The following is a 143851-nucleotide window of genomic DNA, read 5'->3' as shown; positions in this document are numbered from 1 at the left end:
GAAGGAAGGAAGGGAGAGAGGGAAGAAGGAAGGAAGGAAGGAAAGAAGGGAGAGAGGGAAGAAGGAAGGAAGGAAGGAAAGAAGGGAGAGAGGGAAGAAGGAACGAACGAACAAACGAACGAAGGGAGGGAGGGAGGGAGAGAGGGAGGAAAGAAGGAAGGAAAGTAGGTAGATAAAGACATACTTCCAACTGGCTCCCTGCCCCTCTCTCTCCCTCCCTCCCTTGGTCTCTCTCTCTCTCTCTCTCTCTCTCTCTCTCTCTCTCTCTCTTCCATATAGCTGAACAGAGGAGAGACCAGAGGACATTGAAGCAGAATGATATCAGCATCAGATCCTAGACATATGAGAATATCTCTTAAATCAGAAAAGAGTAACTTAGGGGCACCCGGGTGGCTGTGGTGGTTAAGTGTCTGACTCTTGACTTTGGTTCAGGTCATGATCTCACAGTTCGTGAGTTCGAGCTCTGGGTCGGGCTCCATGCTTGGGGTTCTCTCTCTTCCTCTCTCTTTCTGTCTCTGCCCCTCCCCTGCTCGTTCACTCTCTCTCTCTCTTTCTCTCAAAATAAATAAACATTAAAAAAGAAAAAAGAAAAGAGTACCTTGAGTTTATATAATTCTTGTTAAGAACAATTCTGGGTGTCCCCAAAATGTAGAGACACCCTCAGGGAGCTTCTGACCCACAGAGAGAACCCACAGAAGTCTGGATAGGATTCATATAGATAAATATGTGATTCACAAAGATATAAATATGATTCACATAAGTAAGTGGTGATTAGGATAAATATAATTTAGAAAAGGTCCAAGTACATTATTTTGTTTTATTTAAATATGTCTTCTGCAAAGATGAGGCACTGCTCAAAATATGCTTTAAAAATATGATATTGCTTTTCAGTTCCTCATCATCAATGAATGATGGTTATCTCGGAGGCGAATGTGGTTGATAGGATTAATCTGTTACAGACCACTCTTGTCCTCAGTTGCTTCCTCTGTGAAATAAAGATAATTAATATTATCCAACTAATAATACTGATAATAATACCTAGTGTTTCCTGAGCTTTACGACGAGTAGTCACAAGGCCGCAAAAATTATGTCATGTGACCTCCGCCAAGCCTTACAAACAAGATTCTGTTATGATCACCACTTTATAGATGGGAATTCTAGGCCTAAGAGAGATGTTAATAATTTCCCCAGGGTTGCATTGCCAGCAAACAGCAAAAACAATCTTCCGAACTGGGACTCTGATATCAGAAGCCACGGCATAAACTACCATGAGAAATTACCTCCTGATTAAAATAATGCACATAATAGCCAGCACTTGATGTATCAACAGGATTAGTATTATTTTGTGCATGTACTGCTTTTGTGCATCCCCACGATTCTTTATGCTACTCTACAATTGAGAATTTCTTGGGTCAGAATTCATCTCAGACTTTGCAGGCTTTTTTCCCCCCATCCCTGCTGATATGACAGCTCAGAATTCTCTTGGAGAACCAGATTTTTCAGTTCCTAAGGAGACACAGCATCTCTCCGGTATGTTCTTGCAAAGTTCAAGCCTCTGAATTGAGGCCTTTTATCCTCTGTGAATTTATGTATTCATCAAATTGGAGACTCGTGAACTAAAAAAGGTTAAGAACCAAAGCTCAGGCTGTCACAACTAAGCAGGACTGCACCATTTATGAGGAGCTGAGGTTTGCAGCCTTTCTCCCTACTCTGAGATTTCTTTTTAAAAATTTGTTTAAATATTTATTTACTTTTGAGAGAGAGAAACAGACAGACAGAGCAGGAGCGGGGCAGGGGCAGAAAGAGAGGCAGACACAGAATCTGAAGCAGGCTATAGGCTCCTAGCTGTCAGCACAGATTCCGACGCGGGGCTTGAACCCATGAACCGTGAGATCATGACCTGAGCTGAACACTTAACCAACTGAGCCACTCAGGTGCCCCTTTATTCTGAGATTTCTATATTCAATTCTAGACCTAATCTAGGTTTTCTTTCTGTCAAAGCTCTATGCAACACTGGTATCATTCCACAAGTCCCCCACAAAAATTCTGTGCTATCAAGCAATTTTAAAAGTTGGAAAGAAAACTTAAATACCCCCATCCTAGAGAGTCCAACACCCATTAGCCTATTAAAGTCACTGCTGAGAAGTATTGTAGCTAAGAAAGCTGTTGAACTTAGTTCTTATAGAAATGCATTTTGCTAGGTAAACCTGTTAACTCCTCATAGTGTTAGCGTTCAGGGGAAAAAATTCCCTCTTAGAAGCGTGTCACCCATGAAATCCCTACAAACTGTCCCCTGGGAACAAGGTAGTTCAGAGTTCTACTCCGAACATTTCATGCCAGCCTTCAGGACAGCCACATATAATATGCCTCTTTCATGACTCTGTCTCATTAGCTTGAGCGTCCTGCAAGGATTCGTTTTGTCATGTTTACCTTTCAAACACCATCAAAACATCTGGAATGTATTAGTTATCAATATATATTTGGGGAATTAATGAGTAGTTCAGAAACTGTTGTTTGTTTCCAGGACGGAGGGGTTCCCTGGCGCTTGGGACTTTCAGTGCTAAATCCAGAAAGTCCCAGGCAAACGGGGACAAACTGGTCATATGCCAGGTGGCAGTGACTTCTTGTTGTGTTGATTTTTATTTTTCGTTATCTTATTTGTGCACTCCCTGCATGTGCTGGGAATTGAGTTAAAGACTGGCCATGAATTCATTTGTTTAACCCTCAAAACAATCCTAGGAAATAGGTATTGTTTCGTCTTCATTTCACTGACGAGGAAACGAAGACAAAGGTTTCATGCTTTGCCCAAGAATAGATGGCCTTAACCCCCATCTGGCTCTAGGGCCCGTGTCCTTAACCGTTTCTCTATTCTGCCTTCAAAAATGAATTCTGCAGGTACAGAAAAGAGAATAAGGCCGTGAAATTCATCTTTGAAAATAAACGCTTAGTAATTCGTGTGGAAAATAATGTGGACAAGCCTAATCCACTCCCTGTTGGATGAGATAGAGACAGGGAGAGAAAGGAATCTGGAAAAGCCATAATCTTGACATTAATCCAGAAGGCGAGTGAATTTAAATATGAGCTTTTAATATCTTATAAACAGGCCAAGCAAGCCCAGAGCTATTTTTGGCTCTGAGTTATGAAACACAATCACATGGGCAGGTGGCCTACATTTTCCGTTTTATATTTGGTGAGGAGTTTTGCGATCTAAGTGAGAATGACATGTTTCGAAAAGGCAGCCACAGCCCTACGGATTCCGAGCGCATGTAGCAAGACAACTAGTTGGTGTTGTGGAGGAAGAGACGGAAAATCTAGGTCTAGTCTTGCCATTGCCACTTTAGCAACACGATTTAGGTAGAGCCGCTTAAGGCTTCTGTGCTTCTCTTTCCTTATCTGAGAAATGGGAGAGCGTGTGGGGGTCTAGGTACAGAGGAAGGCATGTACAGCCCCCAAAAAACAGAGTGGATTAGAATCCTGGTTCTAGCACTTAGCGCCTGTGTATCTGAGCCTCGGTTTTGCCATCTGTGAAATGGGAAATTTAATTCATCCCTCACCCATCTGTTGTGAAATTTAAGGAGATAACGTACACTGAAATACAGAAAAACAAATCTGACAGGATACAGGTACTCAGTAAAATTACAATTCCTTTTCCTTGAAGATCCAATCATCCATCCATTCAGTAAGATGAATCCTTGAACACCTGCTAGGTGCCAGGTAGTAAGCCAGGTGCTAAGGACCCAAAGGAGAAGATGACCAACCCCTTATCGTTTAGTAGGATACGTTTCTCCAGCTGGGTGACCTTCAGTGAGGTCACCTCACTTCTCTGAGCTTCTATCAAGCATCATATTAGGATAATGAATTCAATGCTAACAGAATAAGTGTGAGAAACAAAAGTGACCGTGCCCAGCAGAGCCCCCTGGCACACAGGAAACCCTCAGGAAATCCTTGGGGAAAGGAGGTGATGGCCCCTAAGGCTCTTTACCTCTCCAGGGAACGTGAAAGTCGTGTGCTTGAAACTCAGGGCTATTATTTTCTGTTTACTTCAGAAAACAAGTCTGGAGATGTAGGATTTTATCTCCGAGACCACAAAGCTCACCTTCCTGAAAAAGTAAAACACTATTATTTGACGGTGAGAAGCTCTCAGAATTGAGAGAGGGTGAGGAGATTTCTTAGATCATATTTTCTGGGAAACAGGCTCTGAGACTGAGATTTGCATGCAGGTGGCTCACTGGGGGATGCTCTTGGGAATGGCACCTGTCAGGGACAGATGGCGACAGGCCCAGACACAGGGCCTCAGCCTATCCTTTGGCGCTCTCTGGAGCTAGGATGGCCCTCAGAAGCCATCTCAAAGGAACAAGACAAGGGGGGCAGGCCTTTGTGTCCTTCACTGCGCAGTCTTGGTTGCAGGTTACCTTGGGACAGGTAGCTCCCTGAAGGCAGTTCCTGGAGGGAGTACGACTCTGAGGCCCAGGCAGCTCCCCGTGGCATCACGGGAGACACTATTACTGGCATAAGAGATGCCTGGGATTGAAGAGAGGAAACGTGAAGGGAAGGTAGCTGGGGTCCTAAAGAGAAGTTGCTGCTAGAAAGACAACATGTTGGCTCTTAGATAGCACATTCTTTCCAGCTGTAGCCAGGCCCAAGTGTCACTTAGGTATAAAGAGGCCATTATCAGAAGAGAGAACCAATTACGTGTTCATAAGGACAAAGAGTGATTCTATCAGAAATATCCAAGGAGAAGTAAAAGTGGGTGTTTGCAAGCATGCTATGGGACTGGCCACCGGCCAATGCAGCTGTGACGTGCGTGAGGGTCTGCAGGGGTGGATCATGGCACGAGAGCGGGTTCGGCTGCTTCCTGGACACCAGGCCACTTCCCCGGGCCTCAACTTCCTCATCTGAAACTTGATGGCGGGACAGAAGTAGCCCTGAGGCCTCTTTCATCTCCATAGCAATAACTCTGGATCTTAATCAGCATTGTTAGCAAGAAAACGCGATGACAAAATGGATGGCTTGGTAATTGCTTTCTGCTGCTAAGATAAATTTTGTGGCAATGCTTTCTCTGCATTATTCATTTTCCCACTGACTCACTAGTTAGAATGCTGACAGATTCCTCTTGTATCATTGCGGGTTTTATTTCTCCTACTCTTTAAAATGTTACATTTCCACTCTATTTCTCAATTTCTTGAGGCTGGGATCTGGTCTCTTGTTCGCTATATAATCCCTGGCGGAGTGTCTCTCACATGCTAGATGTATCAGTTATGTTTTATTACGGGCCGACTCAGGCTAACATACAGAAAAAAAAAGGAAGTAATTTTGAAAGGATATCATGAAGTTCACAGAATCTGTGGGCAACTGGGCAAAAGGCAGGAACCAAGGGCATTTTGGAAGATGAAGGGACAGAAGTCAGCAATAAAGAAACTATGTCCTGTCTGGAATGGCCCCACCTGAATCCCACCACTGGGGCAAATGAACCCCAAGCCTTCCTGCTGTGCATTATCTCTTGCCACAGGTTCAAATTTGGAAGAGTGAGAACTTCTAATTGGCTGAGCTTAGAACTCATACCTGCCCTCTGTACACCTCCATGCACTTCTCTGTAAGAATCTCTCTCTAGGGGCCAGGGAAGGAAAGGCCTCCTTGCTTTGCCTCCCCATAGACTCGGGCAGACACAGAGGATTCTCCCAACAACCCAGCGATGGTGAGATCATTCTCCAAGGAAGTCACAATGTTTTTAAGAAGGAAAGTGGATTCCAGATACTTCAAAACATGACCAATGTCTGCTCCAACAAAAGCTGAAATAACTTTTTGGGTGGATATGTGTTCACACAAAAATGCTGAACAATTTACCTGAAGTACATAAAATGCTTTGACCCAACACAGATGCATGTGCAAAACTGTTCTAAATGGTCTGCAGGAGTTAGGATTCCACCTTTAGTCCTGATACGTGCATGATATCTAGACTTTCCATAGTTGAGTTTGAATCTGTAGTTTAAATTGGAACATCTTAACTTGAAAGAGAATATTCTTCACAGTTGGGCACCAGCTTACATCATTCCAAACTTATTTTCCATTACTTCTCTTCATGAATATTACGTTCTAGACAAACACAACACTTTGCTGAATACATCTGCATAGTTTCATTCTCATTTTGCTGTGTCTTTTCCAGAACAAATGTTTTCATTTTTTAGTGCCCCCCTCCCACATCCAGCCCTCCCCACCTGGGCCAGGGATCTTTTCTTTCTTCATTCTACCATAGCAATTTATGTGTATCTCTTGTTGGTTTTTATCATTTGCTACATAGAATTAAAGTTACCTATATGTAGGTGCTGTCTCCACTTTAGTTTATGCTACAAAGTTCCTAAATATAGGAACTCTGTCAGATGTATCTTTTTTAACGTTGTTTATTAGTATTATGAAATACATCTTATACAGAAAAGTACATAACATGACACATAACAGAAAAGTACCTAAATTTCTGTTTTGAAATATAGGAATGAATATGAACTATGTTTCATTTTCCTTTTTTAACATTTTTACTCTGATTACATGCATATATGTGTATTCACACACACACCCACCCACACACACACATACACAAAAAAGTGCATAAAACATGTAGGTTGAGTTTAGTAATAGTTACAAACACCAATATAGACATCATCCAAGTCAGGAATAGAGCAGAAGCCTATATGTATCCATTCCATGCATTCTGTTTGTATCTGTTTGTAGTTTATTTTTACACAACAATTGAAAATGGCTGAAAGAATTGAAAAATATCCCACAAAAGTATGTTTAACATCATCAGCAATCAAAAAATACAAATTCAACAACAATAAAAACCATTAACCTCTCATCAAATTGGCATAATTTAAGAACCCAGTAATCCCAAGTGTTGGCAGTGGGAATTCTCACATTGTGGATGGGAGTAGAAATTGGTACAACTACTTTAGAAAATAGCGTTCCCTTGTTCACCTCTGATTCAGCAATTCCACGTTCAGACATATATACCCTACTGAACTGAATGCACATGTGCACTGAGACACATGACGAAAAGTTCGTGTCAGCGCTGTTCATCATTACCCCAAACTGGAGGTAAGACATGAACAATAGACTGAATAACTCAATTTTGTGTTTTTCTATTGGGCTGTCTGTCTTTTTTCCCGCTGATTTGTAGGGAGTTTTAATATATGGGTATATGCATACATACACTGACTTTGTATGTATGTGTAGACGCTAACTTTTTACTGGTTAAACATGCTACAAAAACTTATACCCCCCCACACACCCCACCCCCCACACACACCCCTTATGAAATAATCACAGACCAACAAATGAGAAATCTCATGTCATGATTAGGAGGTGAGGTTCTTGGGCTTGGATCTGGGTATCTGAGTGGTGGAATCCTACAGAAGTTTTGCTATGAAACTGTGATTTCTCTGTAAGGACACAATGGCTCTCATAGGTCCAGGCTCTTCAACCAGTCAGATGGGAGCAAATCCTAATTGCCTGCAGAAGTAATGGACTGAGGAGCTGGTGGCCCATCTACTTGAAATCTGAGTGGTTTACTTTTCCTACAAGCCTCTGCCAACAGAAGTTCCTGCCATGTGCCATCCCATCTCTATTCCTGGGTTCAGGTGGGTTCCTGGTGGTCAAAAACTCCCCATTCAGCTCTGCTAATGATTTTGTTATCAGCAGCAATACTATTAGCAAGAGGGTAGCAACTCTAAAAATGCTCTCCTGTCCATTATCTACTTTGACCCTATGACATCTTTGAGGAAGATGTAGCCTGCTACTATCTCCACTTTGACGTGGAAGGAATTGGCTCAGAGATAAGTGACTTTGCCAGTTTCACAGCTAGTAAGTGGTAGGGTTTTGACCAGAAGCTAAGTCTCCTATGTTGGAATTCTGGGCTCCTTCTACATCACCCCTTCAGAGCTTGGCTCAAGTTCCCCTTCCTCCAAGGAGTTTTCCTTGCTCACAGGATTCTGTCTCGTCTCTGAAGAGTTCTAATTATTCTTTTCCATACTACCCACTTGACAATGACCACAAATGCCTTGAATTGCCATCTACCTAGTAGTACGTGTCTTGTTTTACTTGCATGATTTGCAAGCTGCAACCATTTCCAAAGCAAGAATGGTGTTGTCTGTGGCCAGGTTCCTTCAGAGACCTCACACCATGCCTTTCGTGCAGCCTGTGCTCAGGGCCCAGTAAACATTGGCTGAGGCTGGCTCGTGCTGTGGGCTGTAGCATTCAAAGTGTCAACTCCAACTCTCAAAGCTGAAAACAAATGTGCTCTGATCCATTCGTGTTCCGTGGAGTATAGGAAAAATTCCTGCCAACAAAGTTATTGAATCCTGAGTCATTAATCTCAAAGCACATTGCACCAGTGCCCATGTATGCAGGAAGATTTGCTTTGTTGGAGTAGGAATTATATCTTACCGTCTTACATTTGTTTGTATTCCCCACAGTGCCTTTCCACATGGCAGGGACTTATCATGAAAGACTGTAAATGATTTATACATGAAATAAGTCCTTTGTTGAAACTTACTAAAATATAAGGTCACTTGTTCTTTCTCAGAGAATTGGGCAGGGAAGGCAAGACTCATGTTCAAATCTTGGCTCCTCTTATGAACAGTAGGCAGGTAAGCTAACTTCTCAAAGTTCTGGTGTCCTCAGCTGCAAAACTGAAGCACAAAAATCTACCTGGTGGTGAACAATGAAAGTTAACGTGTAAAAATGTCTTCTGACACTTCAAAAACTTTATAGAATATAAAGGATGAATAAGTCTGGTAAGACTTGGTTCCCTATGAGTTGAAGCACGTTAAACTGTGGGAATCGGGGTTGTCAACTGTAAAATGAGAGGGTTGGTCTAGGTTATTTTTAAAGACTCTTTGAAGGCTAAAGAGTTATGACTTTGTAATATTAGCTTCAATGGTCAAAGACTCCTAATATTTTAATTTTCCTTTCCCCACACCTAAAACTAAACAAACCATCTAATATACAAAGGGAGCCTCATAGTTAGAATAACGCAATCATGAATCCTTTTCCAAAGGGGTAATGTATCCTGATATAAATAATCGTCTTGATTGATGTGTTTTCACTTTCTGTTTTTGGCCACTTCAAGAAGGGAAGTCTTCCCGTGCCTTTACTCTCCTGAGCTATAAGCCTTACTCAGTGGTTCCGCATTCATCAGACCATCCCCGCAGGGAGAGGGTGGGTGTTGTTAATAACCAAATGGGCATTTAGTCTCCGTTTGACGGATTTCCCATGTAGAAGTGAAAAGCTCCCCACAGGAATGTGGATTCTGTAAATTAATGTCTTGCTGGCGACAAGCTGTCTCCTTCTGAGTACCTTCTGGAAATGAATACTCATGTGATATCAGCTTGAAATGTGTGTGATGTGGAATTGGGAGCTTGGAACAAAGGAAATTAGGCAATGGATAGAAATAAAAGCTTGGACTTGGATGGGGTAGAGAGGGAGGGAGCTCAGAAGCCAAAAGCCGAGACCAGGGTGGGGGGTGGGGGGGAGGCGGTGCACCTGGACGGCTCAGTTGGTTAAGTGTCCAACTTCAGCTCAGGTCATGATCTCACAGTTTGTGGATTTGAGCCCCGTCGGGCTCTGTGCTGAAAGCCTGGAGCCTGCTTCAGATTCTGTATCTCTCTTTCTCTCTGCCCCTCCCCTGCTTGTGCTCTCTCTCTCAAAAAGAAACATTAAAAAAAAAAAAGAAGAAGAAGCCAGAAGCGGGGAGCACAGGATAGCCGGGTGACAGCTTGCACAGGAATCTGCTGCATCAAATATGCATTCATCATGCTTGGCACATCCACAGACTTTATCTCATGTCATCTGAACAATTGACCCTGCATGTTGGGTTCAAAGAGATTAAATGACTTTCTTGAGGTCATACACCTGATAAGAAGAGTAAGGATTTTTATCTAGCTCTTGTCCCTAGAACTGGTATTCCCTTATACCCATCTTCAGTCAACTGTAACTCTAGTTTGGGAAGGCTTCCACAGGAAAGAGAAATATATAGTCATTAGACCTCTCACTCATGCTTTTATGCCTAAATTGAGGCGTGGAAGGACAAGAAACACACCCAGAAATACATCTTACTGGGTACTGTAACAGCTATGATATACAAACCCTAGAATTTGATTTTTCATAGAAGCCTAATGGCCCCTATGGTGAGGAGAGTTCTTGGTTGGGTTGAGGATAGAAAGGGGTTGAGAAGAAAATAAAGGAGAAGAGAAAAAGAAGGGGGAAAGGGAGGTAGAAGAGGAACAGAAAGAAGAGAGGGGCACCTGGGTGGCTCAGTCAGTTAAGTGTCTGACTCTTGGTTTCAGCTCAGGTCATGATCTCACAATTCACGAGTTCAAGCCCTGTGTTGGGCTCCTCACTGATGGTGCAGAGCCTGCCTGGGATTCTGTCGCTCCTTTTCTCTCTGCCCCCCCTATGCTCTCTGTCTCTTTTAAAAATAAATAAACTTAAAAAAAAAAAAGAAAGAAAGAAGAGGAAAAGAACCCAATTATATTGATCGAATAGGAAGAAGCTGAGCTCAGACCAAAAGGCACTCAGATAACTCCTCCCAGACTCACTTCCCAATCTGGGCGCCCTTGAGCTCCGTGACTTCTGTAAGTCACCGAGAAGTGACCACTCCTATGTGAAGTGGATGTTGGCTTTTAAAGACTGTTCTCCTAGGTGTATTACTCAGTAGGCCACTCTTCTGGGGGTGGGGGGGTGGGGGTGGTGGATGGAGGATAGAGGAGGCAGGTCCAGGGAGTCAAGGTCTTGGATCCAGGAGAAGCTCCTGGTCTCTTCAGGTGGCGGTGGCCATGTGCCAGGGGAAGTTTCTCCTAAAGGTCAACCTCATTTCGAAAACTCCCTCTTTGCTCTTCTCTCCACCAGACCCACGATCGCCTCTCCTCAGTTAGAGGTTGCCCTGCGCAGAATGAGTTTGGTAATCTCAAAACGAATTTGACTTTCTAAGCTCCCTGCTTTAGCCCACCAAGATTTCTGGTTTTCACATTTAAAACAAAAATTATTTTTTCATTGTTTTTGAGATGTTGATATCATGAAATATGTAGTGACTTAGACTAATTGTGGCTATAAACACCACCAAGCCGTTGATATGTGAGAAGTAAAATTAATCACCGCCTCCCACACACACATTTGCTGATACCATCCCGCACACAAAATAAGACCCAAAGGTGGACTTGGGCTGTACGTCACTGTGCCATTCACATTTAGGAGGTAGGTAAATTTCTACAGGCTTCTTTATTCTTGTAGCAGCTAATTAAAGAACATCGGAATGCAACAGGGATCCAGAGGTGAACTGAATTATTGAAAAAACAGAAGTCAAGAGGGCACAGAAAGCTATTATGTGTATTCATCATAGATTCACCGAACTTAAAGGTGCTAAAAATGCAAGCGTTTAATCCAGAAGACAAATCTCCTCTTTCATAGCCCTTGGGGAAAAAAAGTTTTTTCCTCCAAACCTTCCACAAGCTTTGGTAATTATGTTAGACAAAGGCCAAAAGCATAGAACAGAGTGCAAACTCTCTCAAGAAAGATATGTTTATTTCCGTTAAAGTTTAAACAGCTTATCTGAAACTGTTACATACAAAGGTGGCTCACTGGGGGTTTTTTGTTTTTTTTGTTTTTTTACCAAAGCTGTCTCAACACATTAGCAGGAGACTGAGAATACAATGTGCTCCACCAACGAGTGAACAGGAATGTGTGTGTGTGTTGGGGGGGTGGGGGGGTGTGGCTGGAAGGACTGACAGCTGGGGCATCTGACTCTGGGTCCAGTGCCCTGTCCTTTGAGTGAAAACTTTCTCCGAGGCATTATTAAAATTAATAAAAACATCCTTTGTCTGCAGTAGAAGCTTTAACTTTCAAACCCATGGACCAAAGATGAAAAGCATAATGCAGTGCATTTCAAATGATAAATATTCCACAACGAAGGTGTGATCCTGACACCAAATTTTAATAGTGAATGGAAATTTCTTCTAACTAAAAATAAGGAAGGGGAAATCCAGTGCATTGAGTTTAGGCTTTGATCTTCTGCTCTGAATCACATCAAGAAACTAGTGCAAGAAGGGTTTAAATGTCCCATGTTGTTATTCACTAAATAGATTATCTCCCCGAGTGAGACATTTTAAAGTGCTGCTTTTGTGGGGCGCTTGGGTGGCTCAGTCGGTTAAGCATCTGACTTCGGCTCAGGTCATCATCTCACGGTTGGTGGGTTCGAGCCCCGAATCGGGCTCTGTGCTGACAGCTCAGAGCCTGGAGCCTGCTTCAGATTCCATGCCTCCCTCTCTCTCTGTTCCTCCCCCACTCGTGCTCTGTCTCCCTCTGTTTCAAAAGTAAATAAACATTAAAAAAATGTTTTTAAAGTGCTGCTTTTGTGATTTCCCTAAGTGGCAGGAGTAACCACTGTTCTTGGAGAAAAAGCTGAAATTTGCCAAACCTCAGAGTTCAATGGCATCTAGGTCTGAGGGAAGGTTTATCCCCCCCAGTAGTTACCTGTCTACTTCCTACTCACACTTAACGAGGGGGGATAAAGTTGGTTGTGTATTTTCCAGAGAGCATTTTTTACCTCTTTGTTCCTAAGGCTGTAGATCAAGGGGTTCAGCATGGGAATCACCACCGAGTAAAACACAGAAGCAATTTTGTCCGTATCCATTGACTCGCTGGAGCTGGGCTGTAAGTACATGAAGATGATAGTTCCATAGAAGATGGTGACAGCAGTGAGGTGGGAGGCACAGGTAGAGAAGGCTTTCTTCCGTCCTTCAGCAGAACGCATCCTTTGAATGGCGATGTATATGAAGAAGTAAGAGATGAGGATGACCAGGAGGGTGAAGAAGACGTTGAAGCCCACGACACAGAAGACAGCCAAGCTGCTGATGCGAGTGTCAGAACACGAGAGAGTTAAGAGTGGCGGAATGTCGCAGAAGAAATGATTTACTTCGTGAGAGCCACAGAATGAGAGTCTAAAGGTGTTTGCCGTGTGAATGGAGGCATTGAGGAAGCCACAGACGTAGGAGCCGGCAGTCAGGAGGGCACACACACCTGCCGTCATGGTGGTGGAGTAATGGAGTGGCCTACACACAGCTGCATGGCGGTCGTAGGCCATGGAGGCCAGGAGGTAGCACTCGACAGTGGCAAAACCCACAAAGAAGAAGAACTGAGCAGCACATCCATTGTAGGTGATGACTTTGCTCCCTGAATGCAGTGCGGCCACCATTTTAGGAGCTACCGCTGACGAGTAGCCCAGGTCTACGAAGGAGAGGTTACTGAGGAAAAAATACATTGGAGTGTGGAGGTGGGGGTCTGCGTGGATGATTGCCATCATCCCCCCATTCCCAACCAGAGTGATGAGGTAGATGAATAAAAACACCAGGAGGAGGGGGACCTGAAGATGAGGGTCGTCTGTTAATCCCAAGAGGATGAACTCTGTTGCTTCTGTGCCATTCTCCATAAGGGCCAACTTGAATTTCATCTGGTGATTAAGGAAGAGGCGATGAAAATGAGAAGAAAGGATAGGAGAGATGATGGGATGGTATAAAAATAGTAAACTGGGGCGCCTGGGTGGCTCAGTCGGTTGAGCGTCCGACTTCGGCTCAGGTCAGGATCTCACGGTCCGTGAGTTCGAGCCCCACGTTGGGCTCTGTGCTGACAGCTCAGAGCCGGAGCCCGCTTCGGATTCTGTGTCTCCCTCTCTCTCTGCCCCTCCCCTGATCATGCTCTGTCTCTCCCTGTCTCAAAAATAAATAAAAACATTAAAAAAAATTTTTTTTAAAAATTAAAATAGTAAACTAATATGTGTTGAGAATGGATGAGGTGTAAGGCACATGCAGGACCCTTCCATCGTATGATAGCATTTAATCCTATGAGGTAGGTGCTACTATACCCATTTTACAGAAAGTTAAGGCTAGAAGAGTTTAATATCAACCCAAATAACCCAATTTCAGAATCAAAGGTCACATCTTTATATTTCTGAACCTGAAGTCCCATACACTCAGAGCTTGAATTGTTCTACCTGTTTATATCGTATAAAACAAATTATGTAACACAGGGTTTTTTTTAATTTTTTTTTTTTAATGTTTATTTATTTTTGAGACAGAGAGAGACAGAGCATGAATGGGGGAGGGGCAGACAGAGAGGGAGACACAGGATCGGAAGCAGGCTCCAGGCTCCGAGCCATCAGCCCAGAGCCCGACGCGGGGCTCGAACTCACGGACCGTGAGATCCTGACCTGAGCCGAAGTCGGACGCTCAACCGACTGAGCCACCCAGGCGCCCCCACAGTAACACAGTTTTAAGATCTTATTTAAAATCTCTTTTTAAAAATAAAAAAGAGTCGGGGCGCCTGGGTGGCTCAGTCGGTTAGGCGGCCGACTTGGGCTCAGGTCATGACTCGCGGTCCGTGAGTTCGAGCCCCGCGTCGGGCTCTGTGCTGACGGCTCAGAGCCTGGAGCCTGTTTCAGATTCTGTGTCTCCCTCTCTCTGACCCTCCCCTGTTCATGCTGTCTCTCCCTGTCTCAAAAATAAATAAAACGTTAAAAAAAATTTTTAAATTAAAAAGAGAACAGTATGAAGTAAAAAGTCTAAATCCCGCATATCTTGACTTCTTATTCCACTCCCAAGAATACAGACGCCATGGAGATTTCTTAACATTGTCTGTGCACATATGATGGAAGTATGGAAGTAATGCAAGTAATCGCAGAAATCCGAATAATGGCTTACTCTATGCTAGGCATTACTCATAGTTAACTCATTTAATCCTCACACCAACTCTTTGGGTTTGACCCTGTTATTTTCCTCCTTTTACACAAGGAGAAACTGCCGAATGACAACCCCAGTCCCTCATTTCCCATTTTTCACCTTTATGAACAGTGCTCCACGATAGAGCATTTCGCCCTCTTTCTTAGATTAGCTCCAGCTGGCAGTATATTTCATGCTTGGTCTCCCTTTTCTGGCTACTATCTGCTCCTAAAATCCAGTAGCTTTTAGATGGGATTGGACAGCAATAATAATAATGATAGTAACTACGGTCCAAAGTCACAAAACTAGTGAGTGCTGGAAACAGAATGAAAAACCTGGCCCGTCTGATGTTAAGTCCAGAGGTCTCAACTACAACCCTTAGTGTCTTTATGAGTTTATTCTTCCACAGTAATTCAATTGACATTTACGCATTTCCATGGAAATGCAGATGTCTTCACCTCCCTTCAGAAACCTCTGTTATTGATCCGGGTTACAATCAAGTCCTCCAGGTCTCGGCTCTCAGGCTTGATTAGCACACAATTAGTTGGGCAGCCACCCAGCTCCACAAGTAGCCGTAAGCCTCTTGAGACCCTTGTCCTCATCGCCTCTGGCCCACCCAGCCTGCCAAGGCCCCTTGGCATACATAAATAAATATTTGATGAAAGGAAATCATCAGCAAAGTCTTCAAAGATTTTTCACGCTATCTAACTCCACAACACACAGCTTGCTGCTCTGTCTAGCTGGACCCATGTTTCCTGCCAGAATATTAGCTCAGACCTGTGCTGTGAATAATGTGCAGAAATAACAGTGCAAATGGAGCCGGCAGACCTGGCGAAGGGCTTGTGTCTTGATTCCGGTGCACGGTCTCTTTTTCCTGTTGTTCCCCCTCAGCCTGAAGTGTTTCCGGGCTTTCCCTACCCCTGGAAGCCGAGCAGAGGAAGAGCTCAGACAAGGGAGAGAAAACCAAGTGTGGAAGGAGAGGAAGGGCGAAACGAGGGATGAGGAGGGGAAAACGCCTCAGCTCTGCTTGACCTTGGCTTACCTTGGAAAGTGGCTGCAGTCTTCAGCTTGAGGAGCCTTTATTTTATTTTATTTATTTTAATTTATTTTTTAGTAGAGTTAATACACAATGTTACATTCGTTTCAGGTGTACCACACAGTGATTCAACAATTCTATGCATCATGCGATGCTCACCACCAGGAGCCTTTTTTCCACCAACAAACAAGGAGACAGCCCAGCCTGTCCTGTTTGGGTGAGTGTTACACACGCCAGTGCTGTGCAGCAGGTGAAATGCTGTTGCACAGGATCCACTCCTTGCTCTGCCGTGTGTTCCCTTTATAAACAACGTTCCAGTGAATACCCCTGCACGCGGCTCCTCACGACTTTCTTGTTCTTTAGGATAAATCCTAGAGTTGTATATTTTTCATCTGCTTTTGCTTATTGATGGATTCCCATCCAGTAATGTACCAGCTAACTTTCCAACCAGTAGTACTTTCCGCTATATTCATCCAAAAAAATCTGTGATTGTTTTTTTCCTTTTGACTTTTGCCATGTGCTTCCTCTCTAGAATTCAGCGATCATAATATCCTATAATCTAGGATAGGCAATTTCTCGATCTTGTATGTTAAAAACTGAGGTATGTGGTACCCCCTCGAGATCACACAGTAACTTAATTGCAATATCTATGCAATGCTCCAGAGCAGGATTTCTCAGCCTCAGCGCTATTGACATTATGGGCTGAACAGTTCTTTGGTTGCAGGTGGGAGGAGGGGGCAAGGAGCAGGCTGTCCTGTGAAGTGTAGGATGTTGAGCAGTATCTCTGGCCTCTACCCACTAGATGCCAGTAACACACCCTCTTCCCGGTTGTGACAACCAACAATGCCTCCAGACACTCCCAAATGTCCCACATGTTCCCTGGGGGATGGGGGGGCAACACTGTCCCCAGTTGAGAACCAGTCTTCTAGAGTTTATAAAACTCTATTTGTGTTCATGTCTTCATTTAATTACAATTCCATCAGTCATGTATATTATACATCTTATAATATATGTTATAAAATAAATATATATATTTATATAATATATATATATAATATATATATAATATAACTATATAATGTTTAATATAACCATATTCATGTACAGGTATATACATGAAGAAACCAAGACTTAGAGACATGAAGTAACTAGTTCAAGGTTGGGAGATCCAGCCAAATATTGCTGCTCGTTGGTGGGGGCATGGGGGAGAGCAGGAAGGGAAAACTGCTTACCAAGTACTGTGATCCTTTGACTAACAAGGTATTCCTCTCTCATAAACCAACCTCTGCCCCCAACCCACGAGAGGACAAACAACCTGGAAAAACTCCAAGAATGAAAGGCAGCTGACTCAGTGTGGATGCTGAATTCTGTTCCAAAGCACCTTCTGAAAACGTTTGCTTGATCAATGTCCTTGGTTAGAACAGCCCACTCAATTATATCCACCCAAGCTATAGGTATAATTTCTACCAGTTATCACATGCTCCTTATACTGAACTGCCCCAGAATGCCATCTTCATATGTTAGCAATTAATATTCAAGGCATTTTTCTATGTTCTCATGATGGACAACTCTTTCCATTCTGCATTGCAGTCACTGTTGACAAATGTGTCTGGATCCGCAGCAGCAAAGAGAAATCTGGAAGCATCTTTTGCCCAGAGCACTCCCTGAAGGGTTGCAAGGCCTGAATCCAAAGCCCATCGCTGCTCCTGCCATTGTATTTCTCTTACCCAAGCCCTGAAAGGTCTAAAATAAATATCAGAAGGGTCCTTGCAAGAATAAAGACATTTTCAAATATTTGAAGGTAATATAGAATAGACCACTTCATTTAATAAATAATGAATAAGGAAGTGTGCTGAAAACTGAAAAACATTCAAACTTAAAGAATTTTAGGAGCTTAAACCACCAAGATAGATAGTCTGGAAATCAAAGTTTCATCACAATTGTTTCTAAAGGGGTTTGAAGACTCACCCCTGGCCATCACACCCCATTTGGGGAGTTTCAAAGAAGATTCTCAACAGAAAATTACTAGACTGGATTTCATAAAGAAAGAGATAAAGTCTGTCACGGTTTTCTGTATCATTATTCACCACCTAGATGGGTGCCAGGCACATGGTACAATATTACTTATTTATATTTGTTGAATGAATGAGTAGACTAGAAGCACAACAATTGAGTTAGAATAATAGTTTTTAATGCTTACTAGCTGTGCAACTGGAGGCAAGTCAATTTCCCTCTATCAGTAGAGGATTAAGTAAGATAAGATATGGAAAAATCCAGCCACTCTGTGGTCTGTGGTGGGTGCTCAATACAACCTAATTTATTTCTTTTTCTATTAAGCTATTGGTCGATCATCTGAACATGGCTGCTGGGTTTTATTAACACCAGTTGGTATCAGTATCCTATCTGGCAATGACTATGTCAGTTTCTATTTAAGAAAGGTGAACCAAAATTACCTATGGGAGGCTCACTGTGTTTCCATTTTTTATGAGATGTGGCAGACGAGAATGAAGAAAATAGACTTCAGAGTCATGTTTTATACCATTTCTGAGCCCTTTTCTCCTAGACAGACCCATTATTTTCACCCACAGTGTGAAGAACGGTGTTTTGGAAAAGGTCAGGGAAAATATACCTGGTTCCTGGGGAATTATGAGATCTCAATTCAGAACTGCCTTCAACTACCAGACTTTTTGAGTCTGAAAAAGAAAAGCAAAGCTGTTTAGTCCAGGAGAACCTCAGATTTCAAATAGTAAAAGATTTCCTCAGGCCGTGGAGCAAAAGTGTAAAGCCAGTTCAGCTACTTTTATAGTTTGTTTCAGAGCCCAAGTGAGTCATACCAAAGTGGGAGGGGGCTGGGGCCAGCCAGGAACTGGTAGTCATACAGATTTGGGATCCTCTGGAGGGACATACCCTAAGGTCTCAATCGAAACTCGGGGCTCAGTGTCAAGCAAACAGGCAATCAAAACACCACTTTTTCCCAAGGGAATGAAACATTGAAGGGATACTGAAGAGGTTTTAGGCCCAGGGGGAGCCCCAGTTCTACAAGCACAGGTTAAAATGATCTCAAGTTCCATCAAAAATGTCTTCAAAGGAGATGGAAGGTCCAACTGTCCCTCCTCAGCCCACAGATTTCTTACGAGTACTGAGATTTGGCTCTTTCTCTACTAAATGGGGAGAACTTTTTAAATGCCAAATACAGATGATAAACATCAGAATCTCCATTTTCCCTAAACTCAGCTCAGACTGAAGAACCCCAAGTTCCAGGGAGTTTTGGGGATCAAAACACTTTCAGGAAAATTTTTCCCCCAATCGATCTGGTTTCAAATGAGCTTTAACATGGAGCTTATAGAAAGGAGAGAATTCTATTTCAGCCTCTACTGAATTGTCAGATAGTGGGTGCTTCCTATGGTTCAGGCCCTTGTTTAAGTACGTGTGTGTTATTTCACATAAAGTTCACACAACTCTACAAGAAATGTATTACCTTTCCAATTTTATAGATGTGAAAACTTCACTGTATACCTGACACCTAGATCTTGGCTTCAATAGAAGGAAACAGGGCTCCTTGGAGAAATGATTGGTTTTAGAATGAGAACAGGGGATATAGCAGACAAACACTGAGCATCTTATAGTTCCAGAAAGTGGGGACATGTTTGTCCATCGGACTCAAAGTCCATGTACTTTTACACAACGCTGTACTGATCCTTTGGGAGTCAATGTGGAAGAGTGAGGATGTTCTCAGAATCTAGAAAAGCATCCTATTTCTCATAAGGTTTCACAAATGCGTGTTCCAGTAAAGTCGGCTACATGGGTGAAGCCTACTTACTTAATTTTTTTTTCATGCAAATGTTTTCATGGAAAAATTTCCAGTTAGAACAAATTTAGAATTTTTGATAGAAAAAGAAGTAAGAAGGGGCCAAGTAGGTGGCAAGGTTAGGTCAAATGAGGCCAAGGAGTTTTTGCACCACTCTTGGAATTTCATAGCATCAAATCTCCTGACCCACACGCTCAACTCTGAAGACTAGGCATCCTCCGCATTATTTTATTTGATCAATACAGCAGCCAAGGAAAAAATGGAGAGAACAAGAGGGAGAGAATAAGAGAGAGAGATGAAAAAAGAAAGAGAAGAGAGAAGAGCAAGAAGAAGAAAGAGAAGGAGGGGAAGAATAAGGGGGAGAATGAGGAGAAGGAGAAGCAGGAGGCAGAAGAGGTGAAGAAGGCAGAGAAGGAGAAGAAGGAGGAGGAGACAGAGAAGTAGGAGGAGGTGAAGGAGGAGGAGGAGGAGGAAGGGGGAATAGAAGGGGAAGAAGAAAATGAAGAGAATAGGAAGAAGGCAGAGAAAACTTCACCTGTAGGATCAACACTAACTATTGAGACCATCTAGCCAAAACACCTGGCTGTATAAAATAATTTAGTAGTCTCCTTTACCAGTGCTTAATATTCTAAAAAATTACACAGCTGAAAACAAAGACTATTTACATGGTAAAACGGAATGGTCCCGGGTTGTGATGAGCGAGAATGTGCTGCTTACTGAATGAATAACTCAGACAAATTATGAATCTCTGAGTCTCATCAGTTTCTCACAGCACTGAATGTGTCTTCCTCCTTTTCCCTCAAGAAGGCTCTTAATTCCCCGGGGAACACTTCTGCTTTAACTTCTCTGGCTCCTTCAACAGTTGGTCTCCCCATAAGATTAAATAGTGGCTTCCCATTCAAATAGTTATCCCTGAGGGTTTCAGAAAAATGAGGGGCAACACAGGGGCCAATTCTGACTTGGGGGCTAGTTCAAGCCCAGACAGTGGTGTCTCTATCCATCTTTGAGTTAATGCTGCCACCTTGAGGCCATTTCAAGCTTTTCATATGATGAGCCATTCCCAGCAGTGCTGACTGGGAAGGAGAGCCAGTCTTCATTAAGTTCATGGAGGAAACATGCTTGGGGCTTACAGGCAGAATCCAGAAGCTACTCATCTGTCTAAAAAGTTAATTTCATGGACACATTATATTTCAGCACCTTGTACGAACTAAGAGATCACTGTTATGGTACCACAAGTCACCATAGCACAGAGCACGTGCATGGGTTCAAAGCCCAGCTCTCCTCACCAGTGCCTAGAAGACTCATAAAGCCAGCCTGTCCATTCCTCGCTTTCTCATTACAGGGTTGTTGTAAGAATTAATTAAGTTAATGGGTGTAAAGTACTTAGAATACTAAGCACCGTATAAATGTGTGCCATTTTGTAAATATCTAATTTCCTCAAGGAATAAACAGACTCAAAGAGGTGAAGCGATCTGCCTAAATCCACGCCGCTGATTAGCAGCATAATTGAAACCCATGGCTCTGAGATTCCATGCTTGTTTCTATGCATTGATTTCCCCAGAATTTCCTGAGCTTCTGTTGACTCCTCAGCACCCCCACTCAGGTACTTGCATTCTCTGAGGATGACATCTTCCTCTCCTTTGCTAAGAGCGAGGCCATCTAATGTTAACTCCTCCTCAGTCCATCCAGTCTGCCTCCTCCTTCCTATCTCAGAACTTCCCTCCTCTTTTCTCAGCTTGCCCTTCAGTTCTGTTACTGTGGATCCTATCTCGACTTTTGTGAGATCTTACTGTAGGAATTACTGCCCATCCCTTACACCCTCCCTTACTCACTCCTACCCCCATTTGTCCACAAACACGCCTAAGTTACCCATCCCTTCTCCCAAAACTCTCAAAAGGTTTTCTCTCACAACCACCCCCCACCCCCTGCACCTGGATCTTGATTTCAGCTCAGGTCATGATCTCAGGGTGGTGAGTTCAAGCCCCTCCTGGGGATCTGCTCTGGCAGAGTGGAGCCTGCTTGGGATTCTCTCTCTGCCTCTCCCCCTGCTTGCACTCTCTCCAAATACATAAATAAACTTTTTTTTAAAAGGCTTTATCCCACCCCAACACCCTTGTGCTATCCCAGTGCCTCTACCATCAAAATTATCAAGGGCGGTCTACCTCATCTTTCACCCTATCCTCATTCCATTGCGCTGGAGCCTCATCTCTTTCCATCCTACCCCCAACCCCCTTCCACTGAAACAATATTCTTTTTTTTTCAAGTTTATTTATTTATTTTGAGAGAGAGCGTGCACACACACCAGCAGGGGAGGGGCAGAGAGGGAGAGAGAATCCCAAGCAGGCTCTGCACGCTCAACACTGAGCTGGACTTGGGGCCTGAACTCATCAGCCACCGTGGGATCATGACCTCAGCCCAAGAGATTTAACCGACTGAGCTACCCAGGTGCCTCTGAAACACTGTTCTTCTTCTGCTTCTATTTTTAATGTTTACTTATATTTGAGAGACAGAGAGAGAGACAGAGCATAAGGGAGGGGACGGGGCAGAGAGAGGGAAACACAGAATCCAAAGCAGGCCCCAGGCTCTGAGCTGTCAGCACAGACCCCGATGTGGGCCTCCAACTCACGAACCGCAAGATCATGACCTGAGCCGAAGTTGGACACTTAACCAACTGAGCCACCCAGGTGCCCCTGAAACACTATTCTTAAAGGTTACTCAAGAGCCGGCCTCACAGACACACATCCAGCATAGTCACAGGGGGCCCTCTACTAACAAGGGCCCCATTTGGGAGTTTAATGCTCTGCAGTTTGCATCTTCAGATTATTAATAATTTCCTCTTTGAATCTGTGCTTTGTAGGTAAAATCCAGTGGGACGATGGAGCACGCATGGGAAGCTTGGAATCTCAGCCCACGCATGATCATGCCTTCCCCACTGCCTCCCATTCTTCAATCCACCCTGTTCAAAACCCTGATGGCCACTTCCTGCCCACAGGATAATGTGCCTCCTGACGTTCAAAGCAAACTAGACCCAACCAACCTTTCCGGTTTTGTTTCCCTTCATCACCACCATGCACTCCCCCTTTTATGCTCATGTACCGTAGTGTGTGGCCTCACTAGAGGAGATCCTCGATAGACGAGCTCCTCCCTCCACCTATTTCCCATGCACGCTTTCCCATTTGCCTTACTTCATGCTTTACCCTCCAGCTGGAAGGCCTGGTTTTCTCTCTCTCACCTGTGGATTCCAAGTAAAGCCGTCTCCACCATGACATTTTTCTTGGAGGTTATGGAAAACGTGTGTGTCCTTCCATTGGTGACACTTTTCCAAAGTGCCTTATCATGTTCAGTTCTGCACATTTTCTGGCTCCTTTTGTTTCTTTTCCCAGAAATTAGTGCAGACGGTCCCCAACTTATGACGGTTCAACTTAATGATTTTTTGACTTTACTATGGTGCCAAAGCAACGTGCATTCAGTAGAAAGCTTTCCCCGAATTTTAAGTGTTGGTCTTCTCCCAGGCTAGTGACCTGCGGTACAAGCCTCTCTCGTGATGCTGGGAGGGGGCAGCGAGCCACAGCTCCCAGTCAGCCCCACGATCATGAACGCCAATCACTCATTCACCCGCAACCATTCTCTACCCACACAACCATCCGCCTTTCACTGTTAATGCAGAATCCAATAAATTACATGAGATAGGCACCACTTTATTATAAAGTTGGCTTTGTTTGAAAAGATGGGGCCAACTGGGGGCTAATGTCAGTGTCCAAGCACATTTAAGGTAGGTTAGGCTAAGCTGCGATCTTCTGTAGGTTAGGTATATTACATATAATTACTATATTTTCAATTTGGGGTTTATCCAGATGTAACCCCATTTTGCTTCTCCCACCAGGTGTCCCTATGTCTTTCATTACCTTGACCTCTGCTGCCAAGGAAGAAATCATCCTGTGTAGCTAAGCTCATATTAGGATGGAATGTGTGACCCTTCCTAGACTCTAAACTCCTTGAGGACAGTGCGTGTGTCTTACTCCTCTTAGGCTGCCTCCCAGAAGCTAGAACAGTGCCTATAGATGGCAAGGGCCTACAGAATTATGTAAATCCCATCTGATTCTCTATTTAGTAAATTGGACGAGGCACAAAGGTCTAGGCACAAAGATGTCACTTGAGGAGCTCACTTAAGGGAAACGTCCTTAACTCAGCAGTTGTGGTAGTATTAAAAAAAAAAAAAAAAAGGACCGTATGCTTCTAACTAGGAATAAATGGAAAATTATTGATTTGTAAGTTTATAAACCCTGGAGGCTTATTTGTTAATGAAAAATAAAAAGAAAGAGTTTAAGTTGAAATGTATCTCCCACCTCTGAAAAGAAAACCAACATCCATCTCCTGTATCACAGCATATCTGCATACATAAACACATAGAAGAGGGGCCATCCTCATTCCTAAGGGTAACACTCTCATCTGGGCTCTTGCCCCCACCTCATCTGTCTCTTACAGAACCTGGTTTATTTAATCAAGTTTTCATCTTAAATCTTCATATTCCTCTTAATCTTCACCTTAAGCTCCAGCATCCCCATTGCTGTGGCCCTCTTCCTCTCAGCACACAAACATCTAGAAAATACTTCTCTACTCAGGTCACTCTTAGAGCTACCTTTCACGCACCTTTCCTTTCCACAAAACATCTCAGAAGATCTCTGTATTTAAAAATCTCTTATGTATTGCCTCTCTCTCTGTTTTTATCTTACTGTTCCTTCCCTTCCCCTATGTTCATCTGTTTTGTTTCTTAAATCCCACATATAAGCGAGATCATAAGATACTTGTCTTTCTCTGACCGACTTATTTTCCTTAGCATAAGACACCCTAGTTCCATCCACGTTGCTGCAAATGGCAAGATTTCATTCTTTTTGATCACCAAGTAATATTCCATATTCCGTATATGCCACGTCTTCTTGATCCATTTATCAGTTGATGGAAATTTGGGTTCTTTCCCAAATTTGGCTATTGTTGATACTGCTGCTATAATCATTGGGGTGCATGTGCCCCCTTCAAATCAGCATTTTTGTATCCTTTGGATAAATACCGGAGGGGAGGGGAGTGGAAGGGATGGGCTAAATTGGTAATGGGCATTAAGGAGGGCACTTGTGGGGATGAGCACTGGGTGTTACATGTAAGTGATGAATTAATCACTGGGTTCCACTCCTGAAGTCAAGACTACACGGTACGTTAACGAACTTGAATTTAAATAAATAAATTATTTACTCTAAAAAAGAATCTCTGGGCGCCTGGGTGGCTCAGTCAGTTAAACATCTGACTTTAGCTCAGGGCATGATCTCACGGTCCGTGAGTTCGAGCCCCGCGTCGGGGTCTGTGCTGACAGCTCAGAGCCTGGATCCTGTTTCAGATTCTGTGTCTCCCTCTTTCTCTCTCCTCCCTCACTCATGCTCTGTCTCTCTCTTCTCAAAAATAAACGTTAAAAAAAATTTTTTAATAAATGAACAAATAAAAAAGAATCTCAAAAGAGATGTTCATGTTGATGGAATGAATGAACAAATGATAAAAAATCAAGTGATGCTGCACGAGGTAACAGAACGAGCGAGCAGTTCTGGAATGGAAACCCACACCCAAAGTCAAGACCCACATCACAAAGCCTTCCCCCACTCTTGCCTATAACTCAAATACATCAGTCCCAAGTGAAGCATGACTTAGTGTGTTAACTCAAAGAAAATGGGATTACCACACAACAAGCAGAAATCACTATATTCCATAAATGAGTTGGTCAAGACCACGGAGGTCGACATGAATATCATTTCAAAGGTTGGTCACCAGGATGCAGCCAAGAGCTCTCTCCAGCAAATAACATCTCTGATTGCTAATGTGGAAAAGTGAATGGTTGTTTTGGAGAAGAATGAATTTTCATCCCTCAGAGCAGAAAGTGAGAAAATAAAACTGGAATTGCATGTGTTAAAAGAACGATGGCTGAAGTGATCAGAATCTGAATAGGATAGCAAATTTGACGTCAGTCTAGAAAGAAGCAGAGTAAAAGAATTGTATTCCTTGAATGAAAAGAAGCTTCTAGAGTGAGGACAGAAATGGTGGCATTTCACGCCAAGCGAGATCAGGCCCCTCATCCAGATAGACAGGACGATAGACCCTAAGGTCACTGGCCTCAAAACCATGCTTGAATCACACAAGCTTGATAGTATTAAAAATTTAGGTCTGTATTTACATGTGTACCCGTGGCTCTGGAATTTTATCACCTGGGGATATAATCAAGTGTCTATTGAAAAAAAGAAAAAGAAAAGAAGACCAAAATTTGCCCATCGGTGAGTTTGCAATTAGCTAACAGAGTTTGGTGATCAGAAAGCATGTAGAATTGTATCTTTGCCACTGTGTTCTTTTAAGTAATGTTTTGGGCTGAGTTATGTCCCCATAAAATTCTTTTGTTAAAGCTCTAATCCCCAGTGTGTCCGTGTTGGGAGATGCAGTCTTTAAAGAGGTAATTAAGGTTAAATAAGGTCAGAGGGTGGGGAACCCAATCCAGTAGGACTTATAAGAAGAGGAAGAGATATTAGGGAGGCACATAGAAAAAAGGTGATGTGAGGACACAGTGAGAAAGTGGCCATCTGAAAGCCAAAGAGAGAGGAGGCCTCGGGAGAAACCAAACCTACTGACCCCTTGATCTTGGAGTTCTAGCCCCCAGAACTGTGAGAAAATACATTTCTATTGTTTAAGTCACCCAGTCTGGTGTTTTGTTATGGTAGCCCTAGCAGACTGATACAAGTAATAATGATGATAAGGATTTTCCTGGGAATTTCCCTTGACTGATGATTAGGCCATTGACAGGCAGTGAAAATCATAACATTGGAAGGTTCCTGAACCTCCTCTCTGTGGCTCTGCTTCCTTAACCCAGGTTAGCTGTTTCCTATCTGTGGCAGGCAGCTGACTGGATGGATTTCCTGTGCCATGCTCACTCACTTGTGAGCATTGCTTTGCCAATATGTTGCTGCAAAGGAAGATTATGGGCTCCAATTCAAGCTCTTCTAATCTCCCAGCGTTTTCAGTTCCATCGATTTCATCCTGAGCCTTAAAAAAGATTTCTAAAATCATACAAAAACAACTAAGAGCCTGCTACAGTTTCACAGTCTCCATGGCAATGTTAGAGACAGAAGCCATGTTGACTTCTTCACATATCTCCCGGACTATTTTGTCAGTGCCTTTTATGTTCGGTTTTGGGCGCCTTACAAAGCCTTTCTCACTTATTATCTTGGTTAATCCTCATGGCAAACTCATGTGGGAGGTATTATTACCTACATTAGGCCTATTATGAAACAGGTTTGGAGACGATAAGTGGCTTAACCAAGGTTTACACAGTTTGTAAGTGGAAGAATCAACATTTGAACTTTGATTTGTCTGGTGCGAAGGCTGTTCTTGATCCTCTAATCACAAACAGCCTAGGCTACAGCAGTGGACAACTTTCCTGCCCCGGTGCCCTTACTTGTCACTTGAAAATTTACCACCTGGGCCACACTTCTGAGATAGGCTTTACATTGTTGGTGTCGAGCCTAAAAGACAGCGTCCCAGGCAAAGATGAGGCAAACTTTAGTCTGGTACTAGTGTTATCACTAAAATTGAGTGATCTTGGCCTATTCATGTAAAGTGATCATTTTTCCCACAGGTAAAGTGGAAATAATAATCATCGTCCACTCTCTTCCTCAATCCCCTCAATCACCCAATAGGTGAAATGCATTAAGCTTCCCAGAGCAGGGAATATTTTAAAGCATTGCAAACAAATGTGTTGCTTCAATGTATTATGATTAGCAGTGACTGGAAGAACTTTCTAATGACTTTTTGCTTATATACTTACCCCTCCATAACTTTCCCCAAGAGATGTTGTGAGTTCCCCAGCCCTATTGTTGGCACTGGCTGCTAGGCACGCGCTGATGCTTCCTGAAAGCTTTCAAGCACCTGTGACTTAGACGAAGGGCTTTCTTTGGCCACAGAAGCATGTCCTGCTTGCAAACAGGGCAGGCTAAAGGAGGCAGAGGTGGGGCCGGGGTATTTACTGACTGACATCCCATGTGTCCTCCCATAAATTCCAGACATCCTCAAGAACGCTGAGCTCCATCTTCCAACAGGGTAACCTGTTCGTCAATGCACACTGAACTGGCTTGCTTCCCTTTGCTATCCCCTTTTTTCCATTCTCCTACCTGTACATCCAGAGGTCCCCTCCTAAATAGACTATTGCACACAAATTCTGGTCTCGGGGTCCACTTCTAGCAAAACCCAAGCTCAGAGACACTCCAAGATAAGCAATAGCTTCCCCTGGGGCTGAGTGGCAGACTCCCCACCCCAATCCCCACTGCCTTTCTTGTCCTCACAGAGAGTGTTGTATATCACCTTCTTCTCACCCATCTTTCTTCTTTCGCTGGAAGCTCTGGAAATTTCACCTTGCCTAACTCACGAGTTCTCACACATATCTTATCATTTTCTCCCCTCCCACTTTCCCTGCCTTTCAAATTTTTTCAGATTATTTTAGGAAAACCTCTCTCCTTCCAAGCTCCTCACTTCATTTTGAGCCTCTAATATTTCTTAACTCATGTCTGAAAAATGCAAGAGCACCTGGAGCGGACAAGTCCTATTTTCCAAGTGTCATTGCACATAATGAAACTCATCACCCTCAACCTCCAAAGCACTGAAAGGCGTCCCTAAGATCTTCTCTCAGAATCACTGTAAGTGTTTTCTTTCTCTTCCTCGGGCTCTTGTAAACCCAATTTTTTTTCAAGGACCAACTTTCACGATGCAGGTAAATCCAATTGTCTTAAAATTTTCTAAATGTTTTTCTTTGTTTGCAAGTAAAACAGCAAGATTTTTTCTGAAACTATGTTTCCTTACAAATACACAGCATTACAATAACATTAAAGATGTAATAGTTCTCTGTGGATGAGCATTAGATAAAGCAGTACATTTAACATGATTTCCAACACATTTTTGCATCTTAAAGAGTGACAGCACCCTCTTCTCTCTCCTCTCCCTTAGAGATATTGACACATACAACTCAACTTTATTAACAAATTGTTACAGGAACAAAAAGTTTGTATTTTAAGTATATGAGCTATCTACAGGATGCCTCAGACTTAAAATGCAAAGTGTTTCACGGTGCTCTAATGTAAAAAACATTGGGAATACCAGATTTTTGTCTAGTAGTTTTACTGTGATAAATAATGGGCCACTGTTGAGTTTATTTGTTCATTCATTTATTATTTCACAATACTTTAAGTCTATAAAGGAGAGAATATGCCTGTTCTTACACAATTCTTCAGTGACAGAATTCCAACTCAAATCAGTTGAAGCAAAAAAAGAGGTTTTATTTGCTCACATAACTTCTCAGTCTGGGGTGAAGGTGTTGATATTGTAGGATTGAGTGGCTCAAAAAAAGAAGACTCTATCTCTTCATGACTCAGCAATTCTTTCCTCTGTGTTGGCTTCTTTCTCTCAGGCAGGCTCCTCATAAGTGACCATAAAGATATTTCCCAGCAGCAGTGGGTTTTTATTATCCTCACAGCCAGACTCTCAACAAAATGAGAATACCTTTTTCCCCCACAAAAAATCCAGCAAAGGTCCTGGGGAGAAATCTAATTGGCTTTGCTCGGGTCACGTGACTATTCCTGATCCAATCACCTTGGTCCAGGAGAACAAAGCACGTTTATTGGTCAGGCCTGAGATGTGTGTCCGTCCCAGGGGCTAAGGGTAAAGTCAGCCCCACCTAACCACCTGGACCAAAGATGAGAACAGTGTGTGTGGTGCTCCCACTGTATTTCACATTCCCAATTATGTCTACTCATAGGACATAACTTAGGTTTAATTAAGTTCATTTAAGTTGATATACTTTAAGTCAAGTTCAAAGGAAGTAAAGTCCTCTTTGATTTCTTGGTCTGCTCATGCTGAGCTATAGGAGTTTTTCCATCAACACTTGTGACCTGAGATATCTTCTCAGTGGAAGAAGGGTAGTTATCCCAGGCAAGAATGTTACTCCTAGAATACAGTATTTGTTGAGATTTGGTGATATCCAAAATAGGAGGGAAGAAGGATCTCTCAGCAGGGTGCCAGAAAGTGTGTGCCATTGTCCAGAATCCATGATCTGTGAACCTAAATGCAGTTAGGACATAGCTTCCCACAGGAAATGAATTTAGGTACTGTGGGTTTACCATATCCAGGAAGGAGAAACCTCTTATATAAACTGTCTCATTTCTTACAGAATAAATTTGAGACATTGCCGCCTCCCAGCAGTTATAAATTTGCAATAAGGACAACTCAAGCCCCAGCTCTTCTCTGAGATGTCTTTCTTTCTCATCTAGTGGGGCCCAGTGGATTTCCATTTCTCCTTCGAGCTCTGGGTTCTCAGCACTCACCTGATGCCCTGATGGCAGGTTCCATCTACCAACACTGCTCCCAAGTATGTAGGCGGTAGGTGGTCACTTTTTCAGCCCCATGTGTTAGTGGCTGCCACCACCGCCCTTAGTAAGGACCAATTCATGTCCAAGACACTTGCCCCTAAAGAAAACTGGCACTCCTTCTCATCTTTATTTCAGCTGGAAGAGCTCCCTTGATGTTGTTTTTTTAAAAATTCTTTTTTACATTTATTTATTTTTGAGAAACAGAGTGAGACAAAGCATGAGCAGGGGAGGGGCAGAGAGAGAAAGAGACACAGAATCCAAAGCAGGCTCCAGGCTCTGAGCAAGCGGTCAACACAGAGCCCGATGCGGGACTTGAACCCACGAACTGTGAGATCATAACCTGAGCCGAAGCAGGACGCTCAACCGACTGAGCCACCCAGGCGCCCCTGGAAGAGCTCTCCTTTAAGATCACCAGACTGAGGCTGCTTTGATGCTTCTTAATACTGTGTCTGTAGGGGCCCAGTGAAAACCAATACCTCTGCCCCCTGTTCCTCATGATCCCATCATTCTTGACTCTCCTCTCCTTTGGAATTCTGTTAAGTTCTCAGACATGTTGCTTTGGGCACTAGAAATACCTGCTTGCCTCACTTCTGTATCACTTGAAACTCAGAAATGCTTTAATATTTTTGTTTTTGAATGTATAGTCCTACAAATTTGAGATTCATCACCCCCTTCTTACCAGTACCCAGACTTTTAAAGTATTCACATCTCTTCCACACCGCCCTTGTGTTTTTAGGAACTTAGTCCTGCCCTTAGCTCTAGGAATGGTCTGGTTTGGCTTAAGCCAAGCTGCATCATCTATTCTTCCAGTAAAAATTACTGAGTAATGACCGAAACTTCTCCAAGTTAGGATGAATCTCAGGACTTTCACTCGCAAAGTCGGATAAAAGTGCTCTCACTCCCTCTACTGGTCATGACAAAGGGAGCATGTGGCTGGAGGCCATCCTACACAGATTGAAGTAACTGCCGGAACTTGTATGGAAAAATCATTGTTGTGCTCCACTTTGGAGGACTTTATTACTTATTCCAAAGAATAATTGGCCAAACGAATTGAGAAATTTCTCTTTGAGAATAGAGTTCCCACTCATTCATATGCGTGTGTGTGTGTATATATGTTTGTGTGTGTGTATGTGTGTGTGTGTGTGTGTGTGTGTGTGTGTATGTATATATATGTATATATATATATATATATATATACACATATATACATATATATATACATATATATATATGGAGAGAGAGAGAGCTTACTGATGGAAAAGCTCTATTCCTCAGATTCTATTTTTTCAAAGCTAGCAGTTACTCAGAACCAAGAGTAAACAGATAGGGAATCAGTTTGAGTAATAGTATTTCTCTTGTGTGTGTGTGTTTTTTTTTAAGGAAAATTTCTTGTGAATGGTTTCCTTGATGCTAAAACACTGGACCTGAAGGCAGCATCTCTTCTTGGAGCAAATATGACCACTTATATTCACGATAAGGAGGAAAAAAAGTGTCCATTTCTCTTTTTTAAATATTTATTTATTTTTGAGAGAGAGACAGAGTGTGAGCAGGGGAGGGGCAGAAAGAGAGGCAGACAGAGAATCCAAAGCAGGCTCCAGGCTCTGAGCTGTGAGTGCAGAGCCCGACTTGGGGCTCAAATGCACAAACCACAAGACCATGACCTGAGCTGAAGTTGGACACCCAACCAACTGAGCCACCCACATGCCCCAAAAATGTCCATATCATAATTGCACCTGGCAAACACTGAATTTTCTCTGACGTTGTTAAATAGCAGATTCTACTGGTATCTCAAAATAGCTAATCCTTAAAAAAAAAGCGTTAGCACCTGAACATTCTTTCTTAAAGGCTAAAACCTCAAGTGCATTTTGTCAAATTGCCAAGGCAACCATGAGCACTGTCATATTGACACCTGCATGTGACATCATAGGGTGCAGACATTGTAAAGAAGATGTTTAAAAGGAGAACGAATACTTTGTTTAGTCTGGTACTCAACCAAACAGGGCAGGAGGCCCCATGGCTCCCTGCATGACCTCCCACATAGCATGAATGTGTTGAAGTTCCCATTTTATTAACCGTTACCACTTCCTTTTAATTCTCAGAAACCCCCTGATGATCCATTTCCTCAAAGGAGACAGATGTGATCACGTTTAACAAGAACCATTCTCTAAGAAGTCGTTTCCCACATTGGTCTAGAGACCCTTAAATTGGTCCTATTTTTTTTTTTAATTTTAATGTTTATTTATTTTTTGAGAGACAGAGACAGAGCATGAGCAGGGAAGGGGCAGAGAGAGAGAGGGAGACACAGAATCTGAAGCAGGCTCCAGGCTCTGAACTGTCAGCACAGAGCCAGACATGGGGCTCAAACTCACAGACCGTGAGATCATGACCTGAGGCGAAGTCGGACACTTAACAGACTGAGCCACCCAGGGGCCCATAAATTGGTCCTATTTTTAAAAATACCTCTGATAAAGGAATTTTCCTCAGTAACTTAAACTCCGGGTTGTTGTTGTTGTTATCGTTGCTGTTTTTTCAAATAATTACACAATTATTTTAAGACCATGGTAAGAAAGACATAGTACAGATCTTATCAATATCTCCTTTGAGGAAGAACTCATTCTGAAGTTTACTTGAAATAGGACATGAGAAAGTCAGATTTCTTTAATAGCTAAAAGCTTTTTCACAAATTTACTTATGATAGTTTGCAGAGGAACAAATAACTAAATGGAGATTGTCTTTGGGGCTTGGATTTCCTAATCCAAACTGGAAAATATCTAAGATCCTTCACAGCAACTTCCTTGAGAAATAAAGCAGCCATCTTGTCTTTTTGAGAGAACTGTGAAGTTGAGGAAGATGTTTCATTAAAAACAAAAAAAGCTTTATTGAGATATAATTGATATAAAAAATGGACGTATTTAATACATACAATTTTATGAGTTTGTAGCAATGCATACATAGGCAAATAAGAATTTTCAAGTGTCTAGTGGAGATCTGTTTTTTCACTTTAGGTAAACAAAGGGAGGGAGAAGCAGGCTCCAGGCTCTGAGCTGTGAGCACAGAGACCAACTTGGGGCTCGAACCCACAAACCGCAAGAACAAAGTGACAAAAGCAATTTTAAGGAGATTTGCCATCTTTTAAGACGATTCAATCACCTCAATGCAAAAACTAAGATGAAATGAATGTTAAGGGCCCAGATTAAGAGAAAACTTAGTGAACAGAAATCCCTCCTTTCAATTTCTTTTGATTAAAACAAAGTGCCTATTGTATGGAAGTAAACAAGAGATATGATGTGAATTTAATTGCACATAGTACCTAGTATATAACCCAGGAAGCGGAAGTGTATCTCTAAACGTGACAGCAAGACATTAAAACCAAAAGCCGTTTTATTTATCAGTGATGTTGGTACTCAAAGTAGTCCAGTTAAAACCGACATCCTCTTGAAAAAGAGAAATATACTGAAGAGAGATGCAGGGAACTTGGGAGGGGCCTCAGGACTGCTGACAGCAAGGATAATGCAGCGGTCAAAGGAAAGTGAGTCCCAGAGGGAAACCAGGGAGGTGTGAAAGGGCCCAGTTATGAGGGCCACGGGAGAGAAGACATGGGCAGGGTCGTCCCCGGGGTGAAAATGGGAGAAAACCAGGGGTGAAATAAATGTGTGCATGTGTAAGACGCATCTGCAGAGGCACTAACAGCAGGACCTAGATCTAGATCCAAGTACCCGATTTAAAAAAAAAAAAAAAAAAAGACTAGAAATCTAAAACCTAAGACTGCAAGCCTAGCCATGTAACATCTAGAAGGTTCTTTCTAGATCTATTTACTTTCTCTCTATACCCACTGAGAAGAGCGGTAATAACAGAGTACGCTTTGCTCTCCTGGTTTAAACTTTACAGGGGATCTGGGGGGACCGTGGGGTCAGCTGAGATTACAGTGGGAAGAGTTTGTGGAAGCAGGGTTGACAGTAGGTCTTGTCATCCTGCTCCCTGAAGACGCCTTTTGACAACTGTGTCAGGCAGAAAGCACAGACAAAGTGCTCAGGATGGAACTTGTGGCCCATGGCACTGATGCAGCGGCCGGTGATGGGCTGCCCGCACCCGCGGCACAGTGTTCCTCGGCGCTGGTGGTAATGCAGCTCACAGTAGGGACGTCCGTCCAGTTCAAAGAAGGATCCAGCAGAAAAACTGCTGAAGCAGTCCTGGGGTGGGGGTGGGGGGGCGAAGAGAAAGAAAAGGGATGCAGGTGTCAAGAAACAGAACATCAGCAAAGTGAAACCGCAGCCTTAAAATTCCTGCCAGTTATCTGGTGGATGGAGGCAAGGATATTACCCGCTTGCAAAGCACGCGAGCAAACACGCCCACGGGGGGCGCTGTGTTTTGTGCCTCCTTTAGCTTCACATCAAACCCTCACCCCAGCTGTGAACCCTCTTACCAGCTGGCGTCCTGGCCTCTCAGAGAGGAGGACTCCCGACTTTCCCTAAATCGGACAGGTGAGTGAGTATACAGACCCCACAAACAAAGCATTCCGGGTGCCAGACGGTGTCCATGGCTGAGAGGTAGTTTTCCAACACTGGGCGGTTGCAGCCACCACACTTGGGTGAGAACATGGCTAAGAAATCCTTCCGGCAGTACGGCTTCTTGTCCTTCTCGTGAAAGCCTGGAGGGGCAAAATCAAGGTGCAGGGTGATACCTTCCGCCAAGTGGGAGGCTGAGAAGAAGCCAATGATTTCGGCTTTCCTGAACCCAGTGTCCTCATATTCAAAGCGGGGCCAATAATAGATACTGACCTCAATGGCTCATTATAAGAATACAGGAGATAATGGGGGACGAGTGCGTTAGTGCTGTGCCTGGCTTATCCCTAGTAGTTAGTATTAGAGTCTATTCCTCCTCTGCGCCTTTACTACCCAGGACTTGGCATGGCCCATCTCACCTTATGATTCAGCAATCAGCTCAGATACCACCTTATCATAGAGGCCTCTCATCAGCCCATATCCATCACTTCATTTTTTTTAATTTTTAAAATTTTTATGTTAAATGTTTATTCATTTTTTGAGAAAGAGACAGAGCATGAGTGGGGGAGGGGCAGAGAGACAGGGAGACCTAGAATCTGAAGCAGGTTCCAGGCTCTGAGCTGTCAGCACAGAGCCCAATGTGGGGCTCGAACCCACCAACTGGGAGATCATGACCTGAGCTGAAGGCAGAAGCTTAACTGACTGAGCCACCCAGGCACCCTCACTTCATCTTTTTTAAAAATCATCTTTCTAGTATTTAGCACGATCTGCAACTATCTTTGTGGTCTGTCCTCCATTGTTGGAGCATTAGCTCTGAAATGAGATATCCCTGGTCTTGTCCCATTAAGTCCCTCTAGTACCTAAAACAGCCCCTGAAGAAAAGTGCCTAATATTTAAAAAGAAGGTAATACGAAATAATAACTTCCAAATGGATGTAAGGTTCTAGATGTAATAATTCCAACCATATAAAGACTTAAGCAAAAATGAGTGGGTTCCTCTTTAAACCAGGAATGAGAAAACTGTGGTAAAAATGGCTCAAATATCAAAAGCAAGTTAAACATCAATAAATTTAGCTCCATTAAAAATAACATATCAATGACTTGTGCATGACCAAAAGTACCATAAGCAAAGCCAACACAGGATAAACTGAAGAAAATATCTGCCAAATATATCTCAAAAGAATAGGGGGAGGGTGGACAAAAGCAAATAAGTTAAACAACATTGTGAGGAAGCAGCCAGTCAAATCAAGAACATTTAATAAGACATAGGTTCCAGTTTCTTAAGAAACCAATGGTATTTAAAAAAGGGAAGAGAAGATCATTACAGGATTTTTATTCTGAGAGATAAAACCATCAAGTGCAATGCATACACTTTCCTTGGACCCAACTGATTCAAATAAACAAAGTAAATGACGTGTTTTAGAAATCTAACATAAAAGATCTGTACGCTGAAAACTATAGAAACCTTATGAAAGAAATTGAATAAGGCACAAAGAAATGGAAAAACATACCATGCTCATGGATTGGAAGAACAAATATTGATAAAATGTCTATACTACCCAAGGCAATCTACACGTTCAATGCAATCCCTATCAAAATAACACCAGCATTCTTCACAGAGCTAGAACAAACTATTCTAAAATGTGTAGGTAACGAAAAAGACCCCAAATAGCCAAAGTAATGTTGAAAAAGAAAACCAAAGCTAGAGGCATCACAATTCTGGACTTTAAGCTGCATTACAAAGCTGTAATCTTCAAGACAGTAAGATACTGGTACTTTTAAAAAAGACTCATAGATTAATGGAACAGAAATGGACCCACAAATGTATGGCCAACTCATCTTTGACAAAGTAGGAAAGGGTATCCAACAGAAAAAAGACAGTCTCTTCAGCCAATGGTGCTGGGAAATCTGGAACAGCAACATGCAGAAGAATGAAACTGGACCACTTTCTTACACCATACACAAAAATAAACTCAAAATGGATGAAAGACCCAAATGTGAGAAAGGAAACCATCAAAATCCTAGGGGAGAAAATGGGCAGAAACCTCTTAGACCACAGTCACAGCAACTTCTTATGAGACAAGTAACTAGAGGCAAGAGAAAGAAAAGCAAAAATGAACTACTGGGATTTCAAGATAAAATCTTCTGCACAGCAAAGGAAACAATCAACAAAACTGAAAGGCAGCAGATGGAATGAGAGAAGATATTTGGAAATAACATGTTGGATAAAGGGTTAATATCCAGAATCTATAAAGAACTTACCAAACTCAACACCTGAAAAACACATAATCCAGTGAAGAAATGGGCAGAAGACATGAATAGACACTTTTCCAAAGAAGACATCAAATGGCTAACAAACACATGAAAAGATGCTCAACATTGCTCACCATCAGGGAAATACAAATCAAAACCATAAGGGACTATTACCTCACACCTGTCAGAATGGCTAAAATTAAAAACACAAGAACAACAGATGTTGGCACGGATGTGGAGAAAGGGGAACCCTCTTGCATTATTGGTGGAAATGCAAACTGGTACAGCCACTCTGGAAAATAGTGTGGAGATTCCTCAAAATATTAAAAACAGAACTATCCTACGACCCAGCACTACTGGATATTTATCCAAAGGACAAAAAATGCTGATTCAAGAGGGCACATGCACCCCCATGTTTATAGCAGCGCTATCAACAACAGCTGGATTATGGAAAGAGCCCAAATGCCCATCAACTGAGGAATGGATAAAGATGTGTTATATATATGTATATGTGTGTGTGTGTGTGTGTGTGTGTGTGTGTGTGTGTATATATATATATATATATATATATATATATATATATCCACCCACAATGGAATACTACTCAGCGATCAAAAAGAATGAAATCTTGCCATCTGCAACAACATGGACAGAACTGGAGCATATTATGCTAAGTGAAATCCGTCAGTCAGAGAAAGACAAATATATAATTTCTCTCATATGTGGAATTTAAGGAACAAAACAGATGATCATAGGGGAAGGGAAGGAAAAATAAGACAAAAACAGAGGGAGAGGCCAACCATAAGAAACTCTTAAGTACAAAGAACAAACTGAGGGTTGCTGGAGGGGAGGTGGATGGCGGGGGAGGGGAATGGGCTGAATGGGTGATGGGCATTAAGGAGGGCACTTGTTAGGATGAGCACTGGGTGTTATATATAAGTGATGATTAATCACTAGGCTCTATTCCTGAAGCCAATTCTACACTGTATATTAACTAACTTGCATTTAAATAAATTAATTTAAAAAAAGAAACCTGAGAAATTTAGATATGGGTTTTAAATGATAATGAGGAATTAATAACTTCATCAAGTGTGAAAGTAGTTATGTTAAAAAAAAAAAAAAAAGTCCTTCTGTCCTTCTCAGATGCATGCTGAAGTATTTAATGGTGAGGTGACAAGATTTCTACAATTTGCTTTTAAATATTCCAGCAAGAAAATGGGGTAGATAGGCGGGTAGAGGGTAGAGGATTTTAGTTCAGTGAAACACGGACACTTGGTGAAGCCAGGCAGCAAGCAATTTCCATAACAAAAAAATTTAATCAATTTGTTGAAATGTAAGAGCTTTCTCTTTAATACTGGACATTTTCACTGTTGGGCTCATGCTAGAAAACCCTGGGCTTGAGTCTTATACATCCTACGTCTGGATAAAGAAGGATGAGAAACCCAAAGTGATTAATTTTTTTAAACCCCTTAAAATAAGTCCTCCTCACAAAGAGACAAATAGCACAAGAAGAAATACTTTTAGTAGTAATATATTCAACATTAGTAAGCCATGAAATTCAGAAGAAAAAAGTAAAGTTCTAATTTTTTCTAATTAGTAGTTTAGTTTCTAATTTTAGCTAAGTAGTAAAAACTGTGTTAAGTAAGTCTACCCAATACTGGAAAATACATGGAGTGAGTCACATATTTATATATTCCTGGTGAGAAAGTTAAATGTTAGTATTCTTTTGGGTAAATATTTGGTAATGCGTATCAAGAATTTAAAAAAAAGATATAGATATCTTTCTCCTGGGAATTAATCCATACAAATATTCAAAAGAAGAAAATGTTATGTTTAAAGAAATTCATAGCAGCCTTACTAATACACAAGAGGTAATCTACTATTATGAACATAGTTGTTTACAATATTTGATACTACAAATAAAGCTTCAATAAACATCTTTAAGCACATAATCTTTTATAATTTGTTTACATAAAGCCTGAATGGAATAATTGATATTATTAAAATTTATTATTATAAAAGTATGAAACCTTTTATACTTTTGTGAGGAAACGCTTAAGTGAAAAAGAAGGAATTTTAGGTACACAACTTATGTATGCATAAATATTAACAAATGAAGAAAAATATTAGTTTTTATGCTGCATGACGTTAACAAGGTAATCGGTTATAAGTGAAGATTTCTGCACTGTCTTTTTATGTCTTTACATTAAAAAAAGAAAAATATAACAAACTAATTCATCGTCAAGCACCTATTTAAGTAATATGTTCCCTCTGCTTGGAAAATCACCTCCCCAAGATTCCCAGAGGGTTTGGGCCTTCACTTAACTGAGGGGGGGACCTGCTTAAAAGAGCAGCTGACCCAAGTACCCTATCTCAAATAGCACCCTATCACTCTCTGTCCTAACGTGTAAAGTTATAAGTGACGTATAAGTAGAGTTAGTTAGTTAATTAGTTGGCTAGTTTGATTATTGTCTGTCTCTCTCGCTAGAGCACCTGCGCCGTGAGGGCAGGAACCGTGTTTTTTGTCACTGTATCCCTAGGACCTAGAACAGTGCCTGACACACACAGGGCAGTGGCTTAATAAATGTTTATTGAATGAGCAGACGTGTGAACGATATTACACTATTGACACCATCAGCTCCAGAATATGTGTCATTTAGAGCCTCTCCAGGACTAACTAGATTATGTATAAATAGGTGGACTTTTCTGAAAGGAGCTCTCCTTACCATTTATCAGGAGAGTCTGCCTAAAACGAAGGTGACTGTTGGCAACCCTGTTTATGCAGCACCTGCTTTGTCCTGGTTCCAACCGAAGGCTCTGCCTACGGTACTAATTGAAATTAAAGTCTTCGCAGCAACCCTCCCATCTTACAAGTGAGAAAAGGGAAGCTCAGAGAAATTACATACAACGAACGAGCCAGTAGAGGACCTAAGGTGCAAATCTAGGCCTAACTTCAAAGCCTAACTTCAGTGTCGCACCCCTAGCTGCACCCTAGTCTTGACCTCTGTGTGGGGACGGATAGTATCAGCTGAGCCCAAATATCATAACCCAATAGCTTTGTAAACATGAGGGTTCTACCTGTACTTCCGCCAAAAGAACAGGTGAGCAAAGTACGCAAGGGCATTGAAAAGTGGCCCACCCATGAAACACAGTTGCTAGGAACCCATTTTGATTACTAGCAGCCAGATCCAAAAAGGCAGTAGGAGGAGCCAGGGGTTGGGACCCAAATCATGCAACTTCAGTCTTCCTGTTATCTCTGGTCACTTTTTGATATCCCTTGCTTTGTTCAGCTATGCTATCTTTGAAGTACGGACAATTGAATGGACTTCTGAGGCCTACAGATCTAAAAATCTAAACTAATAATTTTATAAGCTTTTCTATGTTCTTCTAAGGCCCTGAGACAGAGAGGAGCTTACTCCCCCCCACCCCCCACTTTGTCAAAGAATGTCTAGGTCTGATCAAGGACAATAGCATGCAGGAAGGCCTACCATTTAAGGAAAACAAACCAGCACCCGCAATCCTTGCTTTTGTGTGGCATCGTATTTGTCAAACTTCAGCATGCATCCAACACCTGGAGAGCTTGTCAATATGCAGATTTGCTTGGCCCTACCCCCCCACCCCCCCCCGCGAAAGTTTCTGGTTCAGCAGATCTGGGGTGGGGGCCCAAGAATTTGCAGTGATGCTCCATAAAGCAAGCGACATAAAACTGAACTTGCCTGTAAATGGGTGTTACTTGAGAAAATCGTTAAGACATGCCAACTGACCTAGGAATGACCCTCATCTAGGCATTTGCAGGGTAGCTGGTCTCCAGAATGACACAGCAGGGAAGGAACTGCCTCTGGTGAGTCTCAGGAGAGGAATCAAAAGCAATCAGCCAAAGTTGCTGTGATGCCCCTGCATTTAGTGATCCAATAAACTGAGAAAGTTTCAGCAGTCACTTTCCTGGAGGCTCTCTCTGGGGCCAATTACCTCTGGAGGACGGATGAGAAACACTAACAATTAAAAGTGTCACAGAGAGAGAGAGAGGTGTCTATACTCTGGTGAGGCTCTTAACCACGGGGGAAATTAGGGAGCACCTGCATGGCCTGGATAATGAACAATTTAAAAAGAAAGACACAGGCACTGAGGACCTGGTCCCCACGGGAGGATGCTAAGGCCTGATAGCTTAGAAAGTTGAGCCTTAAAGAGGAACTTTCTGAACTGAAACAAAAATGCAGATGAATTTAATTTCCCGGAAGGCTCGGTGGTTAAGCTGTCATTATAGAAACTCTGTATGACTATGTGACTCGAGGTGAGGCGGATGCCACCTAATTAACGGACCAACCATATGGCAGGAGACCCATTTGCAGAAAGCAAAAGATAAAAACAAAAATATAAGCTAGGAGGAGCATCTGATTAATAAATGGCCTTCTTTTGTCAGGTGTATCAATAAATGTTTTAAGTGTGGTCTGGTGAGTATGTAAGGTCATAAATGGCCCAATCCACCTCGTCTGTTAAGAGGGGGCGGGAGTCAAGAACAGTGATTATTAGCTACCCTCATGGTGCTTTCTGGTCATCCTATGGATAGGATAATTTTCTCTTGGATCTAACTTCTGTCTCTTCTTGAAATATGCCTGTGTTCTATTGTTCTGCTCTCAGGCAACCTCCATATCATAATCTTAAGGTTTTTTTTTAATGTTTATATGTATTTTTGAGACAGAGGGAGATAGAGCATGAGCAGGGGAGGGGCAGAGAGAGAGAGAGAGAGGGAGACACAGAATCCAAAGCAGGCTCCAGGCTCCGAGCTGTCAGCACGGAGCCCAATGTGGGGTTCAAATCCACAAACTGTGGGATCATGACCTGAGCCAAAGTCAGATGCTCAACCGACTGAGCCACCCAGGCGCCCCATCCATATCATAATCATCCATGGGCAGCACTCACTTGCTAACTGTTCTACTCAACTAACTCTAACACCTCTATGGCTACCAGTACAATACAAATTTACCACGACACACTTTCATATGATTCAGATTAAATCTCAATAAAAAAAAAAAAATCCTGCTTAACTAAAGTGCAATCTGGAAACGAAATACCTAATGATTTGTGAAGAGCATTGAACAAGCTTCAGTGAACAAGCAAATTACTACAAAGCACTTTGCTAGTGCATTATGTCAGTGCTACTGTATCTGGGTCTATTGTCAGATAAAGTGAACCTTGTGAGTGCCAAGAAAGTGAAGATATCCAACAGCAGAAGAAGAATCGAGTCTACGTCAAGCGGCAGTTGTGATGATGTAGAAAAAGCATGGAACCTGCAGAAATGGGACCTGAGTTTCAATTCCATCTCTCTGACTCTAGCTGTATAACTTTAAGAAAATTACTTTCCCTCCCGGGGCTCAGTGTTTCCATTTATAATTAGATTACGTGTAGGATAAAAATATTCTTACAAGACTGCAGTGGGGGTTAAATGATTCACAGTTAGGAATATACATAATAACATGCCTGACATTTACGTGAGTCTCTATGTCAGTGAAGGGCAGGATACATGGGACTATTTTCATTCTCTCTTGAAATACCACCAACATGATAAAGAATGATTTACATTAGAAACACCCATAAGGAATAAGAGAAAAGGAGAGGAGATGCCACAGAGGAGATATCAATACAATTTTGCAAAACTTTAAGTAGGTATAAGAGTGGCAACTAGCTTGGCAGGAAACAAGAAAATGAAGCCTGCGGTTCTGCAAAGGGGAGGTACCAAGGCAATGCAAGCTGGGGTTCCACAGCATCAGAGGGGCTCAGAAAGCGAATGTACAAGATAGTTTTCAAGTCTGGAAACAAGATTGGCTGGAAGTCTGAAGAGCTGTTAGATCAGATCCCCCACCCTGCCACAAAATGTAGTGATTAATTCTGGAAATATCAAACCAGAGAGTGTCAAGCCCTAAAAGACCTAAAATAATAATATTCAGGGGTTTCCCAGCAAAATGCCTACAGCATCACAGATACTCATGTGATACCTGAGTATCACACAGCTCAGTCCACCAGTCAGCAAGTTCTGCTTGTACCACAGAGCTCCCAATTAACCTTTTAGTGTCTCATTCTTAAACAGGAAATGGACAACCAAAGATCAGCAGCATTTGACAAAGACCGGTGTAACAAGATGTAAGGCACAAGCGATGTAATAGATGTCAAATTTCTTTTTCTTTTTAACAGACAGAGCACAAGTGGGGGAGGGGCAGAGAGAGAGAGACAAACACACAGACAGACAGAATCTGAAGCAGGCTCCAGGCTCTGAGCCTTCAGTACAGAGCCCGACCCTGGCTCGAACCCACAAACTGTGAGATTACGACCTGACCCAAAGTCGGATGCTTAACTGACTGAGCCACCCAGGCGCCCCAGTAATAGATGTCAGATTTCAAAGTGACATTTAGGACATCCCTCAAAGTAGAGAGCCACGGGCTGTTTACACAATTCTTGAACTCCTCACTCACACTGAGGATCTAAAACAGGTCAAGAGAAAGGAAAACTGAGAGAGGGACTTCTTTGGAAAAAAACTGTATGGGTGCTTCATCGCCACCACCACCAAGAGGGATGAGGTATGCTTCCAGGTAACCTCAAGTCAAGAGAGAGACTTCAATAGGGCCACTCAGAGAGCTGGATATGTGTCCCCAGCCATCAATGGGATACAGTTGACAGTATTTAACTCACCCCTGGGAAATGTCCACAAGTGAATCTGGCTGAATACAGAGACACAGCTGATAACTAACTGCAAACCCACTGACTGTAAGAAAAACATGCCCGTCCCCCATGGTCTGTATACGAAAGTGTGAGTGACAGAGACACGTGCAACCACTGTGATCACTTCTAAGAGATCACCAGGAGGGAACAATGAAAACCCTACAAAAATAATCTGTGCGGAATGAGTCCTTCAAGAAATGTACCAAGCAGAAAACAGCTAGCTAAGATAAGCGAAGGGTAATCAAGAGTTTGAAATTGAACCTGTACTGAATCCACAAGAGCATCCAAGGGAAAAAAAAAAAAAAGAAAAAAAAAAGAAAGTTAGTTAAACATATGCCAGATCCAGAGAGCATGATGCAAATTTATGGCAGTACTAGGAAAGTTAGTACTTTCCTCCAGGCTTATCTTCCTCCTCCACTGTTTAAACCATGGAGGGGTCAGATATCAGCAACAGGGGTGAGGGGGTGGATGCTAAAGGTAGGAAAGGACAGAGGAAGGGCTAGAACCCCCTTCCCTGGTCTCCCACAGCTTAAAGAGCCAACCAGGGACAGTAGTGGTCACTTAAAGTTGGATGCTTTAGCTATTACACAGATGGAATTACCCGAGGACTTAGTTGTATGTTTTACGGGGGTTTTTTTTTTCTAATTTTTTAAAAGTTTGTTTATTTTTGAGAGAGAGAGAGAGAGAGAGAGAGAGAGCATGCAAGTGGGAAAGGAGCAGAGAGGGGGACAGAGGATCCCAAAGCAGGCTCTGTGCTAACAGCAGAGAGCCCGACATGGGGCTCAAACCTAAGAACCATGAAATTATGACCTGAGCCAAAGTCCCACACTTGACTGACCGAGCCACCCAGGCACCCCAGGTGTTTTGTGTTTTAAACTGATTTTCTATTTATAACTGTTTATTAAGGGAGTGCCTGGGTGGCTTAGTAGGTTAAGCCTCCAATTCTTGATTTGGGCTCACAGTTCAGGAGTTTGAGCCCCACATTGGGCTCCACTCTAACAGTGCAGAGCCTGCTTAGGATTCTCTCCCTCCCCTGTTTATGCACACATGTGCTCTCTAAATAAATAAATAAATAAATAAATAAATAAATGTTATTTTTCTAATGTTTACCTATTTTTGAAAGAGAGAGAGAATGGCTGGGGAAGGGGCAGAGAGAGAGGGAGACAGAGGATCCAAAGCAAGCTTTGCGCTGACAACAGAGAGCCCGATGTGGGGCTCAAACTCACGAACTGTGAGACCATGACCTGAGCCGAAGTTGGATGCTTAACCGACTGAGCCACCAAGGTGCCCCAATAAATAAACTTAAAAAAAAAATAACTGTTCATTAAGAGTCACTGGAAATGACATGGGACTGCCCAAATTTTTATTTAGGAGACAGTTGAATTGTTTTCCTACTGAGTTAATCCTAAAAAGACAGGAAAAAAAAACACAAACGAAAGAAGCCTTCTGATTCCATGTGTGAGTCATACTAGTTCAAAACAAACATAAAAAGAAGAAGTCAGGGGAAAAAAATCAAGATAATTCAGAAGAAAGGAGAAAAAGAAAACTTGCAAAGAGAGAAAAACATCACACAGTGAGTATCAGGAATAAGAACAGAAGCTTAATAAAGACATCTCAACCATGGAAGCTGGAAGACAGGGAAGCCGTGTGTTGAGAATTCGAGGGGGAAATCCTTTCACCTAGAATTCTATGTCCAGGCAACTCAAGGTAGACCACAGAATAACAGTATTTTCAGATATTCAAGGTCTCAAGACTTTTACTTCTTACTCCTCTTTTCCTAGGAGCTGTTCCACCAACGTAAAGGCAGTAAAAGACCGGGGATCCAGGAAACAGAGGATCCAACAAAAAAGGTAGTAAAGGAGTAAAAGAAATTCCCAGGATAATGACCCAGAATAAGTGCTTCACAGCAGGCCTGAGGAGGAAGCATTTCAGGCTGCGGTGGGAGGGCAGACGTCCCCAAAGCAAAATGAGTGGAACTGACTGACTACCAGATGTGGCTGACCATTTTGAGAATGATTCCACAACTCTGTCAGATAAATTAGAGCTAGGTACAATGAAAATTGAGCCAGTGAAAAAGAAATCTAAATATTAACTTCAGGGAGAAAATTAATTTATATGAAAAGGATACCATGATAGTAAAACTAATTTTTACTGTGTCTCCAAGTGCTGGGCACTGTTCTAAACACAAAACTGCCATTGCACCTCAAAGTCCTCATAATTACCCTGTGAGGTAATTAGTACTGGGCCCATGATGAAGAAAACGAGATACAGAGTGTTAAATGACTTGAATGATATCATATAGCTAATAAATACCGCAGCCCAGATTCGAACTTGGGCAGTCTGACACTAAAATCTGTGCTCTGCTCCATGGCACCTGGGTGGCTCAGTAGGTTAAGCAGCTGACTTCAGCTCAGGGCATGATCTCAGTTTGTGAGTTCGAGCCCCACAACGAGCTCCACACCGACAGCTCAGAGCCTGGAGCCTTTTTCGGATTCTGTGTCTCCTCTCTCCGCCCCTCCTCTGTGCCCGCGGGCGCTCTCTCTCTCTCTCAAAAATAAACATTATAATATAAAAACAACAGTTTTAAAATCTGTGCTCTGCTCTAACCACAGTTTGCTACAAGGCTTAACAATGAACAATATTTCCATGGTTGTCAATGTGTGCACACTGAATACTGGTCTGACCTGTAATTATGACCTGATTTTACATTGAGAGAATGGGGGAGGGGGGGGGGAGAGTGTGTTGAGGGTAAGTGGGATAGTAAATTCTCATCCTCCCCTGTAGAAACTTAATATGTAATGGTTAAAATTAAGGGGAAAAAAATCAATGTATGGTAATATAAGTATATTCCTTAAAATACACAAGTACATAACAGAAGAAAAAAGCTGAAAACATTTGGAGAGGATAACTGGATCTGGGGGTGGAGAAAGGAAAAGCAAGGGATTGATCTTTTTCAGTATTACCCTTAATGTAATATTTGAGCTTTTTTTTTTTTTTTTCGAGGGGGGTGTGGGGCGCAGGTGAGCAAGGGGCAGAGAAAATCCCAGGATGGGCAGAGGCAGGGGGTGGAGAGAGAGCTAGAGAGAAAGAGAGAGAGAGAAGCGGGGCTCACCCAAAGGGGCGCTCGAGCTCACCTGATGTGTGGGACTGGAACTCACCAACCATGAGACCATGACCTAAGCTGAAGTCAGATACTTAACTAAGCCACGCAGGCGCTCCGATATTTGAGGTTTTGCATTAGTATTTCTTTGATTTAAAAAACCGATTTAGTGGCGCCTGGGTGGCTCAGTCTGTTAAGCGCCCCACTTCAGCTCCTGTCAGGATCTCAGGCTGAGTTCAAGCCCGCCTGGGGCTCTGTGCTGACAGCTCGGAACCTGGAGCCTGCTTCCGATTCAGTGTCTCTCTCTCTCTCTGCCCCTCCCCCGCTCACACTCTGTGTCTCTCTCCAAAATAAACAAACATTAAAAAAAATTTTTTAAACCAATTCGAACAAAATTTTTAAATGCTGGGGAAAGGCGGGGAAGGACGGCATAGCGTACTGAAACGGGCGCTTGCTGCCAGCGGCCGGAACCACGACGACCACAACCGACCAAGGAAGAGCGATACCTTCCGCCCCGAACACCTCTCCGCAGTGCGAGCAGAAGAAGTGCTCCGGATGCCAGGTCTGGTTCATTGCCGTCAGCACTTTCTGGAAAAGGAACACACAGAGACGTCAGAGGGCTGCAGTTCTATCACCCACGAGCCCCGGCAGGAGAAGGAGGATGACTCACGTCCAGGATGGGAGCAGCGCAGTAAGCACAGCGCGGGGAGAAAAGGTGGTGGTAGTCCTTGGGGCAGTAGGCCAAGCCACTGCGCTCGAAGAAGGGGCTGCAGCCAATCTCCTCTTTGCAGTGAGCGCAGACGAAGTGCTCCGGGTGCCACGCTTGCCCCAGAGCGTGGATCGCCTGGGGAGGAAATGAAGTTGGGCCACCGTGAGACTGCAGCCGGGTGCCCTAGGGCCTACAGGTTGCACAGCTCTGAACAGCACTTGGCGCACGGTATTTCGTGTAAACGGCGCCCCCCTGGGGTTACGCAACACGGAGGCCTAGACCCAGGTCCCACCTACGGGGTCTGTTGCCCCTGCATTATGGAGAGCCAGAGGGGTGTCCAGTTTCCTGACCAATGTTGCTGATAAAAGTCTGTTAGCTGTTGGTTGCCGCTACACAGCTCCGGAGGGTGGGGGAAGCAAAATCGAGCACAGCAGTGACAGACAGGGATGACTACGGTGGCCTGGAAGGGATCCCTGGAAGAGGAAAAGGCCAGATGAGGGTTTTTGTTCCTCTGATCTGAACACCTCATCTCACGCCCCACACCAAAGCCCTTTGCTGTGGGTTTTGGTGAAGGATGACACAGCAGGAGGCTGCGGCCACGATTTGGAGCTGAGTCAGCAGAAATCATAATCAATCAACTTGAGCAGGAAGTTGGCACAGAGGGAGCAGGGGGAGACTCCCTCCCAGGACAGGCAGGACAGAAAAGTGGTTCAGAGTCACACGCGGCAGTGAGGCTCTCCTGGGCTTCAAATCTTACCTCCTCCTCTTTCTAGACCTTGGACATACATGCCAGTTAACATCCCAGAGCCCTTGTTTCCCTCATCTTTCCAAAGGAACAATAATAGAGTGTCCCTTGAAGGGCTGATGTGCCCGGTAAATGAGGAAATACTTGCAAAGTGCTTAACTCAGTGTCTGGAGCACTGTAAGGGATGGGTAGTTATTAACTATTACTAAAATGTCGTAGAATAGAAGGCCATAGAGCAATCTTTGGTGAGGCAGACACAGACATACACACAGACAGATGGCTGTAGGACCAACTTCTTGGCCCATCCCACCTTGCCAGCAATCGGCTTCTGACAGGAAGCACAGTGGCCCTTGGGCACTGTGGCAATTCCAAGGTCCTGCAGGTCCTGCTCCAACCCCCCCAGCATTGAGTCCAGGGAGGCTTTCTGATCCTGCTTGTTTGCTAAGTGCTTCTTGCTGGCATCTGCTTTCGCTGCAACCTGGCACCCGGGAGAGAACCACGAAAACAATCAGTGTCATGTACATTTCCCTTCCTTGGCATCTTCTTCATGACCTGTAAGCTCACCTCTACTGACGGATCCTTTCTTCTGTACCTAACCTCCCTCCAAGGCACTGGAAGGGTCAACATTGTAACACCAATAAAAATGCTTTCATCTCCCTTTTATCCTAAACTCCTCAGGCCAGATGAAATAGGAGTAATCATCCTTCATTTGTAAATCTTTTCTGACCGTGGGAAATCAAGTGTACGAAGATGACACTTTTCCTCACTCCTACAATGACCATAGGTCAACAATTAATCATATCTTCTTTTTACCCATTTATTCTGAAATGTTTTTTGAGCACCTAGTTTGTGCTGGTCACAGCCCCAGGCTCTTGGCATAGAGCAATGTCCAAGGTGACCTAGATTCTGCCCACGTGGAGTTTATATTCTCTAGGTGATAGACCATAAACAATGAAATAAGTATATGATGTAACATCAGGTAGGGATAAGACATAAGTTCTACACCGACACAGAAGTAACAGAGGGCGGGACGGTGAGAGAGAATTGATTTAGATGAAGGTGATCAGAGAAGACTGTCTAAGGAAGGTGACATTTGCACAGATATTTCATGATGTACGGAAGGGCCCAGAAATATTGCTATTCATGGGAAACGCATTCCAAAAGGAAGGAAGGCCCAGAGGAGGAGAAAAGTTAGGGGGAAAGTCGGAAGGTCAGGGGAGCTGGAGTAGAGGGAGTAAGAGTAAGTGTGGCAGCAGAAGACGATGGACAGAGAGGCAAAGATCACGTTGGGCCCTCATGGTAAACTCAGGTTTTATCCCAAGGGTTATGGAGCCTCTGCAGGAGTTCAAGCATGAGAGTGAAAGAATCTGATCTACAGGATCCCCATGGTAGCTGAGTGAGGGATTAAGTGTAGACAAGCAAGAGTGGAAAGGCACCAGCTAGGAAGGAGATTATTGTTAACAGTTCAAACCAGAAAGAATGACTTGGTCCCGTGTTAGGGGAGAAGGTGGTGAGAAGCTGTCATATGAGACTTGCTGATGGATTGGATTTATTTAAGCAAAACCCCAAGGTAGTTATTATAATCCATTCAAAGGAAAAGCCTCAAATTACAAAAAAGATGCCCAGCTCGTCCTTCATCACTCCGTGTCCTGATTCTGTCTCTCTCTACTCCTTTCCGACCGAGCTACTACTACCATCTACCTAATACTTCCTGATCAGGAAACAGGTGCTCTCCCTACGGCCTCCATGGCATCAGATTTGCATGCACTAGACAGACCTTCAAAGCCTCCCATCCGCTGCCCTCACTTTACCTTTCCAATCTCATCTTTCATTAGTCACTAAAAGCCTCCATTGTCTAAGGCCAGCCAGGCTCCCTGCAGTCTCCTGAATATATACGATCTGTTACTGTTTGCCTTCGTATCCTATTTTTACTGCCAGAAATAACTTCACATTATCTCACTAATCCAAAATGCTCATTTCCCTTCAAGAAACTTATCATCTGACAGATTTCCTCCCTCCTCTATTATAGAATGTTACTTAATGTTGAAGAGATTAGTGTTCAAAAGGTTAACATCTAGAAGGCCCAAAAGGGCCATCCCTATTAAGTAGGTAAAAAAAACCACAATTGTATATGTATATACATATCCATGCATATATATCTATCCACACCCACGTCTACTTGCTTATATATTCCAGAACACTTCGGAATGAGTATGTAAGAAACGGGCAGAACTGGATGGCTGGGGACATGGCTGAGAGGGAAATAGCTCACTGCAAACTTTTCCAACTTTGATTTTTGTACAACGTGAATGTATGGCCCATTCAAGAAATGAGCAGATATCTTTTATTTTTTTATTTTTTTAATATTAAATTTATTGTCAAATTGGTTTCCATACAACACCCAGTTGAACAGATATTTTTTAAACGTAAATAAACCATGACACATGCTAAATCAATTAGAAAACACAACATAATTAAAACTCCTAGTGTAGATTTTTTTTTTTTTTTTTTTTGTCCTAGTACTTACAGCGGTACAATGCACTGAGGAATGTACCCAGTTTTGAATGTACCCAGGCATGGAAGAAAATTTGTTTCTGATGTTTATTCATCTGTTCCTGTAATGTGTCAGGAACTGTGCGGGCATTGGGAGTCCAAAGGTGAGCCACAAAGATAAGGTTCCTGACCTCCCCAGTCACACACCTTTTTATATACTGCCTTGTCTTAGTCACTTCATGTGGGCATATTGAAGCTTCCAACCAATTTAGAGTGGCTGGATTCTCTACTTTAAGAATTCTAGATGAGGGGTGTCTGGATGGCTCAGTTGGTTAAGCGTCCAACTCCTTGATTTTGGCTCAGGTCATGATCTCTCGGTTCAGGAGTTCGAGGTCCATGTTGGGCTCTGTGCTGACAGCATGGAGCCTTCTTGGGATTCTGTCTCCTCTCTCTCTGCCCCTCCCTCCCGCTCATGCTCGCTCACTCTCTCTCTCTTTCAAAAATAAATAAGAATAAAAAGAAAGAAAGAATTCTAGATATTTCCTTTAATAAATTCTTAATTTTTTTTTAATGTTTATTTACTTTCGAGAAAGAGAGACAGAGTATGAACAGGGGAGGGGCAGAGAGAAAGAGGGAGACAGAATGCGAAGCAGGCTCTGGGCTCTGAGCTGTCAGCACAGAGCCCGACTGCAGGCCTCAGACTCACAAACTGCAAGATCATGACCTGAGCTGAAGTCTGACACTTAACCAACTGAGCCACCCGGGTGCCCCTTCCCTTAGTAAATTCTTAAAGTCCACTTCTCTGATTTCCATCCCCTGCCAGGCCACATGAGCTCACCACTCACTCTCTACAGGCCAGAAGGAGGTGGCAGATTTTATCAGAGTATGGGGCTCAGGACTCCTCCTCCTCCCTACTTTCCAAGCCACACTCTGATCTCCGTGGCTCTGCCGCAGCTTGCCCTCCGCGGTCCCACTCAGGCGGGTCTCTGAAGGTCCTGTCACATTCCATCCAGCCTCAGATGCCTGCGCCCTCATAGGCTCATGCCCAACTGGAAGGGCCTCCTCTCTCATCTGTGTCCAAACTGTTTCCATTCTTCAGAGTCCATCCCACACCCCATCCCCACCTCTGATAAAATCTCCTTGACCTCTCTACCTTCCTAACGTTTGTTGTGTATATTTTGATAACCCATCTGTGTTTTATTCTATAAATGTTGCACAGGCTTATGCTTCCCTTTACCAAGCACATTCCACACTCCTTGAGATCAGAGCCCATATCATATTATCTTTTGTGCCCAGATAATACATCCCACAAAGTTAAATTCACGGTTGAATTAAATTTAGTCTGGGAAAATGAATGACAGCTGAGAGTTCCGAAGGGGGATGCAGAGCTGAGGTCCACAGAGATGCACCCAGGAACTATGCTCACCTGGGTCTGCATGTCACACAGATGGGCCATAAGCTCATCCAGCTGGGCAGCTGCTGAGGTTTTAGGAGGCAGCTGGGCTTTGTTTGGCTCTTGGACCTCACTGTAGGGAGAGAAAAAAAAAAAAAAACCAAACAAATCCTAACACATCAACACTCAGATAAATGTTAAGCCACACATAAAATACCAGAAAATGCAATTTTAATTACTAACCCCTTCAGTGTGAGTAAAACTATAGAGAGTATTTAAAAAGTAGGTAGTGGGCTAAAAATCTCAACACGGTCTCCCTGCATTTTTGTCTCCGTGTCCTCCTCTGGTCATCTCAAAAGCTGACCATTGTTCTCAAGTCCATGAAGAGATGCTCCGGACATGTAGCTGGCAGGACGTTTTCCCCCAACAGTCAGGTGCAAAGCAGCTTCTAAAAATGGCTTGAAGATAATGGCCCAATATATATTTTTTATTATCATAGCATTCTTTTTTAAATTATAAATTATTACACCTTCTCTCACTGTCAGGCGAAAGACAAACACTAAATAAGAATAAAGACCAAGCATCAGCAAACTAAGGTCCAAGGGCCAAATTTGGCCATGACTGTTCATTTGCACACTGTTGACTGCTGCTTTCTTACACAGTTGGATAGTTCCAACAGAGACCTTGTGGTCCACAAAGCCTAAAATATTTACTGTCTGCCTTTTACAGAAAAAAGATCACTGATCGAGTTTAGACAATGTACATAATATTGGTTTCACATCCATATAATTGGGAGTAAATTATTGATGAATACAATTTGGACCCACGAAACTGAATACAGTCTATTCAAATACTTGCCGAGTTGTTAGTAAAATTAACTGTGTACAAGAACACAGAATAAGGTTCAATAAATTCTAAGAAGTAAATAACACAGACCATATTCTTCTATTGCTTTAATAAAAGTACAGATTAATCATAAGAAATCTACCCACCTAAGAAAAAAATAAAACACTTCCAACAATTCTTGTGATGAAGAAAGAAAATAAACTGAATTTTCTTTTTTTTTTTTTTTTTTTTTATTTTTTTATTTTTTTTATTTTTTAATATATGAAATTTACTGTCAAATTGGTTTCCATACAACACCCAGTGCTCATCCCAAAAGGTGCCCTCCTCAGTACCCATCACCCACCCTGCCCTCCCTCCCACCCCCCATCAACCCTCAGTTTGTTCTCAGTTTTTAACAGTCTCTAATGCTTTGGCTCTCTCCCACTCTAACCTCTTTTTTTTTTTTTTTTTTCCTTCCCCTCCCCCATGGGTTTCTGTTATGTTTCTCAGGATCCACCTAAGAGTGAAACCATATGGTATCTGTCTTTCTCTGTATGGCTTATTTCACTTAGCATCACACTCTCCAGTTCCATCCATGTTGCTACAAAAGGCCATATTTCATTTTTTCTCATTGCCACGTAGTATTCCATTGTGTATATAAACCACAATTTCTTTATCCATTCATCAGTTGATGGACATTTAGGCTCTTTCCATAATTTGGCTATTGTTGAGAGTGCCGCTATAAACATTGGGGTACAGGTGCCCCTATGCATCAGTACTCCTGTATCCCTTGGGTAAATTCCTAGCAGTGCTATTGCTGGGTCATAGGGTAGGTCTATTTTTAATTTTCTGAGGAACCTCCACACTGCTTTCCAGAGCGGCTGCACCAATTTGCATTCCCACCAACAGTGCAAGAGGGTTCCTGTTTCTCCACATCCTCTCCAGCATCTATAGTCTCCTGATTTGTTCATTTTGGCCACTCTGACTGGCGTGAGGTGGTATCTGAGTGTGGTTTTGATTTGTATTTCCCTGATAAGGAGCGACGTTGAACATCTTTTCATGTGCCTGTTGGCCATCCGGATGTCTTCTTTAGAGAAGTGTCTATTCATGTTTTCTGCCCATTTCTTCACTGGGTTATTTGTTTTTCGGGTGTGGAGTTTGATGAGCTCTTTATAGATTTTGGATACTAGCCCTTTGTCCGATGTGTCATTTGCAAATATCTTTTCCCATTCCGTTGGTTGCCTTTTAGTTTTGTTGGTTGTTTCCTTTGCTGTGCAGAAGCTTTTTATCTTCATAAGGTCCCAGTAATTCACTTTTGCTTTTAATTCCCTTGCCTTTGGGGATGTGCCGAGTAAGAGATTGCTACGGCTGAGGTCAGAGAGGTCTTTTCCTGCTTTCTCCTCTAAGGTTTTGATGGTTTCCTGTCTCACATTCAGGTCCTTTATCCATTTTGAGTTTATTTTTGTGAATGGTGTGAGAAAGTGGTCTAGTTTCAACCTTCTGCATGTTGCTGTCCAGTTCTCCCAGCACCATTTGTTAAAGAGACTGTCTTTTTTCCATTGGATGTTCTTTCCTGCTTTGTCAAAGATGAGTTGGCCATACGTTTGTGGGTCTAGTTCTGGGGTTTCTATTCTATTCCATTGGTCTATGTGTCTGTTTTTATGCCAATACCATGCTGTCTTGATGATGACAGCTTTGTAGTAGAGGCTAAAGTCTGGGATTGTGATGCCTCCTGCTTTGGTCTTCTTCTTCAAAATTACTTTGGCTATTCGGGGCCTTTTGTGGTTCCATATGAATTTTAGGATTGCTTGTTCTAGTTTTGAGAAGAATGCTGGTGCAATTTTGATTGGGATGGCATTGAATGTGTAGATAGCTTTGGGTAGTATTGACATTTTGACAATATTTATTCTTCCAATCCATGAGCAGGGAATGTCTTTCCATTTCTTTATATCTTCTTCAATTACCTGCATAAGCTTTCTATAGTTTTCAGCATACAGATCTTTTACATCTTTGGTTAGATTTATTCCTAGGTATTTTATGCTTCTTGGTGCAATTGTGAATGGGATCAGTTTCTTCATTTGTCTTTCTCTTGCTTCATTGTTAGTGTATAAGAATGCAACTGATTTCTGCACATTGATTTTGTATCCTGCAACTTTGCTGAATTCATGTATCAGTTCTAGCAGACTTTTGGTGGAGTCTATCGGATTTTCCATGTATAATATCATGTCATCTGCAAAAAGCGAAAGCTTGACTTCATCTTTGCCAATTTTGATGCCTTTGATTTCCTTTTGTTGTCTGATTGCTGATGCTAGAACTTCCAGCACTATGTTAAACAGCAGCGGTGACAGTGGGCATCCCTGTCGTGTTCCTGATCTCAGGGAAAAAGCTCTCAGTTTTTCCCCGTTGAGGATGATGTTAGCTGTGGGCTTTTCATAAATGGCCTTTATGATCTTTAAGTATGTTCCTTCTATCCCGACTTTCTCAAGGGTTTTTATTAAGAAAGGGTGCTGGATTTTGTCAAAGGCCTTTTCTGCATCGATTGACAGGATCATATGGTTCTTCTCTTTTTTTTTGTTAATGTGATGTATCACGTTGATCGATTTGCGAATGTTGAACCAGCCCTGCATCCCAGGAATGAATCCCACTTGATCATGGTGAATAATTCTTTTTATATGCTGTTGAATTCGATTAGCTAGTATCTTATTAAGAATTTTTGCATCCATATTCATCAGGGATATTGGCCTGTAGTTCTCTTTTTTTACTGGGTCTCTGTCTGGTTTAGGAATCAAAGTAATACTGGCTTCATAGAATGAGTCTGGAAGTTTTCCTTCCCTTTCTATTTCTTGGAATAGCTTGAGAAGGATAGGTATTATCTCTGCTTTAAATGTCTGGTAGAACTCCCCTGGGAAGCCATCTGGTCCTGGACTCTTATTTGTTGGGAGATTTTTGATAACCGATTCAATTTCTTCGCTGGTTATGGGTCTGTTCAAGCTTTCTATTTCCTCCTGATTGAGTTTTGGAAGAGTGTGGGTGTTTAGAAATTTGTCCATTTCTTCCAGGTTGTCCAATTTGCTGGCATATAATTTTTCATAGTATTCCCTGATAATTGTTTGTATCTCTGAGGGATTGGTTGTAATCATTCCATTTTCATTCATGATTTTATCTATTTGGGTCATCTCCCTTTTCTTTTTGAGAAGCCTGGCTAGAGGTTTGTCAATTTTGTTTATTTTTTCAAAAAACCAACTCTTGGTTTCGTTGATCTGCTCTACAGTTTTTTTAGATTCTATATTGTTTATTTCTGCTCTGATCTTTATGATTTCTCTTCTTCTGCTGGGTTTAGGCTGCCTTTGCTGTTCTGCTTCTATTTCCTTTAGGTGTGCTGTTAGATTTTGTATTTGGGATTTTTCTTGTTTCTTGAGATAGGCCTGGATTGCAATGTATTTTCCTCTCAGGACTGCCTTCGCTGCATCCCAAAGCGTTTGGATTGTTGTATTTTCATTTTCGTTTGTTTCCATATATGTTTTAATTTCTTCTCTAATTGCCTGGTTGACCCACTCATTCATTAGTAGGGTGTTCTTTAACCTCCATGCTTTTGGAGGTTTTCCAGACTTTTTCCTGTGGTTGATTTCAAGCTTCATAGCATTGTGGTCTGAAAGTATGCATGGTATAATTTCAATTCTTGTAAACTTATGAAGGGCTGTTTTGTGACCCAGTATATGATCTATCTTGGAGAATGTTCCATGTGCACTCGAGAAGAAAGTATATTCTGTTGCTTTGGGATGCAGAGTTCTAAATATATCTGTCAAGTCCATCTGATCCAATGTATCATTCAGGGCCCTTGTTTCTTTATTGACTGTGTGTCTAGATGATCTATCCATTTCTGTAAGTGGGGTGTTAAAGTCCCCTGCAATGACCACATTCTTATCAATAAGGTTGCTTATGTTTATGAGTAATTGTTTTATATATCTGGGGGCTCGGGTATTTGGCGCATAGACATTTATAATAGTTAGCTCTTCCTGGTGGATAGACCCTGTGATTATTATATAATGCCCTTCTTCATCTCTTGTTACAGCCTTTAATTGAAAGTCTAGTTTGTCTGATATAAGTATGGCTACTCCAGCTTTCTTTTGGCTTCCAGTAGCATGATAAATAGTTCTCCATCCCCTCACTCTCAATCTAAAGGTGTCCTCAGATCTAAAATGAGTCTCTTGTAGACAGCAAATAGATGGGTCTTGTTTTTTTATCCATTCTGATACCCTATGTCTTTTAGTTGGCGCATTTAATCCATTTACATTCAGTGTTATTATAGAAAGATATGGGTTTAGAGTCATTGTGATGTCTGTATGTTTTATGCTCGTAGTGATGTCTCTGGTACTTTGTCTCACAGGATCCCCCTTAGGATCTCTTGTAGGGCTGGTTTCGTGGTGACAAATTCCTTCAGTTTTTGTTTGTTTGGGAAGACCTTTATCTCTCCTTCTATTCTAAATGACAGACTTGCTGGATAAAGGATTCTCGGCTGCATATTTTTTCTGTTTAGCACACTGTAGATATCGTGCCAAGCCTTTCTGGCCTGCCAAGTTTCAAAGGAGAGATCAGTCACGAGTCTTATAGGTCTCCCTTTATATGTGAGGGCACGTTTATCCCTTGCTGCTTTCAGAATTTTCTCTTTATCCTTGTATTTTGCCAGTTTCACTATGATATGTCGTGCAGAAGATCGATTCAAGTTACGTCTGAAGGGAGTTCTCTGTGCCTCTTGGATTTCAATGCCTTTTTCCTTCCCCAGTTCAGGGAAGTTCTCAGCTATAATTTGTTCAAGTACCCCTTCAGCACCCTTCCCTCTCTCTTCCTCCTCTGGGATACCAATTATGCGTATATTATTTTTTTTTAGTGTATCACTTAGTTCTCTAATTTTCCCCTCATACTCCTGGATTTTTTTATCTCTCTTTCTTTCAGCTTCCTCTTTCTCCATAACTTTATCTTCTAGTTCACCTATTCTCTCCTCTGCCTCTTCAAGCCGAGCCATCGTGGATTCCATTTTGTTTTGCAATTCGTTTAAAGCGTTTTTCAACTCCTCGTGACTGTTCCTTAGTCCCTCGATCTTTGTGGCAAGAGATTCTCTGCTGTCCTGTATACTGTTTTCAAGCCCAGCGATTAATTTTATGACTATTATTCTAAATTCACTTTCTGTTATATTATTTAAATCCTTTTTGATCAGTTCATTAGCTGTTGTTATTTCCTGGAGATTCTTCTGAGGGGAATTCTTCCGTTTGGTCATTTTGGAGAGTCCCTGGCGTGGTGAGGACCTGCAGTGCACTTCCCCTGTGCTGTGGTGTATAACTGGAGTTAGTGGGCGGGGCCGCAGTCCGACCCGATGTCTGCCCCCAGCCCACTGCTGGGGCCACAGTCAGACTGGTGTGTGCCTTCTCTTCCCCTCTCCTAGGGGCGGGATTCACTGTGGGGTGGCGTGGCCCGTCTGGGCTACTTGCACACTGCCAGGCTTGTGTTGCTGGGGATCTGGCGTATTAGCTGGGGTGGGTAGGGAAGGTGCACGGGGGCTGGAGGGGCAGGCGTAGCTCGCTTCTCCTTAGGTGATCCACTTCAGGAGGAGCCCTGTGGCAGCGGGAGGGAGTCAGATCCGCTGCCGGAGGTTTGGCCCCGCAGAAGCACAGAGTTGGGTGTTTGCGCGGAGCGAGCAAGTTCCCTGGCAGGAACTGGTTCCCTTTGGGATTTTGGCTGGGGGATGGGCGGGGGAGATGGCGCTGGCGCCTTTGTTCCCCGCCAAGCTGAGCTCTGCCGTCCGGGGGCTCAGCAGCTCTCCCTCCCTTTGTCCTCCAGCCTTCCCGCTTTCCGGGCAGAGCTGTTAACTAATGACCTCCCAGACGCTAAGTCGCGCTTGCTGTCGGAACACAGTCCGTCCGGCCCCTCCGCTTTTGCCAGCCAGACTCGGGGGCTCTGCTTGGCCGGCGAGCCGCCCCTCCGCCCCGGCTCCCTCCCGCCAGTCCGTGGAGCGCGCACCGCCTCGCCGCCCTTCCTACCCTCTTCCGTGGGCCTCTAGTCTGCGCTTGACTCCGGAGACTCCCTTCTGCTAATCCTCTGGCGGTTTTCTGGGTTCTTTAGGCAGGTGTAGGTGGAATCTAAGTGATCGGCAGGACGCGCTGTGAGCCCCGCGTCCTCCTATGCCGCCATCTTCCGGAACCCCCCAATAAACTGAATTTTCAACCTATCTAGAAATCGCAACGGAAGCACGTACACACACACACAAACACCCTTCAGAGTCAAAAGCGATATGTTATTAAAAGGAAAAAATATAGGGGCACCTGGGTGCCTCGGTTGGCTGAGCTTCCAACTTTTGATTTCCGTTCAGGTCACGATCCCAGGGTTGTGGGATTGCACCCCATGTGTGCTCTGTGCTGAGTGTGAAGCCTGCTTGGGATTCTATCTCCCTCTCTCTGCCCCTCTCCCTCAATCGTGCACTCTCTCTCTCTCTCTACAATAAAATTTAAAATAATTAAAAGTAAAAAATAAAAGGAGGGGTGCCTGGGTGGCTCAGTCGGTTGGGCGTCCGACTTCAGCTCAGGTCATGATCTCACGGTTCGTGGGTTTGAGCTCAGCTGTCGGGCTCTGTGCTGACAGCTCGGAGCCTGGAGCCCGCTTCAGATTCTGCGTCTCTCTCTCTCTCTCTCTCTCTCTCTTTTGTGCTCTGTCTCTTTCTGTCTCTCAAAAATAAATAAATGTAAAAAAAAATTTTTTAAGAAATAAAAAGAAAAAGATATAATGGACTGAAGTGCGATATTGAAAAATAAGAAAGACTAGAAACCAATAAACAAAACACCCAACTCAAGAATCTCAAAAAAAAGAAAAGAAAAAAAAAAAAAAGAAACCCACCAAAACTAAAATAACTAAACAGAAGGAGTAAAAGCATGAATTACTGAAAAAGAAAACAAACAAAAACTGGGTTTTTTGGAGCACTGTGTAAATTTCCACGTTCACAGAAAAATATGGAAAATCACCAAATAAGGTCTATAAATATCACAGAAATGCAATACTAGAACCAGACGAAGAGAGAACAGTGTGCGTGTAATGTGTGTATGTGGGATGGGGTGGTGGGGGCAGCTTAATAAAGACAGCAGAAATATGTTTTAAAAACATCCTGGCTAGATAGTGTTATGCCAGTCTTTTAAGCATGGTTCAACATTAGAAAAAGGATTAATGTAATTCATTATACTAAAAAATAGAAAAAGCTTTATAAACATATTGATAGGTGCTGAACTACACAATCCACCACCATTCCTGTTGTTGAAGATGGAGGAAAAGAAGTTTTATAACCTGATAAAATATAAGAAATCTACAGTGAACCTCATATTTAATGGTCAAATACTAAACACATTTCTAATTAAGAGAAGAGGAGGACAAGGATCCTACTATCACTGCTGGTCTGCAATATTATTCCAGATTGCATTACTAAATGCATTCAAAAGTAAAAATAAGAGACTTATATATTGGAAAGAAAAAGGCAAAGCCTTCTCATTCCTATTTTATTTTTTATTAAAAAAATTTTTTTTAATGTTTATTTATTTTTGAGAGAGAAAGAGAGAGAAAGAACACGAGCAGGGGAGGGACAGAGAGAGACTCAGAATCCGAAGCAGGCTCCAGGCTCTAAGCTGTCAGCACAGAGCCTTACGTGGGGCTCAAACCCATGAATAGTGAGATCATGACCTGAGCTGAAGTTGGATGCTTAACCAACTGAGCCACCCAGGCACCCGTTTATTTTCTTTTTTAAATAGATGATATAATCACTTACCTGGAAAATGTAAGATAAATGATTGGACAACTATTAGAATGTATCGAAAATATCAGGATGGTTACTAGGTACAGGAATACAGTGAAATAATTAGTCTCTTTCCTATAGACATCAGTAGCCAATTTGAGAGTCCGTTGGGGAAAAAGCACATGTTCACAACACCACCAAAAAAACATATAAAATATTAAAGAATAACTCAGGGGCGCCTGGGTGGCTCAGTCGGTTAAGTGTCCGACTTCAGCTCAGGTCACGATCTCGCGGTCCGTGAGTTCGAGCCCCGCATCAGGCTCTGGGCTGACGGCTCAGAGCCTGGAGCCTGCTTCCGATTCTGTGTCTCCCTCTCTCTCTGACCCTCCCCCGTTCATGCTCTGTCTCTCTCTGTCTCAAAAATAAATAAACTTAAAAAAAAAAAAAGAATAACTCTAACAAGAACCGTGCAAGGCTTCTGTGAAGAAAAATCAGTGGCAGACATACAAGACATGCCTAAGTAATGATGCATAATACGATGTCAGTTTCTCCCATTAAACTATAAGTTCAATGTAATTCCTAAAGAAATCTTAAGAGAATTATTCAAGTTCATTAATAAGCTGACGCTGAGATTCATGGGCCAGAACACTCAAGATCATTTTGTAAAAAGAGGTGAGGAGGGAAGATGTCTCGATAGATGTGCTGTCCTATAAAGTGATAATCAAATGTGTGTGATGTTGGAAAAGAAACAGCTCAGCCAACAAATCAGAGGACTGGAGCAGACACAGCCCAGAAACAGACTCCTGAACCATGAGAACTTTGCATATGGTAAATGTGGCATTTCAGATCCTCATAAACAAAGTAGTAGACACAAAATGCACGACAGCCTATTTGAAACAATAAATTTAGATCTTTAGCAAACTTTGCACGTAAGTTTTAAATGAATTAAAGACATAAATAATTTAAACATAAAACGAGTAAAAGAAAATGGAAGATTTTTTTTATAATTTGGGGTAATGAAGGCTTTCCTAAGAAAGGCATGAAACTTACCCTCCCCCGTTCATGCTCTGTCTCTCTCTGTCCCAAAAATAAATTAAAAAAAAAAAAAAAAAAAAAAAACGTTGAAAAAAAAAAAAAATTAAAAAAATGGGGCGCCTGGGTGGCGCAGTCGGTTAAGCGTCCGACTTCAGCCAGGTCACGATCTCGCGGTCCGTGAGTTCGAGCCCCGCGTCAGGCTCTGGGCTGACAGCTCGGAGCCTGGAGCCTCTTTCCGATTCTGTGTCTCCTTCTCTCTCTGCCCCTCCCCCGTTCATGCTCTGTCTCTCTCTGTCCCAAAAATAAATAAAAAAAAAAAAAAAAAAAAAAAAAAAAAACGTTGAAAAAAAAAGAAAGGCATGAAACTTAAAGTGAAAGCAAAAAAAAAAAAAAAAAAAAAAAAAAAAACATCAACAGAGCTGATTTCAAAAAAAATTCAACATACATAAATACTTAAAACATAAATAATATTCAAATATTAAAGTCTGCAAATCAGTAAGACAAGCTAATAGAAAAATGAGCTAAAGATTTTTTAAAAAAGCAAGTTTCAGAAAAGGAAATTTGACTGTTTATTACTGTATAAAAATATGCTGATCTAGATCTTTATCATGCAAATTCAACAGTGAGATTCCAGTTTTTATCCCTTAGCCAAAAATTTGAAAGACTAATAATGTGATTGATAACATTCCTCTCTTAAGGAAAAAAAGACTGTCTTTTGGCACAACATGTCCCACTACTGACCTACTTCCGTTTGAGTATTTAACAGTAAGAAAAATGGAGGAGGAAGTGGATGTCTCCCCCTCTGAAGAGAAAAGATTTTGTCTTTTAGGTACAACAGGGCCTCCTGCCAGAAATAATTTTTGTTTTGGTTTTTTGTTTTTTTAATTGAGGAACAAAAATGTTCAAGTAGACAAGTGCTTGATTCAGTCCTTAGAGGCTTCCAAGGAAGCACAGAGAGGCTCAGCCTCAGGACACTTTGGGGTCCTGACCCCTTCGTCATTGCTGCCATAGGCGTGTGTCTTGTGTGCAAAAGGCAGCCAGGCTGTCCGCACATTCTCGGCCCTGTTTCCCAGTGTAGAAGAAATGTAGTTTCTTATGTGGGTCTGTATAATCCTAAAAACCTGTCCACCTCACAGTCGGCGCACACTGGTGCTTATCCAAAACACTTCTTACTGCTTTTTAGCAAGACTTCTGGTGCCGTATGGAAAGAGAAACCCTTGTTGTGATACCTTAAGAGTAACCGGATCGGGGCGCCTGGGTGGTTCAGTCGGTTGGGCGGCCGACTTCGGCTCAGGTCATGATCTCGCGGTCCGTGAGTTCGAGCCCCGCGTCGGGCTCTGTGCTGACGGCTCAGAGCCCGGAGCCTGTTTCGGATTCTGTGTCTCCCTCTCTCTGACCCTCCCCTGTTCATGCTCTGTCTCTCCCTGTCTCAAAAATAAATAAAACATTAAAAAAAAAAAAAAAAAAAAAAAAAAAAAAAAGAGTAACCGGATCAACAACATAATGTTCTAAATAAGAATGGAAAGGTCAGAAGAGTCGGTGATTCCATCACTACAGGAAGTGTTCCTAAAAAGAGAGGAAGCTCCAAATGAGAGCTCCTTTGATGGGTCCCCTCACTTCCTGAAGGTGGTAAAAGTGCTTTGCTGTGTCATGGGCAACAGTTTAATTCGTGAGTTGGAGGTTTTAATAATATACAAATACAAGAGGTGTGGTGTTTGTTTTAAAATGTTTGTTTGGGGGCGCCTGGGTGGCTCGGTCGGTTAAGCGGCCGACTTCGGCTCAGGTCATGATCTCGCGGTCCGTGAGTTCAAGCCCCGCGTCGGGCTCTGTGCTGATAGCTCAGAGCCCGGAGCCTGTTTCAGATTCTGTGTCTCCCTCTCTCTGACCCTCCCCCGTTCATGCTCTGTCTCTCTCTGTCTCAAAAATAAATAAAACGTTAAAAAAAAATTTTTTTTTTAAATAAAAATAAAAAAATAAAATAAAATGTTTGTTTGTTTGAAGAGAGAGAGAGAGAGCAGGGGAGGGGCAGAAAGAGAGAGGGAATCCCAAGCAGGCTCTGTGCTGTCAAAAGAATACAGATTCCTCACGTGAGGGGCTTCGTTCGCTGGAATCTTCCCCTATTCATTCCTCTGCGATGTTTTTATGATTGGTGTTTCTCCTTCTTCTTACCAAAATTATTTTTGTTCGTGTATACGTTTCTAAATTATCCTTCACATTGCTTTGATATATAACTACAGTAGAAATATTACTACATGGCTACACATGCCACTGGTATTGAATACAGTCTCAAGGTTGAAAGCAGTGTTTGGTTCATTTAAGCAAGCCAGAGGAAACGGTGGAAGCAGAATGCAGGCATCTAGTTTCTGAGTCTCACGCTCTGTCCACACCTGCGAGCCTTATCAGCTCCGAGTTATATCAGCCTTAGGGATGTGTTCCAGGCTATTGCTTATTTACTAGGCCACCTGGATTTCATATCAGTCTCCCATACAGATCGACACAGCAAGTGTCATTCGGTACTGGGGAAAATGTATCAGTCAAGGCCCACTCGGGAAAATACAAGCACTCTGGGAGTAAGCCAAAGGAATTTAATCCAGAAATTTGATTACACAGGTGATGGGATAACTAAAGAGGCAAACAGATACTGAGGTAATGCAAAAGATTAGCCACAGCAGAAAGCCATTAAGCGAGGGGGTGGGGAGTTACTAAGAGCCAGAGGCCAAGGTACAAGCTGGAATGGAACCACAGTAGGCCTGTCTTGCTCCAGCTGAAGCCAGAAAGGACATGTAGCTGCTGACCCCAACACTGTGGAGAGAGATTAGGGGAGGAAATACCCTGAATTTCCCTGCCTTTCACCCTCCAGCGAAAGCCAACTGATCCTGGAGCCTGGAAAACCCAGCCTACAGGGGTCAGCGCCCCCGGAATACAGACCGGAGCAAGAGAAGAGAAAGAAATAGGTCTGAGGGGAAAACGATGTGAGTCTTCTCCATTGGCATGCGATCAATTGATCGCAATGCCAGATACATAGGAAACTGGCTGTTGGTTGTGCTGGTTTTTCTGTTCTATGTTCCTGTCTTCATTAATATTTCTATCGAAGTCTTGGTTTCCTAGATTTTAAATTTTTTTTTTTCAACGTTTTTTATTTATTTTTGGGACAGAGAGAGACAGAGCATGAACGGGGGAGGGGCAGAGAGAGAGGGAGACACACAGAATTGGAAACAGGCTCCAGGCTCCGAGCCATCAGCCCAGAGCCTGACGCGGGGCTCGAACTCACAGACCGCGAGATCGTGACCTGGCTGAAGTCGGACGCTTAACCGACTGCGCCACCCAGGCGCCCCTTGGTTTCCTAGATTTTAAAAAGCAAACATTTACTGAAAGCCTATGTGTGCCAGGCACGGTTTCATTGTTGTTTCGCTTCTTTGGATTTTTTTTTTTTTTTTTTTTTTTTTTTACAAGAAGGAGGGATAGGGTGGTCTAGGGGGCAACCCACCAGGCAGTCTCCTGGAACTGGAACAAATTGGCAATTACATTAATATAAATTGGCCTTACTCCCATCCAAGTAGAAAGTGTTCTCAGGTGGGAAGTTACAAAAAGACTTCATAGTAACACAGGTCCTTCCCTTATTTGGCATCATGGGTGTGCACTATTGACCGGCTGCAATTCTAGAACCAAATAAGGTATGGTGTGGTACTCTACCAAGCATGAGCCTTTGCTATCTCGTTTCCCTTTTAATTTGTGAAGTCCTTCAATTTGTTTCCCAGAAAGCTGTCTGATTTTTCAAACTGTGAAGCACTACCTGAAGAGAGAATGAGAAAAACAGCCTTTTTCATTTTCTCAGACTGTTGATTCTGCTTTGGTCAGTTGAAACGGTTTAGTAAGTGGATCTGTTTCAATATGTAATGTTTTTAAAAGGAAATCCACCCTCCCTCCACCCCCCGCCCGCCAGCTAAATAAATCTTGAACAACTATAGAAAGAAGAAGTACAGATTCATTAGAAGTATATATTCGTCAGTCTGCTGCGGAGACCCTCTTGTCTCACGTCGACCCTAATCTTAGCTCTGGTTTTGTTGGCGTCTTGCTGAAATTTCTTTAGGTGTTTCCTCTTCCGCGAACTGGAGCGTGATATTTGGAGTAGCCCAGCCGAAACGTGTGGTGACTCGAACGATTTACACCTTTCCAGGTGGTGAAGGAAATAGTGGCGCCCACCAGCCTGGACAGCCCGTCTAGAAGGCAGGCACCCTAAGAAACTGCCAAGTGAGCTTGGCAGAACTCCACCTCTGCTGAAACACTATGGAAAGGGGAGGAGGGAAGTCGCCGGAGTTCTAATAATGAACGCATGCAAAGCAACTTGTTGTCCAGACCCAGATTGATAACAATCATCTAATATCTTTAATATTTTAAAGTAGTGAATAAAAAACATACCTGTAGATATTGGGCTCCTGGATATGGGTCGTATACACGAGCTGTACCTAAGACATATAAGTGACAGAGAAGAAAGAGCAAACAATGAGTTTCTGCTGGGAGACTGTTGTCACTCCTCTATGCCCAGAATTAGAGGATGTTGTTAGCTTCTAAATAGGACTGATAACTAGCGTATCTCTGAGATTTTCTTTCCCAAGGCAGAGCAAAACCAGCCATCCCATAACAGAAGGCCAAATTCGAAGCAGCCAGCATGTGAACAAGTAACAGCGTCCCCCGCCCTGCCCTAAAAAGCACTGAAATAGAGAAGTTGATCGTACTCAGATAGGAACCATAAAACCGACAAAAAGAATCAGAGCGATTCCTTTACCTAGACAGGATGTTGTCTAGGGGAAGACTATATCATGGCTAACTCTGACATACAAAAAAATAAAATATGTGTGTCTCTAAAGGGTAGTTGACCGGCAACTCATTTATTTATTGAACAAATATTTATTGGGTGCCTGTCATGTGCCGGGGCCAGGGATGCAGCAATGAAAACAGAAAATGAAATGAACGAACAAAAATTGTCTCCTCTGCCTCTGACATTATGGTGGTGAGAGCAGATAATGAACAAATTAATAAGAAAATAGAATAAATTCAGTAGCGTGTAAAACTAGTCAGGGGGGAGGGCATGAGAAATGGGAGAAAGATGGCAATGGAAAATATATCTGTCGATCAGGGAAGGACTCACTGAGAAGGCGCCACTTGAGTAAGGACTCACAGAAGGTGAGAGAAGTAAGGAGATTGGGGGGAACCCTGGAGCATCCATGTAACAGGAAGGCGGCCAGGGCAGCACAGTGAGCTGGCAAGACAGGGACAGGGAGTAAAAGGGGCCAGATCAAGCAAGTAGGGTGACCATATAATGGTTCAAACTGGGATGTTCTTAAAAGCGAAAGAGGGGTAGGTACCAAAAATAATTAATACTATATAACTTTAAAAATATGTATTTCTCGACCAAAAATTGGGTTTTATTATATTGATGGACCTACAAAATAATTCTCTTTTTTATTAATGTTTATTCTCGAGAGAGAGACAGAGATGGAGTGTGAGTGGGGGAGGGGCAGAGAGAGAGGGAGACGTAGAATCTGAAGCAGGCTCCGGGCTCCAAGCTGTCATCTCAGAGCCCGACGAGGGGCTTGAACTCACGAACTGTGAGGTCATGACCCGAGCCAAAGTCCGATGCTTAACCGACTAAGCCACCCAGACGCCCCTACAAAATAATTCTTTTGAAAACTTATTTTCGAAATAAAATTGTCTAGGGGTGCCTGGGTGGCTCAGTCAGTTAAGTGTCCAACTTTTGATTTTGGCTCAGCTCCTGATCTCATGGTTCGTGAGTTCAAGCCCTGCGTCAGGCCCTGCGCTCACAGCAAGGAACCTGCTCAGTATTCTCTCTCTCCTTTTTCTCTGCCTCTCTCTCAAATAAACTTAAAAAAATAAAATTCTCTAGAATGTTTTTAGATGACATAGCTATAAGCATTAATTTTTTTATGTTTATTTATTTTGAGAGAGAGCACAAATGGGGGACGGGCAGAGAGAGAGGGAGAGAGAGAATCCCAAGCAGGCTCAGCCCTGTCAGCACAGAGCCTGATGTGGGGCTCAACCTCACACACCGTGAGATCATGACTTGAGCTGAAATCAAGAGTCAGTCACTCAACTGACTGAGCCACCCAGGCATCTCTAAACAGTAAGTTAAAAAAAAAAAAAAAAGCTTGTATATTGATTATTTGAACATTTTTAAACAGCACAGTAAATAATTTTTCTTGAGATAGATTCATATACCTTAATTGTTTACCTAACCATTGTTGTCTCTAACACTGTGATGTGGAAATTTTTCTGAAAGATGTCTTTTTAAAAAATATGATCTTATTAGGACACCCAGGTGACTCAATTAAGTGTCCAACTTTTGATTTTGGCTCAGGAGGTCATGATCTCAAGGTTTGTGAGTTCAAGCCCCACATTGGGCTCTGTGCTGACAGCATGGAGCCTGCTTCAGATTCTCTCTCCCTCTCTCTCTGCTCCTCCTCTGCTCTCTCTCTCTCAAAATAAACTAATAAAAATTTTTTTTAATAAAATATGATCTTATTATTTTCATATCTTTTAGTATTGCAAACTAGTTAAGGAGCTGCATTTTATATATATGCATTTTATATATAATATATAAATATATTTTGAAGTTATTGATACTTTTAACTGATGCTTCTCTGTAGACCATAATATTGAGAATTAATTGAGAAAATATTCCCACTCTGGATGTTGATGAGCCTACAAGTTCAGGGCAAATTCTGCTAAATGGAGGATATTCTCAAATGTTTCTCATATTAAAATGTATAAATATTTCTGCCCCAGTATTTTCACAGGTGCTGTATTTCTACCTCCATCCAGAGCACCTTTCTTCAATAATATTTTTACAAGACAGAGCTCCTAAGTCATCTCTTTGTGATTCTTTTCAACATTTTGCCAAATGTAGATACTGCAAAATCATAGGCCTTCACAATTTCATCCCATTCTGGTGGAGAATATAAATTTATCCAATTAAAATTAGAAACTCCATCAAAGACAAGATTTTTTCCAAAGCACAATTTTCAAATTAGGTAATTAAACCATTTGAGCTCTCATCTGTTAAGTTGTTCAATTCCTCCCCAGCTTTTGTAGAGAGAAATTTGAGCTCCTTCCTTTTTGCAAGCTTTGTTTTACATAATTGCAACTTGCTGAAAGCTTCAAAAGCTGAATTTTCATGCTACATTCACTGAATAATTCGATTAAATATTTCTGACTGATTTTCCACATAATGCAACCTATATTTAAGTTGCTTTACAAATGTTATTTTCAGAGGCTCAGGCATTTCTAAAATCTGATTGATGACAGGCAATACAGAGAGAAAATGCATGCAGCCATGCTGAAATGTTGTTTCCGTATTCAACATCAGCTTCTGTCACAGAAGTTTTGTGGATGAGTTAGATACATATATACTCTGATGGTGGAAATATAGATCTGTAAATTTTGACATTTGCAGTTTCTATTTTGATTGGTAGAATCCTGGAGCTTGGATGCAGTCAGGAATTTTGTGCACATCACAACCAATTCAAGCACATTTCTGCTGCATAGGTTTTTTAATATGGAACTTTTTTTTTAACGGCAATTCTGCTCTCCATCAAAATTTGTATTCATATGATCACACATGCACAATAACCCACTTTGTCTTCAATGTTGAACTTCCCAACTAAATTTACAATGGCATTAACAATGTCAGATGTTCTGCTTTTGAGGGAAGAATGAATTTCCAAATACTGAATTTTGATCCTTTCAATTAGAGGGGAAAAAAATCAAACCATTTTGGAATTAACAAATTTTCTGAGGTCTCTGGTGGCACGGATATAAAATTGACATTATTTGACAGTTTGCAAAGGGAGTCAACTCAATCGTCACATTTACTTCAGTTAGAAGCACAAGAAACCTTGAAGCTGATACTAAACAAAACCAGTTTAGAAGCGACACTTGATGCAGATGTAAAGGTGTGCTTCACTGTGACATGTTAGACACGCCTCCTGCAGCTGCACATGCTAAACCATCAGGCACGTTCTTTTTACATGAGCAACTTATGAAGTAGATGCTGATGTTTCTTCCCTATGGCTGTGTCTTCCTGTCTTCTAAGGGGCACTAACATCTCTACTTGCCACCGGGGGTGGGCAGGAAATGTTGGCAAATATTTTGTGCAAATTACACATTCATCATCAATTCCTTGAGAAAATTAAACATGTAATTCTGGATTTGGTTTTGTTGTGAGCCAAATGCTGCTAAAAGCATCTGCTGCAAAAATAAAAGCATTGCCAAATAATAAAACAAATAGCTATAGCTGTACATACACAATTAAGGACAAAGCTGCTTTAATGAGAACATTTAGAATACACTACACTCAGCGGTGAGAATGCTTGGCCTCTACTTCCTGCACGTAATTTGTATGATAGTAAGCCACAGTTTCCCATATTTTTTCTGACCCTGAGGAGGGTCCATGCTTCTCATGAGCATGAGTGGTGTTATACAGAGTGACCGGCTGGGGAAAAAGCTTCCAAAGTTCCCCTGCCATCACCTGCAACCAGAGGTGTTAGCTGTCCCTGACGGTGCCTAAGCTTTTAGCTTTAACGGCCAGCACCCTGCATGTTATCCCTGAAAAGGAGCTTGCCAGTTAGGATGTGTCTGAACAGGATCAGGGAAAGAGAGATGAGTTGTCATTAGCCATCTTTAGGATTCAGCCATAATACAGTTTGAATTCTGTTCACTGAATGTATTTCACACGCTACTAGATGAGGCGTTAGAAGAAGCCAGAAGAACCAAATGGAGGTCTATGAACCCACGCTGGTTTAGTGTAAATACTAATAAGAAAACGCTAATAAGAAAACTTCCTAAAATATGTAAGCCTTAGGGTAAATGCCAAAGCCAATAATAGGATGTCAAGAAAACAAGCATAAACTCAGGGCTTGTCCAAGTGAACCGAGCGTATAGTCACCCCACTAAGGTCAGCGTAAAGATGCTGGCTTTTGCTTCAAATGGAGATAGAAATTCACTGTGGGGTTCCGAGTAAAGGAATGACATCATCTGATTTAAGTTTTACGGAATCACTCTGGCTGCTACTCTGAAAATAAAATGCTGGGGGCAAGGGTAGCAGACCAGTTAGGAGCCTATGCCTATGATTTTGCATTGAGGAAAAGAGACAGTAGCTCCCTAGGAGAGAAATAAATGTTCATCCTTAAAACTGTATGTATATAGCTGGAGGGAGGAACAATTAAAAGGGGAAGGAACCACAGGCTCAGATTTCATGTCTGTGCAACCTGTGATTTCATACCAAGTGTACAAGGACGAATCAGAATATCATAGTTCAAAACACCACATGTGAAAACTACTTAATTCCTCTTCTACACTAATTCTATTCTCATCAAGCAACCTCCTAAGTATAACATAGATTCATGTAGACTTACATATAGGAAGGAAATATATATATACCTATATATATGTATATAGCAAATACTGGTATCTATTATTCTATTTGATGGTTAGACTGTCTCTAACCAGACAATGATAAATTGGATTTCTGGATTTTTTTAAAAATACCATCTGAGTTTAATTTGTTTCTGTTGGTCCCCTAGAGTGTCATCATTTCTAGGTATACTAATAATTGAATTTCCTAATACATTTAACAGAAAATAAGACATGGAAAGTTGTGGACCTAGAAGGTCACCCTGAAAAGACTTGTCTGAGCTCCCACCTGGCCTTGCCCAGGTGATCCCTGGTCTTCTGGAGTGTTAATTCCAGTCATACTGCAACATGCATCTCTGATGCCCAGACAGCAATATCAGAATTTTCCAAGTAAATTAGGGAAGACTCTGTTACCATGCCCTCACTAGAAAAAAATTTAGTTCTCAAAGATTTATTCTTCCATGATGATTTTCTCAATTCTCCTCCTTTCCAAAAACAACCACCATTAAGTTACCATTGAGGGATTTTTCTTGGATATATGATTCTCCTCTCACATCACTCTACGTAAGATACAATTAATTTTCAGAAATGCACTCAAACACTTATATTCAAGGTACTCCAATAAATGAAAGTTACCAGCAAGGGACTTGTATCATTCTGAACAGAAGGGACACCTGAAGTCTCAGCAAGGTCAGTCTCCTTTCTGGAATGCTGATCCAGCGAAAGAGGAGCTGGGCTGGAGGATTCATCACTGTCCTGGAGAGTGGAGCGTTCCAGTTCCTCCAACAAGGCATCTATATTATAAGATACAAGAGAAGCATAATACAGAATATGGAAGTCTTCTGGGATAATTTTCCTCCTTAATTATCCCCACTGTGCCTCCATTCATCTTCTTCTTTTGGGTTAGGGCTATTTTCAAATATCTTCTCTTATTCCATATTTTACTTCAAGACTGTGGTCTATTCTACCAGAAGATGTTTAATGCCTCCACATACTGTGACCTATTTCCTAGGGTTGCATTCAATTTCACAGCATCACTCAAGAATTTGACTTCTTATAATGCAGCGTGTTAATACTTATCATTCATTTTGGGTGGATGGCCTACAAAGATCCCCAATAAGAAAAAAGTAAATCCCTATATATTTTTCCTATCAGAAAAATAGAAGTAATTATATTACATTTTTTCTAAATATACCAAGACAGTGGGGAACCTGGGTGATGCAGTTGGTTAAGTGTCCAACTCTTAGTCTTGGCTCAGGTCATGATCTCACAGTTGGTGAGTTCGAGCCCCACATAGGGCTCTGTGCTGATGGCGTGGAGCCTGCTTGGGATTCTGTCTCTCCTTCTCTCTGCTCCTCCCCCATTTATGCTCTCTCTCTCTCTCTCTCTCAAAAAATAAACTTAAAAAATAAATAAATATACCAAGACAGTAACACTTATTCTTAACTCTGATTATTTTTTTTCTTACATACCAAGCACATGATAAAACTGTCAAAACCAAGTAGAAGTATTCTGTCTTTTAGAGTATAGGGGGAAAAAGGGATCATGGAGAAAACAGCTATTGCAAAATCAAGCAAGATGTTGCAATCCAAATACTTGAGACTTGTTTCCCTTGTAGTTTTCTTCAGAAAAACCAATGCACTTTACAAGTAGCACACTACTACTTTTCTGTTATGATGGAATTAACAATAATTAATAAAAATCAACACATTACAGGCACTATGCTCAGGAACTTATATATTTCATTTAGTCATCCTAACGCTTTAAGGCAGGTGATATTATCATCCTTACTTTGTAAATCAGCTACTACTGATGCAGCCTTGTCTGACTGATCCTGGACTATCTGATCCCAGACCCTGCACTAACTTCAAGTCAAAAATTCCAGTCCCCATCCTTACGTGGATTCTCGGGGCCATCCTGGCATGACTTCTCTGAAGTCACTTCCTCATCCCCATAATCAAGTCATTTTATTACAAGTTTTCTCAAATTGTGGGTTGAGATCCATTAGTGGATCTGTGGTGGATTTCTTACCACAGGTCATGTTTTCTTTAAGTTAGCAAAACAGTGGATTATATTATTTCTAAGGATCTGCCTAGGTCTGAAGTCCTCAGATGAGGAAAATGAACTTTACACAGGTCATTATAAAAACAGATTTTCATTTATTTTAGATATCAGGGGGGATGGGTATTTATTAACGGCATAAGAAAAGATTTAGTCATTTCTGCCCAAAAGTCCACCAACTGATGAACAGATAAAGAAGATGTGGTGTATGTATATACAATGTAATATTATTCAGCCATAAAAAAAGAATGAAATCTTGCCATTTTCAAAGATGTGGATGGAGCTAGAGAGTATCACGCTAAGTGAAATAAGTCAGAGAAAGACAAATACCATATGATTTCACTCATATGTGGAATTTAAGAAAGAAAATAGATGATCGTGGTGGGGGGTGGGGGATGGGAGGGAAAGAGAGAGGAAAACCAAGAACCAGACTCTTAACTCTACAGAACAAACTGATGGTTATCAGAGAGGAGGTGGGTGGGGTATGAGTGAAATAGGTGAAGAGGAGTAAGGAGCGCACTTGTTGTGATGAGCCCCAGGTGATATATGTAAGTGTCGAATCACTATATGGGACGCCTGAAACTAATATTACACTGCATATTAACTAGCTGGAATTTTTTTAAAAATCTAGTAATTTCTTGCAAGTGAAATTTTCTACAGATCTTTCTTAGTCACCCATCTCATAAAAATATTGAAGTTTATGCATCATTTTAGAGATGAGCAAGCTGAGCTAAACTCTTCAAGGCAAACTACCCTTCAAAAACTAACAGCAGTGGAAAAAAAGAGATGAAGGGGAAACTGAGATTAAAAGAGACTTAAGAAACACAACTAATTTCAATGTGTGCACTTCAATGAAAAGAAAACAATGAGGAATATTGAACACTGAATATTCAATACTTTAAATAAGCACTGTTAACTTAGATGTAAAAAGACATTTGATAATATTAAGTAATGTCTGTTAACATTTTACATGTTTCATGATATTAAAGAACGATTATGAATTTTGTTCGTGATAATGCTATTATGGTTATTTGTATATGTATATATTTATTTTAGAGATTAATACTGAATTATTTACCAATGACATGAATGTAATATCCGATTATCACTTTAACATAATCCAAGAGTGGGGCACCTGGGTGGCTCAGTCGGACAAGCGTTGGACTTTGGCTCAGGTCATGATCTCACCGTTCACGTTGGGCACATGGGGCTTTGAGCTCACAGCTGACAGCAAGGATCCTGCTTCAGATTCTCTCCTCCCTTTCCCTCTGCCCCTCCCCACCACGTGCATGCTTTCTCTCTCTCTCTCTCTCTCTCTCTCTCTCTCTCTCAAAAATAAATAAACATTAGGGGCACCTGGGTAGCTCAGTTGGTTGGGCGTCTGACTTCAGCTCAGGTCATGATCTCACAGCTTGTGAGTTCAAGCCCTGTATCGGGCTCTGTGCTGACAGCCCAGAGCCTGGAGCCTACTTCAGATTCTGTGTCTTCCTCTCTCTCTCTGCCCCTCCCCCACTCACACTCTGTCTCTCTCTCTCCTTCAAAAATAAACATTAAAAAAATAAAATAAAATAAAATAATCCAGGAGTGAAAGGAATGGATGGGTGTATTAATGAAATAAGATTGGCCAAGAGCTGATGATTGTTTATGCTGGTTGATAGGTATACTAGATTTCATTAAACTATTTTCTTTACTTGCGTATATTTTTAAATTCCTGATAATAAAAGATTTTTTTAAATGAACAAAAAAGAAAAGGAAAACTAAAGTAGAAAGAGAAAGTAAAACTTTTTTCTAATAACCTTACTAGCCAGAATGAATGCCAAACTGAGTTCCAAAGTTTTATTCGGTGCCCCTCCATTAAGATGTAGCCCCCCCCCCCTTTTCTTTTCTATTTTCTAAGCTTCACTCCAACCAGAAGTCATACATCTCCTTGGATTCAAAATAAAAAAGCATTTACAATAAAGATTAGGGGAGAGAGGAGACCCTCCATGAGGCACACACAACATCTCTAGGAGTAGGTTACACACCAAAGTTAGTGAAACTCTCCCCTCTGGGTCATGAGTTAACAGGCCTCCATCTTCCCGTTTCCTATGAATGCACGTAATACCAACACCCGAGATTATCTTGCTTTCTGCCAGATTCCGTAATTTGAAGATGACTAACTTCAGTATGACAAATGCGGGGTTACAAGGGGTGGGGGGTGGTAGTACACTGAAAACTCCACAGTCCTTCTCTGTGGTGCTTCATCTGTGGAAATCCAATCATGTCAACATTAACATGAAACGAGTAAAGTGAGGTCTCTTGGGGGATCTCACTGGATTGTAAAGCTTTCATTCAGAGCCAGGGGCTGCTCCTGGTTCCCCATTAGCCGGCCTCCCTGAGTAATGAAGCTTCAGGTAAAAGCTGGTGGCTGCAAACTACCGACCTTGGAGGAGATACTGCAAAAAGAAAATATCTGCCTGCCTTTGCTGACCTGTCACCTGTTAGGAGGTTTGGTACTTTCCCCCTTTCTCCATTTCTGGACCAGGTTTCTCTACCATTTCATCCTGCTCAACTAGGGCAAAACTGTACAAATCTAATTTGTAATTTTTTAAGTATCTGGGTTGTTCTACTGGCTGGAACACACTTCTAAAACAGGAGAGGGGTGCCTGGGTGGCTCAGTTGTTTGAGTGTCTGATTCTTGATTTTGGCTCAGGTCATGATCTCACAGTTGGTTGAGTTTGAGCCCTGCATCAGGCTCTGTGCCGACAGCGTGGAGTCTGCTTGGGATTCTCTCTCCCTCACTCTCTGCCCTTCCCTGGCTCGTTCTCTCTCTCTCTCTCTCTCTCTCTCTCTCTCTCTCTCTTTCTCCCTCTGTCTCAATAAATAAACAAATAAACATTAAAAAAAAAAACAATAGGAGAACACCTTGTAGATTAATCAGTTTTGGTGTTAGGGGTTCCTGAGAGCAATACTGAACAAATTTATTATTTTTCTTAGTTTTCTCATTGGAAATAAAAAGTGGATACTACCTATTTCAGAGAGTTGCTTCAGACACTAACATGATTAATATCTGTAAAAACGTCAGGTTTTAGCTTAACTCGCTGAATACTTATTAGTTCCCTTTTGAATTACCTGCGTGAAAGCCATTAGGTGTTGCTAAAATACGAAAGAAGGGCTAGATTCTAGTGAGCTGGACTTTGAACTTAGAAACGTGAACTTCCCCAATTCTCACACAGAATAAGAATGTGGATTCTAGTCCAAGTCCAAAACATGTTCTACCCCAAGCAGCAAAAGAGAGACTTCACCTTCAAAACAGTTTTGTGTCTATTAAATACCACCTTTCCCTCTTCATTGACATCTCTTTCCTCCTATAATTTGCCTTTCTTCCTTTCTCTGCTCCTCTCGCTCTCAAATTACACTCCCAATAACTAACACTCCCAATAATTAACAACAGCAACAAAAGACAATATGCGAGATACGTTTTTTTGTTGTTGTTGTTGTTCACACTTTTGACATACCCCAGACATACAAAAACCCATAACACTATGGAATTAATACAGCTTGGAAAGCGAGTAAAGGTTAGTGACTCAGTGTTAGGAAGGATGCCAGCAACGAAGGTCAGCCGAGGATAAAGAATGAATCCCAAGAATGACAAAGCTTCCATTACTCCAAAGATTTGAAGTCAGGGATCTCTCTGAGCCATGTGGCCAATTGTTTCACTGCTGGTTTTAATTGTTTGAAGTGGAAAGAGTATCATATTTGCAGTCCGTAGTAATCTGTTCCTTGAGAATTCCTCCAAATAAAGAGCTTAGCAACAGAATTGGTGGAGTTATTGTGCTAATTCTCCTTGGTTTAATACTAAACCATGGAACAAATGAAACCACCCTGGCCTTTCTCCAACCTTTACAGATGTCTCATTCTTGCTCTTCCATTTCTTCTCCTCACCAACACCATCTATCCCTCTCCCTTTTTTTTTTCTTCCTAAATCATATCTCTGCAGGTGCCAACTGTGTGACCACCCTGTGACCTCCAATAGTCGCCAAGGGGCAAATACTCATAATAAACAATTCAGTCCAAAAGTATTTGTGCATGGTTTACTCCGCTAAGCACCAAACTCTGCCTGTTTGTGCCACTAAAAGAGCGCACCCGGAGTTCCCCAAAACAATCCTAGTTCCTCACGCTTCACTCTTGGTTGGGCTGAAGTCAAGAGAGAAGTGGAAACAAAATCTTCCAGCAGCACCCTCCCCCTGGCTAGAAGTACATCCCACCACACAGAGATGGTAGCCAAGTCTTCATTCCTTCAGTTTCCCCTCCAGGAAGGTCCTCACTCACCTAACTCTTCCATTGTCACGCACCCCAAGATGCGCTGGTCCCACAGGTTGTGAGGAACTGTTTTAGCATGTGCTGAAGAGGACTGCAAAGGAACTGAACGAAACAGCATGAAGCAGCCTCTATAACCCTTTTTGGTTCCTGTATTTGCATAGCACTTCCTCTCTTTTGATTTGGTGAGTTTTTTTTTTTTTCTTTTCTTTTTGAAAAGTTAGGGTTCTAAAAATGGGACATAGAAAGATGGGTAGTAGGATTTGAGTTCTGTTAGTGCATTGGACAGGGTGATAAAGATTCAAAATTAACTTTGAAAAAAATTGAACTCCTACTATGTGCCAGGATTCATCTTGAATTCATGGGAGTGGCAGATTTGCACTTGTTTCCTCCAGTGTGGCTGGAGCATCAGAAAACCTGCTGTGTGTGAGTGTATGTGAGTATGTGTATGCGTGTGTGTGCACATAAAGCTGGGGACCACAAAAGCAGTTTCCTTCATAAAATTTCCATCAGTTAACCAGCACCCAATTCGTTTTGCTGTCTTCATTCACTTAATTATCTGAAATTATGCTTCCCTGCTTTCCTGAATAGACTGTAAATCCATTAAAAGCAGGGCAGAGTAGTAGTCACATTTAGATTTTCAGGGCCTGGCTACGTCTGTGGTCCAAAACACAACCAACTATAGCAGTCATGAAGAATGAAAATGGGAAGACAAGACACAAGGCGTTAAGCTGCAGATGTCTCAGTGAAGCACAATTTCTGCTTAGCTATGTTGCTTTCTAGCAATTTCTCAGAAAAAGGACACTGAGATTAACTTTCATCTTTTACCACTCTGATTTTACTCACCTTGAATGAAATAAAACATTTACAAAAGGCCTCCTATGAGAAGGCAGTGTGTGAAGAACTATAATTATGGCCCTGTGAAACAGATATTATTATCTCCACCTCTACCAGTAGTGAAATAAATTCAAGGAATGGTAACTTGAGGAAATTAAGAGAATTATAGGTAGCTTTACTATTTACTATAATCCAGAGAGAGAGAATCTAAAGCAGGCTTCTCACTGTCAGTGCAAAACCCGACGTAGGACTCAAACCCACCAACCCAGGAACTGTGAGATTGCAACCCATGAATTGTGAGATCGTGACCTGAGCTGAAGTCAGATGCTCAACCAACCGAGTCACCCAGGCGCCCCAATCCAGATTTAGTTTCAATGCCTGTGATCTTTCCTCTGCAATCCAGTGGTCTTTTTTTTTTTTTTTTTTTTTTTTTTTTTTTTTTTTTTGGTTGATCTAAAGGAATTATTGATTCTTTCATTCCCTCCTGACACAAAGATTTTTTTTTTTAATCAAAAGATTCCCACTCTGCATTACTTTGAGCAGCCATTGGATGTCAGTGCTGTTCCAAAAGTCCAGATGGGTTTGAAAAAATTCCCATCCACACTAATCTGTAGTTTTTACAACTGAAATGTCACTAGTCCTATGAAAGTGCAGAACACTCGATAGCAAATATGCCATTTGCCTCAGCTGAACTGGTAACTAAGCCAAGACACCGAGGAAAAATGCACTTCAGCACTTGGCTTGCAAATATTAGACTCCATCTGCAGTTTAACTTAATGATTTATGTGAAATTTAGAATTGGATCCCCAGATCTTGTTTCCAACTGCTTTCTCTGGGGGGTTTTAAACCTGGATGTTTTATTTTCTAGGGGTAAGAACCGTTCTCTCACATCGCTTCCTGGGTACAGTTCATGAAAAGCAGTAAGGAAGGAATGCAGGAGTCACTGACTGCAACTTGGAAAACAAATGGAAACTCCCATTTGACGCATTAGGATAATATAGTTGCATACGCTAGTGAACAGACAGGTAATTTCTGACAAAGCTGCTGTTCTGACCGTGCTTCCTGTGCAGCAGAAACATTCAAAACCACAGAAGCCAAGTCGCTTTGAGGGAGGGAGCATGAAAGAGGCCTTGGGTTTCTCTGAGTAGGTCACAGAATCACGATAACAACCCTTCACCCTACCCTCTTCCCTGCAGCCCAGGGACCACAGCCAAGTTAGGCAGCTGACGCCAGCTCCTTGGCACCAGCATCTGGTAAAACAGCAACTCTAGAATCCTTTCCGCAAACTTTTATTAAAAAAAAAAAAATTTTTTTTTTAACTTTTATTTTTAACAGACACAGAGAGACAGAGTGCGAGTGGGGTAGAGACAGAGAGAGAGGAAGACACAGAATCCAAAGCAGGGTCCAGGCTCTGGGCTGTCAGCACAGAGCCCCACGTGGGGCTGGAACCCACCAGCTGTGAGATCATGACCTGAGCTGAAGTCCCAGGCTTAATGGACTGAGCCACCCAGGCGCCCCTCCACAGACTTTCATTAAGAACCAAATTAGTGGTGGGTTTGTGCTATGCGACAAGCACCCGACGGATCCAGATTCAGTGCCTGACCTCTAGGAGCTCACGGGTCACACATAAGATGACGAGGTGTATACTGCAAACATGAACGCTAGGAGGTGCAAAGTAACCAACCCAGGCCACTGTGAACGTGGCCACCCAAGAAATGTTTCGCCAACACCGATTCCAAAGTCGGGAAAACAGTCCTAAGCTATCCCAACCAGCAACTGCCCCGACAACCCAGCTGGGATCTGTGCAAGTTTCACGGCCTAACCCGGAAATACTACCGCCTTGAAAGAGCAAACGCCCACTGCAGAACGAGTAAACTACCTTTCCCATCGTGCATCACTCAAAACCTCCCAGCATCCTCTACGCCTCCGGTTGCCTGTCGTCTTTTCCTAAAGCTCAGGATATTCAGGACTTCATCTCCCAGGATGCCTTTTGACAAGTTGACCCTGCGCATGCGCCAAGAGGCGGGCCCTCCTTGCCCTCACGACCCCGCCTCTGTTCTACCGCCGCCATTTTTTCAGAGACTTTCATCCGGCAGCCGACGGCGTTTTTTTTCTTAAAGGAGAAGCGACAACTCAAAAAATTTTCCCCTTCTTTCCGCAAGACCTGGCGGCGCTGGGGACAGAAAGGCCACAGACAGGAAAGTGGGGTCGGGGTGGAGGCAGAAGAACGCCAAGGCTACTTCCGCGGCTTAAGGAAGAAGGATAGAAAGAGCCCTGTGGCATTAGCGGCTCCTTAGGGAGGCAGGTGCGCGCGCAGCCAGTCCAGGGTGCGCGCGAGGCGGGGAAAAAGGTGCGTTTTCCTCCCACCAATCTCCTCGCGGGACCTGCTCCTCCCACTGCCCCTAGCGCGCGTTGAGCTCGTGGGGCGGGGGAGGGGGGAGGAAGGTCACTTTAGGATTGTCGCGAGACGCAGCCGTTTAACGGTGAGAACGGGTGCGCGGGGAAGGAAACCTCGCGCGCTCCCTTAGAGCCGTTTCCTGATTGGTTGAAGGAAGGGGTGGGGGAGGGAACCTGGTACGTCGCTGCGTGAGAGGCCGCGAGGGGCAGGGCGAAGAAGCCGTCCTTCCTCTCCGATTGGTCCGCTGCACGTCTGTGGCGGGCGCGCGCGCCGCCAGCGGTAGCGGGCCTTGAGTGGCAGGGGGTGGGGGGGGCGCCCTCGGAGCCGGGCGGAGGGGAGGGGGGAAAGAGGAGCGCTGAGTGAGATTGAGCCGGACGCTCCGGGAGGCGAAGGGGGCGGGGGGAGCAGCGCCGCGGCCGCCGCCGCCTCCGCCTCCGCCGCCTGGGACGAGGGGGTGGGGGACGGACGAGCCCCGATGCCGGGGGAGACGGAAGAGCCGAGACCCCCGGAGCAGCAGGACCAGGAAGGGGGAGAGGCGGCGGCGGCCAAGGCGGCTCCGGAGGAGCCCCAACAACAGCCCCCTGAGGCGGCGGCGGCGGCGGCGCCTGCAGGGACCACTAGCAGCCGCGTGCTGAGGGGAGGTCGGGACCGGGGCCGGGCCGCTGCGGCCGCCGCCGCCGCCGCTGTGTCTCGCCGGAGGAAGGCCGAGTATCCCCGCCGGCGGAGGAGCAGCCCCAGCGCCAGGCCTCCCGACGCCCCAGGGCAGCAGTCCCAGGCCGCGAAGCCCCCGTCTCCAGCTCAGGGCAAGAAGAGTCCGCGACTCCTGTGAGTAACGCAGTCTTTCAGGCGGTGGGAAAGACCCCCCTCTGTCCGCACGCAACCCTCTCGGCTCCCGTAGCACCCACTCCACGTGACATCCTGCCTGCTCTGCCCCCTGCCGGCTCGCGCGCCAGATGTCACACCGCCTCCCTGCTAGCTGTCCCGTCGCTCCTCTCTGGCCCTCCCCCGTGCCCTCCGTCCGCGGGGCCACTTCCCCTCTCCCCGAGGTCGTCCTTTGTGGGATACACCTTTCCTGCGCCTTGAGCGGCCCTCCTCTTCCCCGCCGCCGCAGGCTTCGCCCGCACTCTGGCATCTGCACTCCCTTTGTCAGCCTGTCCCTTCCCCTCGTAAGGCGGCTCTCCAGTATTACATCACATCCCCATTAGGAAATCAACAGCACGGTCTTGGCTCCTGAAGTGTGTGGCCCCCACCCCCCCTTCCCATTAATTAGCTCGAGAGCCAGTTGTATGAGCAGCTTTATGTAGTTTGTTCCACTCTGCTGAATTTTCACATCACGTTTCACTTGTTTTAGGAATCTGGTGCTTAGGGTGAAACGTGGCTCTGCCAATTTTAAGTGTAGTCTTTCACACAGCAGAATCAGATGGGTATCTTTTAGTGGTTTTCCTTTTATTTTATTTATTTATTTATTTATTTATTTATTTATCTATTTTTAGTTTTCGCTTCTCTGCTTGTGCTTATGCTCCAACGTAGGAACTTCATCCTTGAAAGACAATTCTTCAAGGAATTCTGTTATCATCTAGTGATAATGGAGGGACCAGGAACGTAAATATTTAAAGATGTTTCTATGTCGGAAATACTGAGTACGTGTGTTTGTAAATTGTAGAAATTAATCATATTAGCCATTGAATTCGTCGCTGAAAATATCATTTTTATCTTTCGACTTTCAAGTGAAAAAAATGGGTAAAAGGGAAAATTGGAGTGGGGGAATTACAGTTTTAAGTGCCCCCTCCCAAAGATAGTGTGGCAAGATTTGGCTTATCCCAAATTTAAAACTTGAAAACACCTCTTCCAAAATTAAGACTTACGTCTGTGACTTGCATGCTTGTCTTAGAAGCCCCTCAGAAAGAGATAAAATTCAGAGGTGTTAGATGTACTTCAAATTTTTGAATGTTATTTAAATTAACATAATCCAGAGAATTTGTTGTGTAAACTGCAATTCTGCGAACAAAGATCTGTGCATACAAATCATTTGGCTGCGATTGGGATTCTAATTCCTGTAGATTAATTCCAGTCACAAAAACTTTTAAGATTGTGTATTTAATCTCACCAGTTTGAAAAGAGCTATCATTACCCTAACTTGGATTAAGTTCCTTGGACAAATTTCTTCAACTGCATGTGCTTTAGTTTCATTGTTTATAGGAGCTAATGTTAATCCTTATGAGATGAATTAGAATCAAGTACAGCACGTGAAGCACTTAACACAAAGCCTAGTGCGTACTACATGCAGTCTTTGCTAAAAGTTAGTTTTGAGTGGTGGTAGCATACTAGAGACATGAGTGGTGCGTGGTGGTTTTATGTAAGCTCTGCAAAGTTGGGACTTTTTTTCCATTTCCTTCTTTTGCCACACCTGGGAAAGTTAATAACCTCATAATACATTTTTAAATGCCCTTCCATTCTCACCTACCCATCTGAGTAAAATATACCTAAACTTCCTTGCTCATTTCCCTCCCACTTTCCTACCAGTTTTACTTACAGAAATGATGTCTCAACCTGATGACACCTAGTGCAATAGTTTTTTTCCATTTCTTTGGTTTTTTTCCCCTAACTCTTGGCAAAAAAAGTACTTACGAGTCTTTTTACTTTAAAACAGTTGAACTTGGATGAAGATGACTTAATTAAATCCCTTCAGTTTTTTTTCTCCATATGATTCCCTGGGGGGAGAAAGATAGAGCCTTAATTCTTAGTGTCCTTTCCTCTTGTCCAGTATTGTAAAAGATAGTAGTGTTCTTTTACCTTCTCTTAGCCTCAGAACTGTCTCTTAATTTAAAGTTACACAATTTTGATCAGATTGTTAAAATAAACTTTCCTAGTAATAATTTACTGCATGCCCTAGAAATCAAAGGAGTTCTAAAGCATTTCAGTTAACTAAACCATGATTGAGCAGTAACTGGGCCCGGTACCCTGTTGGGCGAGGCTTTATAAAGGTAAATGAGACATTGTCCTGGTCTTGAAGGACTTTGCAGTCTGAAGGGAAGATGCAGTGATTAGTGAAGGTTTGTGAAACATGTATGCATGGTTTACGGATTTTCAGAGTGCTAAAGTAACTTTAAAACTAATCAGTTAAAATTATTTAACCCTTCAAGATATTTCAAAAGGTTTTTTTCTTTCTTTTTTTTTAATGTTTGTTTATTTTGAGAGAGAGGAGGGGTCAGGAGGGAGGGACAGAGTGAGGGAGAGAGATAATCTCCTGCAGGCTCAATGGTGTCAGTGCAGAGCCTGACACAGGGTTCAGTCTTGGGGCTCAGTCTCGCAAAGCATGGGATCATGACCTGAGCTTAAATCAAGAGTTGGATGCTTAACCACATTACCCACTGAGCCACCCAGGCACTTCTCGTGAGGTTTTGAGTATCAGTTTACTGAACCCTGGTCAAGTATTCTCTGACCTTCTTCTCTATTTTCCTAACAACATTTGGCAATTTTTTAAAAAGAAGGAAGAGATTTAATCTCTGTCTTAATTACTTGTTCTTTTCAGGTTCTTTTACATATTCCAACGTTTCCTCCTATAAATTCTCAGTAATAGCTGTTTCACCTACATTTGTTTCTCTTGATTGAAGAGACAGCAAAGTGTACAGTAGTTTAAAAGGTTAATAACTACAGGGATTTGGATTGTTTGAAACCTCTTTTTTTGTTAGAAGGCAAAGTAATGAAGTAGAAAACGATTGGACTAGATAGTTTCTGCTCCCAGCTTTCTACTACTCACTAAGTGACCTTGGGCAAGTTACTTAAGCTCTTTAAATTAGTGTCTTCATCAATAACTGACAATTTATGATTTGTGAAGTTAGCTTTATAATTAAGTGATAACTAGGTTATAGTTTTTAATATACATTTATGCTTGTAACAATGTTTTCGTTTACATTGAAACATTCAAAAGTTAATGAACAGGAAATCCTTATGGAAGGAAATGATTTTTCAGTGAAGTTGCTCAAAAGAAAGGCATAAAGTTAAATGCTAGAAACATTTTAAAATAAAACTTTAAGGCTAATTATAAGAAAAGATAAACCAAATATGAAGAAAGGTTTTTATATCAGTACTATTGAAGAATTTGGTTCGTCATTTGCTGTATTTTGGCCAATAAGCTTAAGAGTTCAGATTCTTATATTTTAATTGCAGATGTTTATATATATGCATGTCTAATTTTTATTTTATTAATAACATTTTTTAAATGTTTATTTTTGAGAGAGATAGACACAGTGTGAGCAAAGGATGGGGCAGAGAGAGAGAGGGAGACACAGAATCTGAAGCAGGCTCCAGACTCTGAGCTGTCAGCACAGAGCCTGATGTGGGGCTCAGACCCACAAACCGTGAGATCATGACCTGAGCCAAAGTTGGACGCTTAATCGACCGAGTCACCCAGGCACCCCTAATCCACGTCTCATTTTAAAGTATATGTACATTTCTCGGGGCGCCTGGGTGGTTCAGTTGGTTAAGTGTCTGACTTCTGCTCAGGTCATGATCTCATGGTTTGTGAGTTCTAGCCATGCATGGGGCTCACTGGTGTCAGTGCAGATCCCACTTCAGATCCTCTGTTCCCTTCTCTCTCTGCCTCTCCCCGCCACTCTCCCATGCGCTCTCTCTCTCTCTCTCTCTCAAAAGTATTTTTTAAAAAAACTATATGTACATTTCTACCATTTTTTTTTCTGAATTCATCAAGTTAAAACATCTGCTTTTTACTAATACGGAAACTAATTCTTAAACTAAGAGTAGGTTAGATTGCAAAAAAGGCTTCTTTTTGTTCTACCATGATCATAAGGCCTGTGTTTAGCCAATGCACTTCGTGTAAAACTTCAATAAGTACTTTTTTAAACTTCTAGGTATTGAGTAACCCTATTGGCTAAAATGGAGTATTCTTAGAGGGACTACTACAGGTTTTGGGGGAGGTTACAAATGAAGGAAACAAATATTGCTCTATTTTCTGGTACATGGCATTCCATTTTTGGTGTATTTTCTTGCTTAAAGTAAAATGGTAGTAAACCTTTGGGTGACACTTTCTTGCTATTTCCTTTTGTAAGGTGTCATGATAATGGGAATGAAAAGGCAGTAATATTCTGAATTGAAACAGCTTTTGAGACTCTTTGGAGAAAGCTCCAGTTGTAGAAGTTTAAAATTCTGAGCTTTCCTCTTATGGTGATCAATATGGTAATAGAAACATGTTAGCATTCCAAACGGTTTTTGGAAAGTTTATTGCGTAGTTTCAAAATTTAGCAATTAAATCTGTACTTCTCCTTTAGAGTTAGGATGATTAGCAGTTATCTTATGTTAATTATTAACTGGGATGTTGATAATATAATTTAAAATAAAATTATAATACCAAGCTTTAAAAAAAAAAGTGGGATGAGAAAATGATAGCTGTTCTTTCTAAGGAGAACAGATTTTGTATTATGCTGTGGCTTCTGTATTTGGACATTCTTTTATTACATAAGATTTTCATTTATATCAGGGTTACTTTCAAAAAATAGAAAAAAACCAAACCAACTTTGTACTGCTTCAGAAATACTGTGTGACATCTTTACAATACAGATCCAAGACCTGAGGACTTTTGAATTTGGGTAATGACTCCAGGGGCAGGGGTTCATTTTACCACACTCAACAGTTATGAATGATAGAAATGTTAACAAATTTAAGACAAGATAGTAACATTTTTAAAAATCCATTTATAACACATAAAACTCTTTGCTGTTGCTATCTAATTTGTAAAGTACAAATTATATTTATTTCTAAGGTCCAGTCTTTTGCCTTTGTAGAAATAGATTTTGACTTGGGTATAACAAATGAATAATTTGGGGTTTTCTGTTAGGTTCATTAAATTTTTCTTGTGAAAATTGTCAAGTATACACAAAATAGAGAAAAAAGTGCAGTGAAATCTCCATAGTTGTCAAGATTTTGCTCGTTACCTCTATCTCCCTTCTCCTCCCCGCTTTTTTTGACAGACATACCTTAGAGAAAATCTCAAACGTTTTATTTCACCCCTAGTTACTGCATTTAGTAAAATAAGGACATTTTCTTACATAACCACTTAATATAATAAAATCAGCACTATTTCCTTTGTATTAATCTTTTTATAGTTAGAAACTGTCTTGAAGAATACTGTAACTATGTGCTGTCAGATATGATAGCTGTTTAAATTTACATTAATCAAAATTAAAAATTCATTTCCTCAATTACATAAGCTCTTCCAAGCACTCAGTAGCCACATGTGACTATCATATTGGAAAGTGCAGATATATAATATTTTCATCATTGCAGAAAGTTCTATTGACCACACTACTCTAGGTGCTTTCTGTATCACTCTGGAGATGAACCTGAAAGAGATAAATATCTGTGTTTTAAGAATGCGTGCAAGATTATTCTTTTAATAGTTGATTCTCATTTCTTTCAGATGCGTGGACAAAGTAACAACTGACAAAGGTAAGACTTGATCATTCTTATCTGTCATGTACATTACACTGGTTGTTTTATAATCTGATAGAAAATAGGATAAACTGCAGCCTAATGATTCAGATTGTTCTCATTTAAAAGTGATTTTTATTTAGTAAAAAATTATTGGTGTGATTAGAACCTATTTAGATGCTAGGTTTGGGCAAGTGGAACATTTTGGCATTATTTGGAAACCTAATCAGTGGGAAATCAGATTATCTCATTTTAGTTTATTGCAATTTGTTTTTAGCTATATGGTTTTTTAGTAAAGTAACAGAAATGATACACAATATACAGAGTAAAGTATAGACAAAATCTTGGTGCCTGTAGAGACTCAAATTATAAATGCAGTTTGAAGAATGTGAGAAGAAAAGTGTTCTAAGATTTCATTCAGCCTGATGAATCATTAAATGGGATCATTAGACTGTTTCTCTTTAAAAGAGTTTTACCAAACCAAATATAGGTATTAAATGTAGTCTTCTGCTTATCTGGATTATGAAAGAAAGCTAATGTACACCTTTTTAAAAACAAAAAACAACTTTTTTTTAAAAAAGACTTTATTCTGGCTTTGCAGATTGGATTATTAAAATGGCCCCTAACATGCTGGGCCAGTTGCTCAGTCATTATATGTATATATTTTTTCTAGTTATTGCCTGCATTTCTTGATGCTAAATCAAATATGCAGCATCCGTTTTAAGACTGGAACAAGTGTACTTTTAAGTGCATTTCATTTATTGTGTCTGACAAATCTAACTGAGGCTTGGCCAATTATGTATGTACATGTGTTTATGTATGTATGTGTTTATATACGTACATATGTTCGTATATATTAAGATTTTTCTCTTCATAAAGAATGCTTTGAGAAAATATAACATGTATAAGGCAAGTTTAAAACCTGGATTTTAATGCCATGTAGAAGAATGACAGTGTGATTAGGAACCAGTGACTTAAATTGGTGGCTGCTTTGTAAATAATTAGATACCAGTTACCAGGTTTTTTTTCCCTCTGAATTTTAGAACCTGAGGCTAGTATTTCATATCAGGCAGAAATATTTATTCTAGGCAAGTTTTTTTGTGTAGAAAACTTTGCATGACCAGTTTGCTGCTCTTACTTGGAAAATAGAGTCTGCCGAGAATGGAAGGTCTAACGTTCCTTATTCAGAGATCATTTTGAAATGTTACGTTGTGAAGAAAACGTAGACAGGTGGCAATCAAGTACCAGAGCAGTTTTTATTAAAACAAAAGACAAAATCCTCAGCTTGCCTTTATTAGAGCTAAGGTTGTTTGATGTGTCTAAAGAGTATGTATAAAGAAATTATTTTGGGTTGCCTTGAGGAGAACTTGGAGGATGTGGTGGTAATTTTGAATCTCTGTTGGAGATAAATTAATTGCTCTTTGCATAGATGTCTTAAACCAGAAATTGGCTTGTTACATAGCTGTGCAGCTGTGGAGAGATTAAACTGCATTCTGGGTAGCTCAGTCTCCATCAGTTCACTCAATTCACTAGTTAAATGCTCCGAATCTCTAGTTAGAGCTCAGCACTTGAATTCAAGTTCTGCCTTTTATTGCAAATAATATCAATACTTCAAAATCCAGTGAACATTCAGTAAAAGGTAACTGTAAAATTTTGAAGAAATAGATACTCTCCAGCTCTCATTTTCATCTCTTCATTGCGGCTGTTCAACTCTGAACAGTATATAGGAACGTAAGAAAACTGTATCTTACGTACATTTAAACACTAGACCAGGGAATACAGAAGTGGAGGCTATCTATGGTGGTCACTTTTCCCTATGCTTTTAAATTCACCTCGATTCTTACCCTTTTTCTTGTCATTTAACTTCTCAGAAAGTTGTTCTGTTACTCTGGAATAGTTTTCATGTTCAGTTGGCTGCATTTTAACTGAAGTAACTCAACTCATTCCAAAGTTATTCAAAATTTTGAGCAGGTTTTTGATATTTTCTAGAGGTACTACTAATTCTGTTCCTTAATATTGACAAGATGTTTTCAGGATTGTTTTTAACTCTTATTTACTCCAAACAGCGTGAAACTATATCCTTTCCTTCAGTCAAAGATAAGAACCTTGGACATGTTTGAACAAATAATGTTGCATACACACAAAAAACAACTTGTTGTTTTAAAATTATGAAGTTGCAAAGTGCCATGTTGATTGTTTTACACTTGAAATAGTAAAGAAACATATTTGTATTGGTTCCTGTTCTTGTATTTATTTAACCCAGATAGGTATATGTAAAACAAATGGAAAATGAAAATATATAAAAACAAATGGAGATTTGCAAAGATAGTGTTTATTAATTCATTGAACAAGTAGTTGTTGAGCATCGCATTATGTGTCCAGCAGCATTCTAGGTACTAGGTTGTGCTGGTAATCAAATCAGTGCAGTGAAACATTTGATTAAAATAATGTGGTTCAGAGTTTGATGAAGTTACGATGTCATGGGAAGACCCCTTTTGAGAAGGTGACTTTGTAACTGAGACCTGAGTGTGCATGTAGATAGCTGAAGAGCATTCCACACAGAAGAAGCAAAAAGGGAAAAACTTGAAACGTGAAAGTTTAGTTTACCATTGCCAGCTTCCAAGAGTGTTAGAAATTTTGAGGGATGGAGCCTAGCAGGTTCCTTTTTAACTTTGCTCTCTGTTTTCATTCTGTTCTCTGTTTTCAACTAATGTTATTCTTATGGTAATAAGTATAGTGATAGTTTGCCACAATGCAATGTAGTTTATTAGTAATTCCAGTGTTACTTTGTCCACTAATTTTAATTTCTTTACTTTCAAACCTCCAACTAAAACTGCCCAAGATGAAACCTTATTAAAAAAAAAAAAAGGAGACTATAATATCTTAATGTTTACTAAAGTGAGTTTCAAGTGTTTCGTGGAATAATAAGTATTTACAGAGTCAAATGTGCTAGGTGTTTGAGTCATCAGTGTGTTAGTTTTTTTTTTTTTATTGCAGGGCCTCTCAGATTTTGTTTGTTGAGTAGTGAGCAATAAAAATACCAAAATGTGCAGTAACTCCCTAACTTAATTGACTATAAGACACCCCCCCCCCCCCCCCGCTTTTTTAAGGGATAGCTCATAAAATTAGAATTTGTGGAAAACACTTCGGAGCACTGAGTGCTTAAAAATTTGATTGTATTAAACTCTGGGTTTCACCTTTTATTCAGAATTCTTTTACTGTTTTCAGTTACTCTTCTTGTTACAGGGTAGTAACGTTTAGAAAACATTACCTAGACAGAGTCATCAAATAAGTTCATTATAGATCTGGGAATTAAATTGTTAAGAGCTTTGATTATTTGCCTTATCTAATTTATAATCAACATAATATCTGGAATTATTACTAAAATATTAGCTTGTTTTGTTATTTCTTTCCTGGATCACATCCTCCATTTTTGTGTTCATTGATCTAATTTATATGTTATAGCTCTGTATTCCTTTCTTTTAAAAATTGGAATTTATTTTTAGCAATTTTTATAGTTTTAATTTCATCAGACTATTTCATTTTTCCTATGTTGGAATATCTTAGATTATTTCTTATCCTGTCATTTCCAGTACCCTTAAACAATATTTGTGTTATTCTTAACTATAAAGAACAGGCTTCCCACCTGTTTTACCTACTCCCATTGAGAAAAATCTAACTTTAATTTTTCCATTTGAGTTTTTGTACAAAGGATGATGTGAGAAGTTACTTAGGACATTGTCTTCACAATTCTTATTTTGAGTCTCCTGGCTGATAACCTGGTGTCCCTAGTTAAAATCTTACTGGTTTTGAATAGGAAAGAGCTCTGAAAGGAGAATCACTAGGCAAAAAAAAAGGGGGGGGGGCCATATACTTAGTTTCAGTCTTAACTCTCAAATATATGATCACTTTTGACGGAAGCATTCTTCACAAATTCAATAATACTCTTCTAAAGTTGGCTTAAATATAAGTTTAAAAAAGAGCCTTGCTTTCCTTGATTTCTCTTAATACTGCTGACGCTGGTATATTTCAAAATGGACTTTACTAATTATTTATGAGAAACAAAGAGCTAATTATAGAAATATACAGAGTAGTCTGATCAGGTTTCAGAAACTCAAGTTTCTGACTGTTACGATAATGTTCATGTCTCAAGTGGCTGACAGTACATAGCATTTTATCTGTCCTATTTTGTTCCTAGCTCTTTATCTTAAGGTAACAGGAGCTATATTATTTCTCTCAGTAGGAGAATGATCTACTCAGACATCCAGTTCCTCATTGGGAATGCCCCATATCCTTTAAACTATTTTTCTTGTTCAAATACCTAGACCTCCTGTGGTTCTTGCTCTCTGTTCTAGTTTTCTAGAAGTGCAGACATACCTCGTGTGGGGATTGTGACATGGGCTCAGAAAGCCCATGGGCTTATCAACTCATTTCAGTTGTGGGATGTTTTATCAGATAAACAAGTCTTTCCCTTACATACAAAGAAATAACTTTGTAACAGTTTGCCCATTATGATTCAACTTACATAGAAACCATCTCTAACAACACTTATAAGTTAATTTTGTAATGTAGAGTAATTATTTTGTGTTGAGATCCAATTCCTGCCACAACCACTTGAGAGATGCAGCAGAATGCCCTGGTGGAAGCAAACTGAAGCATGAGTGGACAAGAACCTCTGACAAAAAGGAGTTAGCTATGATTTCATGCCTCCTGACCTTTTAAGTCCAAGAAGGATCAAGCTCCTCTGAATTAAAACTAGCCAGATTGATCTAACTACATCAAGGCAAAGCCCCCTTTAGCTTCAGTGCAAGTAATTCTCTTAGAGGTAACTGTGGTTCTGTCCTCTGCCTGCCTACCTCATTGCTGTTTTGATCCCAGTTAATCTCCCAACTTGTATCCTAGCTTCTTTGTAATTTTGCCTCTTTTGAGAATTTCTAAACCCTATTTTCTTTACTGTGACTCTTCCTAAACTCTTGTATCACTTATCTATTGCCATGTAACCTTCCAAAAGTTCAATAGTTTAAAATACAGAAACTTGTTTTTCAGTTGGGCTGTTCCCTCTTCTCTTTGGTCTTTCAGTCTAGACATTTTCGGGTCGTGGTGGCCTCAGAGCAGTTTGCAAAAAGATTGAAGGCAAAATCTGCAAGGCATCTTGATGCTGCCTCACATAATACAAGATCAACATACAAAAATCAGTTGTATTCCCGTATGTTAGTAACAAAAATGTTGAAATTATAAAATTATACCATTTACAGGAGCATCAAAAAATAGGTGTTAGGGATAAATGTTACAAGACATGAAAGACTTAAACATTGGAAAGTGCAAAACACTTGAATGAAATTAATGACTTAAATAAATGGAATGAATGATGTACCTTGTTCATGGGTTTGAAGGCTCAGTATTGTTAAGATGTCATTTCTCTCCATACTGATCTACAAATGAAATGTAATCCAAATTCCAATACAGGTTGTTTTGGAGAGTTTCAACCTTGTAAACCTCTTGAGAAGGTCTTGGTAACCTTTAGGAATTCACAGACTACTTAGGAAGCCTTTAGCTTACACTGATCAGGAATCCCACCATGTGTCTAAGAGTGGGATCGAGTCTTTCAGGAAAGAGAAGGAGGCAAATAGATGCTTGGTGGGCATCCAACCATGGCTACTACACATGTATATTCTGTAATTTATTTAACCCTTACCTGATTGAAGGACACTTGATATTTCTGTTCTTTTTTCCTAGGATTACAGGTGATCTTTTTGAAAGTCGGTTAAGATATGCCATACATATGCACAAGCTCACTTACCATAAATGTATGGCTTTGTGAATATTCACAAGGCAAGCCCAGTCATGTGGTCATTACCCAGGTCAAGTAATAGAACCTGATCCCTACCCCTAAGTGTAACCACCATTCTGACTTTGAACAGCGCAAATTTGTTTTGCCATTTTTTGGATTCTGTGTAAGTGGAGTAATATAGCATGTACTCTTGTGTAGGGCTTCTTTGCTTTCCATTATGTAAGGTTTCTCTAGGTTGTGTGTGTTATAGATTGTTCATTTTCATTGTCATACAGTGTTCCCCCGTGAGAGTGTATCATGGTTTATTCATTTTACTGTTGATTGGCATTTGGGTAGCTTTTAGTTACTGGCCTTTATGTCTAGTGCTGTGATGCATATTTTATTAATAAGATTTTACTGAGACACAACTTATATATCATAAAATACACCTATTTCAAGTGTATAATTCTGTCTACATAGGTTTTCCTTTTCTGGGCACTTTATAAACAGACTTGTGTATAGAATATGTGTTTTTGCGTTTGGCAGGTTAATCCATATTATAGCATGTATCGATATTTTCATTCCTTTGTGTAGTACTTCTTTGTTTGGAAATATTCTATTTGATTTATCCATTTATCAGTTGATCCACTTTTTTGCTATCATGAGTAATGATACTCTGAATATTGATGGGCAAGTTTTTGAATGGATGAATGTTTTTATTTCTTTTAGGTCGATATCTAGGAGTAGAATTTTTAGATTGTAACTGATAAATGTATGTTTAAGGGCCTGGCAAAGAGTTTTCCATAGTGGCTATGACATTTATGTTCTCTAGTGATAGATGAGGATTTCTTTTGCTCCACAACCTCACCGGTGTTTGTTACTTTCATTCCACTCTTCTGTTAAGTCAGATGCTTTAGGATTGTGGGGCACATGGTAAGGGCAGTGAATTCCATGAGCCATAGGTCCATTGCTGCATTTCATTTGCTGAGAAGTGAGTTCCTTGTTCAGAAGAAATGCTGTGTGGAAAACCATGACTGGGATAAGACATTATGTAAGTCCACAAATGGTATTTTTCAAAGAAGCACTGTATGCAGGGAAGGCAAATCCTTAACCAGATGTCGATTCCACAAAGAACAAAACATTGCCACTTCCATGGTGTGGGTGGTCCATTATAATGAACCTGTCATTAAGTAGCTGGGTGATAACCCTGGGGAATGGTGCCATATCAGGGACTCAGTGTTGGTCTCTGCTGCTAGCAGTGGTACTCAGAAGTATCTATACCCATTTGGCCTTGGTGAGACTCTGGGTTTGGTTTCCAGCAATCTCAGCTCTGTAGCTGTAGGAGATCGGGATTTCTTTCAGCGCAGGCATAGAAACTTTCAGGTGATTTATATGGTACTTGAGCTAGGAATTTAAATCCCTAAGCACATCCCTATCTTTCCCAACTTCGTCTAGTGTCATTAGAAGCAACTAGCCAATTTTCTGCTCATTTAACTTGAAATATTCTAAGGTATTGACTACATAATAGCCAGAACCTTGTCTGTTATTAAAGAAATATTTGATCAGGAGTATCCATTGGTGATTTTTTGCCATAGACTTTCAGTGTTCTCTTTACTACCAAAAATAGAGTCATTAGGGCCTTTAAATCAATTAAAAAGAAACGATTCCAGAAACCACAGAACTAATTCAGAAAGCTCATCCTTAAGATTCTGTTCTTCTAGGAAGTTTATAGCAATATAGGCCTTCCTCAAGAAGCAAGAAAAATCTCAAACAACCTAACCTTACACCTAAAGGAGATAGAAAAATAAGAACAACAAAACCCAAACGTAGTAGTAGGAAGGAAATAATAAAGATTAGAGCAGAAATAAGCAAAATAGAAACTTAAAAAAAAAAAGAAGATCAATAAAACCAGGAGCTATTTCTTTGAGAAATCAACAAAATTGATAAACCTTTAGCCAGACTCATTAAAGAGAGAGAACTCAAGCAAAATCAGAAATGAAAGAGGAGAAATAAAAACCAACACCACGAAATACAAAGGATTATAAGAGAATATTATGAAAAGTTATATGTCAAGAAATTGGACAACCTGTAAGAAATAGATAAATTCCTAGAAACATATAACCCCCTAAAACTGAATCAGAAGAAATAGAAAATGTTTACGGACTGATGATGAGTAATGAAATTGAATCAGTAATCAAAAAACTCCCAACAAACAGAAGTCTAGGACCAAATGGCCTCACAAATGAATTCTACCAAACATTTAAAGAAGAGTTAATACCTATTCTTAAACTATTCCAAAAACTAAAAAAGGAGGGAAAGCTTCCAAATTCATTCTGTGAAGCCAGCATTACCTTGATACCAACACCAGATAAAGACATCACAAAAAAAGAACTACAGGCTGGTATATCTGGTGAACATGGATGCAAAAATCCTCAACAAAATGTTAGCAAACTAAATCCAGCAATACATTTGAAAAATCGTTCGTGATCAAGTGGAATTTTTTTCCTGGGACAGGAGGGTGGTTCAGGATTCACAAATCAATCAGCATGATAGGTCATATCAATAAGAGAAAGGATAAAAACCATATGATCATTTCAATAGATGCAGGAAAAGCATGTGACTAAGTACAGCATCTATTCATGAGGAGAACCGTCAACAAAGTAAGTTTAGAGGGAACGCACTTCAACGGAATAAAAGCCATACATGAAAAACGCACAGCTAACGTCATACTCAATTGTGAAAAACCAAGCACTTTTCCCCCCTAAGATCAGGAAAAAGATAAGGGTGCCTACTCTCACCACTTTTATTCAACATAGTCCTGGAAATCCTAGCCACAGCACTGAGACATGGAAAAGAAAAGGCATCTAAACTGGTAAGAAAGAATTGAAACTTTGACTGTTTGCCAGTGACGTAATACTATGTGCAGGAAACCCTAGGGGCACCTGGGTGGCTCAGTCGGTTAAGTGGCCAGCTTTGACTCAGGTCATGATCTCCTGGTTCATGATTTCGAGCCCTGCATTCAAGTTCGGGCTCCATGCTGACAGCTCAGAGCCTGGAGCCTGCTTCAGATTCTGTGCCTCCCTCCTTCTCTCTGCCACTTCCCCATTTGCACACTGTATCTCTCTCTCAAAAATAAAAAAATAAAAAAATAATTAAATAATAAAATGAATCTTTAAAAAATACATAAGAAAGAAAAACCTGATGGTTAACAGAGGGGAGGTGGATGCAGGGATGAGTAAAATAGGTGAAAAGATTAAGAGTATACTTACTGTGGTGAGCACTGAATAATGTATAGAATTGTTGAATCACTATATTGAAAAAACATTCTCTTCCTCTAGAACCCCTTTCCATACCAGAGTCTGTATTATGGCTCCTCGAGTGAAGCAGAACCAATAGAATATATATATAGAGAGAGAGATTTATTTTAAGGAATTAGCTTAAATTCCTTAAGCTTAAGTGATTGTGGCTATCAAGTTCAAAATCCACAGGGCAAAACAGCAGACTAGAAATTCAGATAAGAGGTGGTGTTGTAATCTTGAAGCCAAACTCCATGAAATCAGTCTTTGCTCTGAGGCTTTCAACTGATTGGATGAGGCCCACCCACATTATGGAGGGTAGTTTACTCAGAATCTACTGATTTACATGTTAATCATATCTCAAAAGGACCTTCACAGCAACATTTAGGCTGTTTGACCAAACAACTAGGCACTATAGTGGGGGTGGGGAGAAGAGGGTTTCCCGCACAGCAACCAAGCAATTCTCAGATACCAGCAGGATATTCCAAGGATTCAACTCAATTCTGTTACTGTCTATAGGGAAATAGCATCAAATTCTGTAGGTTAAGGGCTCAGTCCTACAAGACTATTCCCTCACACCTCCATTCACATGCCAGTAGTAGGTCCAGGTTGTTACCTGTTCTGAACTATAAATCACAAGTTCCCATGACCTCCTCCTTGTATTCAGTTAATTTGTTAGAGCAGCTCACAGAACTCAGAAACATTTTACTTACTAGATCACTGGTGTATTATAACTCAGAAACAGCTAGGTGAAAGTGATCTATAGGGCAAGATGTGAAGGAAGGGGTGAGAAGCTTCTGCAACCGAATCAACATGAGTTTATTCCTTGGTGAGTCACAGATAGAAACTACACCACATTAAGTTGTTGCGCAAAGGAAACTTTATTTGCAACAAATAAGGTGATCACAGGGAATAACTTCCAAAGCCGTGACTCTCCAAAATGCGTTCCTTTTATTTAGGGTTAGGATGAATATTTAGATAGAGAAGCCTTGTCATATGTAGAGACGGGTATAAGGTCACATATATGCCTTAAGGAAACATGTCTGTACATACATTGTATGTTACGTAAATGAGGCTTGGCTTCTCCTTGGGTGGAGATTTTAGTTTTATAATTAGGTAACAATAGTTGCTGGTCATTCTTGAGGTTACTCCATGGTCCATGTGCGCAGGTGCTAGTCTGTTACAAGAGGAAGTTACACTCAAATGGCTTGGGTGGTCTGGGCTGGTTGGAGGTCTATCAGGGCACTTACTATTGCTTGAGGGGTGGTTTCAGTTTCCATTTGAGTTAGGAGATAAGCTAGAAAGGAGAGCTTAAGGAAAAAATGCTAGACAGAGGTCAAAGAGTAGGAGCCAGTGGGCAGGTCTTAGGGTCTATCTGGTGACACTTCCCTTCCCTCCCCTCTCAGAGCATGCCATTCTCCCCAGATCCCCACGTGTTCACCAACCCAGAAGCTCTTTGGACCCTGCCTTGGGTTTTTATAGAGCCTTCATAATTCCTGCAATTGATTAAATCATCGTCCATTGGTGTTCCATTCGGCTTCCAGAAGTGGGGAGGGAGACTAAAAGTTCAACCTTCTGGCAGCCAGCCCCCTTCCTTAGGTAGGATCCAAAAGTCACGTTATTAACATAACCAGAAACACTTTTAACACTTAGGAATTTTGAAGGGTTTGGGCGACTCTGAGTTAGGTGCTTGTGGATGAAGACCATACATATTTTTCTTATAGATCACAACATCACACTAGCCTAGTTGATAAATGAAATTAACGCATAAATGATGTTAAATTAAGTTACAATGCATGTCTTCAATTTGTAGCAGATTTTATGTTCTTATTTCTTTAACTGTTGCTTTTGCTTTCTCTGTTTAATTTGTTCTTTTTTCCCTCTTCTTAACCCTTTCTACTTTTGTTTTATTTTCTCAGCTTAATACGTTTTCTTAAAGGTTTTAATTCTTGCTATCATAGTTTTGATTTTCCAAGAGCTTTTTTTTTTCATGTATTACTATTCTTTAATGACATACTCGCTTCCTATCGATATACAGGTATGTTTCTGTGTATATGTATTTTTTTCTGTTCCCTGAATTGCCATTTCTTTCAATGTTTTTCCCATTTGTTTATTTAGCCTCTCAAGAGATTTTTGTCAAGTTTTTGGTGTTCCCTAACTTTATTTTGATTTTTAGAGTAAAGTCTGTGATCGGGAAGTCTGTGTGCACAGATTAGACTTCCTGTCCCCTGTAAAGAGATGATGTGGGCATAGTCTTTCTATGGGCCATTTCATTTTCATCAGAGAGAAGTTCTGTATCTCTGGTTATAGCGTTGGGTGGGAGGTCAGTGAGGAGGGTCCTCAACATTTATTGTTTTTGGTTCCACTTAATTACCACTGTTCTCTAATAATACTTCAACTCTGCCCTTACCTGAAACTGTTGATGCCAGGGCCTGTCTAGTTCACCTTTTCCTAAATAGTAAACCTATGCTCAGAGGGGTGGTTGATGGCAGCAAATGATAAAAGGGACCGCGTGTTGAAACTAACTTTTAAAACCTTCCAGCTGCTCTCTTTTCAGTCTTACTCAGCATCCCCTCTTTCAGAGGCACCTTGTGACTCTGATTCCTATTTCTTTCTGAAGTGGCTAAGTGTGTGTGTGTTAACTTATGATTTGGTTCCCAGCCTTCTAGTGTAAGTTTAAACTCTATTTGTTGTGAAAGTCTTTATCACTATCCTGGTTCAGGTCTTCTAAAATTTTGTTGAAATGAAATCATAGGGCTGTTGTCTCCTTCTGTGTTCCTTTAACTTTGTGATTCTTAGTCATTTTTAGTTCTTCTCTGTCATTTTAGTGACATTTTAGAAGGGAGCAGACCAAAAAAATATATTCAATCTGCTGTTTAACTAGAAGTCCCCTGCACACTATTTAAAACTTAAAACTGTAGTTAATTCTAATATTCCTTTTATTCCGTCTCTATGTTAATTACATTCATCCCACTAAATCTGTTTCTGTTGTTTTGTTTCTTGCATCCTCAAATGTGAAGAGTGAAAGAGTGAACTCTTATGTTTATGTTGGAGACGATCTTAGGGATCATCTCTAATCCTTCATTTTATAGATGAGAAAATGGAGACTCATAGTTATGTCTTTTGCTTTAGAACACATTGCCCCGAATTGGTGTCTTAAAGAATAGTTTATTATCCCGTGTTGTTTTCCAGTTGGCTGGATGCTTCTGCTGTTCTCCTGGGCTAGTCGGGCAGCTGCGGTCAGAGAACAGCTGAAAGGGCCTGATGAGGCAAGATGGCCACACTGGCGTGTGAAGCAGTCGGTGCTGGCTGTGGGCCAGCAGCATGGTTTTCCTCCTCATGGTCTCTCATCCTCCACTGGGCAAGTTCTTAATAATATGGCAGCCTCTGGGCAGCTTTACAGAAGGGCAGACCTCACTTGCAAAAGTGCCTGTCAGACCTCTGCTTGTGTCAAATTTGCATCTTCTATATCATCACCAAAACTCTCTTTATATTCAGTTGTTTTGGACCTTTCTGTATCACTAAAAATTTTGCACTGTGCCATAAGACCAAGTGATTACAAAATTGCTTGGTGGACATAGTATTAAAAAAGAGATTCTGTGAGAAGGAGAATTATATGATGCCAGCATTTCCTTGAAAATGTTACTTGATAGCTCATGCATCCTTTCCTATAGGTGTAGGCAAAACCATGGTGTTTAACCACTGTATTTGTTTTCAAACAAATTATGACAAGTTGAGAGCAACACCCATTTATCATCTCTTAGTTTCTCTCTGTCAGGAGTCTGGACAGAGCTTAGCTACGTCATCTACTGAGTGTCTCACAAGTCTTGAAATTAAAGAGGAGGTGACCAATAGGTAGTTGGTTATAAAAGTCTTAACTTTTAGATACTAATTGAACTCTGGGAATGGATGAGATTGTGTAGGTGTTTTCAGTGAGAAGAGAAGCAGGCCAGTAAACACCACCATTTCAAGTAAGGTATGGAGAGCCCAGATGAGACTGAGAAGGATGAAAAGTCCAAGAAGGAAAAAAAGTGGTGGAAGTGAAGAAAAGACAAAGAGTTTTAACTTTTAGAAGGGGGTAGGGGCGCCTGGGTAGCTCAGGCAGTTAAGGGTCTGACTCTTTGACTTTGATCTCAGGGTCTTGAGATCAGGCCCTTCTTTCAGCTCTGCACTGAGCATGGAGCCTACTTGGGATTCTCTCGCTCTCCCTCTCTCTCTGCCCCTCCCCGACTTGTGTGGTCTCTCTCTCTCTCTGTCTCTGTCTCTGTCTCTGTCTCTCTGTCTCTCTCTCTCAAAATAAAAAGCATTAAAAAACTCATTTAGAAGAAGGTAGCTGGAAGGGTAGTGGCAAGTGCTACTGAAAGATTGCCCATGATTAAAAACAAAGTATCCATTAGCTTTAGCTTGAGGGGTCTGTGGATTAGCTATATTCCATTACAGTTTTCTTTGTAAGCCTTCTTTTAAAATCCTATTTTATTTTATACACTTAAAACCAATAATCCTGAGGCATACATGTTTTACCACATCCCCAGAGGAGTCCATGGCACACAAAGGTAAGAGCCCCTCTCAGCATTGTTGGCCTTGGCAAAAGCAATTTTAAAGGAACGGTAACATCACAACCAAAGTGATATTATATAGAGGTGTATATTACTTATTATACAAAGACGATGATGCATAGTGCGATGATAAAGTGCGTGCAGAGGACAGAAGTGAGTTCAGGGTTTCTTTAGTGTAAGAGCATCATGGCTGAAGAGCACAGTCTTCAAAATCAGACAACCTGAACTTGAACTCTGCTTTGTTGGGAATTTACCATGTGACTTTGGGGAGTTTTCTTAACTTTTCCATGTCTCCGTTTCCTTGTCTGGAAAATTAAGAAAGTATGTAAGAAGTACTTAATGGAGTATTTTGAGAATTCATTGTGAGATGATATACATGAACTACTTAGAACAGTGGCAGCCACATGATAATATTCCTTATTATTGGTCATTAATTGACCCAAGTGCTAGATCCATTTTTAGGTGACTTTGTGTAGTGCTGCATTTTCATTGTGTATTGATTTGTAGTTTAATTATTAAAAGGCAACCCTTTTATTGTGCGTGGACAGTGCCTCCCTGTTAAAGCACCACCATCGGCTCTCATTCACTATACTGAGTACATATTAAAACCCCGAGGGGGGGTGCCTGGGTGGCTCAGTCCGTTGAGCACCTGACTTTGGCTCAGGTCATGATCTCACAGTCCGTGAGTTCGCACTCCATATCGGGCTCGGTGCTCACAGCTCGGAGCCTGGAGCCTGCTTCTGATTCTGTGTCTTCCTCTCTCTCTGCCCCTCCCCCACTCATGCTCTGTCTCTCTCTCTCACTCTCAAAAATGAATAAATGTTAAAAAAAAAATTTTTTTTAAACCCAAGGAAGGTGACTACTTACGATGGATACAGGCAAGAGTAGATTACAGAGAATGAATGTAGAATAAGGTGAGATGCTAGGATTAAGCTGTGGCATTTAAATCTAAAGGACAGTTGGAGGAGGAGGAGAAGCTACCAGGAAAGACTGGGGACAGGAAACTAGGAAAGTAGGAAAAAGACCAAGAAAGTGTGATACCATGAAAACCAACTGTCAGAAGATAAGATGGGAACTGAAAAATGTCAATTAGACTTAACTACATGGAAGACATTGGAAACCGTAACAATAGCAGTTTCAGTAGAATAACAGGGGCAGATGCTGAATAATCCATGATGCCTTTCTTCCTTAACCTCTACATCTTACCCTGCTCAAGGTCTGCTCATTTTGTGCCTCCCCCTACCCCATTCCCACTTCAACCTATCAACCTTTTTCCATTAGCATTTTTAATTAAAGTCCTTATTAAAATTAAATACACAATTGCATCCCAGCCGATCTCCTTAAATTGCAACTCTCAAACCACGTTTCTTTATGAATCCGTTGTGTGCCAGATTGGTCTCCATTCAGGTCATGTAGCTCTTAACTCTGTAACCTTCAGAGATTCTCTATTACCTGTCTAACTACAGATTTCTTAGGCTTGGATCCAGAGCCTCTACAATGTAGATGAATTATACTTTCTCAGCTTTATTGCTCACAGTGTTCCTTAGGTGGAGCAAATTTCTCCCTGTAATATTTCTGTGCCCCCATAACTCTGAACTTTTCTGTTTCTGCAGCACTGTTGTGCTTTTTTCCTTTTCTTATCCTCAGCGTCAATGTTACACCCATACTTTAGTATAACTTTCTTTACATGCCCCAGATACTCTGCTGCACTACATTTTACCATCAAAATATGAAAGAGTACTTAGGAGAGAATGGATTGAAAGACTGAACAAAGCAAAATCGTTCTATGGTTAATTTTTTTAAATAGATTTTACCATGTGAAACTACTTCTGGAACAGAGAAACCAGTGAATAAGCCAAATGTTGGGAATAGCTAAAAATAACATTTTCTAAAAGTTGAAAATGATCATTTTATGTGGACCTTGCTAAATCTGGATCATAGCACTGTAATCAACCATGGTAATGGCAATTCCCAGTTGTAGGTAAGTAGCCCAGACTCCTTCCTCTGAACTTTGGGCTCACTGATTTTTTTCACTTTGCGGACATTTCAAATTTAATTTATCCAAAATGGAACATATATTCTCCCTACTGTCTCCTCAAAACAGTAAAAGACACCTGATCTTTTTCTGTGAATACTTTCACCATCTATTCAGTTGTCCAGGTCATAAATCTAGAAACTAAATCCATGATACCTCTCTCTATCCCCGTCTATCCTTAGAGGCCTGTCTCCTCTAAGTGTTTTTGCAGATCTCCAATTCTTTCCATCTCCAATGCTATTACTCTTTTTCAAGCTATTATTTGTTGCCTAGTGTATTGCAGTAGACTTTTAGCTAGGTCTCCTGGAATTCACTCTTAGCCCAGCATAAGTCGTTCTCTAGCTTGCAACCAGAATGAACACAAAAACTACAAATCTCATCATGCCACATTCCAACTTAAAATCTTCCACTGCCTTTCTGTGGCTATTAGGATAAAATCCAAAATCCTCCAAGGACCTTTTTTTTATTACTATTATTTTTTATTTTACAGAGAGAGCATGTGAGTAGGGGAGAGGGGCAGAGGGAGAGAGAGAGAATCCCAAGCAGCCTCCACACTGAGCATGGACATCTCATGACATATCACTGAGCATCTCATGACATTTGCACGTGCTCCTCCTTCCCACTTCCCCTCTATCACGTAGCTAGCACTTACTCATCCTTTAGAGTCCAGGCAGATCTATTCAGACTTAAATGTTAAATTTTGAGCTATGGAGACTGTCCAGTTAATGAACACTAGTTTTCAGAGCTACAGTTTCAAGGAGAATGTATCCTTTCACTTTCTCAAACCTCTGTCTAAGCAAAGTTTCTTAATATTTTTAAGAGGCAGAACTCACCTGATGACTGTACTTTGAAAATTAATAGCTTAGTTTGGGATTCTAGCATTTTTGACCTAATTTTTGTTTGTTTGTTTGTTTGTTTGTTTGTTTTTTTAAGAGATAGCACAAGCTAGGGAGAGGGCCAGGGGAAGAGAGAGGAGAATCTTAAGCAGGTTCCACTCTCAGCACAAAGCCTGACATGGGGCTCCATCCCACGACCTGGGGATCATGACCTAAGCAGAAATAAAGAGTCGGATGCTCAAGTGACTGAGCCATCCAGGCGCCCCCTAAAATTTTAATATCTGTATAAATTTTATAAATGCTCATTAGTATTTTTTATCCTTTATTTTCTTTCTCTCAGTGCTGCATGGGCTGATAACTGCCCTGGAATAGGTAAAAAAATAAAACCATAGATGTAATAAGCAGTGAAGAACATGACTAGAACAAGAAAGTAAAATCTAATTTAAGGGGCATCTGGGTGGCTCAGTTGGTTGAGCATCCAACTCTTGATTTCAGCTCAGGTCATGATCTCATGGTTTGTGGGATCGAGCCCTCCATGGGGCTATGCGCTGACAGCACAGAGCCTGCTTGGGATTTTCTCTTTTTTCTCTCTGCCCTTCCCCCACTCAAAATAAATAAACGTTTGGGTTTTTTGTTTGTTTGGTTGTTTGTTTGTTTTAAAGAAAAATCTAACTATTAACACATATATACACACAAACATTTGCATTGATTTAAATGAGTGAACCAGGGGTGCCTGGGTGACTCAGTCGGTTAAGTGTCTGACTTCAGTTCAGGTCATGATCTCATAGTTCTTGAATTCAAGCCCCACATTGGGCTCTGTGCTGACAGCTCAGAACCTGGTAGCCTGCTTCGGATTCTGAGTCTCCCTCTCTCTCTATCCCTCCCCCATTTGCGCTCGCTCGCTCTCAAAAATAAGTAAACATTAAAAGAAGAAATATACTAATCATTTAATTTCTTAATTGAAGCTTGAAAATCTTTCAGCTTTGTTCTGGTATTTAATCAAACAATTCCCTCTATTCCTCTATTTTGAAACAAATGCCATGTGCAGTTTTAGATTAAAAATTCACTTTCATGGAATAATTCAGTAGAAAGAGTATAGACTTTGGACTTAGATGTACCTGAGTTCAAATTCCAGCTCCACAGCTTAATTTTTGAGTCTGGGAAAATTAGTTACTTGCTTTCCCCATCTATAAAAACAAGAATAAAAATTACTTGGCAGAGTATAAGGTTAAATTTGAAAAAATTATACTGTCAGGTATGCTTGTCAAATATTTAACTTTGTTAGTTTTCCAGGAAAAAAAAAAAAGTAAATATTTAAAAAGAAATGAGAAGACCTTGACTGTGCTTTCTTCCCAGCTTACCAACCAACCATTCCCTGTTTCACCCCCCAATCAGTATTAGCTTTGTAATCTTGAACAAGTCAAGATTTAATTCTCTAAGCTTCAGTTAAAAAAATAGGGCAACCTGAAGGAGAACCAGATCATATTGGGATAGCCCTTCTGACTAGAAGTGTTTTATCATGATGAAGTGGCTATCATCTTTTGGAATTTGATGAGTTAGTTTACTTGAAAGAATTATCTGTTGCTATAGGATTGAGATAAATCACTGCTACATTTCATCTTTTGCTACTTAGAAGAATTAGAAGAAACATTCCTGCCAGTAGTATGATTTCGTCTCAGTTCATAGTATCAACCATTTTTCTTTTGTCCTTTCTTCCTCTTTCAAGAATGTGGTTGTATCTTAGGCTACTGTGGGTTTTTTTCCTTCTTTCTTATTATATGTCAAGAAGCCTCTTCAAAGTCAACTGCTATTATAAGAAACAGCTAGAAATTATCTTTGAAGTACTACACAAAAGAAACTTGGTTCTTTTCTATCTGGTCATGATTGTTCATCCATATGTGTGGGTTATCCTTTGGTTGTCCGTTTCTACTCTGGAAACCTGACAATGCCTTTTGTTTAGGGGTTTTTTGAGGTTAAATTCACCCAAGAAAATTAACCATTTTAAAGCACACAGTTTAGTGACATTTAGTACATTATAATGTTGTGCAACGTCATCTCTATCAAATTCCAGATATTTTCATCCCTACCAAACAAGACCCCATACCCATTAAAAATAGTCAATCCCCAGGGAGCCTGGGTGGCTCAGTGGGTTAAGCATCGCCTTCAGCTCAGGTCATGATTTCAGAGTTAGTGAGTTTGAGCCCCACATTGGGCTCTGTGCTGACAGCTCAGAGTCTGGAGCCTGCTTCGGATTCTTTGTTTCCCTCTCTCTCTGCCCCTCCTATGCTCACACTCTGTCTCTCCCTTTCTCTCAAAAATAAATAAACGTTAAAAAATTTTTAAAAATAATAGTCATTCCCCAACACCCCTCTCCCTAGCCTCTTACAAAGATTAATCTGCTTTTACCTCACTACCTTAAAACATTAATCTGAATTTACCTATTCTGAATATTTCGTGTAAGTGGAATCATACAATATTCGACTTTCATGTCTCCTGTTGTACAGCATAATATTTTCATTGTTCATCCGTGTTGTAGCAGGTGTTAGTATGTGTTAGTATTCCAAGAGTAATATGTAATATTAATATGTAATATGTAATATATTTCCTTTATCCATTCAGTCAGTGTTTGATGGTCATTTCAATTGCTTCCGCATTTTGGCTGTTTTGAATTGTACGGAAATGAACATTCATGTACAAGTATTTGTTTGGTTTTCAATTTGGGGGGACTGTACCTAGGAGTGGCATTGCTGGGTCATGTGGTAGTTTTGTTTGTTTTTGAGGAACTGCCACCTGCTTTCCACAGTGGCTGCACCATTTTGCATTCCCCCCAACAATGTACAAGAGTTGCAGTCTCTCCACATCCCTCCAACATCTGTTTTTTCTGGGAGCTTTTTGTTGTTGTTTTGTTTTTAATTTTTTTTAATGTTTGTTTTTTGAGAGGGAGAGAGGGAGACACAGAATCCAAAGCAGGCTTCAGGCTCTGAGTTGTCAGTACAGAGCCCAGCATGGGGCTCGGACCCACAAACCGTGAGATCATGACTTGAGCTGAAGTCGGACGCTTACCTGACTGAGCCACCCAGGTGCCCCTGGGTTGTTTTCTTTTTAAGTTATTATTAAAGCTATCCTAGTGAATGTGAAGTGGTAATATAATATCACTGTGGTTTTTATTTGCATCTCATAAATGACCTATATTGAAGATCTGTGTGTGTGTGTGTGTGTGTGTGTGTTGCCATTTGTATATTTTCTTTGGAGAGATGTCTATTAAAGTCCTTTGCCCATTTTTTTAGTTGGTGGTTTGTCTTTTTGTTCAAGTGAGAGATCTTCCTATATTCTGAATACTAGGCTCTTATCAGAATTAATACCTGTACATACTTTTCTCCCATTCTATAGGTTTTCTTCTAAGATTTTTTAGTGTTAGCTCTTATATTTAGGTCTTTGATCCATTTTGAGTTAATTTTTATATATGGTATAAGGTAAGGGTTCAACTTCATTCTTTGCATGTGGATATCTAGTTGTCTCAGCTCTCTTTGTTGATGAGACTGCTCTTTCCCCATTACTGGTCTCAGCAAACTTGAAAATCAGTTGACCATAGATGTATGGGTTCATATTGAGACTCTCAAGTTAGTTTCATTGGTCATTCTGTCTGTCCTTTTGCCAGTGCCACACAGTGGCACTGATGGATTACTGCAGCTTTGTAATAAGTTATAAGACTGGGAGGAACAAAGTGAGTCCTGTAACTCTGTTCTTTTTCAAGATTGTTTTGGATAATCTAGATCCCCTACATTTTCATACGAATTTTAGGATCAAGTTGTCAATTTCTACAAAAAAGGAAGCTGGGATTTTGATAGGGATTATATTTAATCCATAGATCAATTTGGGGACTATTAACATCTTAGCTATATTTATGTTCAAGTATTTTATTGTTTTTAATTGGATTGTAAGTGGAATTGTTTCCTTATTCCCCTTTTTGGATTACTCATTGCTGGTATATTTAAAACAAGTAATTGTTGTGTGTTGATGTGTATTCTACAACTTGGCCAAATTTGTTACCTGTAGTAGTTGTTTTGCAGAATCTATAGAATTTTCTTCAGAAATAAGGTCATTTCATCCACAAATAGAGATAGTTTTACTTCTTTCTTCGCAGTTTGGTGCCTTTTTCCCCCACCTTGGCTAACCACTCTGGCTAGAACTGTCCGTACAACTTAGAAAATAAATGGAGAAAGAGGGCATCCTTATCTTGTTCTGATCTTAGGGAGAGTTTTTAGTCTTTTGCATTGAGTATGTTAGCTCTGGGGCTTTGATAAATGCCCTCTATCAGGTTGAAGTTTCATTCTGTTTCTAGTTTGCTGTGTGTTCTTACCATGAAAGTGCTGAATTTTGTCAAATGCTTTTCTACATCATTTGAGATGATTGTGTGGGGTTTTTTTCCCCTTCATTCTCTTTAATGTGGTATAGTACCCTAATTGATTTTCATATATTGAACCACCCTCATAATCCTGGGATACATACCATTTGATCTTAGTGTTAACATGCTTCATAGTCTTAATGTGCTGCTGCTGACTTTGGTTTGCAAGGGATATTGGTCTATAATTTTCCTATGGTGTCTTTGTCTTTGGTGTCAGAGTAATGATGGCCTTACAGAATGAATTGAGAAGTGTTCCCTCCTCTTTTACTCTTTTGGAATAGTTTGAGAAGGATAGTGTTAATTCTTTAAATGATTAGTAGAATCCATCAGTGAAACCATCTGCTCCTGGCCTTTTTTTTTTTTTTTTTTTTTTTTCCATTGGGAAGTTTTTGATTACTAACTTTTTGTCTTCACTTGTGTGTTAAGATTTTCTGTTTCTTCTTGAGTTAGTTTTAGTATATGTGTATCTAGATGTTTGTTTATTTCATGTAGTTTATCTAATTTGTTTATATGTAGTTATTAATTGTGTTCTCATAATCCTTTTTATTTCTGTAAGGTCAGAAATAATGTCCACTTTAATTTCCAATTTTAGTAATATGAGTCTTTTTTTCTTAGTCTAACTAAAGGTTTGTCAATTTCTTTGATCTTTTCAAAGAGCCAACTTCTAGTTCCATTGGTTTTTCTCTGTCGGTTTCTATTTTCTTATTTATCTCTGCTCTAATCTTTATTTCCTTCCTTCTGCTAGCTTTAGCTTCTTTTTTCCCCTTTTCCTTTAAGGTGTAGTTAGATTATTGATTAGACATGTGGGGTTTTTTTTCTATTTTAATGTAGACATTTATATCTAAATTTCCCTCCATGCACTGCTTTTGCTGCAGCCCATAAGTTACACTATGTTGTGTTTTCATTTTCACTCTTTAAGTATTTTCTAATTTCCTTTGTGATTTCTTCTTTAACCTTTTTGTTGTTTGAAGAGTGTGTTGTTTCCACATATGTCTTAGTTTTCTAGTTTTTTTCCTGATACTGATTTCTAGTTTCATTCCATTGTGATCAGAAAACATTCTTTCTATGATGTCAGTCTTTTAAAATTTCTTGAGACTTGTTTTTGGACTAACATATGGTCTACCCTGGAAAATCTTCTGTGTGTACTTGAGAAGGCTGTATATTCTGTTTTTGTGTGAAGGATTTTTTATATGTCTGTTAGGTCTAATTATTTTTTTTATAGTGTTGCTTAAGTCCTCTGTTTCCTAATTGAACTTCTGACTACTCTATCCATTACTGAAAGTAAGGTATTGAAGTCTCTATCTTATTTTAGTACTGGCTAGTTCTCCCTTTAATTCTGTCATTTTTTACTTCATATGTTGGGTGTGTATAGGTTTATAATCATTATATCTTCTTGATTGACCCTTTTATTAATACACAGTGGGTATTCTTTGTCTCGTAACGGTTTTTGACTTGAAGTCTAGTTTGTCTCCTATTAGTAGAGCCACTTGCTATGGGTTGAATTGTTTCCTCCCAAAAGATGTTGAGTACCTGTGAATGTAATGTATTTGGAAATAGGATCTTTGCAGATAAATAGGTCTTTTGTGGTAATTTGTTATGGGAGCCCTAGAAAACAAATAACAGAGTTTGATACTGGAAGTGTGGGGTGTTGCTGTAGCAGAATATCTTAAAATGTAGACGTGGTTTTGGTTAATGGGTAAGTAGCTGGGGAAATTCTGAGGCAGTTAATGAAAAAAGCAGCCTGTATTGCCTTAAAGAAGTTGGGAGAAATAGAGAAGTTAGAGGCAATCTGAGGAAGCCTTAGAAAAAAATGATGAACATATTAATGGGCAGTGGGAGAGAAGTGATCCTTGTTATAAAGTGGCAGATAATTTAGCTGAATTATGTTCTGTTGGGTAGAATGTAGAACTTCTAAGTGAGGAACTTGTATATTTAGCTGAGAAGATTTCCAAGCAAAGTGTGGAAAGTGCAGTCTGGTTTCTTCTTACTGCTCCATACTAAAAAGTGAGAGGAAAGAGATAAATTAAGGAATGAACTATTAAGCAAAAAGAAACCAGTACTTGGAATCTTTCTATGTTGTGTGCCTATTAACACAGGTTTTTAATTATTGTTTTATACACTTTTAAGTAGGGGGAAAATGAAGAGTTATAAACCAAAAATATAATAATACTGTTTTATATTTATTTATGTAATTACGGTGTTTTTATTTCCTCATATGGCTGTGAATTATTTCCTAGTGTCCTTTCATTTCAGCCTGGAAGACACCCTATGTAGCATTTCTTGTAGGGCACGTCTATTAGCTACAAACTTCGCTTTTGTTTATATGAGAACATCTCCATTTTGAAAGGATAGTTTGCCACATATAGAATTCTTGCTTGACATTATCACTTTAAATATGGTATCTCTCTGCCTTCTGGTCTCCATGGTTTCTGGTGAGAAATAGGCTATTAATGTTATTGAGCATTTCTTATACCTGATGAGTCACTCCTCTTAACACTGTTTTGTTTTCGGGAGTCTCTCTTTGTCTTTTGGCTTTTGACAGTTTGATTGTAATGTGTCTTGGCGTGGATCTCTTGAGTTGTTGACCTTAAAAGTAAAACAGCCAAGGGGTGCCTGGGTGGCCCAGTTAGTTAAGCGTCTGACTCTTGGTGTTTGGCTCAGGTCATGATCTCACAGTTCATGAGTTCAAGCCCCGCATCAGGCTCCGTGCTGATAGTGCAGAGCCTGTCAGAGAGATTCTCTCTCTCCCCGTCTCTCTAAATAAATAAACTTAAAAAAAAAAAAAAAAACAAAACTATAACACCCAACTGTTTTACCAGGAAAATGGGTTTACTCAGGAATAGCAGAGGATTTACAATTCTGGACAAGCAAGCAATAATAAGTGATAGGCAAGTCCTTCAAACAAAGGAGAGGAACTTCTGGGCAGGGGTGGAGGTGGGGGTTGGGGGGCCAGAGTCCAATGGAGTAAACTGGGAGTTTGAAGTACAATAGCTTTTCATTGGCTGAGTTGTGACTGTCTCATTGGCTGGGCTGTTGCCAGGCAAGGAAAAATCTTCCTCCTGCTAGGTAGTAGACTAGGCTTCTTTCTGTTGGGAATGCTTGGTACATCTCTTTCTCTTGGGTCTGCAAAGTGTTGCAACAGAGTGGTATGGCTTGGGTCAGCCAGCTCCACTGTAAATGTTTCCTTTATTCAGTTCCACAGAATTTGTCCTACTTGGAGTTCATGGAATGTCTGTTTGTGTACATTCATGTTTTACTAATTTTGAGAAACTGATGGCTTTTATTTCTTCAAATATTCTTTCTGCTCCACTCTCTTCTCTCTTTCTAGGACTCTCGTGTGTATGCTTAAGTCAGTATGCTTAATGGTCCCATGGGTATCTTAGGAGGCTCTGTTTACTTTTCTTTCTGTTCTTTGAATTGGATACTCTTATTTGACCTTACAGTTTGCTGATTCATCTTTCCTCAGATCCGTTTAATGAAATCCCCTAGTGAGTTTTTCATTTCAGTTGTTACACTTTCAGCTACAGAATTTGATTTTTTTTTTAGAATTACTACTTCTTTATCGGCATTCTTTATTTGTTGACATATTATTCTCCTGATTGTTGTTAGTTATTTGTCAATGGTTTAAACCCTTTAGCTTTTTGACCATATTTTTAAACACTGTATTCTTTGTCTTGTCATCTCTAAAGGCTGTTTCCTTTAGCTTATGTTCAATAAGTAATTTGATCAAGATTTCCTTAAATGTCTTGTATAACTCATCTGTTTTTGTTTTTTGTTGTTTTTTTTTTTAATTTAGTGTTCACGTGTTTGCTGTAATATGTTTGAGTATTTTCCAGAGTTTGTACAAAGTTGATTCTGGCAGTGTGTGTGTGTTTCTGATGAGGTACATTTTTGCTAACAGTACTCTGATAATGTTTCTTTTCTTTCTTAAAGACTAGAGTTTAGGGGGAATGGGGTGGTATTCCACAAACCAGGCTATTATGCTTTATTTATAAGAATAAGCAATTCTCTGGTGGATAAGAGGAATAGCATGAGAAGATGTGGCCATACAATCCTTCATACTGAAGAAAAAAAGCTTTACAGAAGTGGAATGGGTTTAAAGTCCAAGTTAGTGTCATTGGGTTGAGTAAATATATATATATTTATTTACTTTTTTTTTTTTTTTTTTTTTTAGAAAGAACAGGTGCATGAGCAAGTAGGGGAGGGTCAGAGAGAGAGGGAAAGAGAGAATCCCAAGCAGGCTTTACACTCAGCACAGAGCCCAACACAGCACTCAAACTGTGAGATCATGACCTGAGCCAACATCGAGAGTCAGACATTTAACCAAATGAGCCACCCAGGCACCCCTCCATTATTCTCATAATACTTTATGGAGGATGTTGAATTGTTTTCTTTGAAGAAATTGATGTATCTTAAAAGCACTCATGACCTAGATGGAGAAGTCTCGAGACATGATTTTTATATCTGGGTCTGCTTATCTAGCTTTGTGATTTTAAACAAGTTGTCTTTGACCTTCCAGTTACTTATGGATAAAACTCATTGGATTGTAGATAGTTGAAGATATTTTAAAATCTAACCCTTTTTTATTATTATTTCATATTTTGATACTTAAAATAGTTCAGATATGAGAAGAGTGAGAAAGGCAATAATGAGTGGGAAGGAAAACTGAAAGGAAATGCATTTCTGATATAAAAATTATGTCAGGTTTTTAGGAGTTCCCACTGCTATTCTCTACAATTCAAACTAATTTTACTCCATTTCCTCAATATATTCTCATAAAATTTTCAGAGTATGTTAAAGCTGAAATAGCCTCCAGTCACCACCTTGTTCCACAGTGGAGGAAATTATATTTTTCATATCTTAAAAAACATGTTAGATATAGTTTTGTGTCTTACATTTTGCTTAATTTCTATTTAACAGTATTTTTACCAATAATTCCATGTCATTCTTTACAGATACCTCTATATAATATCCCATCTTAGTAATAAACCATAGTTCATTTGAATATTCTCTTACTCAGTATGGGTCATCATCTTGAAGGGATGGGTCATTTCCATTCTTTAGCTGTTATAAATATGCTACAGTGAATGTCCGCTGCCAGTTTATTTTCCTAGGTAGATACTTAGAATTACTGGACATATTTTTGTACCTTCTCTGGAAGTGACCAGTATTTACCAATTTCTGTATGTCCTTCCAGAAGTGCTATTATCATATATAAGATACATATCTTGCATGTATATTTATTTCTATATAAAAAACAAATGTATACCTATATAATACTTGGATATTACATGAATGTGGGGTTTTTTTGCATAATGAAGTGTCATGGAAGTATTTCCATGCAGTTGCCTACCGACTAGATGTATCATAATTCATATAACCAAGCCCCTCCTGCTGTTTTCTACTCTTTTACTACTAAAAACAGTGCTTTGATGACTATACACAAGTCATTTCATAAATGTGATTGCAATTCTGTAGGATAAATTCCTAGTTGAAATTAATGTGAAAGGATGTGCATTTATAATTTCAGTAGATCCTGCCAAAGTGTCCTTCATAGAGATTTGCCAGTGCACATGCTGTCATCTGTGTTACTGTCTCCTGCAGCCTTGCCAATACTCTGTTGTCAAACATTTGGATCATTGCCAGTATGACGGGAACAATGGTACCACACTAATTGTTTTCATTTGAGTTTCTCCTGAGAGGATTGACCTGTTTGTGTGAAAGCCACATGTTTTTGCTGGCTTTTTTCTGTTGGGCTGTTAGACTTTGCTTTTAGTGGAATTTGCCATGCAGAAAATTTTTATGTTTACATAGTCCTAGGTATAACTGTTACTAAAATTTTGTGTTGTTCTTAGAAAGGCCTTTTCTATTATAAAGAATAGTCAAAATGTGCTCACTTTTAATATGCTAACATGGTAATAAGCTACTCTAGGGATGAAAGCCAGTTTCTAATACTAAGCTTTTTATTTGTTTTTTTTTATTGCTCAGGAGGGAATGGTCCTACATCACCTCATTCACCTTTAAAGCATGAAGAAAATCTAGGGTAACAGTAACATTGTGTGTATACCTGTACACAGCATGTCAGGAAAACCGAAGCAGAGCAACACTGGAGCTGGACTTTGTCATGATAGGCCCTGTAGATTTTTTTTTTTTAATATTTGTTTATTTTTGTGAGAGAGAGCAAGTGCACATGGAGGACAGGGGCAGAGAGAGAGGGAGACAGAGAATCCCAAGCAGGCTCTGCACTGTCAGTGTAGATCCCGATGGAGGGCTCGAACTCATGAACTATGAGATCATGACCTGAGCTGAAATCAAGAGTCAGACACTTAACCAACTGAGCCACCCAGGTGCCCCATTGATGCTATAGATTAATTGAAATTCATGGTTTGGTTCTAAGAACTATTGAAAAGAGTCAAGGGACAGCATTTTTCTTATGGAATTTCTCTTCAGCAATTTCTTCCATCATTGTTTGGTTGTTAACACATCTAGACCTGTGATTCTTTCTTGTGCTTCTGTAAGAAGTTCCAGCCATCTTTCTGGGACCACTCACTTAATTTAGTTTCTTTTATCTTGGATGTAAAGGCTAGAATTCTAGTTGAATTACTTTGGTATATTTTGCATACTTGTCTTAGTGTTCCATTTTTTTCTAGATATGATATAAGACTACTACTTTATGACATGAATTTTTTTTTCTTTTTAGAGTGATGACAATAAGGAGAAGTTTCATCTAATTTTCCTCTCGTGTTTCTCTTATTTCAGCAAAGATCTGAGGGGCTTTTCTCCTGAAAAAAAAAAAATTACTTTCTTTTTTATTAACTGTATTTACAATAGTAGATACACTGAGATGGTTATTAGTTAACCATAAGTAATGGTATATATTCTCATCTAGATCCTAAGGAAGAGAAAGAGGAAGAAGGAGATTCTGCTCTCCCTCAAGAAGTTTCCGTTGCTGCAACTAGGCCTAGCCGGGGCTGGCGCAGTAGTAGCAGGACATCAGTTTCTCGGCATCATGACACAGAGAACACCCGAAGCTCTAGGTCGAAGACTGGTTCATTGCAGCTCATCTGCAAGTCAGAACCAAATACAGATCAACTTGACTATGGTACAGTACAAGTAGAGTGTGCTGATCTAATAACCAGTTGCCTATTGATTTTAAATGTAATGTTGAACAACTGTCAAGGGTAGGTCTGATGATATAGGGCTCCTTTTAGACAATTTGCAGATACTCTCCTTTTGTATAGTTCTTCCAGGCAGTAATTTGGTTTGAGTCTCTTGGCTGCAGAGACAAAATATCAATATCCGTAAAGTTCTGTTTTGCTTGCTTTCTCCAGATGGTGCAGAAGAACACCAGTCTCCAGGTGGCATTAGGTAAGAAATTTCATATGTCGTATTTAAACCCTTGGGGACATATAGCACATACAGAAGTTGTTTTCTACTTGAAAGAATGTGGAACTGTTAAAAAAAAATTGACTTCAGTTTTGGTATTTAGATGCCACTTTGTTCTTAATTAAAGCTTTAACCATGTAATCTTTACTTATCCAGTTTGGAAAGCATGTCTTGAGTACCTTCTGTATTCTGGCTTATTTTATGCTAGCCACTAATGGGAAATGTAGATGTTTTGACTAACTAGGGTTTTTGAAATTTATATTCCATGATAAAGTCATGTGAATTATTTTTTTTTGGTTGATCTCCTTTGATAGAGCAGATCGTCAGATGACTACACACAGTATGATAAAGTCAGTTGTTCTTTAACTCTTAGTGCCGTTGAGCAGTCATCACTTTACCTTGATTTAATGAAGTAATGTATTTTTAGTTCTAATTATTATTGTGAGGATAAAGTAGCTAGATTGCATCCAGTTAGACCGTAAGGATGAAAATTCTAAATAACTTACTGTGACTTTCTGGTACCTCTAAATAAATTAGCAAATAAAATCCAGTCAGATATAATCCTTACAACTAGAATTTCTAATCTCTTTTTGCTTCTTTTTAGTAGTGATGAGGAAGAGGAGGAAGAAGAAGAAATGCTAATCAGTGAAGAGGAAATACCATTCAAAGACGACCCAAGAGACGAGACCTACAAACCCCACTTAGAAAGGCACGTCTCAGGTTTTACTCCAGACATGTCAATGAAAAATAAGTTAGGAAAGCACTATTGTGTGCTTTTATTTTGCCTTGTTACTAAACTAATGGGTATGGACTTCATTTTAAATGAGCAATTATGTACTTTTGCAAATTGAACATGATCTTCGAACTCCTTCACACAGCCCTCTCTTCTATTTATATAGAACTTTATTTTGATCATATCCAAATTATTGGATGTCTGCATGTTTATCTTAACAAGATACCATAATTGTCTGAATACTTACAATTTTTTACTTTTGTATTTCTGTTTATAACTATAGTGAATTTTGATTCTAGGGTATTGTTAGCCTAAGCGACTTTAAGTATGTATCATTACCATGCATGTGAGGAACAATTGACTGCAAATCGTATTTCATGAGCTTAGGATCATAATTTATAGTAAATCAATGATAATCACAGATTTTACCCCGTTGTCACAGGTCCCCTTGAAAAGATCATTTGCTGGATACCAGTGTTGAAATGCATTTGTGTTTTCAGGGAAACCCCAAAACCACGGAGAAAATCTGGGAAGGTGAAAGAAGAAAAAGAGAAGAAAGAAATTAAAGTGGAAGTGGAGGTAGAGGTGAAAGAAGAAGAGAATGAAATTAGAGAGGATGAGGAACCTCCTAGGAAGTGAGTAGGCAATTACTACTAAAAATGGAAACCTAACAGATTTTGAAGCCACTAGTGGAAAAAAAGGGTGGGAGTGTGAGGAGGGTTATTGACAGGTACATATTGCTGCCTCAAGCAGCTGACAGTTTCATTCGAGAGACTCAAAAGCTTGAAAAGTTTAAATTTAATTCAAATCAATACTTAAAGAGATCTAAATGAGTGGGTAAGACAGGAGCTATTGGGAGGCAGGGTAAGAGCAAAAAAAGTATGGCAAATGTGGAGCCTCAAAAGAAGGGCAAACTAAGTAAGGCAAATGATTTAAGAATCTTGACTTCCTGTCCAGCCATCATTGCCTGTTGCAGAAATAAGATTTTGTTTTTTTAAGTGTTTAGGCTTTTGGTTCTGTATAAGGAGAGTAGAGTTTATATTCTCAGGGGTTTTAGCTAATGGACTCTTCCGATTCTACTTTTTAAATTGATTAAATTTAGGTGATAGACATTTTACTGAAACAACTCTTCAAGTAGTAACCTTGAGGTTTATCCAAATCTTCCATGGTAATGTATAGTTTTAGAAAAGTATGTATTTAACTTGTGCAGGTTTATTTAAGTGAAATTATTTTAGAATGACCTATTTGTTTGGCTTGTCAGATATGTCTTTGGTTCTGTCTATTATGGGGTACCCTTTGTTTCTGCCACCTTCTCTTTGGTCTTGAGTACATGTCTTCAGCCATCCTTCACTCCAAGCTTCAATCTGGAATATGTGGATAGTTACTCTGTTCTTTAATTACAGGAGAGGAAGAAGGCGAAAAGATGACAAAAGTCCACGATTACCCAAACGGAGGTAAGTAATTTATACCCTTACTGTGTTCCTTATTCCTGATGGTAAGCACTTTACTCACATAATTACTCACAATTACCTTGCAGGAATGGCTGTTTGAAAATTTCTCAAACGCAACTTTATTAATGTCCTTGATGCAAAGTTACTGTGTTTTTATTTCCATTGCAGGGTCTTAAAAAATCTTAATGCTTCTTTACCTTTTGGGGAGTTCTAATTTATTTTGTCCATTTTTTTTTAAACTCTTTATCAAACATTTGGCCGTTTCTGGTTGTTTCTAACATAAATTCTGTGCAAGCTGTATACTAGTAAAGAGATTTTAATTCTTTGTGCTGTAAAATTGCTGTCCCCTATAGTGCACTGAATTAAGTCACTGTGCAGAGTGCCTCTTTTCTGTTTGCTAACATATCTCCTACATACTGATCATAGGAAAAAGCCTCCAATCCAGTATGTCCGTTGTGAGATGGAAGGATGTGGAACCGTTCTTGCTCACCCTCGCTATTTGCAGGTCAGTAAGTTGTTACATAAGGCAGCCTTTCAGGTTAGGTTCCATTACTAGTTCTCATATTTCATGAGATATTATAATTTGTGAACTTGTGCAGGCTTTATCATTGACATACAATGTCAAGAAAAGTGTCTAGGGGCGCCTGGATGACTCAGTTGGTTAAACGTCTGGCTTTAGCTCAGGTCGTGATCTCCTGGTTCGTGGGCTCAGACCCCATCGAGCCCTCTGCTGTCAGCACAGAGTGCACTTCGGGTCCTCCCCCTCCCCCACTCATGCATGCTCTCGTTCTCTCAAAAATAAATAAACATTAAAAAAAAAAAAAAAAAAAGAAAAATGTCTAAAAACATAGCACAAAAAAAGGATTTCCTTGAAATAGTCCGGTGTTTCCTATTATGGTGTAAATACTTCTGATAGATGATTTTACCAACACACCAGAGACACAGATGAACAGACTTTATTTTAATGTGTATTTTTAAAAATAAAATTAGCAACTCAAATCAGTGATGTCTTAAAATAAAATCTATTAATTAAAATAAATTTTTAGGGTTTTTTTTTTTTTTTTTTTTAGTAGAGTTTTAAAAATGAATTAAAGATTCAGCTTATATTTAGGTCTAGCAGAGGACATGAAAGTGAAATGTTTATTACTAAACCTTAAGAAATGCCTCTTTGGGGGCACCTGGGTAGTTCAGTCGGTTGAGTGTTCATCTCTTGATTTCGGCTCAGGTCATGATCTCACGGTTTGTGGGATCCAGTCCCATGTTGGGCTCTGCGCTGACAGTGCCAGCACGGAACCTGCTTGAGATTTCTCTCTCCTGCTCTCTCTGCCCCCTCCTGCTTGTGCATGTGTGCTCACACTCACTCTCACTCTGTCTCTCAAATAAATAAACATTGTAAAAAAAGGACAAATGGCCTGTTTGATTTTTAGTTTAGCAGCAAATATAATGCAAGAGAGACTAAGCCCTCACTTTCTGATTCTGGTTTTGTTATAGTAATGTTTGGTACTATTCTTTTGCTATAGGCCAGTTACTGCATCCAGCGTTATATAATACATGATCTCTATATTCTCATGATAATGCAATTGGTACTGTTAGGGCAGTAATTGTCTCCATTTTGCCAATGAGAACTGTAGCTTACAGTATTTAAGTACACTTCCTAAGGTCACACTGCTCATGAATGATGGACCCAGATTGGAATCCAGATCTGTTTCCATAGCCTATGTTCTTAACTATTTTATTACACTGCTCCCTACCCCCATCCATATGCAGAGTATTTGGTTTTTCTTTAGCACTTTTGACTTAGCAAAGGAACAAGCTTTCAAGAAGCCTTAATTTTTATCCCTCTTTCTATTCTCTTACTGTTTTAGCACCACATTAAGTATCAGCATTTGCTGAAGAAGAAATATGTATGTCCTCATCCCTCCTGTGGGCGACTCTTCAGGCTCCAGAAGCAACTTCTACGACATGCCAAACATCATACAGGTACTTTTTTAAATAAAATGTTTTATCAAGTGTTAAGTGCATTCTACTTTTAAGTATGTAGATTGGTAATGATACTTTTTTCTAATGTAAATCTTAAAAAGTCTACAGTCAAGTGCGAGAGAAAGGTATGAAAATAAAATGTAATAAAACATAAATTTTATAAGAGATGAACAAACTAGGGCTTTTTCGCTTTTATCCTTTGACTTTTTTAAGAACTTTTATGACCAGGACAGTTTTTTTATTGAGCACATATTCTATATCACCTGTGGACTAGAAACTTTACATATGTTATTATCATCATTCAACATCACCAAGTTTGCTTATATTATCCTTGTTTTACAGCTGAGAAACCAGAGGCTTTGCACATTAACTTGGCCTTGGTGACATCACTAGTTTTTAACAGAACCAAGATTTTCTAACTCCCTTTCTGGTAGATACTTTGTAGTAGCTCTTATGGACTAGAAATGAGTATGAAGAGAAAGCCTGGATGGTAAAGAGGCTTGCCTCTGGTTTATGCTAACTACTCACTAGCTCCTGGCAATTCTGGTGCTGTTGAAATTGTGAAGGCTAGCTATTACATTCCCATGAAATCTCCTGTAGGAGCTTTTCTTTTAAAAAGAGAAACCAAATGCCTTCGTAATACATAATATAGAATGGATTCAAATTCCACTCATTTTTAGCCATTGACAATCTCAAAGCCATTCAGTTAATAGGAACAAATTAGGCTGGGTATTAGAGTTAATTGAGCAGGTGCCAGGCACTGGGTTATTACCTACTATCTTTTCAGTAGTTGTGGAGGGTACAACTAGGAATTCTAGTTGTCTCCTACAGTTATACAGTATACAGTATATACAGTATACTGTTATACTGATATATGTACCCTTTCCATCTTTTACTGTATGTGTGACTTAGACAAGTTGCTTAACTTCTCGCCTTTCCTCATCTGAAAAATAGTGATAATAATGTCACAGATATCATGGAATTATTATAAGGATGAAATAAGATCACATCCATAGTGCTGTTTACTGCACAGGGCCTGGCACACAGACTTCTCAGAGCCCCAGGGTTTGAGCTCAGGTCTGACTCACTGCAAAGTCTGCAGTCTTCCCATGATACCATGCTGCTTCAGGGAGAATGTTGTCTCCACTCTATTCCTTGCTAGCTGCCATATCTCTGCTCCTTCTCCCTGTTAATACGGTTTTATTCTCTACAAAAGTAGTTTCTGACAACCAGTTTAGGGTATTAGCTGTAAGTATCAAGTAACTACTATGACAAACCGACTCCTTTAGAAATTCACTCCATTCCAATTATTTGTATTTGGTTAATAAAATTTTATGATGTCATTGCAGTTTTTCTTTTTCCAAATTTGTATGTACAGACTCCCTTTGAAAATGTAATTTATTTGGGGCACCTGGATGGCTCAGTCGGTTAAATGTTTGACTCTTGATTTCGGCTCAGGTCATGATCTTACGGTTTGTGGGATTGAGCTGTATGTGGGGCTTGTGCTGATGGTGTGGAGCCTGCTTGGAATTCTCTTAACCATCTCTCTCTGCCCCTCCCCCACTCGTACATTTTCTCAATCTCTCTCTCTCTCTCTCTCTCTCTCTCTCTATTAAAATAAACATTGTTTAAAAATGTAATTTATTTAAGCAAGTGGATGCCCCACCCAGGTTTGCATGTTACAATGAAACTAGAAAGGTAGACAAGACCTGGGAGACAAACTGAAGAGTTGTCTCTGGGTTAAAAGTGCATTTTTAGACCTTGCCTATTCATCATGTAGAAAATAGCCCAACAGGAATCGATGTCACTTGAGCGAGTTACTTACAGAATCTCAGACCCGCTCAACTAGCATCTGCATTTACTAACATCCCTAGATGATTCCCAAATATATTCAAGCTTGAGAAAAACCTGGCTCTTCTCCCACACTTGGCTTTAGAACTGTTTGGGATGGGGCATAGAATTAAATTGGATATTGTTTGCCTTTTTACTTATCCTTGTGTTTTCACTGTGACTATGTGTAGCAATTTTAAGAGAAAGGCCCAGAAAACATAGTGGTCATTTATTCAAGAGATACAGAGCATCTCCTTGTCCACTTCTCTCCAAAACCAAGTGATAAAGAAATAATTAAGTGCAGTGCTCCTTTGACCCATGATTTTACACCATGTTACCAAATTCATCAAAAATCCTGTAAAATTTGGGGGGATTGTGAAATGACAGAGGCGGGGGTTGAATGGTGCAGAAGATGTGGGGTAGGAGAATAAGGTAAAGAATACAGGTACTGTTTGCACATATATGATGACAGCAACTTGAACCTTTTTGAGAGAAATTTAAATTGTTTATCTTGGGTAACATTTTTTAAACCTGAAACAGAAGACATGATTACCACTTTAATTGTGGATCACTTTTCTTCTAGGAGATGCCAAATTCTGTTGTTACTGTTGATTTTGGTGTTTGAGTGCCAAATTCTTCATATGTAAGCATTCAGCTTCCACAGTCTGGAAAAACTGTTTTAAAGAATAAAATCCAGGGAAAATGTAGTTGTTTACTTACTAAGCAATTTATCCAAGATCTGGATTATTGGTAAGATTGAGATTAGGGTTCCAATTCTCCTATTTCCATTAGGTTGTTTTTGTTTTGCTTTGTTTAGTTTTCTAAAACAAGTCCTGGGTGCCTGGGTGGCTCAGTCGGTTAAGCCTCTGACTTGCTCAGGTCATGATCTCATGGTCCGTGAGTTCAAGCCCCATGTCCAGCCTGCAGCCTGCTTTGGATTCTGTGTCTCCCTCTGTCTCTGCCCCTCCCATGCTCACAGTCTTGTCTGTCTGTCTCTCTCTCAGTCTCTCTCTCTTCCTCTCAAAAACAAACATGAAAAAAGAAAATGGTATATATCTTTTTAAAATTTTGTTTATCCAAAGTGTATTTTATACATTGAAAACAATATTGCTCTTACTAACTGATCATCTGCTTGCTTACTGTAAACTGGGAAAAAATACTTAAGAGGGATTCGAAGTGGAACACTAACCACATTATTTTTCTTCTTAGATCAAAGGGATTATATCTGTGAATATTGTGCCAGGGCCTTCAAGAGCTCTCATAATCTGGCAGTGCACCGGATGATTCACACTGGCGAGAAGCCGTTACAGTGAGTGTTTATTTACTGGTGAACATCTGGGGGAGAAGCGCATACATGCCCTGCTCGCGGGTTAGCCCCTGTACAGACATTTCAGTTGCCACTGCTGTTTACTTTTACCAAATCAGAGGATTGATTGGGGATGCAAGTTACTTAGTGAACTTTTCCTTGTTTCCTCTGGTTTTTAAACAAAAGAAAAAAACAGATTAGTTTTCCATCTAGTTAACTTTTCCTAATTTTTCACAAGTATATGTTAGTGTCTATTGCTTGTATATTGACCTCTAAGTTCTTGCCCTGACCCTGAGTAAGAGCCCTTTTCATTTCTCTGTTTGATCAGCCATTTCCTCTTCCGCTCTCTTAGATGCGAGATCTGTGGATTTACTTGTCGGCAAAAGGCATCCCTTAATTGGCACATGAAGAAGCATGATGCAGATTCCTTCTACCAGTTCTCTTGCAATATCTGTGGCAAAAAATTTGAGAAGAAGGACAGCGTAGTGGCACACAAAGCAAAAAGCCACCCCGAGGTGCTGATTGCCGAAGCTCTGGCTGCCAATGCAGGCGCCCTCATCACCAGCACAGATATCTTGGGCACTAACCCAGAGTCCCTGACACAACCTGCAGATGGGCAGGGTCTTCCTCTTCTTCCTGAGCCATTGGGAAACTCCACCTCTGGAGAGTGCCTCCTGCTAGAAGCCGAAGGGATGTCAAAGTCATACTGTAGTGGGACAGAGCGGGTGAGCCTGATGGCTGATGGGAAGATCTTTGTGGGAAGTGGCAGCAGTGGGGGCACTGAAGGGCTGGTCATGAACTCGGATATACTCGGTGCTACCACAGAGGTTCTGATTGAAGATTCAGACTCTACTGGACCTTAGTGGAAGGGAAGACTTTGGGCACTGGGACAGCTCAGACTTTGTATTTAAAAGATAAAAAGGACAAAAAAAATTTAAAGCATTTAAAATCTAGTAAAATAACTGAAGGGCCTGCTCTTTCCATTGTGGATCACAGCACACACATCTACACCCACCTTCTTCTCCCTCTATTGTCCCCTTTATAAAATTGATGTTGCCTTTACCAAAAAGGTAGGCAAAAAAGAAGAAGCTCTTAAAGTGAGGGTTATCCTCCTACTCCGTTCCAGCCAGGCAGACTTCGTGCTCACCGGCAGATCCCTTCTTAAACCTGTAACTCTGATGTGCTCTGGATCAGCTTTTAACTCTTGATAGTATATTACTGTCCTCTAAGCCCCTTCTCCTTCACTGCTGCCCTATGGTTCTGGCTTCTACCCACTGCGGCACACTTACCCCCAAAGCATCATACAGTTCTAATCTCTGGAGGCTGGCAGCTTGACTTGGCACTTTAGGCCCCCTGGCAGGGTGAGCTGTTAAAACAGCCCACCTCTCTCACTCACCCCCTTCTCCTCCATTCCCTGCTGGGTTTAGGAAAGGAAGGATTCATGGGGACCACCTCCCTCCTCTGTGACCCCAGCACTTCAGTCCCCTCCCAACACCTCCATCTGGTTCTCAGTGGTGCTCACTAGCTTGGAAGCAGGCTCCCAACAGGGAGGGGGGCTGCCCTCTACATGGTTTCTCTGACCATAAGACAGGGCTCTGTATCAGTGAGAAAAGTCCCAGACTAATGGCAGAAATTTGCACTTTGAACATGTGTGTTTTTGTGTTGTGGAACCTGAGATTCCTTATTTATTAATGGAAAGTCTGATTTTCTTCTTTTTTTTTTTTTTTTTTTTTTTTTTTTGGATCTTTGTTGCTATATTTTGTGGGGCTGGGAGAGATTAGATTGTTCTGACATGGGGTCCTTTCCATAAGAAGTACTTTTGAAGGCAAGATATAGGGTTGAAGAAGCACAGCCAGCCTCTAAATCATAGCTCTCCAGTGGCCTTTAAAGAAAGCTGGTCCTCAGCACTAACAAAATCACTACAGTAGCATACAGTAGCCTAATGCTTTTTCAGAAGCCTATTTAGGGAAGGTTGTTAGGTTTTCAGTATTTAGTGCTCTTTGAGTTTTTAGAGCATTGAAATTTAGGAATTTTGAGAGGATGAGAAGGATTGTTCAGGGTCTGAATTACAGATACAAGATTTTCTCTTATGCATTTATTTTCTTTTTTTGTCCCCTTCATTTCTTCCTGCACACCTTCCTGTTGGCCCAACTGTGGCCCCTTGCTTTGTTTTGGTTTTTGCTTTATCATTGGTTCATTCCAGCTCCCAATTAGTGAAGGACACTGCCATCAGTGAAGAGGTCTATGACTCGTACAGTTTTAAGTCAAGGAAAATTGCTCTGTTTTGTTTTCCTTCTAAGAACACTTCAGAAGAGGAAAGACTTCCATAGATGAAGTTAATAATTTGTATAATAATCACCTTGGCTTTCACCTAAAATTCTGAGAATTACCACTTCCATTGAGATAGAATGGGGTAGACTGCTTATTACTGTCCATGGGAGAGGCAGGTGGTGTTTTTTTTTTTTTTTACAAGTTTATAACTCCCAGAAGACTAAAAACCTATTAGGGGATTTTTAGAGAATTAGAAGGGCAGTTTCTATCCTTCTGTGTACCTCACAAGCCAGAGTTAAAGGCTTGTCCTATTCATTGTTTGTCAGAAATGTGTGATGGCTATTGGAAAGGATGAAGTTTTGCTGGGAGCAAAATAAGGAATGGCTTGTTTTTCACAAACACTAAAACGACAAAGTTTATTAATTTTCTCTTTGATTTATTTTTTTCCAAAAAGAGGGGTAACAAAATGTCATCTCTGAAAGAGGCTTACTTTACACCCACTAGTGTCAGTGGTTGGGATGCCAGGGATAGGGAGTCAGACACCTACAGTGAACAGACTTAAATGCACCATTGTTTCTTTTCAGAGTGTTGCAGATTTGCCGTCCCTCCAGTGTGGGGGTAGAAAATGGAATAAGGATAGAAGGGATGTAGAATATGCTTTCCTGCCCACAGTAAGGATTTGGAATGGACTCTGGTATGTTGAGTACATTTGAAAATATTATCAGATTGATTGGGTGTGTTTACAACAAAGTCGTTCCACTTCCCTTATAAGTCCTTTTTATACTGTTTTACTGGCTCGCATCTGGACTCCACACTTAACTTCTGTCGTCGTCACATTTATCTTCTTTGTCCCTGTAAGTTGTGCTTGCAGTGGTTAGTCATCAGATATTTTAACCACCTACACAAAAGCAAACTGCATAAAAAACTTGATGAGAGAAAGGGAAAATATGTTTTTCCCTATATCACACTCCTCCCCATCAAAAGCAACAAGTTCTAATAATTAGGAACTTTCTGTTTCTCCTTTTGTTTCTTGACCTCTTTATAGGTACCATTTGCCAACAGTTTGCTTCAATAAGTTATTATCAGTATGCAATCAATTTTAAAATATTCTCCAGGGACTTTATCTTTTTTCCTTTTGAGAAAGGGATGCTAGCACAATAAAAAGTGGTGCAAGTAAGCTGGCTTCTACTAGGCCCTCTTCCCTTTCCCTGTCTGCTTCTCACGCTGTTTACTTCTATGTCCTTCCAAGGAGCTCTCCTAACCTTAAAATTCCACGTTGCCTACTCATAGTCAAATTGTGTTACCTTGTTAATAACTCTTCCCATTGCATATTCTCCATCTTGAATTGGCGATTCTAAATTCTGAAAATGTAACTCAGATACAAGTATTCTTTCTGGGAGATGCGCTTCCCCCTAATCTCTGGTTGCCTGTGGTTATTCTGCATAATTGAGACTTACTGTGCTTCAGAGAGTTTGGATACACACTGGCCAGGATTACTGGGAGTTAAAAAAAAGAGAAATCAGGTATGGAAAAGCATCTACATAGAGCACTTGAACCTCCTTTGTACCTGTTGGAAAAAAATCTAAAAAGTGTACTAAAGCCAGCTAAGGTTATCACGGTCTGGTTGTTTGAAGTACCATTTTTCCCTCCTTCTTTTTCCCACTTTCCAATGTACTCAAGAAATTTGAAAAACTGTAATGGATCAATTTAAAATATTTTATTTCCTGAAAGCCTTTTTTGCCTGTTGTAATGTGCAGGACCCTTCTCCTTTGATGGGAGAGACAGGTAGTTACCTGAATCTAGGTTGAAAAGGTTATGTAAAAAGAAATTATAATAAAAGGGATACTCTGCTTTTCAAATCCTTGTTTTCTCTTAATCTAGTTAAGACATATCCAAAATAAATATGTAAAGAAGAAAAATAAAAGTTGTCTTCTTGGAAGCAACTTGTCTTCCTTGATTGTAATGATTACAGTTATCCAAAGGATGAAGACCATTGATGCCGTTCAGTGAGAAACAAGTGCCCTCAGAGCAGGTTTTATGTGGCAGATGCTGTTTGCTCTCATTGAGAATCAGACAGTTAGCATCTGACTCATTTTAGTTCTTGATTTCTAATGCTGAGTTGCCATAAGATTCTGTGATCATCTGGCAAACTTGGAAATCCCTCCCATGTTTTGGCAGACTTGTAGAAAAGATGGCCTTATTAGTCTAGTAGAACGTTAAGGATGCTGTGAAGTTTATGTTAGTCTGATAAGTGACAAAACCTTGGTGGCATTTAATATCGGTGCTTTTTCAGAAAACTCCGTGTCCACGCAAGTACTAACTTAAAAAAAAGAACTAGAATCCTCCTACATTCTTAAAAGGCCTACTATTACAGCACCCACTTCTCACTTTTCTCCCTTCTTACTCTCGCTTATTGTTTACTTATGGAAGTTTGCACCTGAGGTGTGGGTTTCAGTGTAGAGGCAACGTCTATGCTATGAAACAGTGGGAGCTAATTGATTGATTCAGGGATGACACTTGCAGCTCTTGGGTCAGTAAGTATCATCCTCTAACCTACGGAGTTAAATGCAATAGAAGAACAACTCTGCACATGCTGTTAAACTCTTTTGCCCTCATTTCAAAGCCCAGCTCATTCTCTTATCTTGTTGAGAAGCAGTGTGGTGTGACTGGGCTAAGGAAGAAAAAGAAAAGCATGTTGTCACTTGAGACTGCCTTAGAAATGTTACCCGGTCAGGGTTGGGTGTTTCCTGTCCTTTGGAAGAAAACAGGCCTAAACAGTACCTTCCTCATCCTGTAGCTATGAGGAAGGCACCATGATCGAGGTTAGAGATGCTTACTTTGCTGATTTTTTAGTGTAAATTAAACTAACTTTAGATACGTAATGAAGTGATACAAATGAAAAGATGCTGTATTTTTAAGGGACCTGTTTCACATAAACTTTATTTCTTAACAAATGTGAAAAACCTAAAGAATGAAATTGGAAAGTCAATGAGAGAAACAGCTGTAAAATCAGAGACCTATATTGAAATTTTGTGCCTGCTTTCTGGGTTTTGTGTACATTATTTACTTTCTTTAAGCCTCAATTTCGTATGTAAAATGGGGAAATTAATATCTCATAGAATTATTCTATAGGTCGAATAAAGGCTTTAAAGCCTTTAGCACAGTGTCTGGTCCAGAGTAGCTGCTTAATCAGTGGCGGTTGTATTTATAGTAATAACTTAATATTCTTGAACACTTTACCAGGCCAAAAAAAGGAAAGAAAGAGGAGGACATGGGGAATACAAAGGAGGGTAATAATAAAATTAAATGATTATATGTATATAATACAGATCACATTAGGCAGGGGTGTCATGAGGATTAGTGTGATAGTGACCTTGTTGCTAAGTGCAAAAGCAAAACAATGACATAAAAACAAGTAGGCTAGGCACTGAGTGGAGGAGAGAGATGGAGGCAGACACTGCAGGAAAAAAAGCTGATTAAAAAGGGGCCTTTGATTCCACAGGCACAAAAATCCACAGCCAGGAATTTGCTGCCACCTCTGAGTCAGGCAGGGGGTGGGGGTGGGGTGCACAATCCCATTAGTACAGAATGCCCAGTGGATTTAGTCTGAGAGTCACATTTCTTATTTGGACCAGTGTAGACAGAAGCAAACCCAGCTCACTTGTTTCCTGGGACATTTGAGTTAGGGGATGGCTTTCGCAGAGCACTCATCGCTGACCCCTCACCGCCGGGACCTCTGTAGCCGCTCTGTCTGGCTAGCAAGGAAGATTCGTTCAGATCTGACTGCTCTTATGGAATCTTATGTAAGTTGCCTATTTTGCTGTTGTCTGTTTTCACTTCATCTCCTCTGATGAAGCCCGTTACCACCATGTCTGTCCCAGCCCCCATTGCCAATCGTGAAGGCCCTCCTCATATAGTCATTCATAGATTGGGCCCGTCATTTGACATGGTTCTTCATGGTTCCTTCCCTTAAGGAAACTCCTGTGACCTTATTTTCTTCTCTAGGCTATTTAGGAGACATGCTCTTTGAATAAGAAAATATACATGGGGTTCTGGGTAGGATTGGCTATATGTCTTGGAGGCTGTTCCTAATTTGATCGCCTACAGTCTGAATTCTACCAGAATAGATTAGCCGTGGGCCCTCTAAGTGTGGGTTCTTCGTATACATTGTTCTGAATTTTTGCACTGTGTAAAGAGTGAGGTGTATAGGATTGAGAGAAGAGCAGCACAGATCCAAAGAATTTCTCCTAGCCACCCACTTTTTCATAATTTATACCAAGTCTCCCTGTGTCTAAATAGAATAGTCACCTACACTGTCAAAAGGATCCCCTAGAAAATTCACTGGGAGTTCCAGACCGGTTTTCTGATAGAAGGAGATCCCCATCGGTGTCCATCTAAGGCCTATAGGAACACTGAAGGCCCTGTGAGAGTTCTGATATAGATTCGTACAGCCTCACCAGTTAGAAATCAGACTCTTTGAGATACCAAAGAGTCTGATTTTTTTTTTTTTTTAAACGAATTCCCACTGAATTCTCTTAAAGGATTGTCCTCACCATTGAGAGTGGACAATGGAAGAGACAGGGGGTTAGAAGAATTCTGCAGTGGGTTAATTCTAGGGCTTCATAGATGTACCCAGTGTTTTTAAGTATGTTTAAGTTACTCAAATCTCCAATATGATTTAAAATACTCCAGTTTCCAGGAGGCAGTTTGAAGTGGGAAGGAAGCATTCTAGACCAGTGGTTTTCAAATTTTTTTTTTTTTTTTTTTTTTTCAACGTTTTTTATTTATTTTTGGGACAGAGAGAGACAGAGCATGAATGGGGGAGGGGCAGAGAGAGAGGGAGACACAGAATCGGAAACAGGCTCCAGGCTCCGAGCCATCAGCCCAGAGCCTGACGCGGGGCTCGAACTCACGGACCGTGAGATCGTGACCTGGCTGAAGTCGGACGCTTAACCGACTGCGCCACCCAGGCGCCCCTAGACCAGTGGTTTTCAACCTTTAGAACCCAATGAAAACTGCAGATTCTCCCACAAAAACTGAACAGGTAGTCAAAACAGTATGTATAATTTCAGAGACAATAAGGTCTTCCTAAAGTCCCATCATTGGATCTCAAATAAAGAGTTCCTTTTGTAGATTTGTTATTTTCTTTACAATCTGGATCCTTTTTGACCAGGAAGATGAAAAAGATTTTACATGAGATTTAGGGATGAAATAAAAATGTTGGGATAATTACAGAAGATATGATGTTTTTATGTATCCTTGGCCAGATGAAGCATCAGGGCCTGAATGAGAACATAAACCTGGACTCTGTGGATGGTGTGCCAGTGGCAAGCACTGATCGATGGAGTGAGCTGACTGAGGCAGAACGACTCCAAGACAACCTCCAAGCTTATCGAGCCTTCCATGTTATGTTGGCCAGGCTTTTAGAAGACCAACAGGTACATTTTACTCCAGCTGAAGGGGACTTCCATCAAGCAATACATACCCTTCTACTCCAAGTTGCTGCCTTTGCTTACCAACTGGAGGAATTAATGATGCTCCTGGAACACAAGATCCCCCCCAATGAGGCCGATGGGATGCCTACCGTTGTTGGAGATGGTGGTCTCTTTGAGAAGAAGCTGTGGGGCCTGAAGGTGTTGCGAGAGCTTTCACAGTGGACAGTTAGATCCATTCGTGACCTTCGAGTCATTTCTTCTCATCAGACTGGGATTCCGGCACACGGGAGCCATTATATTACTAATGACAAGAAAATATAGCAGTTTTCCCTCTTCTCTCCCCCTTCCTTTTCTAGTGGAATATACACAGTTCCCTGAGGCCTCACTTTCCCATTCTTAAGTTTTGAAAGTTTTCTAACCTTTTAAGACCACAGGCATTTTCATCAAGTATGGTTGTAGACATGGACAAATGGGCATAAGGTTTATTGTGGAGAGAGAGAGAGAGAGAGAGAGAGAGAGAGAGAGAGAGTGTGTGTGTGTGTGTGTGTGTGTGTGTGTGTGTGTGTGTGTGTTTTGGACCATAAGGGAGTGGGGACAAGGGCAACATCCTTCCACTTTAGTGCTCTAACCTTTTCTACCCACTAAGTTAACCTTACAAGTATTTAACAGTCTCACAGGATAAATGTATGTTTAACTTTAGTCCTAGATGACTTTTCTGAGAAGACTGGAACAGTGAATGAAAAATCATGGACTCTACTAGCCAATTCAAACTCACAGATAATAAAAATAGTAACTAACGTTTATGGAGTATGTACTGTATTGTAGCAGTACGCCAGGGGCTCTGTGTGTAATTTCCACAACTCTTTTGAGGGAGGTAGTGTTCTCCCCTCTTGGCAGATGAGAAAACAGGGTCACAGAAATTACAACTTGTTCAAGGTTACCCACCTAGCAAATGGCACGCTTCAGTTTGAACTCAGATCTTTCTCACTCTAAAGCCTATGTGCCCTTCACTTTAGAGGCCTAATTATGAACTTCTTTCACTGCACCTCTGTGTCACAGAGGGTTGGAAAATTGACCCATGTAGTCTATCCCTAGCACTGGAAAAACAATCCCCATTATGTGTCCTGATATGTTACTAGAACAAAATTTGCATGAAGGGCAGTATTTGTTGCCCATGCCTAGCTAAGAAGAGAGCACTGGAGATGTTAAGATTCAGTTTGGGGAAAAGATTAGGCCCACCAGACTTGTGAAATTCGGAAGCTCCAGGCTGCTTTAGAGTGCCCACAAATGTTTTTGAGTTTTGGATTGGGCACAACTCGTACTAGGTTACCTCACATTTATTGTAATCAGCAATGTGGCGACATAGGCACTGTAAGCCAAGCATTCATGCACAATGGTTGGAATACTACTCAGGTTAAAATGTCACAAAACTCCTTTTACCACACATTCTCTGGACTTAGTCATGAGGAGAGGGTGAGGCCCACTCTGTTCCAAGTGGGAATGCCAGCGATACTGAAGCAATATACAGCAAAGCCTCCATGCTTCACAAGAAAGGGGCAGGGCATTGTGTTCAATGTTCTTGAGAGAAACACTATATGAAAGACCCCAACTAGTAAATGTGGGCATTAATGGAAAAGGTCATTTGCGGTCAGGCATACGAACCAGTGCTGCAGTGTAAACCCAGAAGTTCTCAGGTGTGACGTTATTTTATGCTACCAGTTAAAGTCACCATCGTGGATGGGGGACCCAAATCAGTTTAGTTTACTTGCTGTGCTCTTAAGTGAACCATGAGTCAGAGAGGGCTAACCACATAGGTTGCATGAGATTGGGATGGGGTGACTTAGCTTTCATCTTTTTCCCACAAGGGTTTGTGTCCACAACTCCACGAGGTCAGTGTTATGAGGACTCTGGGAGAGGCACTGTGGCAATACAGGGCAAGGAAGGCCCTGCTCTGCAATATACATCTGTGGAAATGGCCTTGTATGTGTAGAAGACATCAGTTCTGGTTGGAATTGTGAGGCACGAGGTTAGGGTTAGGGAGTTCTAGGGAGGAGCTCAACGAGGGCCAGAAATCATTTTCTGGAGGAGGGAGGAGTTCGGTTGTATCTCAGAGGGTGGCTGGGTACCAAATAAAGAGAAATCATGAGAAGAGGAAGAGTTGGCTGGTTAGAAGAAAGTGAGGGTAGTAATAAACATTTGGGTCCGGCTGCCACTCGAGGTTAATGTTTGCTTTTATTTCATTTGTAATTTTGGTGTATAGGTAGATATTGTCTCAGTAAAAGCAGAGAGGCTTACTTCATTTAAGCTTTCTCTGATTTAAACTTTTTCTTTTGCTTAAGAGCAGTATTTCTAATGGATAAAGTACCTGTTTATTAATGTGAAGCTCGTAGATTTACCTATGAAGTATTTTAGGCTCTTTCTGTTTAATGGATAAAGATGGGAATACAGTTTCTTACTGGGGAGTAACTGAACACAAACCTGAATCTGAAAGAAGTGGCTCCCAAGGGTTTTGTTTTTATATTCAGCAGATGAGGCAGAGCAGACGTTGGCAGAAGTTTTGGAAATCAAGGGAGCATGACTTAAGCTTTGTTGAGTTACATGTGTAGAAATGTTTATCTGTAAGAGGCACATTCGAAGTGGCAGAGGGTCCAGAAAAGGTACAAGTACTAACTACTGAATGGGAGAAAAATAGGAAGCTGTGTGAGTCTTGATTAGTAAGCAACCAAGTCCCCCTGAGTGTACGCCCAGCGTTGTGGTAAGAGTTCTGTATCAGTTTCTTCAAAAAAAACTTGCAGCATGCCTCAAAAGAATTATGGGGAGGGGCGCCTGGGTGGCTCAGTTGGTTGAGCGATCGACTTCGGCTCAGGTCATGATCTCACAGTTTGTGAGTTCGAGTCCTGCGTCAGGCTCTGTGCTGACAGTTCGGCGGAGCCTGGAGCCGGCTTCGGATTCTCTGTCTCCCCTCTCTCTGCCCCTTCCCTGCTCATGCTCTCTCTCTCTCTCTCTCTCTCTTTCTCTCTCTCTCTCTCAATAATAAATAAATGTTAAAAAAAAAAATTTTGTTTTTTAAAAAGAAAGAAGTATGGGGAAAATCCCTAGAAAAATGTAGATAGAATAAGGGAGAAATGAGCACTCAGCTCTAATAACAAAGTCGCAAAAGTGTGTGGCTCTGAACGTGTCAACTGTGCATCTTGCTTCTCTGAAATGGATGCGACATTGAAGAAGGGACTGACAACAGGCCCGTGTTCTAGGGGTGTGTCTCAAAATACAGATAGGAATGATGGCAACACTGTGGAAGTATGGTTTTTTTAAGAGTCCAGAACCCAAAAGAGATTTTTGGCCTTTAGGTTTTAGTTCCCTTGTTTCTTAGATCTATATATGGATAGGATCTCTGGGGAATCATATTTTTATAGACATATAAACTATCTATAGTTACATAATATGCAACTATAAGATTTATATAAAATGTGTAATGTAATTATATATATATATGTAAAGGCATTTATGTGTGTGTGTGTGTGTATATATATAGATATATATATATATATAGATATATATATATATTTTTTTTTTTTTTTTTTTTTTTTTAAAGCATGAGTTTAGTTCCTAACCCCTAACTCATATTTTGTAAAGAGGAGTCCTTCTATCCCACAGCCTCTAGAAAAGTCCTTTGTTAGGAGAGAGATTCTGTTTTTCTGAATCGGTAAGGAATTACATGTATGAGAACTGGTAAACTTTGCCTTGGTTTAAGAAGGTGATTTGGAAAACACTTGCAAATTGGCACAAACTCACAGGCCAACCATCAAATAAAATTAGCTTTGAAATGATCAGGTTTGAGGGAAGTGAAGGTTTTAATAAAGTCATCGCCTTGGTATTGCTGTTATTTCAGGCTCATGTGGATTAAAGCCCAACGGATGACTCATTCTTGTGACCACTGGTCAAACAGGCAGAGGACAAGTAAATATTTCAGGGAGACCTACATAGTTCCAAAGTGGTTTAGAATGACTATGAATCCTCAGCTCTTCATAAAGTGGCTGAACACCTACTCTCTTAATACTAAGGAGTAACACAGAAATGCAGGAAGCAAAGGGGCTTCCACCAGGGCGATAAAGTGATTGGTGAAGAGGAAAAATAAGTCCAATTTGGGTATCAACTTCAGTCAATTTATGGTATGTGCGCGAGTGTTAGTTACTAGGCAGTGTTTAGGCCAGGGCATTGAAGAAGAATGGTGTGGCCTCCTGCCTCAGCCCACCCAAGAACAAACCTCCCGGATGTCGGGGACACTGAAAAAGTGAAAGTGGTAAAAATGTCCTCTTTCCACTCAGAAGCTTCTGTAGAGCCCTGAAGTCTACAGATAAACACAGTAAAAAATACAATTTGATCTTTTGATGAAATGTGCGGGGTGTGTGGTAACATCCATGTGCATGTGATTCTCCTGTTACTTGGATCCATCTATTTTTGGCAGATAGAAAGTAAAAGATGCAAGAGCGGCTAACAATAAAGATCTCGCCTCAGCAGGACCACGAGTTGCTTCTTTTATTTCTGTATCTTTGGATGAGCAAGAGGAATTTCAAGTGGTTTCAACACTGGATGAAATTTAATCCTCCCAGCAAGGGCCAGGCTCCGTCGAGCGTGCCGGGTAAATCTCCGTGATGCCAGGCCACCGGGAAAAACTCCCGAGGCCAGTCAGCCTAGAAAAGGCAGATTGCCCCACACCTATCAGCTAGCCTGCAGACGGGGAAGATTTCCTTTCGAATGGTTTAATTTCAACTCTGAACCCCAGTCAAAACCTTTGAAGGACAGAGAAGAACCCTGATTGGCCTGTTTCTAGTCCAGTTTGAAGGTAGACACTTAAGCTGGGAAAAAATCGCATAGGGGAGAATATGAGACTTAACTAAGAGATGCTGCATTTTTATCTACATGTTCAAGGCAGTGTGAATACTGCCTCATTTACTCGTGCCAGGCAGTTAATCCTCTCAGATATCATCTCACAAATGAAGGAAATGAGAATGAGCATTAACCTGCCCAGGTCCCTCCCCTAGTACCTGACCGGTGTGGAGTTTTAGTTCTGGCTCCAAGACTCACTCCCCTATCACTGCCGTGGCCACCTAACAATCGAGGCCATTTTATGTTGAAATCCTCCTCCATATCTGGATTTCAGATAAAGCCAGCACAAACCTGTGCCAAACCCTGGTAAGTTTCCAAACTTTGAGACAAGTCACTTTTTCTGAGTTTTCTCATTTAAGAAACGGAAGTGGCCACTAACTTCACAGCTTGGTAAATGGTTTAGACAAATGAGTGTCTGAAAGTACTTGTGAATGACATACACACATCAAGTATATTTCATGTCTCCCATAGCTTGGATTCGTGTGAGACCTTCAGCTGAGGAGAGAGGTCTGTTAAGCATCTCAGAGAAACACCAGTTGCTCCCCAGGATCCCATCTGGTCACAGCCTACATGTCCCCCTGTTGTGCCTGTGAGCCTTGGGCCAGTAGAGGCTGACCCGGCAGCCAGGAATCCCAAACCTACCTCCCTGAGAGCCCAGACTGGCTGTTCTCCACACCCAGAAGGTGGCTTTCAGAGGAGACAGGGTCAGGCAAGCTCCAGAGCAGCCAGGCAGACACTGCCAAGGATGCATTAAAGCATGCATTTAGACAGAGTCGCCTGCTACATGCCAGCACCTCCTCTTAACACGGAAAGGAACTCAAAACTTCTCCACCGGACAGCACCACAGGGCCAGAGGTTCAGTAACGCGCCCCGGTGTCGCAGGCGGAAAGCGGAAGAATTAGAGCTACGGCCGAGTGGAGAATTTCCCACCGCCCCGTCATGCTTCTGCACCAGACCAACCTCATCTTGGGAGGCATCTGGTGCCTCTCCGTCCTTCTCTTGCATCCAGCACTCTGGCAACCCTTCCTCTCACAAGCCTTCGGAAACTCTGGGAACAGCAACTCCTAGCCCAGACTTCTCTTGTGACCCTATATGCCATCCCTCCCCTGACAAGGAAAGTGGGACCCATTCTGAGGTAGTGGTTAAATATGTTATTCCTTCCAGGATGAGCATCGTCTGAACAAGGGACCCAGGGAGGCTTTTTCAAAATAAATTCCCAGGGCACCTGGGTGGCTCCATCAGTTAAGCATCTGACTCTTGGTTTCGTCTCATGTTGTGATCTCACGGTTTGTGAGTCTGAGCCCCGCATCAGGCTCTATGCTGACAGCTCGGAGTCTGGAGCCTGCGTCGGATTCTGTGTCCCTCTCTCCCGGCCCCTCCCCTGCTTGCTCTCTTTCTCTCTCTCAAAATAAATAAAAATAAACTTTTTTTAAGAGTGTTTTTTAAATAAATACATTTCTGAGGCAGATGTCTTTAGGTCAGACCAACCTGATGCCACACCACTAGGTAAAAGGTTTAAGATGACTTCCTCTTCTCTTGCTTAATTATCCCTGGCTCCTTATCCCCAAAGCTTGGGGTGGGGAGAGAGTTGGAAGTTACACAGACAACTCAGTAGGTCGCTAAAAAAATTACCAACCTGGTTCTAAGCTCCAAAGCTCAGTCTTCCAGCAGTTTCCTGTCCCACTCCCACGAAATGCCTATTGATGCCTACTTTGGACCAGTAATAAGGATACAGAAAGAAATGTTAGTGGTAGTAGCAGACATTTATTCAGTATTTATTTACTCTGTGCCAGTCATCATTCTAACTGCTTTACGTGCAGTAACTCATTTATCCCTCACAAAAAGTCTTTGAGCAGGCCACCCCAAAATGTGCCACTTTGGCATACTGGTTATTTTAAAGTTACTTAAACAGCCTGTGCAAGGACATTCTGACCCTCTTTTGTCTCCAGAAAGCAGAAAATAAATCTGGGAAAGGAAGGACTCTCCCTGTACCAGGAGAGAGATAATATGCTCATCACCAGAGAGAGGGAATTGAGGGCTGAGAAGTCTGTATACACAAACCATGTTACTTCTTCACTAATTTACTACCCCAAGCCCAAACCCCTTGATCTTGTCAATCCTTCACAAGTTTGTCTAAAAGGTATAAAAGCTGCCTGCTCTGGTCACTTCTTTAGGTCTCATATTTTTATATGTGTATGTACGAAATTAAGTTTGTCTTTCTCCCATGAATCCGTCTTTTGTCAATTATTAGACCAGCCAACGAATCTAGAGGGAAGAAGTTTTCTTCCTCTACGGTACAAAGATTTTTATTTTACAACCACAGGAACAGGCACAGACAGCAGATGGTTCCCTGCCTTGCAGACACTCATGATGTCCTAAGAAAGCAGGCAGCCAATGGGCACAGAAGTCAAGGTGTGGTTAGTAGCACCCTGAGTATAAAAGAAGAGTGGTAGGAGGCCCAAGGAAGGAAGGAATGTAGAGAACTGCTCCAAAAATGGTGTTTTGGGAGCTAGGCTTTGAAAAATGACTAGGATTTTGGCCTCAGGAAAAAGTAAGGAGAAGTAGGTAAGAACATTCTGGAGAGAAGGGAGGAGCACTACTCAAGGCTTAGCTGCTGGAAGGTATGTAGCATGTTTGGAAATGTTCACCAGGACTGAGCTCAGGGTTCTCCAAGAACCACAGTAGGAGATGAGACCGGACGAATGAGGTGCTGGCACCTTCAGGAGAGATTCTCTGGAAGGTTCTTCAAGAGGGATGGTGCTAGCATCTACCCTTTGTTTTAGAAAAACAATTCAGAGGAGAGGGCTCTGTGAGAGCTGTCCTGGGTGTGGAAGTGGCCTGGGGCAGAGGGATCCATTAAGAAGATGCTGTTGTTCTCAAGGTAAGATATGTTTTTGGTTATTCGTGGAAATGTTAAAGGCACCAGGGTACAGAGGTGAACACAACACAACCCCTGATCTTTTAAAATTTGCACTCTGGTTGAGGAAGAGAGGCAACGGCTAATATAATTTAGAAAGGAATGAGAATTATATAGGAAATCAAAAAGTGGTATAAAATTAGAGAGGAGGCCATGACAGAACTTCCCAAGGAGTTATTTTCCTGGAAATCTGAATGATAACAGCCAACCACCAAGCGACCTGAGAGGAAGTACCAGGGTCACAGGGAACTACTGAGTGCAAAGCCCCTAGGCAGGAATGAGCTTCCCATTTTCTTGGAACTGAAACGAGGCCAATGTGGCTGAAACCAGGAGGGCAAGAGAGCAATGCCAGTGTGCAGGCCCTCAGCCAAAGACCAGGAGAAACAAACCTGTGGTTACACGGGTGGCTTTATTACCTGTAACAGCGAGGAAGAATGGACACCATGGGAAACTATGGGGTATCTCGGTAAGACGGTGTTAGCTCTTATGGTAGGATTTAGGCTTTGGTTGTGTGATTGAAAGAAGGGCCTGAGAAAGCAGAGAGGTTGGCTCTAGCTTAGATGCTATCAGAAAGTGAGGGCAATTCTATGATTGGGTATTTTGTGGGTGGCAGCTTGATTTTGTCTGTGATTAGACAAAAGTACGAAGTGGCTTTGTTTCCCTTATCACGGTCCCTGGGAGCTTTGTGCAAAGTTATTCTTCTATGAGTTTGTTTCAATCAGTTAGGCTCACTGGCTGTGAGCCTCAGACAAGCCTGTGATACACTGAGATCCAGCTGTGAATGTCAGATCAATGCTGTGCATCAGGGGCTACGAGTTTTCTCTCTCACTAGCAGTGAGAGTAAGTGTGGAAAGGGATTTGGAACACAGCAGGTGTATAACCAACTCTGACAGAAGTCAGTGTGTGGTTAGTATTTCCACATAGACAACAGACAGCATCTCCTCCTAGATAAAAATGACCCCAATCATAGAATTACCCTTGCTTTCTGACAGCACCCAATTCAGAGCAAAACTACATTTTACCCTTTCCCAAACTAACTAACCTGAGTCCGAAGCCTATCACAAATCCTTGCTAACGTTTCCTTATTGAGGTGTCCCAAAGTCCCCCATGATGTGTTGTCTCCCTCATTGCAACAAGCCAATAAACCCAACTTTGACTATAGGTGTTGTCCTAGGGGTCTTTGGCTAAAGGGTATTGACACTACAGAGAGAAACCATTGGAAATTTTCAAGCAGAAAAGTGACTTGATAGGATTTATATGAGTACTCAAGAGTCCCTGTGAGCAGGTGAGTTTATAGGGGCAAGAGTGCAAGCAAAAAATAAATAAATAAATCCACAAATGATGGAGAACCTGAATTAAAAGTGACAGTTGATGGACACCAGTCAGAGTGGCTAAAATTAACAACTCAGGCAAACACAGATGTTCATGAGGATGTGGAGAAAGAGGATCTCCTTTGCACAGCTGGTGGGAATGCAAACTGGTACAGCCACTCTGGAAAACAGTATGGAAGTGCCTCAAAAAATTAAAAATAGAGCTACCCTATGACCCAGCAATTGCCCTACTAGATATTTACTGAAAGGATACAGGTATGCTATATCAAAGGGGCACATGCATCCCAATGTTTATAGCAGCACTATTGACAATAGCCAAAGTATGGAAAAAGCCCAAGTGTCCATCGATGGATGAATGGATAAAGATTATGTGTGTGTATGTGTGTGTATATATATATATATATATATATATATATATATATATACACATATATGTGTGTGTGTGTGTGTGTGTGTGTGTATACACACACACACACACACACACACACATATATATATATACACATATACAATGGAGTATTACTCAGCAATCAAAAAGAATGACATCTTGCCATTTGCAACTAGGTGGATGGAACTAGAGGGTATTATGCTAAGGGAAATTAGTTGGAGAAAGACAAATACATGACTTCACTCATATGAAGAATTTAAGATACTAAACAGATGAACATAAGGGAAGGGAAGCAAAATAATACAAAAACAAGGAGAGGGACAAAACATAAGAGACCCTTAAATACAGAGAATAAACTGAGGGTTGCTGGAGACGTTAGGGGTCAGGGGAGGGGCTAAATGGGTAAGGGGCATTAAGGAAGACACTTATTGGGATAAGCACTGGCTGTTATATATAGGGGATGAATCACTGGAATCTACTCTTGGAATCATTATTGCACTATATGCTAACTAACTTGGATATAAATTTAAGATAAATAAATAAATGTAAAAAAAAGTGACAGTGGATGGAGAAAAGGGGACAACTCTGATGATCATGGCAGAGAAGTTAGCATGGGAAGCTGGAGAGAAGGACTCTGAGCTTTAGGAAGAGGAAAGAAGCAAAGAATACCCCCTGCAACCAAGAGGAGAGTGAATAGGCAAGAAACACAGACAGGGGGACAGGTATTGGAGGTAGCATAGGAGAACACAGTCTGGTTTTTAAATATGTTGAGTTGAATGTGGAGCATAGCAATCATGGAAGAAGGAGTGGGGAGGTGAGCACCTGGGAATGAAGTGGATAGGAAGGTTAGGGCTCAACCATAAGGCCCTTGAACATCATGCTAAGGTATTTAGATTTATCCCATAGGCAATGAGGAACCATTCAAGGTTTTATATCAGTGATCCTCAAAGTCAGCGTAACAGAAGACCCAAGACCCGAAGGAAGGAAAGATAAGGAAAACCCACCAGGAGATAGGTCAGTTCTTCTGCCTTAGTTCTATAGGGAACTGACAGGGTCCCCTTGTCCAAATCCAAATGCAGAGCAAGCCCCCCCCCAACCCTCCTGTGACTCTGACAGTCCCCAGAGCTTTTGTCGTTCTAAGACATATAAAGAAATCGCTCTGCTTTCCACCTCCCAACTTGGGCAAATTTGCATCTCCCAAGAAGGTTTTCGTTATAGCCAGGTTGGAAATAAGATTGAATTTAGCGGAAAAAAAAATGTATAGAAAAGGCCAAAATTTGGTTTTAAGCTATCTAAAAGTCAAAATAAGGACAGAGACCTCTTTGTTTTACATGACCTGAAGTGTCCTTAAGATAGCAACAACCTAGGGGCGCCTGGGTGGCTCAGTCAGGTGGGCGTCCGACTTCGGCTCAGGCCATGATCTCACAGTTCGTGGGTTCAAGCACCGCATCGGGCTCTGTGCTGACAGCTCAGAACCCGGAGCCAGCTTCAGATTCTGTGTCTCCCTCTCTCTCTGCCCTGCCCCCTCTGGCTCTGGCTCTGTCTCTCAAAAATGAATAAACGTTAAAAAAAAAAAAAAAAAAAAAAAGGTAGCAACAACCCAGTTGTCCAAGAGGAGCCTGCTCCAGGAGAAAACACTGTACAGTGTCCAAGGAACAACTTCCTAACAGTCGCCTAGCCGTCTCCATTCTGTCATGGGCTGGGATGGGACCGTGGCAGCCTCTCCACTGTTACCCAGAGTCCCAAAAGGGCCTCGGACGCCAAGTGGTTGCACCAGGTTGCCACCTCCCCTGCACCCATTCCTTTTAGTTTTATTTTTTGCCTACATGCCTAGGATATTTTGAGACAGTGAAATGTGAGCTTTATTCATGTTTGATCCCATGCCCATTGTTATTCAAACACTTATAATGGTCAAAAAGGGGCTTAAAACTGCTTTGTTAATGAAATAATACATTTAAGAATCTAAGAGGGGCAGGCAACTTAAAAGGATTTGATGGGTGGCTCTTATCACTTGGGGCCTCACAGGACCACTTCTTGTTTTCTTTGATTCAGCAAATTTGTAGAGTACCTACCTGGGTGTCCTGGCTGATGCTGAGCTCTGGAAGTAACTACAGTGAGCACACTCTCCATCCCCCCATCCAAAGAGCTCATAGTCGGTTTGGATAAAGAACTCGTGCAAAGTGACAAACTCACAGTAACATGCTGCTAAAGAGGTTAAGCAGAGTAAGAGATGATTCCTCCTGGGAGATTGAAGGAGTGTGTGAGGTACGGGAGGAAGGGACAAACAGAAGTGTATTGTCAGGGGAGGTGACATTTGAACGCAGTCTTGATGGATGAGTACGAATTCATCAGGCAAAGGCACAGCCAGGAATTAACATGAGGTGGGGATCAATGTGTGTAGCAGTGGGTGTATAACATGGGGAAAGGCTAGCTGGACATCAGGGTGACAAGATAGGTCAGGGTCTAATGGCAAACCATCACGTGTAAAAGTGGAATGACATATGTTTAGGTAAACAGGTCCCGTGTAATTACTTAATAGCACCTCCTCTGAGCCTCAACAAGAATCCAGATTTGGATGATGAATTCTATGGTCACCCTACACACAGGGTGGTCTATTCTGCCCCCCTTCTTTTTTCTCTCAGGCCCAAAACTTCCATTATGCCCTGATTCCCCAGCTCATACCTCATTGTGGAGAGGCTCACTTTGGGAGCTCAGTGGGGGGTGGGGAGGCCTATTCGAGGAAATAGATTGAGAACATCAGAAAGGAGCGTTCAGTTGCTGTTGAATCCTCCCAGGCCCATGGAACTGAACACATGTGAAAATGTGCCTGGCTGAGACCAAGAGTCCTGTCTCATCCCAGGAGCCTTGCCAGCCCCCTCCCACTTAGAATTTGTGTCCCTCTTTCACTTTCCCATGATGTTTTGTTGGAAGCTCTATGACATTTCCACAATGAGCAATTTCGGTTGTGTGGGTGTCTGTTCAACTCAGCTGTGAGCCCTGGTGATAGTGTGTGTCCAGCTCACCCCTGCTCACCTCCGCACATCACCATCAGAATTATCTGCATGTTGTGTGACAGCTCAGGGTGACATGCCAGGGTGACTGTACTAAGGGATTTCCTTGCATTATCTTGTTTAATCCATATAACAATTTATGATATCAGTTTCAGAATGATCCCCATTTTATAGATAGGATTAGTTCTCAGAGAGGTGAGACAATTTGGCCACGGTCACAAGCAGGAGCAGTGGGACTTGAACTCATGTCTGTCTGATTTGGTTCTGGGGCTCCACTTTTAAAGCGGTGGCAAATCAGACCCCATAGTGTTCGTGCCATAGATTGATTGATTGATTGGATTGATTGATTGATTTGTTTATTTTGAGATAATAAACATGTGCATGAGTGGGGGAAGGGCAGAGAGAGAGAGAGAGAGAGAGAGAGAGAGAGAGAGAGAGAAAGAGAGAATCCCAAGCAGGTTCCTTGCTGTCAGCACAGAGCCCAATGGAGGGCTCCAACTCACGAACTGTGGGACCATGACCTGAGCCAAAATCAAGAGTCAGACACTTAACTGAGCCACCCAGGTGCCCCAGTGTCATAGATTTAAATTTAGAAAGCCTGGGCTATTCCATAATGCTTTGTATTCACTAGCTCATTTAGACTTTTCAAGTAACATGGGAATTTAATGTGCTAACTCCATTTTATGGAGGACCAAACTGAGGCACAGAGGAATTACTAGGAGCTGATATTTGAACCAGGCCAAGCCCGTAGCTTTCCTGCTATACTCAGCTGCAGTGTCCTATAAAATCTACTTAACTTCTCTGAGCCTCAGTTTCCTCTCCAGTAAAATAGGGATATTCCCAGTGCTTACCTAAAATCATTTTTCAAGGAATTAAATGAAATAGCCGTTACAAAGGGTAAAGTCTAAATACTCAGTAGGTACAGGGCATTAGCATTTGAGGTATTGGAGTCACAGGACTTTGGGCAAGTCACTT

The 143851-nt window shown here is 41.1% G+C and overlaps 4 protein-coding genes and 1 pseudogene across 8 annotated transcripts; 3 read left to right on the top strand and 2 right to left on the bottom strand.

Moving 5' to 3' along the window:
• Nucleotides 1-12523: 12523 nt before the first annotated feature.
• Nucleotides 12524-13477, bottom strand: OR5B21 (olfactory receptor family 5 subfamily B member 21). Its single transcript, XM_060608022.1, has one exon. It carries the CDS (start codon nt 13472-13474, stop codon nt 12524-12526), a length of 951 nt encoding a protein of 316 aa, XP_060464005.1. The 5' UTR covers nt 13475-13477.
• Nucleotides 13478-25159: 11682 nt separating this feature from the next.
• On the top strand, nt 25160-25860 carry LOC145712479 (mitochondrial calcium uniporter regulator 1 pseudogene; annotated as a pseudogene).
• A 7047-nt stretch (nt 25861-32907) lies between these two features.
• LPXN (leupaxin) lies at nt 32908-80801 on the bottom strand. 2 transcript variants are annotated; one of them, XM_060606734.3, is made up of 9 exons: nt 80087-80801; nt 71647-71804; nt 66001-66047; nt 51987-52086; nt 48378-48545; nt 47284-47457; nt 47120-47201; nt 34545-34693; nt 32908-34235 (listed from the first exon to the last, which is right to left on the bottom strand). In XM_060606734.3, exons 1-9 carry the CDS (start codon nt 80100-80102, stop codon nt 33966-33968), a joined length of 1164 nt encoding a protein of 387 aa, XP_060462717.1. In that variant the 5' UTR covers nt 80103-80801; the 3' UTR covers nt 32908-33965. The 2 variants fall into 2 exon arrangements, with proteins under 2 accessions (XP_060462717.1, XP_060462715.1); XM_060606732.3 differs by lacking the exon at nt 80087-80801 and adding an exon at nt 77383-77547.
• Nucleotides 80802-80955: 154 nt separating this feature from the next.
• ZFP91 (ZFP91 zinc finger protein, atypical E3 ubiquitin ligase) lies at nt 80956-126850 on the top strand. 3 transcript variants are annotated; one of them, XM_060606731.3, is made up of 12 exons: nt 80956-81430; nt 87042-87070; nt 114840-115052; nt 115282-115318; nt 115941-116045; nt 116570-116704; nt 117473-117523; nt 117947-118025; nt 119386-119500; nt 122540-122639; nt 122989-123361; nt 125492-126850. In XM_060606731.3, the coding sequence occupies exons 1-12, from the start codon at nt 81081-81083 to the stop codon at nt 125618-125620; spliced, it is 1716 nt and encodes a 571-aa protein (XP_060462714.1). In that variant the 5' UTR covers nt 80956-81080; the 3' UTR covers nt 125621-126850. The 3 variants fall into 3 exon arrangements, with proteins under 3 accessions (XP_060462714.1, XP_060462713.1, XP_060462712.1); XM_060606730.3 differs by lacking the exon at nt 125492-126850 and having other exon boundaries at nt 115944-116045; nt 122989-123598; XM_060606729.3 differs by lacking the exon at nt 125492-126850 and having other exon boundaries at nt 122989-123598.
• Nucleotides 125497-130727, top strand: CNTF (ciliary neurotrophic factor). Of its 2 annotated transcripts, none has more exons than XM_078433505.1 (3): nt 125497-125601; nt 128548-128710; nt 130175-130727. In XM_078433505.1, exons 2-3 carry the CDS (start codon nt 128597-128599, stop codon nt 130661-130663), a joined length of 603 nt encoding a protein of 200 aa, XP_078289631.1. In that variant the 5' UTR covers nt 125497-125601; nt 128548-128596; the 3' UTR covers nt 130664-130727. The 2 variants fall into 2 exon arrangements, with proteins under 2 accessions (XP_078289631.1, XP_060462718.1); XM_060606735.2 differs by having other exon boundaries at nt 125502-125601; nt 128543-128710.
• The last annotated feature ends 13124 nt before the right edge of the window (nt 130728-143851 follow it).

The sequence above is a fragment of the Panthera onca genome, chromosome D1 (assembly GCF_046562875.1).
Source record: "Panthera onca isolate mPanOnc1 chromosome D1, mPanOnc1 haplotype 2, whole genome shotgun sequence".
Classification (NCBI taxonomy): domain Eukaryota; kingdom Metazoa; phylum Chordata; class Mammalia; order Carnivora; family Felidae; genus Panthera; species Panthera onca.
Note: the sequence above shows the minus strand (reverse complement) of the source record. Positions and strands in the feature narration are given on the sequence as shown.

What these genes read in the sequence shown, in the direction of transcription:
- OR5B21 (XM_060608022.1), bottom strand. Translation starts at nt 13,474, where the DNA reads ATGGAGAATGGCACAGAAGCAACAGAGTTCATCCTCTTGGGATTAACA.
- LPXN (XM_060606732.3), bottom strand. Translation starts at nt 77,491, where the DNA reads ATGCTGTTTCGTTCAGTTCCTTTGCAGTCCTCTTCAGCACATGCTAAA. An exon ending in CAGGAGCCCAATATCTACAG is followed by an intron (nt 52,087 to 66,000) that starts GTATGTTTTTTA and finishes CTCTCCCTACAG; the next exon opens with TGAGGTCCAAGAGCCAAACA. An exon ending in CGGAATGCTTTGTTTGTGGG is followed by an intron (nt 34,236 to 34,544) that starts GTCTGTATACTC and finishes CCCCCACCCCAG; the next exon opens with GACTGCTTCAGCAGTTTTTC.
- ZFP91 (XM_060606729.3), top strand. Translation starts at nt 81,081, where the DNA reads ATGCCGGGGGAGACGGAAGAGCCGAGACCCCCGGAGCAGCAGGACCAG. An exon ending in TACAAACCCCACTTAGAAAG is followed by an intron (nt 116,046 to 116,569) that starts GCACGTCTCAGG and finishes TTGTGTTTTCAG; the next exon opens with GGAAACCCCAAAACCACGGA. An exon ending in CTCACCCTCGCTATTTGCAG is followed by an intron (nt 118,026 to 119,385) that starts GTCAGTAAGTTG and finishes TTACTGTTTTAG; the next exon opens with CACCACATTAAGTATCAGCA.
- CNTF (XM_078433505.1), top strand. Translation starts at nt 128,597, where the DNA reads ATGGCTTTCGCAGAGCACTCATCGCTGACCCCTCACCGCCGGGACCTC. An exon ending in CTGCTCTTATGGAATCTTAT is followed by an intron (nt 128,711 to 130,174) that starts GTAAGTTGCCTA and finishes ATCCTTGGCCAG; the next exon opens with ATGAAGCATCAGGGCCTGAA.